This window comes from Furipterus horrens, unplaced genomic scaffold (assembly GCF_987537825.1).
Source record: "Furipterus horrens unplaced genomic scaffold, mFurHor1.1.pri manual_scaffold_3, whole genome shotgun sequence".
Classification (NCBI taxonomy): Eukaryota; Metazoa; Chordata; class Mammalia; order Chiroptera; family Furipteridae; genus Furipterus; species Furipterus horrens.
In genome coordinates this window covers 142,131,934-142,276,112 of record NW_028327173.1, presented here as the reverse complement: position 1 = coordinate 142,276,112, position 144,179 = coordinate 142,131,934, and the positions used below count along the sequence as shown (strand labels likewise).

The 144,179-nt window shown below is 36.9% G+C and overlaps 2 protein-coding genes across 3 annotated transcripts; both read left to right on the top strand.

The window, feature by feature from the left end:
* The first annotated feature begins 23,874 nt into the window (after positions 1-23,874).
* Positions 23,875-30,413, top strand: ZNF770 (zinc finger protein 770). 2 transcript variants are annotated; one of them, XM_090271945.1, is made up of 2 exons: positions 23,875-23,985; positions 27,875-30,413. In XM_090271945.1, the coding sequence occupies exon 2, from the start codon at positions 27,931-27,933 to the stop codon at positions 30,046-30,048; it is 2,118 nt and encodes a 705-aa protein (XP_090128071.1). In that variant the 5' UTR covers positions 23,875-23,985; positions 27,875-27,930; the 3' UTR covers positions 30,049-30,413. The 2 variants fall into 2 exon arrangements, with proteins under 2 accessions (XP_090128071.1, XP_090128070.1); XM_090271944.1 differs by having other exon boundaries at positions 23,875-24,013.
* A 10,433-nt stretch (positions 30,414-40,846) lies between these two features.
* On the top strand, positions 40,847-129,136 carry AQR (aquarius intron-binding spliceosomal factor). Its single transcript, XM_090270383.1, has 35 exons — positions 40,847-41,075; positions 44,608-44,664; positions 46,857-46,897; positions 53,147-53,182; positions 55,995-56,115; positions 58,159-58,299; positions 60,024-60,092; positions 61,148-61,248; positions 64,491-64,567; positions 67,225-67,289; positions 68,385-68,501; positions 70,588-70,701; positions 72,216-72,319; positions 75,437-75,539; positions 78,048-78,168; positions 81,200-81,341; positions 84,133-84,311; positions 87,896-88,063; positions 89,408-89,577; positions 92,633-92,874; positions 94,515-94,661; positions 95,428-95,497; positions 97,703-97,813; positions 100,367-100,476; positions 102,967-103,102; positions 108,211-108,420; positions 110,182-110,319; positions 114,451-114,522; positions 115,604-115,791; positions 116,406-116,577; positions 118,484-118,654; positions 122,019-122,104; positions 126,157-126,331; positions 127,408-127,521; positions 128,565-129,136. Exons 1-35 carry the CDS (start codon positions 41,001-41,003, stop codon positions 128,913-128,915), a joined length of 4,494 nt encoding a protein of 1,497 aa, XP_090126509.1. The 5' UTR covers positions 40,847-41,000; the 3' UTR covers positions 128,916-129,136.
* Positions 129,137-144,179: the final 15,043 nt, after the last annotated feature.

The window sequence follows — 144,179 nt, the reverse complement described above, 5'->3', positions numbered from 1 at the left end:
TCAAAGAAGCTCTGAGAGATAAAGAGGTTAAGCAACTGGCCAAAGGTCCACACATGGGTGAACCTTGTACTTCTGACTCTCATCTCTGGATTCTTGGCACCATAATTTAAATAAGACTGCACTTTGGTAGAGTAAGGGATTCTTATCCACTAGAGTTCCTATGAATAACAGTTCCAGACCCAGCCTGTGATTCATCTAAGTGAGGGGCTCGCTGTGCACATACTCTAAGATTCTCAGTTCATTCATCTCTCAATACATATTTAATGGTCATTGGAGTAGCTATGAGGAAATATTGGTGGACAAGACAAGGTCACTAGCTTCACTGAGGAGGAAACAGGCAATTAGATATGTAGTAACAATGAACTGTGATGAGCGTTGTGACGTGTCAGAACACAGGCTCAGTCTATAACCTCTATGTTGGGGAAGTCTCTGAGAAAGGGGTGCTTAAACATGGACCTGCAAGACTAATAAGAATAATATAGGAGAAAGGAAAGAGGGTGATAGAAAGCATAAAAGTATTCCAAGCACTGGGACTAGATGTGCAAAGACCTGAAGGAGAGAGGAGGTGATGTGGGGATGATGTGAGAGACAGGGCAGGACCAAAACATGGGGATGCATAAGCCAGGTCAATGATTTTGTGCATCCACAAACCAATATATTGAATATGTTTGTTAAATATTTATTTATAGGAGAAGTTGATAAAGCCTGGAGAAAAAGTATTGGGGAGAACGCTGGTGGCCACTCACTAACTCCTCTCTGGTCCTAAACAGTGACAGACTTTGGCCTCAAACCTTCAAAGCCTCTCAGCCAAAAATTAAAATTAAAATTAAAAATAAAAGAGAGATCTGCAGGATCTGCCTTTCTTAGAAGCAATTTAATGACCATATATCCTTACTGAAGGGCCCGACCCTTTCTGTCACTCACTACCCCAAGAAGTTTCTTTGCAACGGTAAAGGCAGTTGTCTCTGAGGTGTTCTACTAAAAACAATTTCCTCTATCTTGTTATATTTACATGTTTTGTTGTTAGCACCCTTCCTGACTAGCTGGCTTTCCCTAATTCTGACCTTCTGAAAGGGACAGATGATATTTCAGAACCAAGGAGGGCCAAGAGAGGGGGGTTCCCTTCTCTTTCTCCACCTGATCCTCCCCAACACACACACACATGTGCGCACACACACACAAAGTCTGCTGACTGGTCTTTGATTTTCTGTTTAAACTGTTGGTATTTGCCTTTCTGTTCTGCCACATCATTAGAAAGATACTTACAGCATAAGAGCTACCTTGTGGTCATCCTTCTTTTGTGTTGCTTCAAATTATACTTCAAAGGGATTCAACACCAGATCATGCAAAATAACCAGTCCTGAGGACCTGGAAACCCAAATTCCCAGGTTTTGTCTGAGCTCTATTCCTAACTTGCAGTCTGACTCTGGACAAGTTGCCTGTCTCTGTGGTCTCATTCTGTCTTTATCAGATATCTTGAAGATTCCTTTCTTTTCTGACATGACATACTTTTGTACAGTCTTATTCTTTTAGATGCTCTTCTAGAACATCTCTTGAATTTTCCCTGTTAAAAAAATACCTTGTTTGAGGTGGCTTCCTTCTGGCCATCAGACATCTTTGCTTCCATTCCTTTTACTAGTCCAAGCCAAGAGACAGTGTCTATAAGAGGCTCTGTCCCAGAGTTTTCTTGTCAAAAGTACTGCTATTGATCCAGTCAACCAGGACTTCTTTTCTGGGTCACATGCTTTAGAGGCCCCTATTCTGGACCTCCTCTTCCTGAAAGGGTGGCCAGTCTATCAGGATTTGCCCATGTAGAAACTTCTCCCCCTCTTCTAAGCCAAGCTCTGCCTACCCAGGAAATCCAGAATTCCCTGATCATAAAGCTCTAAGCCTGCTTCCAGTGCCTGCTTGGCTTCTGCTCCTCTCTATCCCCTGAGAGCAGACTTTATTGCCCAAAGTGTGATCAAAAGGAGACTCTTTGTGGAACTTTTGTTTGGATTTATAGACAGGGCTTAGATATGTAAGGTGGAGTCTACACATTTATACAGAAGTTCTTTGAGGTCGACATGGATAGGAAAGTGTGTGGTCCATTGGAGGGGGATTGGAAACATCCATTTGCACATTCACCTCAGGCCTGCAAATGTTAGTGATGGGCCTGCTTGTGAGATTCACTGTCTTGCAGAGAGGCATAGAGCAGCCAAGAATGTTTCTTCAAAGACAGTGAGTTATTTGTGGCCACATAGGAGAACTTCCTAATTGGAATGAATGAGCAACAGAAAGAGCATAAGTGAGCCACACACTTTTCATCTTTGATTCAAGCAAGACACAATCTCTGAACATAAAGATAATTTATAATTTCTTATCTGGTCTTTAGATTGCCAAACTAGAGTTATGATCTTGTGGGAACAAAGTTTGATATTTTCTTGACAGTAATAACTATAGATTATTGAGCCTAACCTGATTCCCATGTTGATATTATTTCTCTCTATTTGTGTTGGTCCATTTTCCCTCAACTTCCTCCCCTGACAAAATAAAGATCACTAGGTAAAGTACAGCAATCTTTGTAGGCTGATCTAACCATCCTTTAATTAACTACATCTAAGACCATAGTTTTGTTTATTTATTTATTTTACTTTTGCCAAGAGGTTTTATTTATTTTTATTTTTTTACTTTTTGTTTCCAGTAAACATTCCTTATTATTATTGCTTTTCAATTACAGTTGTCCTATTTTTTTCCCCATTGCTCCCCCCCACCTAGCCCATCCCTTCTCCACCCCATTGTCCATGTCCATGTGTCATTTATACACGTTCCTTGACTGGACCCTTTCCCTACTTATCCCCCTTCTCTCCCTCCCCTTTCCCCCCTGATAACTGTTATTCTTTTCCTTGTTCAATTTTGTTCATTTGTTTGTGTTGTTCCTTAGTCTCTTGTATTAGGTGATATCATATGGTATTTTTCTTTCATTGCCTGGCTTATTTCACTAAGCATAATTCTCTCTAGTTCCATCCATGTTGTCACAAATGGCAGGAGTTCCTTCTTTCTTTCTGCTACATAGTATTCCATTGTGTAAATGTACCACAGTTTTTTAATCCACTCATCTACAGATGGGCACTTAGGCTGTTTCCAGCACTTAGCTATTGTAAACAGCGCTGCTATAAATATAGGGGTGCATAGGTTCTTTTGAATTGGGGTTTCAGGATTCTTCAGGTACAATTCTAGCTGTGGAATCACTGGTTCAAAAGGCAGTTCCATTTTTAGTTTTTTGAGGTAATTCCATACTGTTTTCCACAGTGGCTGCACCAGTGTGCATTCCCACCAACAGTGCACTAGGGTTCCCATTTCTCCACATCCTCACCAGCATTTGTTGTTTGTTGATTTGTTGATGATGGCCATTCTGACTGGTGTGAGGTGGTATCTCATTGTGGTTTTTATTTGCATCTCTCTGATGGCTAGTGATGTTGAGCTTTCTTCCATGTGTCTATGGATCCTCTGTGTATCTTCCTTGGAGAAGGGTTTGTTCAGGTCCTTTGCCCATTTCTTAATTGGACTGTCTGTCTTCTTGGTGTTGAGATGTGTAAGTTCTTTATATATTTTGGAAATCAATCCCTTGTATCATTGGCAAATATGTTTTCCCATATGGTTGGTTTCCTTTTCATCTTGCTAATGTTTTCTTTTGCTGAGCAGAAACTCTTTAGTTCGATGTAGTCCCATTTGTTTATTTTTTCCTTTATTTCCCTTGCCTTAGGAAATGTATCATTGAAAATAATGCTATGTGGGGTATCTGAAATTTTCCTGCCTATGTTTTCCTCTAGGACTTTTATGGTGTCATGGCTTACATTTAAGTCTTTGATCCATCTTGAGTTTATTGTGATGTGTGGTGTAAGTTGGTGGTCTAGCTTCCTTTTTTTTTGCACATCCCTGTTCAGTTCTCCCAGCACCATTTGTTGAAGAGACTCTTCTCACTCCATGTTATGCTCCTCACCCTTTATCAAATATTAGTTGACCATATAGACCTGGGTTTATTTCTGGACTCTCTATTATGTCCCATTGATCTATATGTCTGTTCTTATGCCTGTACCAGACTGTTTTGATCACAGTGGCTTTGTAGTATAGTTTGATATCTGGTATTTTGATTCCTCCTGCTGTGTTCTTCTGTCTCAAGATTGCTTTGGCTATTCAGGGTCTTTTTTGGTTCCGTATAAATTTTTGAAGTATTTGTTCTAGGTCTGTGAAATATGTCATTGGTATTTTAATAGGGGTTACATTGAATTTGTAAATTGCTTGGGTAGTATGGACATTTTAATGATGTTGATTCTTCCCATCCATGAACATGGTATTTGCTTCCATTTATTTGTATCTTCCTTAATTTCTTTCTTCAGTGTTATGTAGTTTTCCGAGTACAGGTCTTTTATCTCTTTGGTTAAGTTTATTCCTAGGTACTTTATTTTTCTTGTAGCAACAAGTTTTTTTTTAATGTTTTATTGTATTTTTTCATTACCATCTAACCCCCTTTTACCTCCCTTCTCCTGTCAATCACTACACTGTTGGTCATGACCATGCGTCCTTTTTCCTTTTTGCTCAATCCCTCCAGCCCCTTACCTCCCCTCCCATAGCTATCATCTTGCTCTCCATCTATAAGTCTGTCTCTATTTTGCTTGTTAGTTCAGTTTGTTCATTAGATTTCACATATAAGTGAAATCATATGGTATTTGTTTTTCTCTGACTGTCTCATTTCACTTAGCATAATGTTCTCCAGGTGAGACCATAGTTTTAATAAAATGCCTATTAAAAGAATGTTAATTCCAAATATCATTCAATTATTTCTCAAATCACAATATTTCTAGGATTAGGGGTCATGATTTTATAAATTAGTTCAAAAAGTTCAAGATGGAAAAGTATGTGCCCTTTAAAATGGTTTTAGTTGTAATTCTACCCAAGTCAAAAAATTAGCTTGAGAAAATTCTACCCAGTTTACAAATTAGATGTCTGGCATTGAACAAGTTACTTACCTTTTTGGAGACTCAATTTCTTTAAATGTAAAACAAGGCGATTGAATTAAATGGTCTCTAAATTTGCTTAAAAACCTGAACTTTTATGATTTCATAAGCAATCATGCTTAGAACTGTTTAGCAGAGAAAATTGCAGTATGTGAAAACCTTTAGGACTTAGCGAAGAAATGAAAAAACCCATTCATCAGGAAATGGGGTCAAGTTAGGGAGCAAAGAGTATAGTTTCCCAAGCAACTTCAATTTAAAAAGTTACAGAGTTAAACCTAGATCTACATAGGCCAGGGAGAAAGGAAAGAAGGTAGAGCTCCATTTTTTTCCTGTTGCTGTCCTGAGAGAGGAATCATATAACTGTGTAACTTTCTACAACAGGGTGAATTACAAAAGAAACAAACACATAAAATACCCAATTAGAAGCTGGCCATAGTTGAATCTGCTATAGCTTCATTCCTAGTGTTTTGATCCAAGTCTGAAAGACTGAATGCCAACTCTCCATTGGTATTCTTTGACTACTCACAGCATGCTAATTTTTTCTACCTTTTTCAGCATTATAAATTTCCCCACCAAAGTCCTACAAGTATAATTGTATATTGAAACTAGAGTTGAAAGCTGGTACTAAGCCCTCAAAATCCATTAGTGATAATATGAGGAAGAAAGACATTTAACCTTGTTGTGAAACTAAATTATGATACAGCAGACAAGAACATGAAGCTACTTGGTCAAAGCGTTCCGCTCAGAGCTACAGTCAGAGTCCCTCAGAGAATACAGAGAGGCTCCCAGAAGAAGGGGCCCTTTAGTGCTGTATCTTCCTAATAAAGAAAAAGGTATGATATAGTTTGCCTTGGAAGTCTAACCATATTAAGAGGAACCAATTACCCATTCTTTGCAATTGATGAAAAGGCAAGAAACAGTCACAGCAGACCTATAAAATCTCATATCTGGCTAACCAGCTCTGGCATAAATAAACATTGGCTGTATTTCTAATAATATACCTTACAATTTGAAAATGTGAGGTATAAGTATATATTGTCAATGAATTTTGTATTTTCTTGTGTTCAGAAGGTCACAAATTTTCAGAGAATTTGGGCAATTTTCACTGTATTTGTTTCCAAAATCTGACTCAGTTTCTTCTAAGATGTGTTTTTGAAAATCTCCTCTTCATGTTAGAATATTTTGTTTAACACAGAGAATGTGCTGACAACTATCTAGAAACCAGATGTGTAATATCTGTTCATTTCCTTATCAACCTAAATAAAATATCATTTCTCATAACAAGTTTAGATTTCCAGAACAGACCATGGAAATATTGGGCCTCTGTGAGCACTGAATAAAGAAAAAAAAACCTCTACAGTGAAGGGCTGATGAGGAGGAAATGGGAAAATTTTCACACAATACTTTGGGCAATACCAACTGTTTGAGCTTTGGAAAAATTCAATGAACAGCTGCTTCTTCAGGAGACTAAGAAGAACAAAATCAGTGCCAATAACATTGTTTTATTTTATTTAACAAAGAACTGTGCAGAGCTTATTACGTGCCAGACCCTGTAAGTGCTTTACAAATATTAATCTTTGTTTTTTCAAAGAAGTCTTACAAAGTAGATGATATCATCGTCATTATCATCAGCATCATCATCAGCATCATCATCGTCATCATCATCATCGCCACCACCATTTTAACAGATGAAGAAAGTGAAGCACAGAGAAGTTCTGTCATTTGCTCAAGGCCCACAGTAAGGAGTGACAAAACCAGGGGTATATGGCTTCAGAGCCCACTTCCTAAGCATTGCACTGCGCTCCTCTCAGACTAGGTCATTATTCGAGGTGGAGGTGGAGGGAGAGAATTATAAAATGACCTGGATGCCACAGCCCTTTAGCAAGTTAGTTCTCTAGTGTGAAAACACCACTTTTAACTTCTAGTGACTTCCACCTCTTTAACCTGGAGAGCCTGTGCCACTTAGACGTTCTTAGGATAAAAGATTTGTGGGTGTAAACACCAAGAGAGAATTTTAAGAGTAATCTCCAGAACGACCTTGCTTAAAAAGCTGAGACCGGTGAGCTAAAGGAGAAAAATAGCAAGATACAAATGGTTTTTACCAGATTAGAACTCCCTTAGTCACCTTTATAAGTTGCATAAAAGTCAATAAAATACTTTTTGTTGCTGTATTTACAGGTTAATATAGACAATTTATCTTTGGTTTAAGAGGAAAGAAGCTATCAGTTCCATAAAATATCTATGTTGGCCAAGGACCTAAGAGAAGGAGGCCCTTTACATATGACTAAGAAGTAGTACGAGGATGTTAATCTGAAAGACTATCTGTCAAACTAAAAACTTAAAAATAATCAGTTTACCCATCAGTAGGAGAATGCTTAAAGAACATCCGTGCACTAGAATACAAAGTAACCATTGAAAGGAATAAGGTCAATCTATACATATTTATATGAACAGATATATGTAGCATTAAGTGAAAAAGACAAGTTGCACAACAGTTTTATAGTATTACGTTATTTTTATGGGAGAATGACATAAGAAACATTTGTTTTCCTATGTCTATAACATACAGGCATGTTTGATTACAAATAGAAAAATTCTGAGAGAATACATATAAACCTTTTAAGAGTGTTTAACTTCTGGAGAATGTGCTGGAGGGAGAAAAGCTGTGGTGAAAAGGAGGTAAGTTTTTACTTCATTGACTTCCGCTTTCTTATGGTGGGTAAGATCCACCAAATGCACATGAGTTAAAGCACAAGGAAGCATATGGAAACCATTAAACAATTGGAGAAAGATTAAAAAATAATCAATTATAAGCAAGCTGTGTATAAGTTTGACAAACTGACTCGTGAAATATATCATATAACCACTTTATGCACCAGTTCTTCCAAAATTATGCATAAATTACTGTGCTGGCTTTTCTCGACTTTTATTTTGCCAGTGCTATGGATTTTGAGGTTTTATTTTCATTAAAACTTAAACAAGAAAAAATAAGAATTCTCAAAGACTTATAAAGTCAATAGTTAATGCACTGATATTTTTAAATTATATATTTCTTTTAAAAACTCAAATACACATTTATGTGGACCATCACCACATTTCAGACAGACTGGAGGGCATGTGGAATGATAAAAACAACATGGCACAGAGTTAGAAGCCCAGTCCAGGTTCTGTCACTGACTTGCTCATTAACTACTGCCCCTTAACACTTACCAGTCCCTATTTTGATCCTCTTTAAGTAAAATCTATGATTCAAAAGAGTCAGAGAATGGTAACTTCCTTAGTTGACTGGCAATAAAATATATCTCCCACCCTGGGAAAAGCCTTGTTATGCAACTGAGGGAGCAGTGGTGAAGGTGGCACCTGAACCAGCTACATCAGTGTCCTCTCCCAGTATGTTTCCCCTATGGCCTCCATGTTTTATTCCGTGGCCCCTGTAGAAGCCTTGACTGTAGATCCCTACCGTCTACACCAAGGCATGAAAGCTTCCTTCTGTCATGGCCCCAGTCCACTTGTCTAGCCTCCTTTCCTGTATTCCAACCCCTGCCCAATTCCACATATGAAAAGATCTTCAAGCCATATGGAAAATGTCTCCAATTTACTAGTTGCAGGCCCATATTCTCATAGCAGAAATCCCATATGCCAGAGGTGTTTCAGAATTCATAACTTTTTAGATTTTCAACAAGTAACCCCATGTTTACATGTATATTACACTATACCCCAGAGGGTCTCAGACATCAACTCCTCTTCAAACACATAAATGTTTTTGCAGCAAACCTCAAATATTCACATTAAGTGTGATAAGGTTGCACATAGCCTCAGTCAGTCTAGTTCTGACTTTGCCCTAGACCACTTATTTTGGCCCTTCTTGATCTATCACTCCCTTAGCCCCTACCTGCTCTGCGCCAGGGAAGCTGACTTATCAGGGCTTCAGCTCCACAGTGCATTGCACCCAGGATTCTGATAAGATAAGGACAATGAGGGGGCCCAGCAGACTGTCCAAGAGATCTGGAGTATCTCCCTCTCCTGAAAGACACTCATCTGTAGACAATTGCTTTTTAGGCAGTCTTCTGCCCAAGGCTCTTTCCTTCTGGCTTCCAAAACCCACTTCCTTCTCTTGTCTCCTTGTCTCTAGGGATCACAACAGCTCTGCTGTTACTAGTACCAGGTCATATTCTCACAGTGCTACCACACCATTACATCCCTATCCCTTGTGCCAGCTCTCCACTTGCACCTTTGTAAGTGGTCTCTTTATTAAATCCCCTTCAGATCTGTTTCTTGAGGGCCCCTGACAAATGCAGCCCACTACTGAGTCCAGACTGAGCCCAATTTTTCTGCCCCATAGGTTAAGAAATAGCTTTCAGCTTTTAGAACTTTTTGAATTTAAGAATTACGGCTAAGATATTGTGAAGCCATGAACTTGATGTTTCTTCCATCTGGAATGCCCTTGTCTCCTTGTCCAATTGGCTTTGATTTAGTCTTTAAACACCATCTGTCAAAGGAACTTCAAGGGTAAACTCCAGTTTCTACAGAACCTCCCATCCTGGACACCTGTAAAGCTGGTGGAACAGCCTTGGAGAACTTGTATGAGAATGGGCTTGAAGGGAAAACCCCACCCAGGGAAGCAATGAACTCATAAGTACTGTTGAAGTTACATATGTCAAATATCTGCTGGATGAAAGGTTTAAAAATTTTTAAGTATTACTGTATTATTCAAAAAAGAAACTACAATGGGTGAGTGTACTCATAAATGACTAAAATATAGTGGTTTCCAGACATCTTTGATCATCTTGCACCAAAGACTCACAAACAAAACATAAACAGAAATTTTTGAAAAGTACTCCCTAGTATATGCAATGTACTCTGGAATTGTCTAGCCTATGGGTAGCCAATACCACTTTTTAAAAATACCGATCATGCCCCGGAAATTGGTTATGACATGCACAGTGTGGAAAACACCAAACTAAACAATATTTGTCAACAAATGCTTTCAAACATTGTCAGACAAAGAACCAAAATTTTAACTAAAACTGTAACCACAGTTGAGTTCATTTTTTGTCATTTACACCTTTGTGTTGTTTCTCCCCATTTTCAGTGACTTGCTTTCCTGAGCAGGGGCAGGAATTCCTGCCCTGAAGTTGGATGACAGCTGGCTTGAACCACAGGATGTGTGCTGAGACAGAAAGCAGAACAGCCAGCCATTGGGAGTTGGGACTGTCTTAGCGAATTTTGGATATTTGGTCACCTTATCTGAGATTACATGTAAACTTACTTTTTTTCAGTCTCTCAGGAAGCAGCTTTTACTGTGTAATTTAAAAATAATTTTTTTCTGTGTTGTTTAACGATTTGGGTTAATTTTAAACTAGGGTTTATGAAATGTGAGCTGGTGCCAGGAAAATGTGGATAAATTGTTGCTTCCCTAGAGACAGTAGTGGTGCTTTTAATAATGGATCCTAGTATAAAGTGCCTATATTTCTTTCAGGACTTAAAAGACAAAGTAAAATATGGGTTGGAAAGAGAGTCCATTGTGTATGTAGACTAAATTATGCAAGCCCAAGTAAGAAAAAGAGATGTCTTAATTAGGCTCTTGTTTGTAGCAAGCAAATAACCATTTAGGTGCCTTTGAGGAAAAAAAAAGTGAATTATGTGGCTATTGCATGATTTAGGATTACCATTGGTTGCATGTGACAGAAATCCAAAATGGCAGTCAGTAACAGTCTGATCTTAAACAACATAATCTTTAGATCTCTTATAAAAGACAAGGGGTTGGCAGTCCAGAACTGACATGACCCCATAATGTCAAAGAACCAGGGTTTTCTGCTGCTGATTACTACTGGTATTTCTGTTGATGCATGAAAACTTCAGACAGCTGGAAGAATGAAAGGAGGAGGAATGGCATGCCCTCTTCCTTTAAGGACATGTCCAGCAAATTGTACATACTACGTCCTCCTATAGTTCATTAAACGGGATATAATCACATGGATGTTCTTAGATGCACAGAAGGTTGTGAAATGTAGTCTCTATACCAGGAGGCAATATGCCTGGCTAAAAAAAATGGAAGGTCCCATACATAAGAAAATGGGAAGGACAGATATTGGGGAAAATGAGCAATTTCTTCTATAAATATACATGGTCTGGAATTGATAAACCTTTAGGCTCAACTTCTGCAACCTTTGCCTCTCTTTAATCTCATGTTAAGGGGAATTACAAAAAGCACTACAGTATTCCCTCACTTATCGTGGGTGTTATGTTCTAGATCACCCTGCATTTCTCATTTATCGCAGGTATTATGTTCTAGATCACCCTGCGATAGGTGAAAATCCGTGAAGTAGGAACCTGTTGTGGACCAAGTGCGAGAAACATAGTCGGAGGCAACCAAATTAGAATTTAAAGAGCCTTTATTAGCTGGCCAGCGACTGCCCACTCGTCCACAAGCTGGACTTAGGTGAACAGCCCCAACCTTAGGGATTGGGGGGTTTATAAAGCATTTCAGGTGCAGGAACTTGGACAGAAATACAGCTTGGATAGACAAAAATTTGCCACTATTCCCCAGGTCATTGCTCAAAGGAATAGGTCACTGCTATTCCCCAAGTCATTGCTCAAAGGAACAGGTCACTGCTCAAAAGAATAACAGTTTGGTCAAGTTCCTTGTTCTGCTTGGTTGAAGCATGCAACCGCGGGGGTCTGGTTCCCAGGACCCAAGTTCAGCTGATTACCCTACTGGCTGGACATCTAAGAAATACTTTTTAACAGAACCTTACATTTAGTTTAGTATTTATATGTTTTTTAAGGCTTTATAAACCCTTCCCACACACTTATAAACCAGTCCCTTATTAACCTTTCCCACTCCCTTATTAACCTTTTCCACACTTTTATAAACACTACTTCTGTTCTTAAACATACTCTACACCCTTAAACCTACATAACTTTAACAACATACTTATACAGTACTGTAAAATTTTATATGGGTACTCACCAGTGAAGTATACTACAATTGAATGATGAAGATGATGAATTAGCTGTGCAGTATTGATGACAATGAAGGTGATGAAGAGGAGATGAATGTACTGCACAGCAAAGAAGAGCATTACAGCTCTTCTAAAGGCACCACTTCATCAGGCACTTCTTCAGGTGGTGCAGTAGTATCTTCAGCCTCGTCCGTAACTTCTACTTCTGCTAAAGGCATAAGTGTAACTGACCTCTTCATTCAGGTGATGAACATAGTTATGGGGAGTTGCTGGTACTGCTTCTTCTTCTGATTGAGAATGTTTTTGTAAACTGACATGGCACTGTCAATTGAATTTGCAAACTGCAACAAATGAACCATATGAGGGTCCCATTCTTCAGCCACTTGTTGAAGTTCTTTGGCCATTCTGACCATGGTTGCAAGACAATCAAGTGTTAGGTCAACCTCCTCCTCTTCTTCAACCCTTTGTCCATCGTGTTTCTCATCCTCTTCTTCACTTGCTGACTTAGTCAGCTCCTCCAGGTCTTCATCTGCCAATGGTTGAGAGTGTGCATTGATCAGGGTATTTATGTCTTCAGTAGTCACGAAACTGAAGCCCTCTCCTCCCAGTATTTTTGCCAGCTTCACAGCCTTATCCACCACAGAGTGATGGATTTCATCAGGAGAGAATCTCTTGTAATCATGGACCACTTCTGGCCATGAATTCCAGTTGGCATTCAAAGTCTCACTCTTCATCTCCTTTATGGCCTTTTGAATATTTTGGAGACATGATGCAATTGTATACTCACACCAGTACACCTTTAGCGAGAAGTCTTCATCTAAGTCCATAGCTTCAACAAAGTTTTGCAGGGCATTTCGGGTGTAGAGCACCTTAAAAGTGTGAATTATGCCTTGATCCATTGGCTGAATGAGCAATGTGGTGTTCGGCAGCAAGAAGTCTATCTGGATGCCACCATACGTCAGGTCAACAGCATGGCCCAGCATCGCCCATTATCAGAAGCACTTTGAAATGAAGGCCTTTCTCTGCCAGATAAGCCTTAACCTCTGGGATAAAACATTGATGAAACCAATCAGTTGTGAGGAGTTTCGTGATCCAAGCCTTAGGGTTGTTCATCCAGTACACAGGTAACACATTCTTATTTTTGTTTTTTAGCGCCCTTGGGTTCTTGGACTTTTAAATAAGCCCTGACTTTATCATAAAGCCCACAGTATTCCCACACATGATTAAAGTTACCCTATCTCTTGGGGTCTTGAAACCAGGGGCTTTTGCTTCTTCCTTCATAATGAAAGTGTGAAAGTGTGAGATAGCATCCATTTCCAGAATAAGCCCATTTCATTCATGTTGAAAACTTGTTCAGGCTTATAGCCTCCTTCCTCGATGATGTCTTTAAACATGTTGTTCACGTACCCCTTGGCTCCAGCTTTATCCACAGAGGCAGCCTCTCTGTGGAGAGAAACACTCTTGAGTCCAAATCGTTTCTGAACTTTGTCAAACCAGCCCTTTCTGACGTTGAATGGGGTTGGTCTGGTTGGAGAAGCACTCAAAGGTCCTGCTTCCATGTCATCATCGTCATCCTCTTCTTCGTTCTCATCACTGTCATGATCATCCATCCCTTTTTGCTGCTAAATGATCATACAGTTGCTTGGCCTTCATCCGGATGGTGTTTGTATCTGGTGAGATATTTTTTTTTCTGCAGTCGTTTATCCACACAGCTAACGCAGACTCCATCTTCACAATGATCTTATTGCGGGAAGTAACCACCCTCTTTGCTGTTTTGTTGAAAGTCACTGATGCCGTAGACCTGATATTCTTCTCGTCCTTCTTTATATAGTAAACCGTAGACTCATTGATCCCGTAATGGTGGCCAAGAGACGCATAGCTTCTCCCTTCCTTCAACATGTCAAGAAGTTCCACCTTCTCTTTTATGGTAAGCATCTTCCTCTGGTGCTTGGGTTCACTGCCAGAATCCTTAGAATACGCAGAACGTTTCGGTGGCATCATAGGGCTTGCAATAAATTCAGTCTTTAAGGAAAATTTCACAAAACACAACACCACAGAGCAAAACTACGCACAGCGATCAGAGATAGGAGTGAAGTGGACAAGGCAAGATGCTGAATGTATGCGCAGTGCGGGATAGCAGACAGACTGATGGTTACTGAGCCAGTCAGCACCCAGGATACACAAGACAGTACTCTGGTTGGTCGCCTTCCATCAATCAGCCAATCGTGTGCTGTGTACAATCTCACGTAGGCAAACGAGCTCGAGCGTACATCTCATTTTCAGCATAATGTATGTGTTCATCCACAAAAAAATACATACTGTAAACAGTGTGCAGTATTTCATTTTGATTTAATATTCTTTTAGTGTTAGAATCATTTATTATATTTTTTGAAAATTTTAGGCAAAAATTATTAAAATCATAAATACTATGTAAGTAAATACGTATACAGTACTGCAAAATCCCGCGATATAGCCAAAAATCTGCGATAAATAATTAAATATAATACTTTTAAAAATCCCGCGATACAGTGAGACCACGATAAGTGAACCGCAATATGGCGAGGGACTACTGTATTCTATCTAGCTTAGTTGACTATTTTGCCCCTATAGGGCAGAGTCTGCTGTAGCAGGACATGGCTCAGACTAGAGCCAATCAAACCCTAACCACAAGTTTGGGAAATAGGAGCTACCTAGGAATCAGAAAGATGGAAATGAATGCTGGGAGGTAATCCACATATATCTTACCATCTTAACGCAGTGTTTAAGAAGCAGCTCTAAGTGAACATGTTCAAATCAAAATTTTTTATTTCTCTCTCCCAAACTGCACCTTCAAATATTGCTTAAGCCAAAAACCTAAGTGTAATTTTTATGCCTCTTTTTCCCTAACTCCTCACATCCAAGCAGGACCAGCTACATAATTTGCGGGGCCCAGTGAAAATTAAAATGCAGGCCCCTTCTTTAAAAATTACTGAGAATTTCAGGATAGCAACAGCAGAGCATTAAACCAACTGTAGAATCCTTGTGTGAGACATGGTGAAATTGCACACAAAGCCAAACCTACATCCAATATACTTTTGTAAATTCAACCTTCGTGATAGTGAATTTTGTGTGTCAAGTTGGCTGGGGCCCAGAAATTTGGTCAAACATTATTCTGGATATGTTTGTGAAGGTGTTTCTGCATGAGATTAACATTTGAATCATTAGACTGAGTAAAGCAGATTGTTCTCCCTAATATGGGTGGGCCTCATCTAATCAGTTGATGTCCTGAATAAAACAAAAAAGCTAACCTTCCCAAGAGTAGAAGAGAACTCTTTCTGCTTGACTATTTGAGATGAGGCATGAGTCTTTTCGTGCCTTCAGACTCAAACCAAAACATCATCAATTCTTGAGTCTTAAACTTGTGGGCTTTCAGACTGGAGCTTGTCAACCATAGATCTTGAGACTTCTCAGCCTCCATAATTACGTGAGCCAGTTCCTTATAACAATTCTCTTGTTTTCTCTCTATATAACTACATCCTATTGGTTCTATTTCTCTGGGGAACCCTAATGAATACAGCCTTCAAAACATTTCTTAAATTGATACACTTCGCCCATTTTCATGACATTTCTGAATTGCTGGTTCCAGATTAAATGATAATGGCTTTCTAACATGTGTACCTGCTTTCACCTTTGCCTGCTGCTTCAATGGTGTTCAAAGAAGCAGAACCATAAGAATGGACAGATATATATGAGATCTATCCAGAAGGTATCCAGCCACATAATATGAAAAACAAAGACATTTATTGAAAAAGATACAATGTACAAGAAACATTGTACATAGGACAATGATGCCTTAGTCCCCTTCAAAGTAGGCACCTTGGGACCTCACAAAGTTCTCCCAGTCCCCATCAGCTGCCCCATCATATTTCCCTGAACCTGATTGATGGTCTGAAATCTCTTCTCTTTCAATGTTGATTTTAGTTTTGGGAAAAGCCAGAAGTTGCAGGGTGCCAAATCTGGGCTGTAGTGGGGCTGAGTCACCTGGGTGATTTGATGCTTCACTAAAAAATTCTGCATGAGATATGATGCATGAGCAGGTGCATTTTTGTGATGAAGCCGCCAATCACCAATTGCCCATAGCTACAGCCTTCTGAATCATCTAAATAGTTTCTGTGGTGGAATGTTCAAGCTTAATGCACAATTTGGTGCAGATTTGTTGCTTTACTCGCTCTGTCATTTTAAATGTGAGGGCTACACAGCACACATGTTCACTCAACAAAGTCTACCACCCCCACTGACCAGTACAGTGAAGTCGTCATTGTTCATGCATGTGCATTCCAGTCCATTCTCCTTGGCTGCCAGATTACATCGATGTCATGTGAACTGTTCTCGTTATATTAACAATGGGTGGATTTTTTCTGGACAAATCTGGGGTGTGTGTGTGTGTGTGTGTAAACACATATATAAATGACAAATATATAGATTTCATATATAATAAATATTTAAGTGTATAAAATATTACATATTTCAAAAATAAAATAAATTTAAGTATATAAAATATAACATTTATATATAATATATTTATATAAATATATTAAAATGCACAAACATTTATATAGCCATATAAATACTTATATATATAATATATAAATTCATGTGTGTTTATATATATATAAATTTATTAAGAGCTTTGACTGTACACAACTTTGGGAGCTGATTAAACATTTCTGTCTGAGGCAGGAGCCTGAGGCTGGCACTTGGAAGGGATGATGACTGTGAAGGGGGGATACAAGGATCAGCTGGAATATGTGAAGATAAACTTGAACTTATAAAGATGGGTTAGAATCATTGTCAATCTCTCACCACCTCCAAGCCTACAACTTTGATGAGAGTATGTGCCACATAGGAGAAGCTGATGCCCTTAGTCATGGAGCTAAATAAGCTCTTGGCCCAGGATTTAGAAAAGCTAAAGAAGAAAATATGGCAGAAGTTGAAAGAGCTGTGGGCTGGATGTTGCCCCAGGACAAGAAGGTGAGCCAGCAGATTACAATAACGTGAGTACACTGAAGTGGTGCCTTGTTACCTACCCTGCTCCAACCTTCCAAGTGCAAAAACAGTTGAATACTGTTTCCTTTCTGCTTTTCAAATAGAGTACAAAATTCTTGTTGTGAGGCTGGCTAACCCTGAGCCCATGCAGAGAAGACAATTCCGGGAAACATAATCCTGGTTTATCTAAATTGACACCATACAAATCTTCCATACTTCAACATGGCAGCAGTAGAAGTCTTTCAAAATTTCAAGTCAGATTACTTTCCTTCTTAAAGCCTTCCATATGCTTCCACTTACTTCTAGAATAAAACCTAGACTCTTTACTGTGGTTTATAAGGCTGCACAGGATCTGACCCTACCATTTTCTGAGCTCATTTCATTTTATACCACTTCCTCCTTGAGTGCCATTCTTGAGCTACTGTCCTGAAACATAATGTAGTCATTCCTGTCTGAGAACCTTTGTACTAGCTACAACATTTGCCTGCAACTCTCTTCCCATTGATCTATCTTCACATCTCTAGTGCTTACTTTTTCATCAGGTTTTAGTTCCTATGTCCTCTCCTCAGAGACTTTCCCTGACGACTTAATCTAAAGATGTCCTCACATTCTCTTTCATATCACCTTGTCCCAATGTCCTTATCTCCACTGGAAATTACTTTATTTATCATTTACTTATTTATTTTATATCTTTCACATCACCATCACCACCAGAATGTAACCTCTATAAGAGCAAAGAATTTGCCTGCCTTGTTTCTCTGCCTGGAACGTGGTAGTACTCAATAAATGTTTTGTCGAGGAAATAAACATATGCGGACTTATATTATTTTCCTAGGGCTGTTGTGGCGAAGGACCACAGAATTCATGGTTTAAAAAAACAGGAATTTATTCTTTCAATGTTCTGGAGGCTAAAAGACAAAATCAAGGTGTCAGCAGGGCTATACTCCCGCTGAAGGCTCTAAGGAGGAATTATTTTTTGCCTCGTTCAGTTTCTCGGGACCCCAGGTATTCATCGACTCCAACCTCTGCCTCCACATTTGCATAGTCTTCTCCTTTGTGTGTCTGTATTTCTCTCTGTGTCCTCTTCATTTCTTATAAGGACATCAGTCATCAGATTTCATGTTCACCTTAAATCCGGGATGATTTCATATAAAAATCCTTAATTACATCATCAAAAACACTATATCCAAATAAAGTCAAGTACCTGAGGTTAGAACTGGAACATATATTTTTCAGGGACACAAGGCAACTCAATACAGAGCTGATGAAAATTTCCTATTATGTCTACTTCTTCTACTGAGACAGGGTCCCTCTTTGATTCAAACTTTGGTCCGCCTGTTCCCCTAGTGAACACCATATACCACAAAAAAAAATATTAACATTTTCTGTTATACATGAAGGAGAATTTTTACACTCCCCTGGCATGTTAGAGAGGTGGCAGTCAGGATGTGGGCAGTAATTAATTACAAGTTTGCGGGATCCAGAATTAAGAATTTATGTGATCGCAAAGCTGCAAATGCATCCCTCCGAGTACCTGAATGCTTAACAATATTTGGTAATGTAGTAAATAAATCAGATTTTTGACAATGTAACAGCTGGAAGGAGAAATGACCTTTGTGTATGTGTTAAAAACCTAAGAGGCTTTTGCAAAAAAGCATTCCACATTGCAGTTGGAAAGCAGTTTGCAAAAACCAGGCTTGTTGAAGCAAGTTACTGTAGGAGGAATTTAAAGCAAAGCATTATAGAAGAAGCTGAGAACTTCCTGTGAAAATTTGAGTTATTCTCCCCACTCCATGCTGTTAAGGAAGTTATTCAAGGAAAGGAAGAGAGAAGACTTTGTTCCAATTTAGAATTTAAGTCACCAGTCCAGCTGTGTGGAGTGTGCAAAACTCAGCCACCCGAGTTCAGATTTTTAACTACCAAAGACCCCTGACTAGGGCCAAGTGGCTTCCTTATTCTAGGTCAGAGAGCATGTCAGAAAAATTCTTGGGCCTTCTGGCTGAGTGGCTCATTTGGTTAGAGCATTGCCCTATGCCCCAAAATGTTGTGGGTTCAATCCCCGATGGGGAAGGAACAGCCGATCGATGTTTGTCTCTCACATAGACGTCTCTCCCTTCCTCTCTCTCTCTCTCTAAAATCAATAAACATATCCTCAAATGAGGATTTAAAAAGGAAAAATCCCTGAGCCTTAAACAGGAACCATGGCTACCAAATTGAATTATTTATGAAGCCAGGCTCTAAACAAGAGATATCTCACATGTCTGCCCCTGGAATCTAACAGCCACCAGAGACAGATTAAAACCCACAGCACTAAGATGGAGGCTTAGACGGACACGATAGGTCTCCCTCTACAACTAGAGAGGAATACAACTACTTCAAAACAAAGGATAACTAGAAATTCCAGAAAATAAAACTACACGGAAGTCCAACATATGAAGTTATAAACCAGCGGTGCCATTTGGGCAGGTAAGAGTTAAAGAGGGCAGTGCTGTTTGCGGTCGCACCTGAGACAGCGGCGGGGCGGCGAAAAATCCCGGCGGCAGTCAAGCCCCTGGCAGTGCACGACCCCAGCACTGGGGAAAGCAGCCACCGCATCGCCTTGAACAGTGAGGCCCAGGGGGGCGGGAGGACGGATCCCGGTCTCCTAGCTGAATAACTGTGTGAATCCATCTTGGACCCCCGCCCCCAAAGAAAGCACCACAGGGCTGCGAAATAGGTCGCAGACAGGCGCCGGTCGCTGATTTGTGACGCGTACGAAGGCACTGCCCCCTATAGCCAGCCCAAGAAAACAAAACGCATCTGTCAAAATGAGGCAGACAACTATAGAAATCCCGGTGACACAACTCACCAGACAACAGATAGAGAACCTGACAGATGAACAGATAAGAAACCTGTCAGAGGCTCAGTTCTGGGCCATTGTTATCAGGTGGCTTACAGAATTCACAAAAGAGCAGGAAAAAGATAAGAAAGAAGCGAAAAACATTCATAACGAAAGGAACAAAACCACATACGAGACAGATGGTGAGGAAAAAAAATCCAGAGTTCATTTCAACAAACTGGAATATGGAGAAGGAACAAGCAGTCAACCAATGCAGCGAGAGGAAATGGGAAGCAACAATGAGAGGATCAGAAACCTCTGGGACAGCTATAAAAGGCCCAACATAAGAATCATTGGTTTGCCAGAGAGTGAGGAAGATGAACTAGAACTTGAAAAATTGAGTGAAAATATAATAAAGGAGAACTTCCCAGACTTGGGGAAGGGAATAGACTTGCAGGTCCAGGAAGCAAGGAGAGTTCCCAAGAGACTGGACCCAGGGAGAACCACTCCAAGACACATTATAATCAAAATGTCAAAAATTAAAGATAAAGAGAGAATCTTAAAAGCAGCAAGAGAGAAGAAAAGAATTATGTACAAAGGGGTCCCAATTAGACTATCAGCTGACTTCTCAAGGGAGACCCTACAGGCAAGAAGGGACTGGCAAGAAATATTCAAAGTAATGAAAATCCAAAACCTACAACCACGAATACTCTATCCAGCGAAATTGTCATTCAGAATAGAAGGACAGAGAAAGTGTTTCCAGGACAAAATAAAACTGAAAGAGTTCATTAGATCCAAACCACTGTTATATGAGATGTTAAAGGGACTGGTTTAAAAAACAGAAGCTAGGGAGATGAAACAAAGGCAAACTAAACAGGCAACGAGAGTGGAAAAGGAACTGTGTGTACGGGAAGCATAATGGGGGGAGGTCAACAGGGAGGGGGAGTGGGGAGAGGGAGGGAGATGATATAGGAATTGGGGATCATGGTAGGAGGGAATGGAATAGACGGAGAGAGGTTGGGAGGAACTGTATGCACAACTAATGGACATAATCTAAAAGGGGGGGACAACTGGAGGGAGGGGGGCCACCGGGTGGAGGGGAGCAGAGGGAAGGGAAATTGGCACAAATGTAATATTTTAATCAATAAAACACATTAAATCTGAAAAAAAAAAAAAAAAAAAAAACCCACAGCACTATGTGAGGGAGAGGCTGAGAAGAAAAAGCTTCAGTCTGTTCTGGCTCTTCTGAGGATGGGCATTTTTTTTTTTTTTTTTTTTTTTTTTTTGGTAGAATGCACCTGTGAGAACTCTATCTTGTCTGACAGAAATTAAGATCTAGAAATGAACAGGGATCTCAGTGTCAAGTTCTTCTGACCCCATAAGTAAATAGTTTGGTTTATTTTACCACTCCACCCTCCCTTCTTGGTTGGCCTAGACTATTATAGCAGCCAGAGGACCATTTACTGAGATTCAATGCAATTCTTGTTAAGATTCCAATTACTTATTTCAAAGAGCTAGAAATAATATTTCAAAAAATTTATATGGAACTACAAAATGCCTCACATAGCAACAGCGATCCTGAGAAAGAGGAACAAATTTGGAGGAATCACACTACCTAATACCAAACTATACTATAAGCCTATAGTAATCAAAACAGCATGATAGTGACATAAAAACAGACACATAGATCAATGGAAGCCCAGAAATAAACCCACACTTTTATTGTCAATTAATATTTGACAGAGGAAGTAAGCACATAAAATGGAATAAAGATAGTTTATTCAATAAATGGTGTTGGGAAAATTAGACAGATACATGCAGATAAATGATACTAGACCACCTTCTTACACCACACACAAAAATAAATTCAAAATGGATCAAGGACTTAAATGTTAGACCTGAAACCATAAAATTCTAGAAAAAAACATAGGCAGCAAAATCTCAAACATTGCTTGTAGCAATTTTTATCAGATACATCGCCTCGGGCAAGAGAAACAAAAGAAAAAAATAAACAAATGGGACTACATCAAACTAAAAGGTTTTTGTACAGCAAAGGAAATCATCAACAAAATAAAGATACAACCTACAGAATGGGAGAACATATTTGCTGATACATCTGGTAAGGGTTAATATCCAAAATTTATAAAAAACTTACAAAACTCAACACCAAAACAACCAGCAAACAACCCAATTAAAAACTGGTCAAAGGACCTGAATAGACACTTCTCCAAAGAGGACATACAGATGGCCAATAGACATATAAAAAGATGCTCAATGTCACTGATCATCAGAGGAATACAAAGTAAAACCCCCACGAGATATAATCTCACACCTGTCAGAATGGCTATCATCAATAAATCAACAAACAACAAGTGCTAGCTAGCAAGGATGTGGATAAAGGGGAACTGTTTTGCACTATTGGTGGGAATGCAGACTGGTGCAGCCAGTCACTGCAGAAAGCAGTGTGAAGGTACCTAAAAAATTAAAAATGGATCTGCCTTTTGACCTAGGGATCCCACTTCTGGGAATATATCTGAAAGAACCCAAAAAGCTACTTCAAAAAAACATAAGCACCACTATGTTCCCTGCAGCCTTATTTACGATAACCAAGATATGGGTGGATAAAGCAACTATGGAACATTTACACAATGGAATACACTCAGCCATAAAAAGGAAGATAATTTTACCCTTTGTGACAATATGGATGGACCTGGCGAACATTAAGTTAAGTGAAATAAGCCAGTCAGAGAAAGACAAGTACCATATGATTTTACTCATATGGGAACAAACACATGAACAGACTGAACTAACAAACAAAATACAGAGCAGGAGGGCAGCTAAGCCAGGGTCGGGGTGGGGAGTGGAGGAGGTTAGAGGGTGGAGGGATTGAGCAAAAAGAGAAAAAGGACTCATGGACGTGGACAAACAGTGTGGTGATTATTGGGACAGGGCGGTATTATGGAACTAAATGGTAACGAAAAAAATACAATAAAGATTAAATCACAAAAATAAATAAACAAAACATTGTCATAAAAACATGCTTTTACATGTTCTCATTTCATCTATCATACAGAGACAATTTCAATCAGAACCTGCAAAAATTCATAATAAATTCTTTTCTAATGTATTTTGTATTTCAAATCTTCAGTAGATACGTAAACATCTTATTCAGTGAGTACAGTCTGTAACTGTTACACATTTAACCCTTGCGTCTGCATAAAATGTTAATATAATTTGGGAAGCAGTTGTGAATTAGAAGTGCAGGTCTGTTGTTATACTTCCTGTTCAAATACAACTTCCATCATTTATCAGATGTGTGATGTTGAGTAAGTTCCTTCATGTCGGGGCCTCATTTTCCTTATCTTAAAATGGGATCTTATCGTTTCATAAAATTATTGTATTTAATATAAAAACAGTAATTAATAAATGGCAATAACTATTTGAGGCTTACTACGCACTAGGCATTGTGTTGAGCACTTTACACTCATCTGACAGAGAAATCTGAAGAAACCAAGAGGCTAGGCGCAGAGGTCTGTACATAGCAGACAACCAAATAGGTACATCGAATGAAGGAGGCTCAGAGAAGCCAGCAAGGTCAGCAGCGGGCAGAGCCAAGAGTGGAGCCCAGTTATGTCTGGCCACAAAGTCCATGTCTCTGACGCCTATGCCATATTAATAATATACAGAGTGCCCTAGTAAGTGGCGTTTTGTTTATCACTGGCCTTCTGCATTAGAGGGGACGAGGCGCGTGGGCATTGAAGGCTGGCTCGCCAGTTTACAATCGAGCCTTGAGCCCAATGGCAAGGGGACAGGATTTTCCTAGTCGAGACTTAGGGTTGAGATGGAAAATACATACACCCTTTTTCACCCTCTGTTCTCTTCCCTTGCGCAACAGAGGTGCGGGGTGAGTGGCGCTGTGGTTGGGGACACAACTGTCTCCGAGCACCTTCTCCTTCACGAGACTCGCGGCTCGCACCGACGCGACAGCGGACCTACGGTGTGAGGGAGCGTATTTCCAGCCGGACCGCTTCCCGGGCGCTCCTGAGTGTTGCGCCTGCGCGCTCAGCACGTCGCCGCGCCGGACCTGCGGACCCGTGCTTGCTCCGGTGAACTTGATCGTGCAGCCTTCGCGGCGCCTGGGCCTTGAGATGTGCGGCTGCCAGGTCCGTGCCAGTTGCAGGTGCGTGAAGAGCACTTCAGGAACCCAGGTGTGAGGTGGAGCGAGCCTCGAGAAGGGTCGGGCCTGCCTTTATCCCTCCAAGGTGGTCAGGGACCCAGAACGGGGACGCCACGACCTCGGCTCCTTTTCCTTTCTCACTTCCCCGCGCCTTGGCTGCGTCTCCCGGGGAGTGGGAATCGCTGAGAGGAAAGCCCAGAGAGAATGCTTTTCCTCTGCTGTGACGGGTCGTGTCACATAAGGCATATTTTCCCTGGCTGCGGCCACAGCAGTTTTCACCCTTGCTTGCCCTTCCTTTCCTGGTGTGGGATTTTGCAGTCTCTGGACTCGGCTAAACCCCTAGGGCCTTATTGGTTGTGGGCAATTAGGACAAGGGCTAGATGTCAGGATCTTCTGTCCAGTGCAGTCCCCCTGGGAAGGTGAGGTGAGGGTTCAAGGCCAAGAGAGTGGGTGGGGTATGTGGGGTAGAGAAACTAAAATAAGGGACACGCTTTGATAAATGTCGCCAGAGATTATTCCCCAACTGAAAGTTGTCTTAAGTTTCTCTCAGGTCTTTCTTTTTCATTGGCTTTTGTGATATGCTCACTTCGTTTTCATGGTGTTAGTTAAGGCTAGAAAACCAACAAGCCTTCAGCCTTGAAACAACTTTGGAGATTTTTGAAACCAGTTTTTACAGTCTTCTAATGGAGTATATCTTGCTGTTGTCAGAATAGTTTTCAGATTGAACCATTGAGATTTACTGTTTTATTTTTATTTTCAGAGTAACATAGAAATTACACAATTTAGGAGTTGTGTGTGTGTGTTTAAATATTATTGACCAGAAAAATAAGTTGAGAGGCACAGAGAATCAGTTGAAGTGGGATTTGGACCTCTACCAAATTAATATGCATCCTGTATAAGTACGCGGAGGACTACGCTTGCAGCCTTGGGGATCCCTGAGCTGTCACTTATAAATAGGAGATGAGAGCACTTCTCGCCACCAATAGCGCTAACAACACAGAGCTCCCAGAAAGTGTTTTCCGGTGTGCTTTGGAGACCAGTGACAATAGTATCCATTCTTGGCCCTAGTGGTAGATGATCAACCATAGACTCTTTGGCACAGGAACTATAGGTAGTCAATTCCTATTATAATCAGAGGTGGTTGGTTGTGTGTGGTTCCAGTGTGGGATTTTTTTCAAAAGTGTTTCATAGACACTAAGGGAAGGAGAAATATACAACAGAAATTGAGGAGTCCAGCTCCAGGCCAAAATCCTTTGTGGATGTTTCAGACCCAACCATCAATAATTGCAAGGCTTTGCCTAGCTAGCTTGGATAGGGGAGGTGGGGAGCTAGGGAGCTGTCTGCCCACCCCCCAACCAAACTTGTGCATGGTCAGTGCATTGCAGGTTTCTGGAGGGAGTTGCAGTTAGGGACTCACCCTTTCTTCCTGTTAGCCATGTGCACACTATACTACATTACTGACTCAGGTACCTCAGTTCTGAGGACCTTGGTTGAGGCATTTCCCAGGCGCCTCTACCAACACCTTATTGGGAGGGGACAGCTCTGATTGATGCACTTTTCTCCATTTTGACCCAGAACCTTTCCACTCGTAGCCTGCCCTTCCTCCTTGGCATGATCCACAGGTCCATAAAGAGGCAGAAGCCTTTTGTTTGTGCCTCCTCAGCAGTAAGATGATTGTATGCAATGTTCTCCCTGATCTAGTGTCATTCCATTTAGCCTTTTTCCTACACTGTCACAGTAAGTGAACAAAAGCTTGCTTATTTCTTTCAGTTTGGCTCATTGTCTTAATTGACCACATCGATATCTGATTGCTTGACAGGAATTAAATAAATTGCCAAGTTCTTGGCAGTTCACTGGATTCATGACTTAATTTTAACCCTCATAACTGTATTAACATGTTTAGGGATTTGGAGGTTGTTCACCTGTTATTTCTCTAACTTGGTGTTATAAAAATTCATATTAATAGCACCAACAACTGACTGTTACTGACATGGATATCTAGGTATTTTATAAATATAGTGGCTTGCAATCAGATTATTTTGCATAAATTTCTGTGGTATATTTCATTTGGTCTCTGATTAGATTTTTGATCAATATTTTGGGATTATATGGGCCAATTGAACAAAACCAGACACTGTTGTTCTTCTTAGTAATCCTGTCTCATCCTTAGCGACTTTGAATGAAGTGATTTCTTTGTTGTGAGTTCCTCTGCCTAATGTATGAAGAAGTATGTCAGGAACAGCTTTCATAAACTTTTTATCTCTTCCTATGGAAGTTTCACAAAACAGTATTTATCCTTGCTATATGTTATACAATCTGATATATTTATACTCTGTTTTATTAAACAAAAATGCTGATCATGACCCACTAAATTGATTTCACAATCCATTATTGGGTAGTGACATGCAATTTAAAAAACACTGGTAAAGCAATTAATAGAAGATATTTGCTCAACAAGTGAATTATGATTTTACTTTGTTTCTGATTTAGATTGCTGAAGAGAGCCACACAGTGAGTGTGTTTGTGATTTTGTGTTTAAGGGGTTTTCTAGGTGAGGACATTAAATAGCAAATAGCATATATATTGGATGTTGGCTAAATCAGTGGAAAAAAGAACCCCAAGTTTCTGGTAAACTTGTCAGCTCTGATTTCAACTGGAGGATACAAAATTAGAATGAGAGAGCTAGAACAGTGTTTTTTCTTTTGTTTCATTTTCTTAAATCTCTGACTCCCTTATTTAAGGAGAATGAAGTAGTAGAAGAAGGATGAGAAGAAAACTGGCTCGTAAGAGAAGATAGGTTGCAAGATGATTGTGAAAGTGCCTTTTTTATGTGTCCTACATAGGTATATTAGAGGGAAAAAAATTACCTTTGCATTAAGTCTGAAAACAAAAGGATCCTTTTATTATATTGCCTAAAAAGTGAACCACACTCAACTTTCAAGTACTTAACCATAGATGTATATATGTAGTCAGTGTGTGGACTTCATTGCCTCTGTACTTGTCTTATAGCAATTCTACAACAAAGTGGAAAGGTGAAATAAAAAGAACTGTAAATTTAGTGTATTTATCTTAGTCAGAAACCACAGAAATGATATTAAGTAGATAAGGATAAAGTTTTAAAATTTTAGTGTTGACCTAAAAAATACCTTAACATTTATATCACTTCAGTTTTCCAATAGGTTCAGATACATCAGGAGTCATTTTTCTCCATTTTACAGATGAGGAATCTGTTTTTCCATCTTCCTGCCACCAAGATTATATGGCGGCAAATCTAGGACTAGAACCCAGGTTAACTGGGATATTTTCTCCCAGTTGTCCATGTTGTCTTTTTTGATCCAAAGAAGTAATTGAGAGTGAATAGTGCTAAATGATGTGGCTAAGAAATTAATTTTGATAAATAAAACATTCCTTTCTCAAATCATGTTTAGAGTATGCTATAATTGAATGCAAATGCATCTTATTTTTAGTATTATATTTTAATTCATAAACTGTTTAGCTTTCAAGCCCAAAGTTACAAAAACAAACAGACAAAGCAACTAAATATTGACAAATCTACTTAATAGTGAACTAGGAAAATTGGAATTAAAAGGTCTACTTAATGTTAAAGAATTCAGTGGAGTCTCATTTTAATGTAGCATCTTCATTAGAAATATAGCTTAAAACTATACAGGATTTTTAATATTTCTTTCAAAGACTCATCATTTCTCTATATATGTGAAATTAGTTTTATGATTCTAAAATAGTCGTCTAAAATGGATTTTAATTTTTAAACACAAGAAAAGTCCAGATCACCTTCTTATCCCTGACATTTTAGCCAAAGGACAATTTGAGTTACTTATTTTACATGAATAAATAATTTTTTAATTAATACATTTTTATTTTTAATTTTTAGACATCTGTGGAGATTAAGAATACTATGGAGCTCATCAGAATATATCACCAAAGAATATGATGGCTGAAAACAATTTAAAAACGCTAAAAATTGAACAGTGTATAGTAGCCAACAAACTACCTAGAAACAGGCCATATATTTGCAATATTTGCTTCAAGCACTTTGAAACACCATCAAAATTAGCTAGGCATTATCTAATTCATACTGGTCAGAAGCCATTTGAATGTGATGTGTGTCATAAAACCTTTAGGCAACTAGTTCATCTGGAAAGACATCAACTAACTCATAATCTGCCTTTTAAATGTAGTATTTGTCAACGCCGCTTTAAAAATCTGAAGACGTTTGTGAAGCACCAACACCTTCACAATGAAACCTACCAGAATGATGTTAAACAGGTCAGAAGATTGCTGGAGGCCAAGCAAGAAAAACCAGTGAATGGAATGTATCATACTTTTGCCACAGAAGACAGAAGGGCATTACATCCATGTACTACATCTGATCCTGCCTGCAGTCCTACAAAGAAAAAGAATATTCACGCATGTACAATCTGCGACAAGATGTTTCCATCACAGTCAAAACTTGATAGGCATGCACTTATTCACACTGGTCAGAGGCCTTTTAAATGTGTCCTGTGCAGTAAATCTTTCCGACAGTCAACTCATTTAAAAATCCACCAACTTACACATTCAGAAGAAAGACCTTTTCAGTGTTGTTTCTGTCAAAAAGGATTTAAGATTCAAAGCAAACTTCTAAAGCATAAACAAATCCATACCAGGAGTAAGACTTTTCAGACTCTTTCTTTAAAGATAAAGAGTCCAGAATCATACCCCCTGCCTAATAAATTAAATGCAAAGCAGAATGGTTTTGAAAATGGTGATAGAGGTGAATCTGAGGAGAATAATCAACTTGATGTTCACTCTATTTATATCGTTCCTTTTCAATGTCCAGAGTGCGAAGAGTGTTTTGAATCAGAGCAAATTCTCAATGGACACAAGTGTTTTCCTGGCAGAAGTGGCAAAATTCCAAGCAGTTTCAAAAGAAGCCTCAACTATAAAACCATTGTTAAAAAAATCTTGGCCAAGTTGAAACGTGTCGGGAGTAAGAAATTAGATAATTTTCAATCTGAGAAAAAAGTATTTAAAAATGGTTTCTTAAAAAATTGTGAATTTATTTCTGGTGAGCAGAGCCCTGAACAAACCCAGAGAACATTTATGGGTTCTCTTGGTAAACACGGAACATATAAGAAAGTTGGCAATAAAAAGAAGAAAATGTTGACTTTGCCATCTTCTTGGCAAAAGCACTTTCAGAGCCAAAATATGGGAAAAAACTTGAAAGGTATCCTTACAACAGAAAACATGCTAACTATGGATAATTCAGTGAATAATAAAGACATATCTATCAATGGTTCATCAGGTGAGGAATTTTTTGATAACTGTGAAGTGCTTCAGTGTGGTTTTTCAGTTCCAAGTGAAAACATGCCTACTGGACATAAGATGTGTCCTTGTGACAAATGTGAGAAAGTATTTCCTTCTATATCCAAACTACAAAGACACTATTTAATTCATACTGGACAGAGGCCTTTTGGCTGTAATGTTTGTGGGAAATCTTTCAGACAGTCAGCTCACTTAAAAAGACATAAATTAACTCATATTGAAAAGATTCCTTATAGAAGATCTCTTTGCCAAGTAGAATTTGACAAATTGAGCAAACATTTCATTCATCCGGGTGATAATGTTAACTATAATGCCTCCCAGCAATGCCAGACTCTTGGTTTTCAAAAATGTGAGGTCCCAGAGTCCCGTCAAACATCAGAAATAAAAGTTAAGGCAGAATCAGAGGATTTCATTCCTGGTATCCACTGTAGGAACAGGGAGCCCTATCTCTCCAGTGCACTTCTGGAATCAGAGCAGAGCCATCATAGCCATTGTTGTAGTTATTCAGGACCTACTGAGAAGAATGATGGCCTTCTTTACCAATGCAGTGTTTGTTCTAAAAGTTTTAGATCTCCATCCAAACTGGAAAGACACTATCTAATTCATGCAGGGCAGAAGCCATTTGAATGCTCAGTCTGTGGCAAAACATTTAGACAGGCCCCTCACTGGAAAAGACATCAACTCACTCACTTTAAGGAACGACCACAAGAAAAAGTAGTTGTCTTAAATTCGGTTATGTAACTGACAGACCCACTAACACATTTGTGGTCTCTGGTGATCTTGTTCTTAAAGCCTGAATCACTTAAAATGAATTTTTATCAAAAGTCCTGCATTAGCTTGAATGATTTTATAGGCAGTTGCTTGTCCTGCAACATAAGGTAAGATACATCAAAAATTAATACAATGTTTTAGGAATAGCCAAATTTTTAGAGGGGAGAACATGATTTGATGCCATAAAGTAAGCATGTATTTTATTGTAATATATGCTTTTGCTGTATTGGAAGTGTTATAAATTGAAGAAGCAGTACAAACAATTCAGCCTTGTTTATTTTTTAAAGGAATTATTCCTTGAGACATGCCATCTCCTTTTAGGTAGTCAAAAAAAAAAAAAATTAAGGCAAAAATTGGTTTTTGGCTGCAGCAAATAGCGCCACCATATTTCATTTCACATGAAAGCACAATTTTGTTCACTGATAGCTCAAATTCCATTGCATAACTTTTTTCTTGTAAGTTTAAAAAATATAAAGGCAAAAAAAGTAAATGGATGAGAATATCAGCATTATTCACTGGTCTTTTCCAAGCTGTTTATTCTTAGGATTCTGTGGTAGCTTCACCTCCTTTTTCGCAGGTGATAGGATCAGTTTTTTGCCCAGCCTGCTGTTGTCTTTCCCAAAATAATTTAAAAGTAGGGGAGAGGCTAGAATGTACCTCCACATATTTACATGTTTACTTATCAGGAATATTGTCAAGTGCCATAATCTTTTTGATGATATGTATGCAGTGTTACACTTTCAGAGGAATAAGTATAATTTGTCTGTTTGCTGATTAATAATTGACAGCAGTTGATTTTTACATTTTAGTTGAAATTTCTTTTAATGTCTCTTAACTGAGTGGTCCTATGACTTAACTAAATATATTCTAAATTTGATCAAAATGAAATGACTAGGTCCAGTCATAGTTTTTATTCCTCTGTGTTTTGCAATATTCTGATATAAAGAATGTTATGTTGATCCTGAGTAAATTATTTTCATTAATAAGGTAATTATTCCTGTATAGGAATAAGATGCTGATAGAATTGAGGGTGTCTTTCTTCTATACAGTACTGGCATGATTTGGGAAATATTTCATCTTAAACTATAAAAGACTTATAATCACAAATTGTCCTTCATATTTGCCATTTTTAATAAAATCTTAAACATTTCCCAGCAATAAAAAATTACCATTATCTTTCTATGGTGAAAAGAATAGGTGGGCATTTATCCTGGCATACTTAAATACAATGACAGGCCCTCTCTTGAGAACGGATAAATGAACAATTGTAAGTTTTGCATCATACTAGACAAACTGTGCGTGTGGGGGGAGAGGGGGCGTCTGCTTACTGGTTTTACAAGTGAAATTTTGAGAAACTTGGGTTTAATTTACAGAGATGAAACATCACAGTATGCATAAAACGCCCAGTAATGTACAAATGTGCAGGAGAATCATGTTTTAAAGAAGTTCTTTTGGGTTTCCTTGAGACTCATGCCTCCAGTGCAAGCAAGACGGTTTATACAATTTGCTTTAGGCAAAACTTCAAGAACACATCTGTTACTTTAAAGCAAGTTTCAATGGTTTTTTCCCCTTTTTATGTTTGATATTAATGTATTTTGGGGTTTTCCTAAGCTACTAATATAATTTTATTTGAAGTAAATGTCTTATATATTCCTTTCCCAACCCAAACAGGGAAAGTCCTTAACAGTGTTGTGCTTGTGTGATCATTAGATTTTATTTGCCTAAGTGGTACTATACTTTTATTGGCCCATGCCTTTTTAAGCTGTTTCATATTGAAAGTGGGAATACTGTAAAAAATTTTTGTCAAAGATGTACTGTAGTGCTATTTGAAGTACCTGTAACAAAATACTTACTTACCTTTACTATCGCTGCAAGCTTCTTGTGAAAACTTTATAGGAATGAAAATAAACTATACATCCATAATAAGATTAAACATTAGATATTAAATGATGATTTGCTGCATGCCAGAACTGTTAGTGTTGTTGAATCAATCACATTGGGTTTCTGGGGGCGGGGAAAAAAGCCTTTATAAATATCTTTAAAGAGAATTAGTAAAATTTTTTCTTTGGGCAATTCCAGGCTGTAGCATGATTATTTAATGAAGTGATTTGATTGGCTGAGTTAGTGGAATTATTGTTTCTTGTTTTGTACTGCAATAGGTTCTACAATTTAATGACAAACTATATTGAAAAAAAGTAGATGGTGGTTAAGATTCTTGAAAAATTGAAACCAGAATATTTTTAAAATAAAGTTTCAAATTACACAGTTTGGACTTTTATTTAAAGGGAAAATCACATAATACTTGATCAAGGTACCAATTACCAAACACTTTCTGGGGCCCACTCCAACCCACCTTCTACACTGAACTTCCTAATATGGGTATTTAGTCGTTTACTTTTTGTTCATATTACATTTCTTTTATTTGTTAAGGTTTTATTTATTTGTTTTTAGAGAGCAAGGAAGGGAGGGAAAGAGAGAGGGAGGGAAACATCAATGTGTGAAAGAAACATAGATCATGTGCCAACTGGGCATGCGCCCCAAGTGGGGACTGGCCCACAGCCCAGTCCTGTGCACTGACCAGAAATCAAACCAGTGACTTTTGCTTTGCAGGATGATACCCAACCAACTGAACCATACTGGTCAGGGCTCATGTTACATTTCTTTGATAGCTCTTTATCACCTACAAAAGGACAGGTTAACTCTATTGCATGCAACATCATCTACCTGCCTACCATTTACCATTTATCCTCCTCTTTAGCCTTGCTCTCCAGAGTTGTACTAAAGAAATACAAAATTAGTTCCTCCAAAGAGTGGTGGTGTTATTCTTGCCTCCATCTTTTCTTAGTATTAATTTAAATTTGATACAGACTCACACTCTTCAAAGAAGAAATTTAGATGAGCCAGGTTGTATTCATTTTTTCCTCCATTATTATGGGAGAATATAAAGTGTTCAAAATAGGTTTTTTTTTTTTTTTTCCCCCATGTTGTGTTAGATAACCAAATTAGAATTGCAGACATTTTAGGAACAGCCGAGTCTGGGTATCTTAGAAGAATCCTTTGTTAGAAATAACATTTGCAAGGACAGTTTTATGATGCAGAATATTTGCTTTTTAGGAGCTTTAAGGAAAGGGAACATTTAAATCCTATCTTGTTGAGATTTCTCCTATTGACAGAAGGGCTTAGAATTTCAGGGCTAACTGCAGAAATTCTATTAGTACTAAGGAAAAATGAAACTTAAAAGTGGGACAATGGTGTAATTAAATGGAATATGGAACATGTAAAATTTTGCATCTACATTAGCAAACTTCTATGCATTCTTTGAAGTTTGAGCTTAAATACCTTCCTCTGGAAGCCTTTCTGATACACTCAGCACTCCATCCGCAGCACTCCCACAGCCTTTTGTTTGTAACTGTTGTCACTTGATCAGTGGTTCTCAAGCTTTGGTGTGCACTGGAATCATCTAGAGGGCTAGTTGAAAACAGATTGCTCACTGCATCCTCTGAGTTTCTGATTTAGTGTCAGATTGGGCTTGAGAATCTGCATTTATACAGGTTAGCTGTTGCTGATGTATGGAGACTACACTTTGAAAACCACTGAGCTAGCCTGCATGCTCCTTGAGAGCAAGAGAATGCATCTTTTATGTTTTATAAATACAGTTTAAAACAGTTTCTGTACATCATGTCTGTACACCTTGATATCCTCAAACACATAGTGAAAGTACAAAGGAAGAAATGAATGGAGCCATTCTTACAAACTTAACATTCTCCTTAAATCTTTATCTTCACTTAGAGGCTTTCATTCACTCTTGAAATAACATGTTGAGGTCCAATCCAATCCAATATGTATTTTCAAAACTTTCCTTCTCTTCACACATAATGTCTTTTTATCTTTACACCCTTTTTTTTCTCACCATATGTCCTGGAATAATCATGTTTCTGAAGCTAGGTTTTCCTTACTCTCTTTTTGGCCCCAGGAACTTTTTCAATAGTCCCTTCTTCTCTTTGGTATCTTTAGGTTTTCTTTCTCCCCTGGTTGCTTCCTCTCTGCCTAGGAAAGAAACAATATGTTTCCTATCCGGTTAGGATGGTTTTAGCTGTAACTGACAAAACAATTGACTCAAACTGCTTTAGCAACAGGGACCTTTATTGGCTTACATGACTTGAATCCCAGCGACTAAACAAGCTCTAGTGTTAAATAATAGAGTTGAATTGACCCTGGTTCCTTTCATCTGCTCTGCCTTTCACGAAGACAAGGGTATTTCCCTTACAGTTTTTGTATGCTTTGTTTGCACTCAGGACCACATGCTTCCTTCATGAGGTAAGTGTGGGACAGGTTGTGAGAGAGATCCAGAAACTCAAAAGAGCAAAGAACAACTTGCCCAGAAACCTACAGTAAACATTATCTCTCACCTGCCAGGACTGCTTTACAGGCACATCCTGAACCAACCACTGGAAGAGAGATAGAATTACCTGGAGCTGGAGCCGAGGCTCAGCTTCCTTTCTTTGGGTACATGGTTGTCCAAAGATGATATGGACACTGGTCAAATTTGAAGCTGGGGGGGGGGGGGTTGGAAAAAAAGGAGGATTTGATAGGCAATCAATGATTTCCACTGCACCTAGCTTTAAAAGAGCAGTCTGGGACAAACAACCTGCTATTCTGGTTATTGTTATATTTTGTTCCTTGCCTTTTATAGTCAAAATTGTTGAAATTTATTTTGCACCTACTTGCTCATTGCCTCTTCAAACACTTAACTTCTTAGCTCTTCCTTACCTACAGTTTTTCTCACCACCTCTTGGGAGCTGATCTATGAATGATCATTGTAGCAGGCATTGTTAGTTGCAACCACAATATCTCTCCTTCACTGTGTATCAGCTAAGTAGTCTGGGTAGAACTAACCTTAACTGCAGCTTCAGCAATAGGTCATTATCAGTCTAAGACTATCAAAATGTTCATATTGCCCTTTACATCATGACCATTCAGAAATGGGGAACTGAAGTCCAAGCCAGCCAACTAACAGCATTACCTCAACTACAGTAATTGGCACTGACTTAAGTTGATCTGATCAGAGTGAAACCTCATACTTATTTCAGTGATTGAGGAAGGAGAAGTGAATACAGAAAAGCTTTCTCTAATTTGATACCATGACAGATGTTAGTCTGGTGTAGAAGTCAAACACGGAACAGGATGGGGTGGGAGGTATAGGGGGATTGGTGGGAGAGATAAGGGGATCAGAGCCAAAGAATCTTTGAGAAATGGAGCTGGAAGCCAATCAGACTGCCCGAAGCCTAACTTATCTCTAGGCTTTTAAGTTGTTTATCCCTATAGAGTTCCTTTATTTTAAAACCAAATTTGAATTACATATTTTTCTTAAAACAAAATAATCCCAACTATTAATGGCCCCATTATATATATATGTATACATATATTTTTTATAATAAAAAAATCCCAGCTAATAATGGTCACCAATGGTTTCCGAATTGCCAGACCCAGGGAGTTTTTGAAGTTCTTGTTCTTTTAACTTTCTTTGAAGCATTTCACACTATTGACTATCTTGGATTCTGAAACTCTTCTTTCTTGATTACATGCTTCCTTTACTTTCTCCCTTATTTACAAAACTGATTATAGAAGGCTTGTAAAAGTAAAAGAAAAATCATAAAATACACATAGTATAGTTTTAAAATGGCCAAACTCATCAGTCAAAAACTTGGCTAGGAGAAATGGTAGGAAAATAAAGGAGGAGAGGGTGGGGAAGAATTGAGTAAGAGGAAGATATTATGATACTATATTTTGTCATAGGTATTATAAATTAGAACCTCTTAAATATATCACTAAAAAGCTACATATGTATGATCTGAAGCTTATTGGCTTATTATTCTCTTGGCCACAATATTATAAGATAAATTATGAATATAATAAATATTTAAATTGGCAACAACAACAACAACAAAAACCCTGCTCATCACCACCTGGATCTCCTCCTGCTACCTCAGGCTGTCCCTCTGTAGAGAATAGAATCGTCTTTCCTTTTAAAACCTGCAATACCCTCTGTCTCCTCTACTGTGCTTTACTGTTCCACTGTTCTTTCAGCTTACTTAGAATGAAATTATATTTATTCTATCTTTTCAGTGTCTTCCATTTTTATCCCTTCCTCTTTGTTTTATACTGCCAGAACCCAAATTTAGGCCTTCTTTGCTTTTGTCTTAGATTTGCAATAGCTTCCCCATTGGTATTTCCATCTTGTGGTGCCTACTTTAACCCATCTAATATACTACTGAAAAGTATCTCGCAAAGGTAGATTTCCAATCAATGGTTTCCCACTGCCTTCCACAATAAATACAGTCTCTTTCCCTAGCTTTTAAGGCCTTTGATATGGTAAGCCTTATTGATTATTCCTAACCTAACATCCCCATAGCATGACCTGCTTTCTTTATCTGTGCTGTAACTATTCTAGAAATATTGTTCCTGCTATTTATCCTTATCAACATTTTATTTACTTCAAAACTCATCATTAAAGCTATTTTTAAAATTTATTTTACCGGCCAAGATGGAGGCTTAGACGGACACGCTAGGTCTCCCTCTACAACTATAGTGGAATACAACTACTTTAAAACAAAGGATAACTAGAAATTCCAGAAAATAAAGCTACACGGAAGCCCAACATATGAAGTTATAAACCAGCGGTGCCATTTGGGCAGGTAAGAGTTAAAGAAGGCAAAGCTGTTTGCAGAGCGGCGGGGCGGGGCGGCGAAAAATCCTGGAGGTAATCAAGCCCCTGGCTTGCGCGACTCCGGGCGCTGGGGAGCAGCCGCAGCATCGCCTTGAACAGTGAGGCCCAGGGGGGCGGGAGGACGGATCCCGGTCTCCTAGCTGAATAACTGTGTGAATCCATCTTGGACCCCCGCCCCCACAGAAAGCACCACAGAGCTGCGAAATAGGTCGCGGACAGGCAGGCGCCGGCGGTCGCTGATTTGTGACGCGTACACAGGCACTGCCCCCTGCCCCCGACAGCCGGCCCAGGAAAACAAAACGCATCTGTCAAAATGTGGCAGACAACTATAGAGATCCCGGTAACACAACTCACCAGGCAGCAGATAGAGAACCTGACAGATGAACAGATAAGAAACCTGTCAGAGGCTCAGTTCTGGGCCATTGTCATCAGGTGGCTTACAGAATTCACAAAAGAGCAGGAAAAAGATATGAAAGAAGCGAAAAACTTTCATAACGAAAGGAACAAAACCACATACGAGACAGATGGTGAGGAATCCAGAGTCCATTTCAACAAACTGGAATATGGAGAAGGAACAAGCAGTCAACCAATGCAGCGAGAGGAAATGGCAAGCAACAATGAGAGGATCAGAAACCTCTGGGACAGCTATAAAAGGCCCAACATAAGAATCATTGGTTTGCCAGAGAATGAGGAAGATGAACTAGAACTTGAAAAATTGAGTGAAAATATAATAAAGGAGAACTTCCCAGACTTGGGGAAGGGAATAGACTTGCAGATCCAGGAAGCAAGGAGAGTTCCCAAGAGACTGGACCCAGGGAGAACCACTCCAAGACACATTATAATCAAAATGTCAAAAATTAAAGATAAAGAGAGAATCTTAAAAGCAGCAAGAGAGAAGAAAAGAATTATGTACAAAGGGGTCCCAATTAGACTATCAGCTGACTTCTCAAGGGAAACCCTACAGACAAGAAGGGACTGGCAAGAAATATTCAAAGTAATGAAAATCCAAAACCTACAACCACGAATACTCTATCCAGCGAAATTGTCATTCAGAATAGAAGGACAGAGAAAGTGTTTCCAGGACAAAATAAAACTGAAAGAGTTCATTAGATCCAAACCACTGTTATATGAGAAGTTAAAGGGACTGGTTTAAAAAACAGAAGCTAGGGAGATGAAACAAAGGCAAACGAAACAGGCAACGAGAATGGAAAAGGAACTGTGGGTAAGGGAAACATAGTGGGGGGAGGCCAACAGGGAAGGGGAGTGGGGAGAGGGAGGGAGATGATATAGGAATTGGGGATCATGGTAGGAGGGAATGGAATAGACGGAGAGAGGTTGGGAGGAACTGTAAGCACAACTAATGGACATAATCTAAAAGGGGGGGACAACTGGAGGGAGGGGGCCACCGGGTGGAGGGGAGCAGAGGGAAGGGAAAGGGGCACAAATGTAATATTTTAATCAATAAAACACATTAAATCTGAAAAAAAAAAAAAAAAAAAGAAACCAGCTCGCAACCCCACAGCGAGTGGCCAGGGAAACCGGGATAAGATGCAGGAGTTCCAGCTCCAGGAGAAAAGGGTTACCTGCTCACGGACCAGCAGGGATTTGCACATCGACACAGGGACTGAACGTGGCTTAACCCAGGCTGAATTTATTAAAGGAATGTGCTCTAAAAAAAAAAAAAAAAAAAAAAAAAAAAAAAAAAATTTATTTTACCAACTATATTGGTAAACAAAATGTCAGCATATGTTATATATTCAAAATCTGTTGCATCTAAATTTGTGATCATACAAGTTTTCTTCTCTAGCTCTATCAACAGATTATGCAACAGCATGTAGAAGGAAAAAGTACTCAACATTTACTTTCCATATCTGCAGACACATTTTTTGTTTTTTTCTTTCACCGCTTCTTGTTCTCAAACAGGTTATAAATGTTACAAAATTCAAAAGTTAAAAAATGCTGTAAATATAAAATAAGCCTTCTTTCACTCCTGTTCTCCGCTCCTCCAGTCCCTCTTCCCTGGAGGCACTGTTACCAGTTTCTTGCCTGTATTCATCGATGGAAAGTTTACCAGAGACACATGTTTAATTTATGTGTTGATCTGGGAACAGTAGAGGTGTGCATTCGAATTCAATTTTTTTAAAAAAGCAATCCAGTATAAAAATGGGCAAAAAATCTGAACGGAGGCTTTTCCAAAGAGCAATATGGATGGCAAATAAGCACATAGATTCTTAACATCATTAGTTGTTAGGAAAATACAAATTAAAGCTGCAATGAAATATAACTATAAAGATGGCTAAAAAAATTTTAAAGATATTGTTTATTTAAAGAGGGGAGGAAGGGAGGAAGAAACAGTGAGAAAAACACCAGTGTGTGAGATATACATTGATTGGTTGCCTTTTGCATATGCTCCCAATTGGAATCTGGCCTGCAACCCAGGCATGTGCCCTCATCAGGATTTGAACCAGCAACCTTTTGGTTTGCAGGCTGGCACTCAATCCATTAAGCCACACCAGCTCAGGTAAGCAAGCTAGCTAAAATTTAAAAGACTGACATACTAAGTGTTGGTGAAGAAGAGGAATAACTAACTCTCATTTGTTACTGGTGTGAATGTAAAACAATTCAACTACTTTGGAAAACTGGCAGTTTCTTTAAAAGTCAAACATACACCTACCAAATTATCCAGCCATTTCACTCTTAGGTATTTACTTAAGAGAGAGGAAAATGTATGTTCATATTAAGACATATACACAGAAATGCTGAGAGCAGCTTTATTTATAATAGTCAAAAGCTGGAAACAATGCATATGTTCATCCACAGACGAGTAGATTAACAAACTAGTATGTTTGGTAAATAGGATACTACTAAGCAATAAAAAGGAATAAACTACTAACACATACATTGACATGGATGAATCTCAAAATCATTATGCTGAGTGAAAAAAGAACAATGGTACCTACTATATTATTTCATTTATATAAAAATCTACGAAAAGTAAATTAATCTATACAACTATAGCGACAGAAAGCAGATCAGTGATTACCTGAGTATGGGTGGGTAGGAGTAGCGATATGGATGGATTGCAAAAGGGCACCAGGGAACTTTTGGGGGCATTAGATATGCTTATGATTTTGGTGATGCTTTCACGGATGTCGTCGGCAGCCGTCCGTCTCGAGAGACGATGGTGTAGCTTCTTAAGAGTCTGCACCACCGAGAATGGCTGTGCAGTCCGACTCGGGAGTGACATCGTATCTGTCTCCTCGCGTGTTGAATCGACATCTTGCGATGACGCTGAAACTACAGAGCCTGGGCAGGGTGATATGGAGGGTCTGCTGTTGCCCATGCAGCAGACCGCCCCTCTCTTCGCAGCTGAAGTATCCAAGGGAAAGACGGAGTCAATACAGCTTGGCTTCAGGTGCGCCGCAGGAGTTGCCGGTGTTGACTACAACGTCAAACCGCCTTAGGGACTCCGGCTCTGGATTTTCTGTCGGGGTTTACTCCCTTAGCCTTTCCCCTGAAGAGGTATGCCGCAAGGCAGCGGAGGTTTTTTGGAGTCAGAGTTTTCCTTCTCTGATGTACCCTGACTGGAAGATCGAACCAGCGACACTTAGCTCGCAGGCCGACGCTCAATCCACTGAGCTAAACCAGCCAGGGCGGACGTACGCCTATGAAAACGGATCAAATTTTACTCTACGCGCAGTTCATTGTCAATTTAAATATCCATGAGTCTGTTAAAAAGTTAAAACCAAGCCCCGCATTCTCGGCCTGTTTTTTTCACTACTACTTTTCAGGGTTGAAAGAAACTTTAGGTCCTCCACCCCCGCCCACCCCGCTCCTACTTGCCCCGTAACCGTTTCTAGAGAAGCCCTCACCTAACGCCATCTACTTGACCCCTCCCTAAATCCTCAATCCGACCTGCGGGCTGTTTTCTCTTAGTTTGCCGCTAGAGGGAGCACGCTGAGGAGGTCGAAGCCCTTGCCTCTCTAGCACAGACCCAACGCCAGCATACACTTCCGGCCTTAGTCAATACCGCTTCCGGGGGGATGTGCGGTCTGTGAAGGCTGAGGGTATCCAGGCCGAAGGGTTCTTTCTTTGCGGGGTTAGGCGGCCCTAGCCGCCTCTTTGGGGAAGATCAGATTCACCGTTGCTCGAAGAGGTCCTTCCTTTAACCCTGGAGCGGAGGGAGAGTGCTGCCATGGCGGCGCCTGCTCAGCCAAAGAAAATCGTGGCCCCCACGGTGTCCCAGATCAACGCGGAGTTCGTGACCCAGGTGCGATTGGGCGAGTCCGGTGTTTGAGAGGGATGGATGAGGACGTCCTAGGTGCAGGGCATGTCAATATCTTGCCATCTTTAACCTTCTGGCCTTTTAGCATTGTTTCCTCCTCTTGGAATCCTCCTCTCCACCCCACCGCCCTTCCTTAATATGGTTAATTCACCATCGTTCATCTTCATGACTTTGGACAGGCTCTTTCTGACAACTAGACTAGATTAGATCGTCAGTTTTTCAGATACTTGCATTTTTGTGTTGAAAGTCATTTAGTGGTTCCCTTTTCTCGTGGAGCTTATATTTCAGAGGGCTAAGCCAGACAGATGAGCAGTACCGTTTTAGATCGTGGTAAGTGCTGTCAGGAAAGTGGAACAAGGTGTTGTGACAGGGGCTGGGTTGACGTGTATGAACGGCAGTCAGGAAAGACCTTTCTGAGGTGACATTTGAGTAAGACCTGAATGAATAAAAAAAGTCAGTTTTGGGAAAAGCAGAAAGAAGTCCAGGGGACAGCAAGTGCACACGGGCTTGCACGTGAGGACAGATAAGGCCAGGACTGCAGACATAAGCAGTAAGAGGGGGACTATGGTGTGAGATGAAGGCACGGAGTCAGTTTGTAGGGACCAGAGTCGTGCACAGTTTTGGAGGCTGAGGTATGGCATTTGGATTTTATTCTAAACACAGTAGCTTTTAATAGCAATCTAGTGAAAATTTTTAGAATGATAGAAAGATCACTGGGGTTACTGTGCTGAAATTGAATGAGGGTAGAACAAAAGTAGTAATAGGGCCACTTTTAGTCCAGGTAAGAGACGGTGGACTCTACTATTAAAGACTGAAGTTGACTGATACACTGTGAAACTAGAGGCAGTGGGATTTGATGATACTGACTATGGAGGGATGGAAGAAGAGACAAATTGAACGTAGTTTGAACAATTGGGTGAAAGATATGGACATTTACTGTGACAGGGAAGACTGGGAAAAGGGAACGTTTAGTGAGAATGTCAAGATTTCTGTTTTGTCCATGTTAAAGTACGAGATGCCTGTAGACATCAGACATCCAATTGTAAATGGCTGTTGAATATGTGAGTCTAGAGCACATTGGCAAGGTCTGGGTTTGAATATAATTATGGAAGTTAATGACCCTGGATGGTATGTAAAACTGTAGGGTTGACTGAGATGTCCTACAGAATGTTTGTAAACATAAAATATTTATTGGATCTTGCTTTGTCAGAGCTGAGTCTAGGAGCTATGTGTTTTATTCCCTTTGAAGTGCCAGCACCCGGCCTTGTATTAGCACACATTGTGTGATGTGTACGTGTTTTGCTGAAGGAATGGGTGAGTGAATTAATGAATGAATGTACTGGGAGGTTAAGAAGTAGTGGAAGGAATGAACATTCTCAGCAATCTTTGGCCATGAGAAAAATATTAATGCTTAATATTTGACAGATAACTGTTTTGGGCTCCTTGGGCTGCAAAGATGAATCAGCTGTGATCCTTATCTTCGGGGAGTACACAGTCTGTGGGTGGGGACTGGAAGAGGCTTGAAGAACTCATCGTAGTTCCGTGGGATACGTGCCAGAACAGTGATGTGAGGGGAGTGCTTTGAGAACAGAGTTTAAAATGATTACGTTTGTCTAAGGAAAGAATTTCCAGAATTTTCTCATTGACAAAGTTCCATTTGAGATGGACTTTGAAACATAAATGGGAAAGTAGGGAAATGGGTATTCTAGGTAGAGAGGACATCAGGCGTTGTTCCTCCTTCTGCTCTTCCTCCTCCTCCCTCAGGGCATCTGACCAGAGAAGGTGCTTTCTAGTTATTATTGAATGAATGAGATGTAGAGGTTAAATCTTAGTTTTAAGAAGATCTTCTCTCTGAACTTTGACCTCACGTTTTTATGCTACTGCATTTGTCCTGCCTTTTAGTCTTTCAGTAAGATTTATTTTGAACAATTTGTGCTGTCATAGCTGTATGAAGTGGAGAATGGAAAGAGTTTCTATTTTATGTGAGACTAGAGAGTGTGGAGGAGGGCAGGATATTCCTGGAGGTAGAGATGTCTGAGAAGTCACACGTTAGACACCCCCCCCCCAAAAGGAGAAACTCAGAAAAAAGAGACATGATAGATGCTTAATAAATATTTGCTAGATCTTTAATGAAGTAGAGATTCACAGTAAGTAGTTTGGATCAGAAGATAGGATTTACGTGTTTATTTGGAAGTCCCTGAATCCAAGGGAACGCATCAGATTCAGTTCACTTAATGGTATGGTGTTAGGAAAAGATGACTGAGTTTTGTGATACCCATAGGGGGCAGGGAGCAGAATGAGGACATGAGGCTACCACAGAATAATTGGGAGTGAAGTATTTTCTTTGGGCTGGAGGGCGATTGATAACTTGGGAAAGTGTCATATGAGCGGGCCATTACTGTAATGTTTTTGAAACTTCCTCAGGCCGATGTCCTCACTGCTTGCAAGGCTCTTTATGTGTGTTGACTGTGATATCGTCGGCAGCCGTCCGTCTCGAGAGACGATGGTGTAGCTTCTTAAGAGTCTATCTGCATCGCCGAGAATGGTTGTGCAGTCCGACTCGGGAGTGACATCGTATCTGTCTCCTCCCGTGTTGAATCGACATCTTGCGATGACTGTGATATATACTTAGCTATAGTAGCAGAGAAGACATTATGTGAGCAGGAAATGACTAAATAGAAAGAATCAGTAGGTCACCATCAGGTAGGGTTGAAGAAGGCCTCATAGAAGAGGTAACATTTCAGGTATTACTTCATTCGTCCATTCATCAGCCATTAATTTGAGTGCCTCCAATATTGAGTCTTTGTGATTGCCAAAGTGTTCTGTTTTTCAAGAGATTGTACTGTAGGCTATTAAAAAAAAAAAATTCAAGAAGACACGTTGTATCTTGAATATTTAACAATCCATCTAAGTATCTAGAGACATTGTATATGTGTATGCAAAATTCACAATTTACAAGTAAAACCCAATCTACTGAATTATAACCTACTAACTCTTATTCTCTGTAATAATCCACTGATGGACTACAATTTTTTTAGGTTTTGTATTGGTGTGTATGAGTGTATACTACTCATTTAAAGATTTATTTTACAAATTAACATTCCCAAGGATTTTGATTCTGATTTTTAGTACTGGCTCAACTGTTAACTAATTGTAATCTTGGGCAGCTCACCTCATCTTTCTGGACCTAGCTTTCCTTATCTCTCTGCTGAAGGTGTTTGGCTAGGGTTATAAATTTTGCTCTGTTGTTTCCCTGTGGATGGTTAAAAGTATGCCGTGTTTTTTAGAATCACAATGGCAGGTTGCAGGGCAGGGCATGAATGGCATTTAGTGGGTTGTGGCCAAGGATGTCAACTGAGCTGCAAGTGCATATAGTTCTCTTAGACGGTAGAATTACCCTGTTCCCCAAGTCAGCAGTGCCCTGTTAAGAAACAGCGTGTCACTGAATAACCTAAGTCTTTTAGCTCCGCAGTTACATGAATCTCTTACTTACTGTATATGTTGTCTGCTTTTGCAGCTAGCATGTAAATACTGGGCTCCCCATATCAAGAAGAAATCACCTTTTGATATAAAGGTAAGTATTTTGGGTTTGCAACATTCTTTTTGAAGAGGTATGCTGTTTTATCTCTTTTTAAGAGCTTATTCAACTAAAGCTTTCAGAATTTTTTAGAAGTTAAAACTATAGTTTTCTAATTATCAAACTAATAAGTATTCATGTTAGAAAATTTGGAAAATATGGAAAATACATAAAGAAAATAAAAATAACTACTCAGGGATAACCTTACGATCATATTGTTGAATTTCCTTTAAGCTTTTAAAATGTGTGTGGATTTTCCTGTGTTTTTAATTTATTATTATTATTATAAATGACGGTGTAATGAAAGTCTTGGTAAGTATAGAGAAATTTTTTACAACTTTTTGATAGTTTATTTAGAATAGACTATTGTTTTCTCTTATTTTTAGGTTGATGAACTGTGATAAAGATCTTTAATATAATGATTAGAGAAGTGGGAGTTGTTTAATGTAGAGGATTAGATGACTGAGGATCAGTAATAGTAAGGGAATGGATTTACAGTGCCATTGATGAAATGTAGAATGAATGAAAGGAAAAATTCCTTAAATGTAGAATTAATTCTCATTGAAATAAGTTCTTAAAGAGAGATCTTTAAATGAAATGGGGCTGGCATATTGCATGCCACTTAACAAGTAATCAAGACTTGCTTTCAGCTTTGCTGTTATAAAGTGAATGGTAGTGTTTAAGGATACCTTAGTCAGTTGGAACTTAACCCCAAATTTCTTACATTATTTGAGCTTAAATGTTTTATTCATAAATATATTTTGTTTTGCTAGCAATCCCATTTTATTCATCAGGAGGATATTAATAAACATGGCATACATTAATCTTAATTATTAACAGGGTTACTTTCTCTTATTATGTGCTGTTTGTATACATGATATGTTTGTATATATTGGGTTTGGGGGTTCCTAGAAACGTTTTTCATTAATAACAAAAATATCTTAATGACACTGCTAGATTGAGTTGAACCTAATTATATTAAGATTTTTAGAAATTAAATTTATATGCAGATTGTTTTAGTTAACACAAGTAATAATTCTAGATTAACCTATATATGCCTACTTAGAAGAACTGTACTACGGGTTGGTATTTAAGGGAGAACATGTCCTTCATTTTATTATTTTATTTTAATTTTAATAAAAAGAAAAGCAGTAAAGAAAATTTCATAAATTGAACAAGCCGTATTTGCCTAATTGTCTTCCTCTACCACCCACATTTATTTAACAAATATGATTTGAGCAGTTAAAAGACATCATATTACTATAAAATAAAATTTTCTGAGGCTTTATCATGTATTTGGAAAACTAACAATTAGCATTTGCTTCTATTATATCTTTATACTTCTAATTTACTTTCTTTCTGGCTTTTGAAAGCACATTGTTATGACTCTTAGATGGAGTGTGATAATATTTGTATACTTCAAAATTAGGTTTTTAAAAATACCCTGATCTTATGAACTTTTATTTTTTCTAGAAATAATGCAAACACCTCATTTTTAAATTAAGTTTATTGGGTTCACATTCATTAATAAAATTATGTAAGTTTCAAGTGTAAAATTCTATAATACATGATCTGTATATTGCATTGCGCTCAACACCCAAAGTCTAGTCTCCTTCCATTACCATAAGCTCGACCCCCTTTACCATCTTCATCCTCTCACCAACCCCTTCCCCTCTGGTAACCATCACACTGTTGTCTGTATTTATGAATTTGTTTGTTTGTTTGTTGCTTTCTGTTTAATATCCCACAGATAAGTGAAATTATATGGCTCTTGTTGTTTCCCATCGGACTTATTTGGCTTAGCATGATACTGTCAAGTTAATCCATGTTGTCACAAAGGGAAGGATTTCATCTTTTCTTATCGCTAAGTAGTATTTCACTGAATATATGTACCACATTTTAAAAAATCCAATCATCCATCAAGGAACACTTACATTAGAACACATCATTTTAATGATTCTAAAACTTTTATGTAGATATATTTTATTATTTATGTTTTTCTGCTATTTTGTTTTATTTCACATTTTGAAGAATGTAATGGGGAAAATCTCAAGTATTATTTCAGTGGTAGTAATATTTAATAGCTTTCCTAAACCAAATTATTTTGTGTAATCTTAGTAATTGAAAACTATTTAGGGTCTGAAAAAAGTTGTTTGAGATAGTAAACATTTTTGTATTTTTAATAACAGGTTATTGAAGAAATATATGAGAAAGAGATTGTCAAATCAAGGTAGGAATAAGTTTAACTTTTATATGTAGAGATTAGAGTGGATTAACTTCGATCTTATCACAGCTTCTTAACTAAATATGATCATAACTTAGAATTTTCTTTTTTGGTTTAGTCATCAGGGAAATGATTAGAAAACCTTTAATCTACCTGCTGAATAGTCATAACGGTTTATTTTATTTTTGAATTAATGTGACAGAGTAAATATGGAAATTTTAAAATTTCAGTTCAATTAATACTAATTTTTTAATCATTTTGTTTAATCTCTTTTAAAACTTTAAAAGGCAAAACATACATAATAACTACACCTGTAGGCATATATGCTCAGTACTTATTTTAAAAGGATAATTGACTAAAAATGAAATAGAAGCATTTATATTATTAATGTTACAGAACTTATAAAATCCCAGATTTGATATGTATTATATGTTTGAGTTTTATGAGGTAAGTTTTGCCAAATAATTTAAAGGCAAAACAATATTTTTCAAAATAAGAGACTAGCTGTTTGGTTTTTATGATTGTTTGGTGAGCCTGTAGAAGAAGTAAGCAGGGCCAAAGACCACATAATTTTATTATTATTTTTTTAATTTGAAGAGTAAGGGGAAGCCAGTGAAGAGTTGTAAGCACATTGGTAATATTTTTAAAAGAGAATTCAGAGGGGGCAAGAGGCTGGAAGTTAGTTAGTTTCAAGATAGTGATGGCCTGGATTAGTGAGGAAAGTTGGGATGGAAAGGAGTTCCCATTCTGAGAGAGAGATGGAGAGGTGGTTGGTGGTTGGATGTGGTGAGTGAGGAAAAGGGAGGAATCAGTGATGACTCCAAAGTGTTTGGCTTAGGTTGCTAGGTGATTACTGGTGCCATTGCTAACTTTGTTATTGGTGTTGAGTTGGATTGGTTGTAGATCATTAGTTCACTTTTGGAAATGTTGAATTTTTGCTGCTTACAAGCCATGCAAATTGAGATGTATAATATAATAAGCAGTTGGATGTCTAGGTGTAAAGCTCAGAAGAGATGATTAGGCTGAGCCCACTTTGTATCAACCTCCTTTTCAATGCTAAGGATACAACAGTGAATATGGCAGTTAAAGTCTCAATTTAGGGAGCTTACTTTCTAACCCTTGTCTACAAAAAACTACACAGATGTATAATATCAATAGGTAGTAAATGCTATGAATTAAAGTGTGGTTAGCATTTAGTGACAAAGGCTGCTATTTTGGATTGAATGATCAGGCAAAAATCTTCTGAAGCTATGACATTTGAGCAGATATATGAGGTCTGTCCAGATGATATTCAGCCATGAAATATGAAAAATAGAGGCATTTACTGGAGCAGATACAAGATACAAGAAACATCATACATAGGACAATGACACCTCAGTCCTCTTTAAAGCAGGCACCTTGGGACCTCACACAGTTCTCCCAGCCACCATCAGCTGCCCTATCGTATTTTGCTGAATCTCTTCCTTTTCAAAGGTGATTTTGATTTTGGAAAAAGCCAGAAGTCGCGGGGCGCCACATCTGGGCTATATGGGGCTGAATCACCTGGGTGATTTGATGTTTTGCCAAAATCTGCAGGAGACATGATACATGAGTCGGCGTATTGTTATGATGAAGTTGCCAGTCACTCATTGCATCGTCCCTGAAAGCCTTCTGTATCATCCAAATAGTTTCTGTGGCGGAATGCTCAAGCATGATGCAGAATTTATGCAGATTTGTTGCTTGGCTTGCTCAGTCATTTTGAATGTGACGGCCACACAGCACACATGCTCATACAATGGGTCTACTGCCCCCACTGACTAGTACAGCTAAGTTTTCATCGTTCACTCATGCGCTTTCCTGTCCACTCTCCTTGGCTGCCAGGTTACATAGATGTCCCGCAAACTGTTCTCTTTGTATTAATAATGGCTGGACTTTTTCTGGATAAACCTCGTGTATAACATATGATGGGTTGGTCTGACAGTGGCTATGGAAAAAATTGCTTGAGGAAACTTAACTAAAGATGAGCAGGCAGATAAATCCTAGGATCCTTTTTTCTCATATATTAAGGATGTACGAATCTGAAAATTATCTTCAACTTCGAGAACTATTTTTCTGCCTCTCTTCAGAACAGGCTTTCAATTCAGTGAATAGTAATCGCTTGTGTTTTTTGTTTGTTTCTTTTATTTGAACCTTTGTTCCTCAAAGATAAAAAACTGCCAGTAATTTTTAAATGATGTAGACTTGGCTGTATTTTTTCTAGTTGCTGAAAGGTAGCCATCCTTAGCTGGGCTCACCTGGATTTATCAGGTGCTTTAAGAGCCACATTCTCACCTTGTCGTCGGCAGCCGTCCGTCTCGAGAGACGATGGTGTAGCTTCTTAAGAGTCTATCTGCACCGCCGAGAATGGTTGTGCAGTCCGACTCGGGAGTGACACGGTATCTGTCTCCTCCCGTGTTGAATCGACATCTTGCGATGACGCTGGAGTGTCCTCTCCAGTGAAGCTGAAGCTACAGAGCCTGGGCAGGGTGATATGGAGGGTCTGCTGTTGCCCATGCAGCAGACCCCCCCTCTCTTCGCAGCTGAAGGGTCCAAGGGAAAGACGGAGTCAATACAGCTTGGCTTCAGGTGCGCCGCAGGAGTTGCCGGTGTTGACTACAACGTCAAACCGCCTTAGGGACTCCGGCTCCGGATTTTCTGTCGGGGTTTACTCCCTTAGCCTTTCCCCTGAAGAGGTATGCCGCAAGGCAGCGGAGGTTTTTTGGAGTCAGAGTTTTCCTTCTCTGATGTGCCCTGACTGGAAGATCGAACCAGCGACACTTAGCTCGCAGGCCGACGCTCAATCCACTGAGCCAAACCAGCCAGGGCGATCTCACCTTGTACCATTTAAAATATTTAAATACAACTGAAATGATTGTACTCTGCCCTCAAGTCTCAAAGTTTAAAAAGTTAAATGCACCTTTATAACATATAAATTGTAGTGTATATTTAAAAAATTAAATGATTATCCTTTAGACCAGTGCCTTGTGGAAGTTCTGTTGCTATGTTATGTGCTCATAGCATCTTCATTATTGGGGAATGGCTAGATGTTAGATTTATTAATTTGTTTCTAGCCTATCAAAATAGGCAATTTATAGCCATTAGGCACTCTTAATATTATAAATTAAGGCTTTTATAATATTTATTTTTGGAACATCAGCCCTATGTCCCTAGGAGGCATCTGGGAATTAAATCAGTCAGTTCTTAATATTCTTATGTTACAAATGATCATTTTTAGGGTCTCAGAATTATCTCTTAAAATACCATATTCCCTAGTCACCCTGTAATGTGGTATATTATACAATTGATTTAATTTAATATCATTATCATTATCAAATTTGGTAAGCTTATCTTAATATATTTTTTAATTTTATGTATTAAAAGCAATTGTTACTTCTTGCGTGCTTACTATTTACCAGATCCTGTTCTGAGCACCTTGCAAATAGTAGCTTATTTATCCTTAAAACAACCCTGTGATAGTCACTGTTATCTTTATTTTATTAATATGACTAAGGAAATAAATAGAGGTACAGAGAGGTCAAGTAACAAGCCCAAGATGTTTCCTAGTAATAAGAGGCAGAGCCAGGTGTTAAATTCTTGTCTCTGACTCTTATTCAATATACTGTTCTTAAATAGGACAGAGTTCATTGCCCTTTCAGATGCCAAATCACACTTTGGTGCAATTATTAATCCTGTTATGAGTTCATCCAAGTAGTTTATATACTGAAAAAAATGGTGACTTATAGAACAATTTACTTTTGCCAGTGTTTACATTTATTTTTATTAAAAATGTTTAAACCTCTTTTCTATGAAATATAACAGAAAAGGCCATAAAACAGAAATGTATAACTTTCTAAATTATTATAATTCATAATCACCACCAAGGTAAAATAAAAAACATAGTCAGCATCCCAGAAGCCCTTGCATACCCCTTTCCTTTACCATTTTAAATGTAAGTATGCAAATATGAACACTATAGTTTAGTTTTGGTTGTTTTTGAACTTGAAATAATAGGGTCATGCAATATGTAATCATTTGTGGCTGGCTTCTTTTTGCTCACAATTACTGTTCTTTAATTGTCTATTTAACAATAAGTCTGGAAGTAGGTAGACCAGAAACTTGTAATGTCAGGGCTCTTCTCAGCCTTTTAATTTTTTTTTTTTTGTTTTGTTTTGTTTGTTTGTTTGTTTTACTTTTTTGTTTTGGCTTTCGCTTTGTGGTTGCAAGGGGACTTCCATAGCTCCAGACCTCATGTTTTCACACAGCCATATCCCAAGAAAGGAAGCAGGGGACAGTTAAAACAGCAAGAGAAATTCCCTTTGCATGCCCCTCTCCACTCTTTTCCTTCAAGTTTAATGAGACAGTTAACAATACAGTTAATGAACTTAATTTATTATACACAAATCACTCAACTTTAGGAGGATTTAATGAGATCCACGTTAAAACCTTGACACAGAGTCAGGCACAAAGCATGCTCTCGGTAAATATTGCTAACTTAAAAAAAATCCCAAAATTTTTAAAATTATTTATATTTGATATTGTTACTTTTAACTTTTCATTCTTATCTTTAAATGTCTTCTGGCATGATGTCTAGTCCTAGACCCATTTTTATATTTTACATGTACACCTTTAGTTAAACTCTTCTCTTTATCTTAGAAAGATTATTGGCAGAAGCATAAAACTAAATTTAATGAATACCACCAGGATTGCTAGAAGAGAATTTTTCAGTGTTTTTACTTTATCTTGACCTGTCAAGACTGATTTTTCACTTCTCCAGTCATCAAAAAAAAAGTAATAAATTGGCCACTCTACCTCATTTGAACATTAGGAAATAGTCAGTCCTAGAATGTTTAAAGGTAACACTGCATTATGACTAGTATACGGATCTGTCCATCTCATGGGCCAAGATTTTCTGTCATCAGTGAGGTCCTGTTTGTGGCTGCAAATTGAGGCTGCAGTTATGTGCAAAGTGGGCACTGAGCGAATTCTGTTGTCCAATATGCAAATAAAGTGAAATGTTTGTAACTGGAGATCTGGAATGTGTCACATAAGCCGTTGTATCCTCTCAGTGACCTGGCTGACTGTAGAAGCCAGAACGTTGCCAGTGTTCTGTGTTTGTGCTTTTTTTTTTCCCCCCACAATAAAAACCTGCATTTCTTTCTCACCAAAATTCTGTGATATTACTTATTTAGTGAAACTATTTAAGAGATAGAAAGCAGTGGAGTAAGATTTTGACAGGATAATGGTCTTTTAGGACATTATAAATTCATAATGCATTTAATTTTTTAGCTAGATACTATTATCCAGTGGCAGTGTTCTGATCTGGCTACTTTGTTTATAACATACAAAATGATAAAACTAAACACGCGGATGTTTGGACCTGCATTTGAAGAGATCCTGTTACTACGACATGGTTTATTCATATAAAATGAAATACTTCTATTTTAAAAAAGATAATAAAGAGAGGTGTCTGAAATTCCCTCCACAGTTTTGTAATATTTTAGAGTTAATGTTAAGACTGCAGAGCATATGAAAAGTCTGATTTCCATGATTATGATATATATACACGTGTCTCTTGTGCTTATAGAAAGGCATGACTTCAGCAGAATGTTTCTATTTGAATATTAAATGAAAAAAATGGTGGTCATTTTAAAGAAATTGACACAGGCTAGCATTTGGAACTTGCAGTCCAATATAGTGAATATTAATAAACATTTGTGGATTTTTTGTTTTGTGTTGTTTTTAGTTTATTGATTTTAGAGAAGGGGAGACAGAAAGAGACACACAGATTTGTTTTTCCATCAGTCCATGCATTCATTTGTTGATTTTTGTATGTGCCCTGACCGGGGATTGAACCTGCAACCTTGGTGTATGAGGATGATGCTCTAAACAACTGAGCTACCTGACCATAGCAAACATTTGTGTTTTGATTAAAATCATTTGGCTGTGAATCTTTGTGTTATTCCCAGTATGTCATGGTGCTGGTTGTGTTTCTTACGTGGGTAGGGTAAGATTTTACTTGCTATTGTTCTTAGGCAGTTTTTTAAAATGAAATAAACTACTCTAAAACAAAATACAAGTTAAAAAAAAAAGTAAAATTAACTCCTAGTGAACATTTAAATATGATTATTCTGATATATGAGTTGATATTAAAACAAGTTTCCAAAATGCACCTGCATTAATAACTCATGTTTATATTTTCTATTTAAATATTTTTATTATTTATTTTTATATTTTTAGGTTTGCCATCAGAAAGATAATGCTCTTGGAATTTAGGTGAGTTAAAAGTCTTTGATGAAGTTAAGGATGACAACATGATTTAACTTTTAGCTACTTTTCTGTACATTTCTGTAAGTGGTTAAGAAAACAATTCTAAATTTTTAGAGATTTATATTTTTGTAATTTGCTATTTTTGGAATATGTGTATGAAACCTTTGTTTTCAAAGATGATGCTCCTTTGTCAATATAACTTGTATTTTGAGTTGTTTCTCACTAATTAAGATAGTGTGTACTGAGAAATTTCTGAACTCTTATTTAGTTCTTCTGGTGATCAGTGTGAGTAAATTGGAGTGCATTCTATAGCCATTTTTTCCTTCCAGGCTAAGTTGTTATATTACCAGGGCAGTCTTGTTCTGACCTAGCTACTTATAAATATTTCAGACTAAAGAGAATGTACAACTTTTAGATCATAAAGGTAGATTTGGTTATATTTCAACCAAGTATGGTCCATAGGCTGGAAATAAAGGCCAGGGTCGTTGTTGATGATAGTAATATTCACCATTTATTGAATACTTGCCCTTACTAGGTAGGCGCAGTGTTAAATATTTTACGTACAGAGCTCTCATAGCAACCCTGCCAAGTCAGTATTATGCTTTCCATTTAGTGGAGGAAGAAGCTGAGCTCAGAGAGATTAAGTAGTTTGTTGAAGGTAGTGCAGTTAAGTAATTGGCAGAGCTGGGATGCCAGGGTCTGATGCCAAAGCTCATTTTTCTGCTTCTCTGTGGTACCTTGGGGTTTGCTCTGCATCAGAGGTCAGAGTCTCTGTATTAACAGCTATTACTCCCTACACACACTGATTTGATCTTCACACACACACACAAAAAGGCTTGAAGTAGATGTTTTTATCATTTTTACAGAGAGAAATTAAAGTTTATAGTTGTGAATTAACTAGTAATTGACTACCTACTATATCCTAAGAACTGTGTTGTTATTGAATACTTGATTTCATTTAAAGTCTAAATAACCCCAGTAAGATCTTCCTTATTTTATAGAGGAGAATACTGAGGGTAGAAATTGGGCCCATCTGACCCTTAATTAATATGCCCTTTCCATCATATTATGCCACCTTTCAAGAAGACAGAAAAAATTGAGAGGATGCTGACATACAATTAGGATAAAACCAGAATTATATGGTTTTGGCAAATATCAGATACCAAGAGCATTGCAGGAACTGAAGGAGAAGGGAACAGAACATATTGCAGGCACAATAACAGAAAACAATTTTTAATAACTAAAAACAGTTGTTTCTTTTTAGAAACTTTTGTGTAATTTCTGTTTGTTTGTTTTTAAAGATTTTATGTGTTTATTTTTAGAAGAGAGGGGAAGGGAGGGAGGAAGAGGGAGAGAAATATTGATGTGTGAAAGATACATTGATTGGTTGCCTCTTGCACGCCCCCAACTGGGGACCTGTCCCACAACCCAGGCTTGTGCCCTGACTAGGAATCTTAACTGGCAGCCCTTTGGTTCCCAGGCCAGGGCTCAGTCCACTGAGCCACACCAGCCAGGGCAGTGTAATTTCTATGTGAGAATACAGATTTTGAACAGAGCAACTTCAGAGCAGTAAGGAAGAGAGTGAAGATCTTAAAATCTGCTGAAGAAAAAGACAGACTACTCAAAGGGGAAGAAGGAAAATAGATTGAATGTAAAATTCTCAATTGAAGATAGTAGAGTGAGAATAGTAATAAAAAAATATCAGCCTAGAAAGAATTCTATAATTTAGCTGAACATTCATGAAATAGAGATATTTCAGACACATTAACATTGACTATTGCTAAGTTCTAATGGACATAATTCAAGAAAAAGGAATCTAAACTTGTAAGAAAATACTGAAATGAATCTTCATGCATTTTATTTATGGAAGAGCACGCTGGTCTCTAACTTGGATCCTTTTGACCATTATTTTGAGTAAAATATTCTGTTTCTTAGGTTCTTGCAAATTAATCAAGAAGGATTGCTAAAGATAAACTCGGGAATACTGATGTGAGCAGACCTTTGAAGTATAGAAGTAGTGAAAAAATTATAGCTCATAGCATAATCTAAAACTTACATGTGTGTGTGCGCACACATGTGCACACGCATGTGTGATTGAAACATTATGCATGAGAATGATTTAAAACAGGAATAAAAAAATCCTGCATTTTATTACTGCTTTAAAGTACAGCCCAGTACAGTAATTGATGGTTATAACTATTCCCAATGATAAGAAATGACAAAGTTATGTTTGGAAATCAGAAACATGTAATTTGTTTAGGAATATTTTCACCAAGTTCTTAAAGTAAGAATTTTGGCATTTTGAGGGGAAATTGCCAGTTATCTTGAAAACTGACTTATGTGAACACCTTGTAAATTAAATATTACAAAGACTTTGATTCTTACCTTTCTTAGTTTCTGGAAGTTACTTGGTACTGATAGGAGTTAGTGTTAATTTTTCTAATACATTTATCTGTGAAACTGCCTTTCTTACCATTTTGTTTTAGAGATCATATTTGTTAGATATTTCTGTTTTTTACTCTACAGAGAGCCTTGGGTAAGGGACTACCTAGTGTTCTAATGGTGATAATTACATGTCAGTAACTTTGATGTCTATTTAAAATATAGTATAAGACTCTCATTCTCCAAAACTGCATTCTCTATACACAGGTTTGTAGTAAGTAGACTACAGGTAGATTTATGAAGGATTCTCAAATTATAAATACAGATATTCATAATGTTTTCAGAGAGTTGTAAGTAATTATGCCTTTTCAGGTGAATAATATATTACAGGTGTTATCAACTAATGAAATATTTTATGCCTTTTTATTCTTCACAGCCAATATCTTGAAAATTACCTCTGGATGAATTATTCTCCAGAAGTGTCCAGCAAGGCCTATTTAATGTCAATCTGTTGTATGGTGAATGAGAAGTTCAGAGAAAATGTCCCTGCATGGGAGGTAACAGATTTAAGTGACTTTGTACTGTGCTCACTGAAGCCTTTCATTCCAAAGTAGCAGAACTTTTACTGGTAATAAATAATGCTTTTAGAACAGAACTTTACCCAATAATAAAGTAAATGTTGAGGTAAAAACAGATATATGAAAAATAATATTAGATTGCATTTGGTTTCAGTATTTTCTTCAAACTAATTTACTATTAATTAAAAAATTAAGAATATGGAGTTATTTTCCTGCTTCGTGCTTGAAACAAAGAATGACATGGATTATTGGGCAGAGTAGAGCCCAATAATCAGATAAGTGAAGTTTATATTAATTAGTGCAAAGAGATAATGCTCAGGTGAGCTAATATTTTTCAGTGCCCTGTTTTACAACTAGAAGTACAGATATATGTTTGTAGTTCTACATGTATTAAATAGTGTTTCGAAAGTCAAGTCAGATGTTTATATTGTAATTTCAATTTTCTCTATCTCTGATTTGGGATCTGTTTTCCTTTTTTGAAATTTCTAATAGACTGACGTTTTCTCTTTGTGCTTAGTGTAATGGAGGCGTGGTCAGTAGAGGTTCAAAATCTAGGTTTTCTTTGGCCACCACAAAATGGTCAGCTCATCAAGAGTGTCTTCCCTTTCAGTCATTCTTTTTTAAATGAGGAAAAGGCGTGGATACTTGTCATCTCTTTTGAGGGGATGGTCTCCAAAGTGAAAAGGTGTTAGACTCTTTAAGATAAAACCATGGTCGCTTCTATCATATATTCATTAAGTTGCTACCATCTTATGGCAGATTAGAGCCCAAACTAAAATATAGGCCTTGTATCTTATTGAGCGATCTTAGGGATTTCTTGAAGTTGCTTCAAACTATTGTACTATAGGAAAGGAGAGGGAAAATCTTTTGAGCCAGAGAATGACCTGATCAGTTTGCATATTATAAAGGCCACTTTGGTGATTTGAAATAGAGAAATGGCAATAGGGATTAAGAGAAGAGGTTACACAGGGATTTAGAAAGTAAAATTGATTGGATTTGGTAACTGATGTAGCATTAGAGAAGGATACTATTTTCAATAACCTTTTAGGCTTGGGCACCTTAATATAGAGGATGATAATGCCATTTACCAAGATAGGTAGAAGAGGATTAAGGAATACTTTGGAGGGTACAAAATTGTTGAATTGAGTTTTGGATTTCCCAAGTTTAAATTGCCTTTGGAATATGTAGATAAAATTGTCTAGTAGGCAGAGGAGTGTAAGGATTAGGGCTAAAGAGAGAAATCTGGACTGAAGATGTGTTTTTGGAATCATTAGCATATGGTGTAGCTGAAGTAACCGGAGGGGTAGAATAAGAATGGAGCTGGAACTGGAGGAGCACTGCCACATAAGTTACAAAGGAAGAGGAACCCTCAGCACATTGAACAGAAGTTGAGAGTAGTTCAGAATCCATTGGACTTATAACAGCTTCAGGGGGCTGCTGTGGGTGGAAGCTTGTTTTAGAGACGTGAATGAGAACAGCTAGTGTGGGCCATAGCCTTAGAGCACTTGTCTGTGAAGGAAGAAAGATGTGGCAGAAACTAGATAGGTAGTAGATCAAAGAGAGACTTAAATATTTTTATATTATTTGTACTTTTAAAAAAATTTACTTGTTAAAGGTAAAGAGAGAATATAAAACAAGAGAGGCTGCTTGAGATTAATTAGAGTGGGAGCACTATAATTTTTACTAAAGACATTGTTTCTTTTGTTTAAGTTGGAAGACTCAAAATGCTTCAGGTCTTTAATAAGACAACAAAGCCAAACTAAGCTAGTTACTTGCTTAATCCACAGAAGAAAAAATAAAGAAAATAAGCCATCATTTTATTAGCCAAAGATTTCTGCAACTCAGTAGTCCTGAAACCTATATTTGACTTGTTAACATTAATTATAAATAAGCAAATAAACTTTTTGTAATTATTTGGTTTTTCTTTTTTTAAGACTTCTAAAAGTCCCCCAGTGCTTGTTTAAGGGAGAAAAAGAGGTGAGTAAGCCATTTCAAAATGAATTTTATTTTTTCTCTTGCCAGACTTTCAAGAAGAAGCCAGACCACTTCCCGTTCTTTTTCAAGTGTATCTTGAAAGCAGCATTGGCTGAAACTGATGGTGAATTTTCACTCCATGAACAGACAGTCTTACTGCTTTTTCTTGATCATTGCTTCAATAGTTTGGTAATTTTACTTTATCTTTGGGGGGAACTTGCAGGTTTTCTTGTTCTTTCAGTTGAATGTAGATGAGATTACCTCATCATTCATAATAGTGGGGAATGAGGATAATGCCAACAGCCTAATTTCAGCCACTTCTTTCAGCCACTTCTTAATAAACTGTTTCATAAGATCTGTTTGCTTTTTAATAGATTTGGACTTGCTCTCTTCTTTTTTCTATTAGACTCTAAGAAAAATGATAATGAGAACTGAAATTCTCCAAGGTAGAACAGCAAAGAGTCTGGTTAATGGGAACTTTGAGTGATGAGATCTGTACTATAAGCTGCCCATAAAAACAGTTTCATTCTTCTCCAGCTATACTTCATGCACAGGCTGGCAAGTCAGCCGGAAAGTTGCTTTGAGTTGACTGATTAGGGGCACTTGAGAATGATCTTTGAAAACCTCTTGGTTTGTATATGATACATTTCTAATCCTTTATAAGATTATCTTCTAAAAAATTAAATATTTACAGTAATTAATATTTCATTTGTGCTTCCCTACTGTGGTTATCTGAAGGTATATACCTATTTATTTAAAGTAAGTGCTTCTGAATTGATCGTGCACTTAGACCCCTGCAGGAGAATACGTGGGGTTGTTTCTTATCCTGAAGACTGAATGTCAAGAGAGGGATGGTTATTACCTGTCTCCATGTACTGCCTCACATGGATCTTGGGAAGGCATAAAACAAATAGACTTATGATGCCCCATTGAATGCCACTATTATCATTTAATATTGATTAAACTATAAAAAGCAAATATAAATTTAAATAGATGTGATTTCTTATAAAAAATTGAACAGAAATAAGATTTAATTAGTATTAGTTTGATGCTAAGTTTAATTAACTTAAAAGCTAGCTTATTGAAATGTTCTGGGTTTTTTTTTTTTGTTTTTTATTTTCCCAGTATACTGTTAATTCTCTTCGTCTGAGGTAGTTCTTTAAAACTGCAAACACCGAATTAGCTAAAACTGAACCATTGCTCCTAAGGAAAAGTATAGGGTTATTAGGTTCAGCAAGCCTCTCTGATTACAACATTTTCCTCAGCCAGTCAATATATAACCTTATTTTATATATGTTTGTGTTGAAAGACACTTTTATGTAATACATATTGTTGATTCATTAACATTGAACTTATGGCAAACAGTGCTATAACTTAAATCTGAATAAACCTTGGATTACACACATACTTACACTGTAGGGCACATCAAAGCCTTCTTGAGCCTGGGCACACTAGACAACACTTTAGCCCTATGATTGGGAATCATTTTAAATAACAAAACTACCAACAGAAAGAACTAAAATGTGAAAAAATAGCACTAAATAGACCAGGACACTTATTTATAGCAGAGCTGAAAATGTGCGTGTTGGACAATTCACATTTTTCACTGCTGTGTGCTGTCCGTGAATGACTGTGAAAGTGTCAGGAGTATTGAATTTGGGATTGCAAATACATTTTTGCAAGTAGGTGAATTCCTAAATACAGATTTAGCAAATAATGAGTATTGACTATATCTTTCAAAATAAAGTATTAAGCTTCTTAATATTACAATATCATTAATTTGGAAGTATTGGTAGCATGTTCTCCTCCCACCCCCTCCCCCAGGATTTAAAAAGGCAGTATGCTGCATATGTAAAGACTTAGGTTAAAATGCTGGCATGTTTATAAACTTGTTTTCTTCATACTTTAAACAGGAAGTAGACTTGATACGAAGTCAAGTACAGCAGCTTATCTCCCTCCCAATGTGGATGGGCTTACAATTTGTAAGTATCTAATTTCATAAACTATCGTATATATAAATGCAACATGTGGATTTAGACTACGTAGCTTTAATATAAATATAAAATTGTAGCTAAAAACCCTCTTTCCTGCTTAAAAAATTTTATCTAATTTGCTCTGCATTCAATCATAGATGTAGTTTTTCAGTTTTGAAGTTCTTATATATGTGCAAATTAATATATATTTTACCTAATTTTAGTACTGTAAGGTGATATAAGGTAGTAATATCTATTGAGCTCATATGGAAGGGCCTTAATTTAACAAAATGTGGTTTATTCTTATGTCTTTGGATGAGACTCAATATGGAGTTGAAATTCTATTTTCATGGATTGGAATATACATATAGCTTTAGGAGGAGGTCTAGGTCATGTTTAACATTAATGACTTCATTTTTTCATAAGATTCTTATTAGAAAGACATACTGGTATCAAAGTCAGATTAACATCTTAGTAAAATTAAAACTAAAATTTCAGTATAATACTTTATTCAGGATTCCATTTACTGCATGGAAGTGTTTTTGCAGATACTCAGATTCTCAAGCTCATTCATAGGTACCGGTTGATGGGGATGAAAACAAACACATAAACAATTAATAGTAAGTTAAAAACTATAAGTGCCATAAGAAAGAATATGATGGTATGGCTATTGCCTGTTTACTTGTAATATCTGTTTTATGTTCATTGTTTGAGATTCATTTTTCAAACTTCTTAAATCACTTGTTCATAAGTGTTAATGCTCATATATTTCAAAATGAAAGGGATTTTAGAAATACGAAAGGAATTTGAATGATTATTAAGCTTAGAATCTTGACTAGAAAAGGCAGTTTCTTTTATCTTAGTTAATCCCTGTTAACAAGTGTTAGAATTGAAGAGATTTTAAAAATATAGTTATTAATTTTTTCATTTTCAGGTTTTGTCATATTGCTTTTAGGTTTTATTCCATTGCTCTGTATTGCATTCATAGATTAGGAAACCTGTAGTTGATCTAATCTTTATGCTTGTCAGCTGTGAGGTGATTTAATATCTTATTATTCTTTCAGGCACGATTGGAATTAGAATTAAAAAAGACACCTAAGCTAAGAAAATTCTGGAACTTGATTAAAAAGAATGATGAAAAGATGGATCCAGAAGCAAGAGAACAGTATGTTGCCAAAGCTTTGTTCCACGTTGGTTTATTATGCTGGATTGTGGGTTTTAGATGATGCTGACTGGTTTGTTATTTCCTTTACATAGTGCTGAACCAAACAGATGACTAAGAAAAGTTTTTACCACTTTTTTTTCTTTCTCTTCTCTCTGCCTTAGGGATAAATATATCAGTGGTCTTCTCCCTGCCAGTTGTTCTTAGCCTGCCTGTCATGGAATGATTCGCAATTTTATCCAGTCTTCAGGCTATCACTCTAACTTTTCTTACTTTTTCTCACTCCCACATTCTTAACAATAGTTTTATACATTTCAACTATCATTAATTCATTCGACAAATACTGAGTTTTTATTATTTTGCCCTATACTGTTGCAGGTATAGGAGCTAGAGCACCAAACATGCTGGAAAGGAATTCCTGCTCTTGTGGAACTTACATTTTAGTTGGGAAGACAGCAGTAAACAGATGAGTTATATAGTATGTTAGACAGTGATAGATGTTAAGGAGAAAAAGAAATCAAGTGTAATGATTAAAGAAGCAGGTGAGGTTATGGGCTATTTTAATAGAAATTATTATTAATTGGACAGGAGTCTGATAGCAGATATTCATCGAAGAGAGTTTTATTAGTAGGACAAAAGGGAACAATCTCCATCCTCTTAAGATATTTATTTTTCTTTCTCTTTGAGGCTAACTAGACTAATTGTGCTTTTGCCTTATTTACTCCATGACTGTTCCAGCAATAATCCTCTATCTTTCTCCATCTTTAATTGCTTTTTTCAACTCCTTTTGGACTAATTACATGATACCTTTGCATCATTTGAGTACTTTAAAAAAAAAAAAAAGTTTCTTTCTATTACCTCAATACAGTTTACCCTTAAATCTCTCTGGCCCTGGTGTTTATACTTTCCTGTCTTTATGTAACTCTTTGCTCTATACTTCTGTTTGGTTGCATTGCCATGAACTCTGATTTGGCATAACCAAATAGTACTCTTTTTTTTTTTCCTCCCAAACTCACCTTTCTGTCCAGTTCCTCTGAATTCTTTCAGCCATTTGGGCTTAGAGCACTCTAAGTCTCTTGACTAGCTATTTATATCCAGTCAGCCAGTCCTGTTGGATTCATCTTTTGTCCTTCAGTTTCTTTCTTGTCTGTTCACACTCTGTTGTCCAATTGAAGCTTTTACAAGCAAGGACCCCCAAAAACCGAAATTATCTTCTGGAGGGCAGGTCTCGTGTAGTACCAGCTCCCCCCACCTCCCCCACTAGATGAGTATTCTAGGAACCCACCCGTATCAGTGTACCAGCTGGTGGGTTGTGAGAGGCTGCATTTGGCTTCGGTGAATTTTTTTTAAAGACTTTAAACCTGTCTTCCCATTTCATGAAGGGTGATTTACAAGTGCTTCTGCCCACACTGCACTGAGAGTTCATTAGTTTTTGACCAAAACCGACATGACCCCCATGCCCCACCCTTCCTATTCACCGATCTCGCTCCAAACGACTTTTCTTTGTTTCCCCGAATGAAAAAAGTTGTCAAAGAGAAACATTTTGCCAGTGTGGAGGAGGTGAAACAAAAAATGGCAGGAACACTAAAAGGCATCAAAATCGCTGCGCTCAAAAACTTTTGCGCAGTGGGAAAAAACGTCTCAATATGTGTATTGCATCAGTTGGAGAGAACTTTGAAGATGACTGAGGTTTAAACATGTAAGAATAAATATACAATAGCGTATAAATAAATTCCAGGGTGTTTTGAGTCTCCCCTTTACTAGCCTCTTGACACTACAATAAATTCCTATTTAACGTTTCTTCTAGCTTTCCTACAATAATGAGTCTAACTAGCCATCTTCATAGAAAACTGTGTTTATTTTGTTATATTCCTACTCAAAAGCTTTCAGTGGTTTCCTAGTTCCCATAGGATAAATTCTCGTCTCCTTACAGTGGCATTCATAAACCTCCAGCCATTTCTTGCGACTCTCCCAAATCACTGGACTGTATTCATTGTTTCCTAAAAATATTCCTTCCCTTAGTGCCGTTTCCCTTCCACTCCATTTGATTGGATGTTAACCTTCTAAACACTCTTTCAGACCCACTGCTTTAGGTCACAGTGCTTTCTTGTGAATTCCTGAAACATACTGTATATATTTTTTATTGAAACACCAGTGTGTAAAGGTTACAGTCTTTAGAGCAGCAACTTACAAGGGTGCGCTGCAAAAATTGTTAAAACATGCAGTGCCTTACTGTTGACTCAGGGTCCCTGATCTCTTCCCTTCGATCATCAAATTAAAGAGTCACAATAGCCTAAACAGCAACAGCCATCTGCTGTGAAGGAGTCAGAATTATACCCATTTTTTGTCAGATTGGCAAAAATACATTTTCGGTGTGCCGCAGAATTTTAGTAATTAGTTTATATGTGCTATGAGTTGAAAAAGGTTAAAAATTGCTGATTTAGAGTATTGTTCCATAATCAGATTTAATTAGGTTCCACACTCAGTTGCCATGTAACCTTGGGCAAGTTAGCTCGCTTCTTGGAGCCTCGCTGTGAAATTGGGACGGCAGTGCCTATTTTATAGAACGGTTTTCAGGATTAAATGAGATTGTTCATATGAAGTACTTAACACAGCTCAGACCCTGGCACAGAAATGCTCAATTAATGTCAGGCAGTTTTATTAAATGCATGCTGGTTTGTGTTTCTAATTATCTTTTTACTATATGACTTGTCATTTCAAGTTTTAGTCATTCCTCCTTTATATTTCCAGCAGGACTGGTATTATCATTTGTAGCTATCTGATACCTGGTGATTGTGTGTTGATTAATTGGTATGTAGTGCATCTTAAATTAGTAGGGAGTAGAAAGTTGTTTTTTAAACTAACATTTAATTTTTAGACAGTATAATACTCTTATATTTAATACTTGAAATACATTAAAGTATAAAATTGCTCATCTTGTTTTAACTACATACTTAAATGCTAGATTTTTAATGTTAAGGGAAGACTATAAATGAGATTTTGAAAACTCCTTTTTTGTCCTGACCTTTAAATCACAAGTGACAACTTTTACATTAAAAAGAAAGAGGTGCTTTTTTTAGCTGGCTTATTAGACCAGTGATTAGGCTCTTCTTTTCTTCATGTAGTGCTGTATTTACATAAGAAGGAAAGAGAAATGGAATGTTTGAACAGTATAAGAAAGGCTGTTTTACTTTTGAAATAATTATTTTCAGAATAATTGATCAACATTATATCTCTGATTTTAGAGCCTATCAAGAAAGAAGATTTCTTTCACAACTCATCCAGAAGTTTATCTCTGTGCTAAAATCAGTTCCGCTTTCCGGTAACTATCTTCTTCTACTCAGCTTGTTTGTGAAGTTATTTAGATGGCCCTATGGGATTTACTAATTTTTACTCCAAAAACTGTCTTAAAATTGTAATGACAAGGTGTATGTCCTCCCCTTTTCAAATATGACCAGTCTGAATATTGTGACTGCCATGAAAAATTCACATATATTAAAGGCATCAGCATGGTTATTGAAATGTTCATTTATTTAGCAGGTATTTTTTGAGCTTCTTGCAAGAGCCAGGTCCCAGACAAAGGAGCTAGGACACAGTGGTAAACAAGATAGCCACCAACCCTGTCGACATGGCATTTGCAATATGGTGCTGAATAGTGTTTTCAAGTGACATCAAATATTATTTGCAGAGGAAGAGGAAAATTTTTTTTAGGTGTAAAGTACAACACAAAATGGAAAGGATTTCCCTCCTTTCTGACCCCCATTTATTGATGAAACAAATATGTTTATTTTATGTAGAGTATACACTTTAAAATATATCATGATTATACTATATATAGACATATATGTGTATGTATACTATAGATAGGGCTGTGTGAGTGTTTTTTATATGCTTATGTCAAGCGGGGCCAATTACGTTATGCTGGTTTTACAAGATCTTCATAAACATGTGTGAATGCAAATAGAATATTGTTTACTTAATAAAGGTGTATATATGCTATGTAAGAAATGTCATTGGTTACTAATATTTTATTTCCTAACTGCAATATAATGTAAGACTAGCTCTATAGATGTAATATAGTTTTATTTTTGCATGAGATTGTAGTTTTTTTAAACTAAAAAGTAGAATTATTTATAAATGCTGACCCTCCAAATAATGTTTTACAACTGAAAATCATGCCTATAATTCAGTGAGAAAGAGTACTAATGCTGTAAATCAGTTCTACCTGATTAGGGGCGTAATATTACTAATAGCATCAGTATAAAGAAAAAATTATCATTTGCTTATAATCTAAGTCACTTAATTATTAGTATATTGAAATCTTTCAGTTAAGAGGATTTAGATTTGATTTTCTTGCAGCAGTTAGTAATAATGAGTGCTTAGAACTACTAATATATGTAATAATTAAGTCATAAAAAATTGATGTCTCTAAATATGGAATGTTTATCTGTGGTCATTTAGAAAGGTTTGGTAATCAACTGTCAACAGCATAGGGCCTCCAGTAATTTTAACAACCATTAAACTAATAACTGTTGCCATTTTTCTGCCAGAGCTCAGAAGCTGAGTGCCAAGCATCATATTCAAACTTTAAACAAACCATTGGCAGTGACTTTTTCAACCTATAAATAAAAATACTGAATACACAGTTTGCTTACATTTTTAAATATTAGGCAAAAATATTTTTCCTTGTCAGTAACAAGAACAAAAGATAGCAACAGAGGACTGGTTTGAATGAGTTTAATTTAAAAGTTGCTCCTTTAAATTCTTTAGTTTCAACAGTTGTGTAATCTAGACTATATCACAGAAAACCTGGGTTCCAGTTCTGTCCAGCCATTACTTTGTTCTACATTTTTATCAAGTCATTTTCTCCGGCCCTCAGTTTGTTTCTCACCTGGAAAATGGAGAACTAACATAGATATTCTCTAAGGTCTTTTCTGGCTATGGAATTCTATGGTTATGTAATTTTAGGGTCTGGGTTATGGACGTGGAAAGTTCCAGTTAACATTTCCATATATCAGTCACAGAAGTATTCACATTTTTTCCTCATATAAAGCCTCCCATTTTCCTGTATACCAGACATAAATTTAATAAGTGCATTTATGGAAGCATTTGTAGGGTGCGTTCTACAGGTCTAGCAAGTGCTGCATTAATTGTAGCTTGGGAGTCCTTGGACTAAGAAGCAGTAAGGGCCAAAATTATCTCCTTTTTGATTGAAACAACCTTAGCTGGATGGTTTTAACTGGTAAAATGGTAGACCATTTCCTGGCATGGTTGGGGCGGGTGGGGGGCTTGTACTCTGAAAGTACATAATGTCATGCGGTTGTAATTATTTACAAACAAAAATGTAAGTGTTTTTTAAAACACTACATTATTGCTCATGAATAGTATAAAATAGTGATTTCAAAAATATTTTATTGCTCTGCATGTCATTGACATTTTAATGTCAAAAGGAATACGTGCACAGTAGAAAAAAGTCATTAAAAGTATCCTTTTAATTAGTTTGGTGTATCTCTTTTCCACCCATTTTTTATGCATTCTTAGGTATCTTTGTATGTGTACGTGTACACATATATGTATGTATATGCATATAAGGAAGTTCCAGAAGCTTAGTATGCAAAGACAATATGAAGAGTGTGGCAAGAACTGATATAAAGCTGCCTTTCTAGTTTTTGTATCTCAGGATTTTTAAAAGTCTAATCATTTAGTACAGATTTTTAAAAATCAATATGAAAAAGTTTTTGCTAATCTTCTTTTTATAATCTTCCTGATCAAAGTTTTCATTTTCTTATATTTGTAGAGCTAGATTTAAGGGGAAAGCCTGCCTTTTTGTGAAATCTATGAGAGGTCCTTACTCTGATCATTTCAATTCTGATGAACAGGAGACAAGTGATCTTGTTTAAATAACTGCCAATTTAAAACAGAGTGCCACAGAATAATCTAAGTGAGAAAATTCTAATATGTTTTTTCTGTTATGTGTAGAGCCTGTCACTATGGACAAAGTTCATTACTGTGAAAGATTCATTGAACTTATGATTGATCTAGAGGTAAGACGTGCACAGTTCCTTTTCTGTTATGTAATCATTTTAAGAAGGCTAAGATTAAGCTTATGACTATATGTGAAATATTTTTTTATCACCTCAAACTGGTCTTTGCATTTATTTCAAGGTGTCTCGGAGAAGAAGGTCAAAAGTAACTGACCCTTGAAGTTTTCAGATGACTGCTCTTTGCAGGGAAAATGGTCCGCAGTATAGTTGTTAAACATGAATACAGCAATGGCAGTTTATTTTCCGACACATTTTAATACCCCTTCCTAGAGTTTTAAATAATGATGGGTTTATAGCCATCTCTTTAATAATCTCACTTTTTAAAATGTGCCTAATATTGTTGTTGAAGAAAGATATAGCTGCTATTGACAATTTTTAAATTAAGGTTATTAAAAGATTTCCTACTATTAGGTAAAAGATTTTGATGGAAAGTTCAGGTGCAGAGTTGATATAGTTCAGATAGAATTTATTTCCTTTCCTTTCCCTCTTTAATGAAGGAAATTGAAAGAAAATCCTTTGTCTGGAAAGGTGGGGTAGTTTCTTGACATGAGGGTTGTTAGAGTGTTGGACTAGTAGTCATTTATGAGACCTTCATTCAAATTCTAGTTCTGCCAGTAACTAATGTATAACCACTGAGGATCTCAAAAACGTCACCTGTAAAACGAGGGTGTTTGATTAAATCAGTGGTTTTCAAACTGACTGTCGCAGTTCCACTGTATTGCCTTGCTGACTGCCATAGTGGGGCAGGGGAAGTGGAAGACGAAAAAGGAGTCTCCACTCAGGATTCCTTACTCCCTCTTTTCTCAAAGCAGCTCCATTTTTAAACCTATACACAGTATATATTGGGATTTCATTAGGGTTTTGTTTAAAAACCACTGGCTGAGACTTGTCTGAGATGTTTTTCAGTGCTGTATTTTTTGAGAAGTAATAACACTGAGTTTATTTACAATGTGGACCTTGGCTTTGAGCACGGTGTCTTTGGGAGACTGGAGGGTACTTGGGATGTGATTAACACTTCTAAGTTAAATATCAGGAATTTTCACCTCTGGCTGCAGAGAACCTGCAGAATTATTGCTGTGGTGTTTCTTTTTCTAGGCCCTACTCCCCACAAGGCGCTGGTTTAATACCATCCTGGATGACAGCCACCTTTTGGTTCACTGTTCCCTTTCCAATCTTGTTCATAGGGAAGAAGATGGCCATCTCTTTTCCCAGGTGAACCTTTATGTATCTGAACATACTTACTTTTCTTATTTCTAAATTGATCTTTGCTTTGCCTTGTAACTGAGGGTACCAGGGCATGACACAAAGTAATTTTGCTTTATATTGAATTGAATAATGAAAATTCTTAATTGTTCATTTGTAAGTAAAATCAAGTATTAATGTACAAAATGAATGCGTTTTTACCCTGGCTGGTGTGGCTTAGTTGGTTGGGCTTCATCCCGCAAAGCCAAAGGTCGTCAGTTCGATTCCCAATCAGGGCACGTGCCTGGATTTTGGGTCAGGCCCCTGGTTGGTGTGAAGGACAACCTATTGATGTTTCTCTTTCACATTGATGTTTCTCTCCCTCTCTTTCCCCTTCACTATCCCCCTCTCTAGAAGTAAAGAAATAAAATCTTTAAAAAACAACAACAAAATGAATACATTCTTGTATAGGTGGCTTCTAGTACTGATAAAACCTTTTGTTAATCATATATAAGTTTATTATGATTTTACTAAATTATCTGTGATGTAGCCCACATGACCACTGTAGAGTGTAAAAGATGATCAGCATTAATTTCAAGCAAATCATGCCCTAATATCCTGGCTGTCTTTCCATGAGAAGGTGACAGGCAGTTGATAGTGTGGAAGTGTATACTAACTTGCATAGGAAGATCAAGTATTAGGGTTTTGCATTTCCTGTAATGTCATCCAGAAGAAAAGTCTTCTAACAAACTTCTGACACTTGCCTTTCAATGAGGTCATAGTTAGAGATACAATTTTTATGTGTTTAGGTATTATATTGGGTTGGCAAAAAAGTCCATTTAGTTTTTTTGTAAAATAAAAGATACATTTTTTCATTTTCACCAATAACTTGATTGATTTGAATATTTTCAGTATTTCGGCCATCTCCCGCTTTTGTCTTCTAGTGGGTAGAGTCCAGGGGTAACTGCTAAACATCTTCCAATGCATAAGACAGCCCCACAGCAAAGAGTTATTTGTCCAAAATGTCGGTAGTACTAAGAAACTTTGCAAACCACTTTTATATTGCACAAATCTTTTTTTGTGTTTCAGTTGCGTGTTTACCTTTTTTTTTGAAATAATAAAGCATATTACACCAAAAGTGTTGCACATTTTCTTCCATCTTCAATATTAAAATAGGTGCATAAAAATTCACCAATTTTGGTAAGTTTTTTTTAATGCACGCTCATATGACAGCTGTCACAATACCGTCTAACAAAATTGTTTTGAATGAAATTAAAGACAACTAAACTGAGCGCACTACTGGAGCCATCTCATCATATGGAAAAATACTAAAACTTTTTGGCCAACCCAATGAGACTTCTTTTATCTTGTGTCTGAGCATTCCTTTTTTTTTTTTTCTCTTATTAAATCCCAGTGATTTGACTCATATTAAAATATATTAAAATTCTAATATCTGATATGCCATAGATTAGCATTAAGAATGATAAAGATTTGGGGTGAAGGCAGCCAGTGAACTCTGTCGATGCTGCCACCACAGGGGAAAGCAGGTCGCCAACAGCAGCAGGCACTGAGCTAGAGAAAGGCCTTGATGGCCGTGGAGACTGATGAGAGGAATAGATTATTTAGCTTTCCCCACCTTGTAGATTTTCCCCCATGAAAGCAGCACGCAGAGGAGAGTATCTCCAACCATGAATTCTAAAGTCCTAAGTGGCGTAAGTTAAAGTGCTCGGTAGTTCCCTCTAGTGGTACAGTTGTATAAATTTGCAGTGACGTAGATAATTTTTTTCTTTTTCATTAAAATGATTGGCTTCATTTGATTAAATCCTTAATGTCTCTTTATTATTGGGATTGGAGTTTAAATTCTTCTCTGTGTAAGTAGGCTATGTGAGTGAAATAGACTTGATTTATTCACAGGCACATGCATACCTGTTCCCACATATATAAAACTACATTTGAATATGTTCTGAAATGTTTTTTGTGCTGTTTACATTACAAAGTTTTTCAGAACCTTTGAGAAGGTAAATCTACTTGTTTATTATTTTAAATAAATAATGTTTGTTCATGCTTTCTTGCTTTCATGTTCACACAGTTTATTAATTTAAATATTTCCTTTCAGCTTTTGGACATGCTTAAGTTCTATACTGGTTTTGAGATTAATGACCAGACTGGAAATGCTCTGACAGAGAATGAGATGACTACCATCCACTACGACAGAATTACTTCTCTGCAGGTAATTGAAGTGCATTACAGCCAATGCTTCTGCTCCGTAAGGTCAGATCATGAATAATTTAGGATTTGTATAGTACAAATAGAAAAGGTATTCATTTACTACTGTTTTCATCTTGAATTTTGAGTTCATGAAAAAAATGGCCTCATCCTGAGAATCAGTATACACTACTGATATTTTATATTCAGAAATGTTAGTGACTGGGCCAATTTAGTGCATTTAAACATAAGTTTTATGAAAGAGGATATGTCAACATATGACCAAATAGTATAAACATTTTGTAAACACAGGTAATGAAATTTACCAATACAGCTCAGATGAGAAAAAGTGCCTTTGTGTTCTATTACTGATCTCATCTTCTTCTTGAGCTCCATTTCCTCTAGTGGCAGAAAGAAGCTTTTATTTGTCAATGTAAAGTAATTCAGTTCTTTCTGTCCTAAAAAATCATTTTTGAGTAAAGACTCACTCAAATTTACTGTAAGTTCAACTTCCTTTCATAATCAATTCTACTCTGTCTTAAATGGCATCTGGGTAACTGGAGGCACTAAGATAGTCTCATGGTTTGCAAGAGGAACAATCTTCACCCTGTCCTAGCTCAGACGTCTTTTCTTGCTTTTCTCAGATCATTATTGTTTTTGTCCTGCCTCTGTGCTTGAAATGACCGTAGCCGGTCTGGCACGTGGTCTGTTCTCCTGGCACAGGCAAGGCATGACGATTGCTCACAAGGAGCTTGGCTCTCTCCCTGATGAGGAGGCCCCAACTTTGTTCTTGATAGTGCTAGAGCCCTCCTGAGAGCTGACTCATGTTCATTTCCTAGCTTAGCTCACTCTTCAGGTTTGGGTTGCATGGTCATTTTGGTGTTGTCAGTAGCCATCCTATGGCAGGCTCACCCGTAACTTTGGCAGCCTTCTGTGTGCTACAGTGTGTGGGGTACCTGAGAACTTTTGGATCTTCTCTGTGCCCCATGGGCATTCAGGAAGACTAGGGATGTTATCTCACATTCTCCTATCAAATCACATAATGCCACTCTTCCAGTTTTCTTGCACCTTACTCCATGTTGGTTGGGGTTGGTGCCCTGAGAGGCCCTCTCCGGAGTTCAGCATAAGGCGGGACAGGGCACATTGTGCTTTTGGCTTCTCCCTCAAGCTGTCTCTTTAATGGGAAGTTTCCTTGGAAACTAAAACTTCCTTTTAGTTTTATTAGGCCAGTTCTTGATAATGAAGTGTTTTGTTTTCTCCCTTCACATCAATAAAGCTGGCTTTCCTGTATATTCAGAGTATAAGTTTAGAAATGAAAAACTGAACATTGACTTTTTTTTTACATTCCTGCTAGAGCAATTCTTGTTTTTTTCCCCCATTATATTTAATGCTTCTGGCTCAATAAGGCAGAGGTCACATATGAAAAGCATATAAAAAAGAGAAGTGTATTAATATTTTTAAAAACATTGTCATAATAACATATATAAATTGAAGTTGATTGTAGTAATAGGTATACATTAATATTTTTCTTTTTTCTAGAGAGCTGCTTTTGCACATTTCCCTGAACTCTATGATTTCGCCCTCTCAAACGTGGCAGAAGTAGATACTCGGGAGTCCTTGGTCAAGTATTTTGGACCTCTTAGGTAAGGCAACATGAAAGGAAAAATGAATTCTAATGTTTTTCTTTTAATCATTTTTGCATTACTTTAGGAAGTATTACATGTCACCCTATTTATTGACAACTAGAACTAGTGTTAAATATAATTATCCATCTTCTCTTTCTTTTTTGGTAAAATTTATATTTTTCATAACATACAGTTTTCCTGGATTTTAAATCTTTCTTAGAATCGAACATAAAGCTGGTATCCCATCATTCATAAAAAACATCCAACAGAAACCAGAAAATGTTCATCATACACTAGTTCCCCCCTTATCCACGGTTTTGCTTTTCGCGGTGTCAGTCATATGTGGTTGTCTGCTCCAAAAATATTAATTGGAAAATTTCAGATGTAAACAATTCATGGGTTTTAAATTGCACACTCTCCTGCTCCATTCTGCCCGGTACATGAATCATCCCTTTGTCCAGCATATCTGTGCTATATGCACTAACCACCCATTAGTCACTTAGTTGCCACCTTGGTAACCAGATTAACTGTTACAGTATTGCAGTGTTGTGTTTAAGCAGTTCTTATTTTACTTAATAATGACCCCCAAATACAAGAGTATGGATGCTGGCAATTTAGGTGCCAAAGAGAAACCGTGAAGCGCCTCCTTGGTTTAATAAGGAAGTGTTTGCTACGGTTGCTAAGATCTATGGTGAGAATGAATATTCAACCTTGAAACTGTGAATCTTGAAACTGAAGAAGGAAAAAGAAGTTTGTTCTAGTTTTGCTATTGCATCACAAACTGCAAGAGTTATGGCCACAGTGCATGAGAAATGCTTAGTTAGGATGGAAAAGGCATTCAATTTATGGGTGGAAGAGTGCTCACTTCAGCAGCACATATGATAAATTTGGGGGTGAAAGACATGAACAGAAATGTCTTACGATTGTTGTACCAGAAAGCATTGGGCCTATACAGAGACTTTAGCAAGAGATCCCTGAAACAAGTGATGCCAGGGACTTTATTGCAAGTAAGGCACAGTTATACACATTCAGATACAGGTTTGGATTGAAATTTAAAAATTACTGGAGAGGCTGCATTTGCTGATGAAGAAGCTGCTGCCACATTTCTAGTGGAGTCGAATTTAGTAAGGTCAGAATGTACGTCTGTAGGAAAAACCACAGTATAAACAGGGTTTGGTACTATTTGAGGTTTCAGATAGCCAGTGGGGATCTTGAAACATTATCCCCCATGGATAAAGGGTGGAAACTACTGTATATAATATTAGAGGTGTGTCTTAGGAAAATTTTTCCATGTTTAAAATTTATGAAATTAGTAATATTCTCTGTCACTTAGCTATCTGCTGATATATATTTTTTAAATAGTAATAATAGCATATTTATTTACTATATGGTAGGCACTCTGTTAAGTATGTAAAAAACTTAATTCTGAAAACATTCATTTGAGGGGAGTAGGTATCATCTTACATTAAAAGTAGCTGAGGCACGGAGTAGTTAAGTAATTTGTCTCAGTCACACAGCAAGTAAGTGGCATATAGATAGTCTGCTTCTGAACCCTAACATTTAAAAAAAATTTTTAATTGAAGTATAATTGACATTCAACATTAAATATTAGTTTCAAGTATACAACATAATGATTTGATATTTGTATGTATTTTGAAATGATCATCAAAATAAGTCTAGCATCTGTCACCATGCATTGTTTTAGAATATATTTTTTCTTGTGACAGAACTTCAAACATTTATTCTCTTAACTTTCAAATGTGTGATACAGTATTGTGACCTGTATCACCATGCTCTACAGTACATCCCCATGACCCGTATAACTGGAAGTTGGTCTCTTTTGACTCCCCATCACCCCCTGGGAACCATCGATCTGTTCTTTGTATCTGCGAGTTTTTGTTTTTGTTTTAAGATTCCACATATAAATGAAATCATACATTCCTGATAGGAATTCGGAATGGTAGTGACACTTTTGGGAAAATTTGACAATGTCTTGTTTCTTTTAAAATTAAGCATGCACTTATTGTATGCTCTAGTGTTCTCACAGGCATTCTGAGAAAAATGAAAATTGGCATTCACACAAAAATCTGTACAGAAATGTATATGATGGCTTTATTTACAGATGTCAAAAACTGGAATACACAAATATGCTTTAACTGGAGAATGAATAAGCATACTGTGACATATCCCTATAATGGAATATTATTGAGCAATAAAAAAGGAACCAATAGTATTACTTAGCAATGAAAAGATAGAACAGCATGGGTGTATCTCAAATGCATTATGCTAGTGAGAGCAACCAGGCTGCATAATATATGATTCCTCTTACTGGACCTTCTGGAAAAAGCACAGTTACAGAGATTAAAAGTTAGTGGTTACTAGGGACTGGGATAGAGTGAGGGAATTTGGGGGGGGGGGTGTGATTAAACTGTACTTAAGTAGTAGAAAGCTGTTAAGCTTATAGTGGCAAATGCAAGTTTTCCGAAATTCCAGTTTTTCAGTTGGAAGTTTTTTTTTTTTTTAAGATACAGGTTTATTTTGTTTAATTTTTTTTAATGCCATTTACTCAAGTCTGAATAACCATCAGTTGTCAGTTGTTGTTCAAGTAAACATTGTATACAAAATGTTCACTTTCCATTCTGTCACACAGAATTTTTTAAAAACAGATACTAATTGTCCAAGTTTAATCATTTCTTTACCAAGGATATTCTTAAAACTGGGTTTTTGTGGGTTTTTTAAAAACTACATGTGGCCTGAAGAAGGCGATGACTACTTATAGTACTGCACTGCCTTGATCTGTGCCAGCAGTGTCACCCAGCATTGCTCTTGCACTGTCACTGTGTATGTAAAGACAGTGGACAAAGCAATGTCGTAGTATTACTATAAAAAGGGGTTGTCCTTGCAGACTCCCTGAAAGGCTCTCAGAGACCATGAGAGGTTTTTCAGAAGATACTTTGAGAACCTTGTATTAGGGGTTTAACTTTCATTGCTGATATTTTATATTTGCTACTCATGACATAGGATTATATTTGATATGTAAAACTTTAAGCAATATAAAATTACATGTTTCAGAAGTGAAGTAAAATAAGGTGTTAAGAATAAAATACTCTGATTTGAATATTCTCTATTCTGCAGTTCAAATACACTCCACCAGGTGGCATCATACCTCTGCTTGTTACCAACTCTTCCTAAAACTGAAGACACAACTTTTGATAAAGAATTTCTTCTAGAATTGCTGGTAAGTGCTATTAAAGTTCTTCAAATTTTCCATGTGGTTTTTCCTACCTATTTGCAGCATTCTTAAAAATGGAGATTGGTACAGATTGTTTTTTGGACTAAATATTGAATAAATAATTTCCTCTTTGAAAACCGGTTTTTCTAGTTTCTTTTCTCATCTTTTGGATTTCTTTTCTCAAATCTTTTACCTCTTAAACTGCTTTGTACATGAATTTATTCCAAGCAAACATGTATGAGCAACTTCTGTGTCAGGCACTGGGGATACATAGAGAGATGACACCGTTCCTGCTGTTAAGAGGTTACGATCACACTATCGTTTAAATATAGTACCTTGACTATTAAGCCATATCTTTATCACTAAAAAATTCAGGCATGTTTGGAAATAAAGTTATCACTAACTTAGTGGTTGAAGAATTCTAAGGGATTCCTCAATCATTTGGGAAATGATGGCTTTAACTCTAAAATGAATACTTTTACTGTGAAATTTTATTTTTTTAATATACTTTTAGGTTCATAGGAAAATTGAGGGGAAGGGATATATGTTATTTTTAACTTCAGTAAAATATTTCATAAAATGGATGAATATTTAACCATTCTCCTACTATGAAAATTTAGGTTGTTTACAGTGTTTATTATTAGAAATAATGATGCATTCCTTGTACACAACTCTGTGCTTATTTAAAAGATGAAAGCTGCATCCATATTATCCTCCAAAAAGTGTATGTTCTCACCAACAATATATTAAACTATGTCTCCTTAAGCTCTTAACAACATTGGATGTTATGAGTCATTCCAATTTTTGCCACTGTCAAGGGTAAAAAAAATAATAGCTTGTTTTAATTTTTTATTTCCTGACTGCCAGAAGGCTGAATTTTTTTCATATGTTTCAGATTTTTTTTTTATACCTATACAAACCCTGCACTATGGATATATGTATACATTTTTTTACACATGTGGAACAATTATGGGCACACCGTTTTGTGGCTTATATTCCAACCTAATAGTAGGATATGAAATATAATCTTCTACTATAGAAAGAAAGATGATATGCTAGTTTTGGTGGTAATAATAGGAAACTCTTTGTAGCAGGTGTTTTAAGCCTGGTGACAGGTGTGTAAATGCCATTTAGAGAGAATTCCTTGGGAACGGTTTTTCATGTATAAAAAATTCTTTATCAATATATTTACTTGCATGAAATATGTGTCCTAGGTCACAATCTGCCTTCTGTCCTACAAATCATTTTTATTGTCTCTGACTACAAGTGCTTTCTAAAAATTTCTTGTTCTATTTCCTAACAATGTAAAATCTTCTCTAGTAACTCAGGTTTTGAAGATTAACAATAAATCCTTAAAATATAAATTATTATACCAAAAGAACACAATTTTTGAAATTTATAGTGGTCCAGCATTACCTTACATTTATCCTTCTACTAAAGGATTTCCTTAGGCTTTGGATTCTTCTAAAATTCTAAATTATGAATAAAAAGTTGAAATATGGCCCTGGCCAGTGTGGCTCGGTTGGTTGGTGTATCATCCTGTAAACTGAAAGGTCGCCGGTTTGATCCCCAGGCAGGGCACATTCCTGGGTTGCAGGTTGGGTCCCTAGTTGGTGCACTTACGGGAGGCGACCGATCAATGTTTCCCTCTCACATAGATGTTTTTCTCCTTCCATCTTTCCCTCCCTTCCCGTCACTCTAAAATCAGCATGTCCTTGGGTGAGGATAAAATAATAATAATAATAACCTTTAAAAAAACTTGAAATAAGCATATTATTTAGATGATATCCACTACCTTTTTTCCTAAAATAATACTATCTCTACTGAAGAGAATGTGACACATTTTTCAAATATATCATTATTTTAGCATGTGTTATTTAGGCAACAAACTTATTTCAGTATTTTAGATAAATCCCTCTAATATTAACAATGGAAGGTTTCACAGAGAACATGAAGTCCAGCTCTCTCATATTGTAAATTAGACCGAGGCCAGCTTATTAATAAACTGTCCCGGATTGTTTAGCAAGTTAGTACAAGAGTGAAAACTATAACCTAGGACTTAGGGTTCCCATTTTTTTCTTAAATAAGTCAATGCTAAGTGCTATAGTTGTTAAAATCTTGGCATGTGCCAGGCATTTTAACACTATTTTACAGTATTCCATTTCATTTTCATAAGAAACCTGAGAAGTGACTGACATTTATCTTTCTCACTGGAAAAGGGAACTACGATCAGAGAGGTTGAAGTAATTTTCCCGGCTTTTACAAAGCTCATAAGCACAGGTACTGAGAGTTAGACTCAACATCTCTGTGATTTCAAAGACCACCACAACTGGCACTTCTTCATCTTTAATTTATGGGGGGGAAAATGGAAAAAGGAAGTAAAATTTCTTGTTAAGTGCTACAGTAACTGTAAGACATGAAAGATCTTATTTCATACTTTTGGTGAATTTCTCCATTAATTATTTTGATTTAAAAAAGATGCTTCTAACTTTCTGCCTAAACCTGTTCTTTTAGGTATCTCGTCATGAACGTCGAATTTCTCAGATTCAGCAATTGAACCAAATGCCTTTGTATCCGACTGAGAAAATCATATGGGATGAAAATATTGTCCCAACTGAGTACTATTCAGGAGAAGGTATGATAAAGAATTCCAGGATCCAAGTGTATCACGAAACTTAGTTTAGAATTCATATGTAACTGAAAATACTCCTGTGTACTATATGCATTAGGATAATTTTATGATACTCTCAAGTTCAACTTTCAGAAACTAGAAACTAGTATTTTGAGTGCTTATTATGATTTTTATTAAATTTAATCATGCGTGTGTGTGTGTGTGTGTGTGTGAGAGAGAAATATGACCATAGAGCAATGAAATTGTGTTGTAAGGAGACCTAATACAGGAAGTGTAGCTTCTCATTCTGTCACCATAATAGGCTTTGGTAGGTGGTGCTTTACTTTTCAAAGCCTTTTTCACAGGCTCTTTTTGCTATAGAGTCAAAGCCATTGTCATACTCTTAGTTTTGATTCAAACTGGTATTTGCTAGTTTGTTCACCTACCTATTTTAACAGATTGTTTCTAAAAGCTTTCACTCATCTCGAAGGATGAGAATTCACTACACTTGATTGTGTGCCAAAGTGCATTCGAACGCACTTTGAAGGCATATTTCAAAAAATTTGAGTACGTATTTTGAATAACAGTATTAGAAGAAATGTGGCTATTTTAAAGATATCACCAGTGTAAGTAATGGTACATTTATTCAAAAGCAAAACTGTTACTTCAGAGACATATCCTGAGCCATAATTGTAATAAACCCAGTATACTAAAATTGTACTGGATTTCAGAATAGACAATCTTCACATTTTTTAATGTTCTGACAATGGTTAATGCATTATTTTCTCACTTTCTAATTGTTCATACTAAAAGCATTTATGACCGCATATGTATGACATCTAATTCTGACTAATCAGTCCCTAAAAGGCACATAACATTTAGGAATATTTGTCTTTTTAATAAAAAACTTATGTGTCCTTAAAAATGTAAACAGTCTTATATCTAGCTTTTGATACTATTCAGTGATAGTGGTCTCAGTTTAAAATGTATTTTGCTTAATATAAAGTATTTTCTTTCATTCCCATGGTTAATGAATTTAAGTGAAAAGGAATACTTCTCAGAATTTGTCTTTACACTTTCCATAGAATGAAAGTATTTCAGAACAATATTAGTTACCAAGTGGCTGGACTATAATACAGCTGTTTTCAGAGACTTGGCTACATCTTGCATTTTTCATCATTGACCATGGATGGCACCATGCTGTGTAGCCCAATGTTTGATGCTGTGAAATAGGCAACGATCAAGCTGTTACTGCATGATTTGCAAGCTGCTTGTAGATCCCAAGGAATGAAACTAAGTAAAATTGGGATAGATATAAAAAATACAATATAAGAATTATAAAGAAAACCTTGGTGAAACTTTGCCTTTTAAAACCTTTTTATTATAAATAAACACAAATAGAGAAGCCACATGATATAAATATAGAGCTTTACTAATTACCCTAAGGCAAATACCATGAAACCCTGGTAACCGCCTGTCTGCTCTCTCAGAACCCTCCCACGTGCACCCTCCTGGTCACCGCCCCATCCTTCTACCATCCTTCTACCTGAATGTGACCATTTATTTCTTGGCTTTCATAGCCATCATTACCTTGTATTTTAAAAATAGTTTTATCACCCCATTGTGTATCCCTAGACTCAACAGTCAGTCTTGTGCATTTTAAAAAGGTCTTTTACTTTATAGGTACCCCCTCTATCCCTTCCTTTCCATAGAAGAACCTGCAGTATTTGATCTGTATAGTTTCTCATAGTCTAGACTTTTCTAAATGATTGTGAGCGTGCCCCTCTGCCCTTTTTCTTCATTTGTTTGGGTTTTTCTTGCAAATTGGCAGCTGGATGAAGACGCTCAATCAGGCTGAGGTCCTCTTTTTTTTTTTTTTTTTTTTTATAATTTATTTATTTGTTTATTTTTAGAGAGGGAAAAGGAGAAAGAGAGGGAGAGAAACATCACTGTGTGGTTGCCTCTCACTCATGCCGCCAACTGGGGGCCTGACGTGCAACCTAGTCATGTGCCCTGACTGGGAATCGAACCAGCGACACTTGGCTCGCAGGCCAACGCTCAATCCACTGAGCCACAGCAGCCAGGGCTCTCTTTCTTTATGGCAGGATTCTTGCTAGTGGTGCTTTTTTTTTTTTTCCCATCAGGAGGCACATAATATCTGGTTGTCTCTTTTTGTCATATTAGTAGCTGTTGCTGCTTAACAGCTAGATTTGTTAATTCAGTGAGCATTGTAAAATGTTGACATTTTAATCGTCTTTTTTTTTCTTAATAAAAATATGCTATTGAAGGAGATGCTCTCTCTCAGCCTCTAACCTGAAAGCAATTGAATTAGATTTTAACTCAGAGTTTACTAACATAAACATTGTGAAATTTTTATACATTAATGTTCCTTGCTTTTAGGTATGTTACTGCTTTGGTAAGTATAGATAGGGGTGATGAAAAGAATATGATATGCCAGTAAAATATATTTTGGCTTTGCTGCTGAGTGTTTGGTCACTTATTATCCAAAAGAAGTACTATCAAGTGAGGATAATGGAAAGAATATTATTTATTAATACAGCCAGAAAAGGGAAGTAACTTAAGGAACAAAATACAGTACAGTCAAGGCCTTACCCTTAAAGTCTAGTAAAAAGGCAAAGGCTGAAAAGAGCACAGTAGTAGTCATTGGAGATAGATTTACAGTTTTCTTGGTAATTTTGTCAGACTAATTTTATGGTGGCATTATTTATTTTGAGATTTGCCAAGTGTAAGTTAGGTGGAAAAGGAAGAGTTTTTGAACTACTTGAGACTGTATTAAAACATCTTCAGATGCTTTATAGAAGTACTGTTTACATGTTTTAATGAAATTCATCTTCTATTCTAAATTCTGAATATATAGCATTTGTTAACTTGGTTTCACTTATGTGTAGAAATAGGAATAAGACCTTATTAAATGTGCTGTATTTTAGACATCATTAAATTAGATTCTAACCAAATTTGCGATGCCTTTTTTATATAAAGGACAGATGTCTAATTAAAAAAATAATTCATATATGGTTGTTATTTTTTTTTTCAGGTTGTCTTGCTCTTCCCAAGTTGAATTTGCAATTTTTGACTCTTCATGATTACCTCCTAAGGAACTTTAATCTCTTCCGCTTAGAATCAACTTACGAAATCAGACAGGACATTGAGGATAGTGTCAGCAGAATGAAGCCATGGTTAGTAAATCGGTTCCCCTTGCAATGAAGAGATGCAAACAGTAACAGACATACTTCGGTCAGAAAGCTCATAAGTGTATTTAGAAATAATATACCCAGCATAAGATGCCCTCCAAAATATGAGATATTTACTCTTTGAGAAATTCTTCAGTGTAAATTAGAATAAATCAAAAGTACTAAAATATAAAATCTGCATATTTGGGGGTGGTAGTGGGGATTAGGAAAGATAAAGCATTGCTCTTGGGGCAGGGGGAGAAATCGAGAGAGGACTAGGGTGGGCAGTAGTGGAAGAGGAAAGAGGAGAGGGAAGGGGCTAGCCAGCAGCCTGTGCAAGGGCAGCGCAGCTGCGGTCCCTGAGAAGCTTACGATAAAGGAGCATTCCGCTGCCCCAACCGCTCTGTGACTGTCACACTGGTCTCAGCCTGTCTGAGGAACCTGGCAGGAGGTGAGGGGCACTTCTGAACACTGCTCTGAGTGGAACACTGGGAAGTCTTCCCTGGTCCTTCATCCGTCAGTTTCCTTGAAGAGACTAACTCATCAGCATTTACTTTTAGCGCCAGTTAAGTAGGTCTTGTTATTTGGGGAATTCATCTGGTTGAACTCAGCTCCCCACCTGCTCGCTCATTTCTTTAGATAATTCCTTTAGCTAAGAAAAAAACTTTCATTCTGATTATTGTAGGCAGCTCTGTAATATATTTGTGAAGGTTAGTTTTACTTTATAGATGCGACTTACTGTGTAAATGCCTTTGGTCACTATTTCATTCTAAGTATCAAGTTGGAGATAGGCTGTATATCACAAGTGACTAAACAAGTAAAATAATTCTGTAAAATGTATTTTTGTTTCATTACAGTCATACCACGCATATATATACAATTATACTGTATTCTGTATGAAAAGTGTAACACATTTTGAATGTGAACTGATTCAGGTACTTTCCAGGCTTCTCTCCTTACTAATTACAGAGCTACATAGACACAGTGATTATGATCTATTTTTTTCCTTTCATATTTTATTTCCTACACAGTTCTATTTTTTAATTAATTTTATGTGAATAGTTATTTTGGGTGAGACTATAAAACACCAAATAAAGTATTTTTGACTTAATAATCGGTTGAGTCAGTAGGCAGGCCAGCACTGGGAAATCTGTATTCCCACTGGCTGATCATCCCTGCCCACAGCTTTGCTGAAGTCATTGCCCATTGTTTGCAACCCGGGGGAGCGCTTCATCAGAAAGCTGCCTTAGAATTTATGGTTACGTTATATTTATATGCTCAGATTCTGGACCTAATTTTGTCCATTTTGCAAAGTAGAGATTTATTAACTAGTAGTTAGTTCATCAGATAGCATTTACTTATATTTTAAATGCCAACTAAAGCAGTGACACAGTTTTATGGTCTGTTAATAAGGGATTTTTTTAAACATATTTTCTGCTTGGGGGAAGATAATGTCACTTTTTGTAGTCAAGTTCTGATACTAAATTTTTCTATATTTTTAATTGCAATTGCCCATGATCAAAGTTTAAAAACAGTGAGATCTAAAAAGGGGCAGGGCTTCTTTCTGTTCCATGTGTTTTGAAGGTAGAAAAGTAGTAGAGGCATTTTTCTAATGATCAGGGTTTCAGACTGATGAATCTACTGAGCAGAAGAGAGGACGTGCCTATGAAACGCCAAAATCTGTACTTTTTAATGCTGATAAGTACTTGTCTAGAGGTGGGAACAGGGATTGAGTGCAGTTGGACAAGAGGAATTCTTTTTTAAGTATGATGGAAATGTTCTAAAATTGGGTTATGGTGATGGCTGCCTAATTCTGTAAATTAATAAAAATTACTGAATTATACATTTACAGTGAATGAATTTTATGGTATGTAAACTATACTGTAGTAAAGTCGTAAAATATGACAGCAGTGATAAAAAGTTATTACAAAGGGTTTAGACACAGGGTAATGCCTTTTAAAAATTGTCCCAGTGTGAACCAAGTCATTGGATTGCAAAATTTTTATTTTTAATTAGTTTTACTGTTCGATGTTATGAAGTCCTACAATTTTGTGTTATGACACAAAGCCTTTACTTAGGATGTAGTTATCTTTGTAAGCTGTGTCATTTTTGGCAGTACTTTCAAATATTGGAGTGTTGCTACAATTTTTATATTACAGATTTCCCAAATATACTATTTAATGTTAAAATTAGAGTAATATTTAGGCTAGTATAAGAAGAAAGGATGAGTGTTTGGATGTTAGTGGGTCTCGTTATTACAACTGGCTTAATTTTTTGTCTCCCCAGTCCATGGTAGCATCTTTTAAATGACTTAAATATTATACCCTAAAGAAGGCATTTGCATAGATATTATCATTTGCTTGTTTTTAATTTTTTTAATTCTAGCTTGTCCTAAAATGTTTTTGAAACAGCTTATCAAAATACTTATAGTACATAGGTAAAATTAAACAGTTGAGACTATTTTGATGAAGAAGGGAAAAGGATAATATAAAATAGAACTAGATGTGCTGGATTGTTTCAGTCTTTGACAAAATGGCTCAGCTTTTACAGACATAGAGATAACCTTTTTATCTGAGGATGTGGGGATGTTCCTGTTTCCCTTTCTTTTCTGGACATTTGCCTGTTTTGCCCTACCATATGTACTTCCTATAAATTGAGACTTAGGTTTTTTTCAAATGTAGAAATAAGAGTTACTAACGTTAGGGCTTAAATACTAACCAAACGTGTATTCTTACCAGTTTTACCTGTCCAAACGTTATATTTTGTTGTAGTAATCAGCCACGTCTTTGGTTTTCAGGCAGTCTGAGTATGGCGGCGTAGTGTTCGGGGGCTGGGCGCGAATGGCTCAGCCCATTGTGGCCTTCACTGTGGTTGAGGTTGCCAAGCCCAACATAGGTGAAAACTGGCCAACCCGAGTTCGCGCGGATGTTACCATCAACCTGAACGTCAGGGATCACATCAAAGACGAATGGGAAGGTAATTTTGCATTTCAAAAAATGGTTACCTTTTAAATTTTTAGTTTATTGTGTAGACTTTCACTCAGAGAATTAGCAGAGCACTTTTACTAAATGTTACCCTTTTAAACTCTTTAAGTTTTATCCTTAAATTTTGATTTAAAGAATGGCAATTGTCTTTCTAAATACTGTTAGTAAAAAATACCAGGGATTGGGGACAACTGTATTGAAAAACCAAGAAGAAAAAAGAAAAATAAAAAAATACCAGGGATCATATAAGAATGATTAAATGCCTTACTACTTTAATAAAAGCATAAGATGGCATTCATATCAAAGTGTTTTGAAAATTGCAGTTAGCAGAGCTGAAAATGTTTTAAATCTTAAATTTAGTAAGGTAATGTTTATGAACTTGTAGGATCGATGTAAAAAGTAAAAATATTAGTGTTCATTAAAGAAAGGGGAACACACAGCAGAGCAAGTAAGGAAAATTGGTATTTTTAAAAGATAAAAGCAACCAAAGCGAAGAGAATAGGGATGCATGCCATTTATGGAAATAAAGATATAAAATCAAAATTAGACAAACTCAAAAGAAATTATAGGGGGATCTAGCAAAACAACTCAAAAAGAAATAATAATAATTTATTTTCACCAAAGGGAGGAAGTCAGAGAATCAGTGAAATCCTATGTACTCAAAGGTAAATAATAGTTGCAGAAAATTAAATGAATTATTTTTTATATTTTTTACCAGGCAATAGGTAAGGGATGGGAGTTCCCCAATTAATGTTACTTAGGGGCACATATGTTTTGAGTTACTAAGTCAAAGAGAGTTAAAACACTGCTAAAGCCTGTGTCAGAAGTGGCACGTGTGCTGAGTTTTAATTGGCACTTTAAAATTTTCCTCCCAGCTGTCTGTGAGAGCGCTTGCTGCCTTGTTGTGAGAAATAGTAGCTAGTAGGTTTTATCTCCCTTCACCTTCTTAACATGCCAGAAGGAAAGGGATAGTCCCTTGGTGGTTCAGTTTTCAGAAATTATTGCTCTCAGTGTAGCTGTTTATAATGACAGGGACTATATGATATATTTATCACATAATTCTGAAGGAATGCTGCAGCGAAGCTGGCCATATGTTTTAACAAATGGCCACTGTAGTGGCTATAGTTTGTAACATATTTTGTGGCTCCAGATTCCTTCAAAAGAGGTCCAGTCTGATGCATTACACATCTAGAATAACATGTACCTTTATTATTTCTGAATCTTGAGAAAAGCATTAAGTTGCTTGAGAAGGTCTTATATTTGTTAACCCTTAGAGCTTAACGAGGTATTAAAATAAACACTGTTTTACATGGTAAGTAATAAAACTGAAATAACTTACTGGCTACCCATAGATGTAATATTGGAAATAAACTTAAAAAATACAGAAAGGTCCTTCACAGAAATTTATAGATGACAGATGACATGTCAGTCTGCATTACTGTGTTAAGGAAAAAAGGCTGTTTATCTAAACCCCTTACTTTGCACATTTCTATCAGAAGGACATCAGTCTTTAGGGAGATGAGCAGGAGCTCTTTTGTCTTTTAAACATAGGCCTCTGGTAGAATGAAAAATAGAATGAGTGACTTTGATGGGCAGGATAGAGAACAATAGGGTATTGTGGGAGAAGCAATTCATGTTTTGAGGATTGTTGGGGAGAAAAGTGTTTTATGGGAGGCCAGAGCCAAAATTTAGAGCCACTATTGATCACAAATAGAATAACCAAGTAGAAGTAGATTGAGGCAAAAAATGTGATGGATTGTAACAATATAATCAATAAAATATACTTAAAAAAATAAAATAAAATAAAATAAAATAATGTGATGGAGGTTGTATAAACAGTAATGAATATTATCTTGTAAAAACAGAACAGCTCTTGCTCTGGTCGGCGTGGCTTGGTTGGAGCGTCGTCCTGTAACCAAAAGGTTGTGTGTTTGATTCCCAGTTAGGGCACATGCCTACGTTGCAGGTTTGATCCTACCCCCAGTCTGGATTGGGACACATATGATACCCAGTGTGGGCATGTACGGGAGGCAACCAATTGATGTATCTCTCTCGTATTGATGTTTCTCCCTTCCCCTCTCTAAAAGCAATGAAAAAATGTCCTTGGGTGAAGATAATACATACATGCATACATACATACATACATACTTACATACATACGTAAAAATAGCTTTGAAGAGTTTAAGCTAGATACTATAAAATATTCTTCTTGTCCCTGCAAGAAGGTGTGAAATTCAGGCCCTTATCTTCTCCATACCTCATTTAAATTAAGGAAATTGAAATGCCAGATTCTGCTCCAAAAGGCACATTCCAAAATAAACTATTATAGATGGTTGAAAGGAGAGAGGCAGTTGAGTTCTTTGTAATACAGGAATTTTTAATGTCCCAAGGTAAAGTGATCTGCTTTAGGAGGGAACAGGCACTCATCCCTCAGTGGTGCCAAAAATCGACATTGGTAGGGACTAAACTACTTCTCAGGGCCACTTGTTCGGTTCTGAGACTTAGAAGTTTTAATGAGTCATGCAGATCAGAAGTCATAAAGGCAGTACAGGTCATAATAAAACAGTTCCCCTTAGTTCTCATGCTGCTGCTTCTCCTTTGCGTAGAATCTGTTGAGAAATAAAGTCATTATTATGTATCAAGAGTTATTATTTCTAGCACACTCGAACTCCACTCCATATTGAAAAAAAACAGAATGGTGCTAACACTGTTACCTGCATACTCACATTGCTGATTTGATTTAATTGTGTGTCTTGCTACCAAGGTTACGAGCACACAGACTGTTTAAATTTGCATGTATGTCATACACTGGCTAACAAAACTAAATCAGAAAAGAAATAAAGATTAAGTGGTATGACATTATATGCTTTGTGATCTAATTTTATGTTTCTTGTCTTCCATTGTCTACTTTTAATAGAACAGGGAATCCAGTTAAATTTATTATTTGGTCAGAGAGCTGAGAAAGCCATGGACTTTGGCATGTCTCCTATTTCTTGACATTCACTTATAAAAATTTTCAGTATTTGCCAACTGGAACTATATATATTCAGCCTTCTCGAGATAGTATCTGTAAACAGTACTATTGTGCCTTGATGAATTATTTTCGAGTTGACCTTTTTTTAGTGAAATACGCTTAGACTGTGTTGTTGGAATGACTGATGGATAGTTTAAACTGATGTTAGAAACCTGCTAAATATGATATAGATGGATCATACATCAACCATATTTTTGGTTACTTATTAAGAATGTTAAAATAAGAATGAAGACAAGCATCCAATTTTGGAGCTGTAGCCTGACTTGGACGACTTATTTAGTAATATATTCATGGCATAAAAATTTCAAATTTTAATATAAAGAAACTTTCATTTTAATTATTACTATCAAACACTTAGTAATAGAGGTTATAGGAAAGCCCATGAATGATTATATTACAATGCAAATGTAATCATTGACCATCTCTGATACCTTAAATTTTTTTTATATCTCTATTCCTAAGATAAGAGGATGAAAGTTTGCCAACAAAAGACTAAAAACAATGGCATTCTGATAAGTGAAAATGTCTTTATGTTTTACCAGGCCTTCGTAAGCACGATGTATGCTTTCTAATTACTGTGCGTCCCACAAAACCATATGGTACCAAGTTTGACCGGAGAAGACCTTTTATTGAGCAGGTTGGCCTGGTTTATGTCAGAGGCTGCGAAATCCAGGGCATGCTGGATGATAAAGGACGTGTCATTGAAGACGGTATGGTGATCTGTGTTTTTGAAAGAGTGTACCTAATGATAAATTTCTTTGCCTTTTATTATTTTTGCATCTTAGGTGCTATTTTTAGTTTTTTTTTTTATATACTAAGTTGACACAAAGGAGTATATATAAAATATGTGGAGAGTACCTACCATTCAGTTTTAGAAAGAAAGAACAGGATTTCTAAACTTCTGTGTTAGATACTAGAAAGGTTAGAATCTTTTGAAATTATCTTTATTTAAAACTTCCTTTTATAATGCTTTACAATATTGATTTTACAAAACCTCTGAAAGTCTCTTATAGTTGTTCAGTGATATAATTGCCAAAATTTTTCTTCTTAAGTTTTGTTGATTTTATCCTTTTATAGGAATGGTTCTCAACTGAGTAAAGCACTGCCCTAAAGCTTGAAATGTGTGGTGGTATTTACATTGTCAAATGACTGGTGTAGGGATAGGGGAGGGTTAACTACCACTGTTTGCTGGTTGTGGACCAGGGATGCTAAACATGTAAACAGAACTATCTTGTAGAAAAAATTATCCTGCGTGGGGTGCCAGCATTACCCCATCTAGAAACGTCACCTTACACAGTTAGTCAGCAATTTGAGTTCTTAGGCTTATCGCTAATTGTCCTTTGAAACTTTTATGTTGTCCTGACTTTTTTGGTAATACTAATAAGTTAAAACTGCATCCATGTCCAGTGCTCATTTTATAATTTGTTTACTAAACTTCTCATGGAACTTAAATTAGTTGCTATTACCTGTGATTTCAAGATTGCACCATTGCTAAACTACTGACAATTAGGCCATTTTTATCACTAGAATAAAAGAGAAGTAGGAGAAGGGAATGGCGGATACTTAGAAAAAAACATAAGGCCTCATAATAGGACCAGGGTTGGAGATGTAAGGCAAAAAGAAGACCCCTTGAGCTTTCAGCCATTAGTATATGAAATTTCCTTTCATACTAGTGATATTAGGTATGGAACGCGGAAGCTCAAAAGATTGACCAGCTAAGAACAATAGCTGTAAGTGATGGACAAAAGTAAAGTTCTTTGACTTTTGAGGCTTCAATTTTAGTTGAAGTCATATAGAAACCATTGGAATTCCTGGCATCGCATCATAAATGTTACATCACTATTCTGGGAGGAAACAGTAAGAATTTAGAGAAAGAAAATATTTTCCGCTTTTTAGAATTTGAAATGGATGAATGGAAACCATTCTCGTCAGGGGAATGACTGGAGTTAAGTCTGGACAGTTTACTCATTACTTCCAGAAAAATAATACTGCTAACTTACTTTGATATTTGAAAAGTATATATTTTGTTTAACAAACACTTTCAAAATGTTCAGGACCTGAACCTCGACCCAATCTTAGAGGAGAGTCAAGGACATTTAGAGTGTTTTTGGATCCAAACCAGTATCAACAAGATATGACCAACACTATACAAAATGGAGCAGAAGATGTGTATGAAACTTTCAATATAATAATGAGGAGAAAACCAAAGGAAAATAACTTCAAGGTAATTTTTGGGCTATATAACTAAAAATATTGCATGATTTGAAAAACTTGAGACATATATAGATACTGGGTTTAAATAATTTGATAAGAAAATAATGATCACCGCTTTTTGATTCTAAAAAGTTCTCTTAGATTAAATATAGAAACTTAAGGAAATTTCTTCACTAAATATATTTTGTCTTTTGATGAATTTAGGAGCTTAAAATATAAATTAATTCATACATTATATTATTTTTTAATATATTTTTAAATATTTATTGATTTTTAGAGAGAGGGAGAGAAAGAGAGAAACATTGATTTGTTGTTCCACCTATTTATGCATTCATTGGTTATTTCTTGCATGTGCCTTGATCAGGGATTGAACCCACAACCGTGGTATATTGGGATGATGCTCTAACCAGCTGAGCTACCCAAACAGAGTATAATTCATGTGTTATTTTAAAGGTCAGCCTCCTTCCTTGCTTTTTGTTTATTAGATATTCAGTTTGTGCCCCATTAAAAGGTGAAGAATACTGCTTGTTTATTTGTTTACTGGGACTTCTTTTATGAATCGAAAGTAGGTGTACTTCCAGATCACTAAGAATACTGATGTGGAACCTTAGGACATTGAATCACTGTATGGTATAATGTGTTTATACTTTACTCATTAGTGGGAAAAGGAAGGTTTGGAGGTTAGAGAGTTTTACTTTCATAGTAACTTTGTGTGGAGTGGAGTTTTAGTAAAGGAAGATTTTAAAAATTATTATCTGACTTATAGATAGAAAGCAAGATGGCAGCTATGCAGAGGTCAATTAGGGAGTGGAGGGACCCAGCAAAAAGGACAAAGGACTCATGGACATGGACAACAGGAAGGTGATTGCGGGAGGGAGGGGGTATGAGAGGGATAAACGGTAATGGAAAAAATACCATTTAAAATAAATATTAAAGATAAATAAAAATTATTATTTGAAACTATTATAAAACTTAAGCATTGAGCACTTCTAGCATTTGGTAACACTAGCTTTTGCACAAATGCCTTTTTTTCTTCCTCCACCAAACACAGTGCTTCTTAAAACATTATCACTTGATTACCTTTTTTACTCATTGTTGTAATTAAGAGAGAAAACCTCACGTACAAGGGAATTTATCCCCCATCGCAGTCTGGTGCCAAAGACAAAACAATGGAAATGCCCTTCTCTGTGGCCTCACACTCCACATCCAGTTCATCGATCTGTCCGATTGGCTTACCACCTCCACTGATGCCATGTCCAAGCCACCTTCATCTCTGGCATCCCTGCTTCTGTTTTTGACTGGTATTGTGCTAAGTTACATGGAGCTAATAAAGATGAGTAAGATACAGCTTATACCTTTAGGAAGCTTAGATTACTAATAAGGGAAATTAGAAATATAGACAGCTACCACGAAAGCTTAGAAAGTGCCAGAAGCCATAAGAAGGATGCAGGTAAAAGTGTCCTGGAAATTCAAAGAGGCATTCAGGTTCTGATCCAAGAAAAAGGAGGAATGATTAAATTGCCTGTTTGGGAAGGGGAGAATGCTTTTTTAGAATCTTTGGTGTTTCATTATATACCTGAGCTGGATCCCTCCTTTATTTCCTCTCTCTCTTCCTGTTTGTGCAGTGTCCTACTCTGGATACTTTACTTCCTGCCTGAATAGTTTCAAAATACCCTCCTCTGTTTCCACTCCTATTCTCCTGGTCGTCTGTCACCAGTCACCTGTTTTTCATATGCCTCCACTGATCATTTCACTCTGCTTCTTAAAACATTTCTGTGACTTGACATTAATGATGACATAAAGCTTTTTCACAAATCCTTTACTGGAGCTAAATTGAAATGCCACTATTTCTCCAAGAAACCTTTGCTAATGTCAGAAGTCTCCCTACATCCATCTCTCAACTACCTCGAATTGTGTTCCTATTTTATTTTGTAGTATTTTGTACTCTTTGCCACTTTCTGCTGCTTTGCATCATTGTTAAGGACGTATTTTATCTTCCTACCACAACCATAATTGCCTGAAAGAGTAGAGACCTCATCTTATTCATCATGTGAATGTATTTATTTGTCTGTTCTTCCATTTACACCTCCCTTATTTAAACTGTCCTATATTCCTGCTCTCATGGAAATTATATTCTACTGGTGATTAGATAAATGATAAACAGGTAACCAAGTCCATGAATAAGAGAATTTCAAATAGCGGTAAGTGCAAGAAAATAAAACAAGGCGATGTGGTAAGAGTGTGGTTTACGTACACTATCCTGTTATTTTGTTATCCTGTTGGGTTGTAGAGCATTTACAGTCTAAAAATGGCTGGTTTGGTTATTTTATTCTTTGAAATTAACAGCCTAGCCTTCTGATTTACATATGTAGGATAGAACATTTTGTTGAAATAATGATTGGAAAGTCTAAGAATTTGCCTTGGCTTTTAGTAATTACTTTTGACCATGTATATATTAACTACTATAATGTCCTTTTGTTGTAGTCTTGATTCTTTGATCCTGAAATTTTGTTGCACATTTTATTTTTATCATTTTCATTTCTTATTTCTAACACTGCTAACTTTAATGTTTCTAAATTGTGATATGAGGCATACATTAATACTCTTTTGGTTGTGTGTTCTTCACACTGAGGAATGTGAATTATATAGGGAGAACACACCAGTAGTTTCTAAAAGAAAGCATTTTCTTTAAGGGTTTGATCTATAGGGCTTTTTGTGTTTTGTTTTGTTTTTTTTCTGTTGTGTAGACATGGTTGAAGTTTTATCCTACCCAACAGAAGTCAAGTGGTCAACTCATTAATAACATTCTATCTAAATGAACTCTTAACGGATAAACTGTTCTTGCTAAGTTTGGTCTTTCGTTTAACTCAGTGTATGGTATCAGCTGAAAATATAGCTGTTGATTCAGTCTAGCCAAGCACCTGTCAGCAAAAAATAGCTTCTTGCCCTGAAACACTTGGGAATTGTGGATGAGTGCAGCCAACTCTGCATTCCACGGAAGTGCAGATGTTTGGGATGTCTTCTTGACACGATCCTTTTCTCCTTTTCTGTTCGTTTACTGACAGGCTGTGCTGGAGACTATTCGGAACCTGATGAATACGGACTGCGTGGTACCTGCCTGGCTGCATGACATCATTTTAGGTTATGGGGATCCAAGTAGTGCACATTATTCAAAAATGCCCAATCAGATTGCCACCCTGGATTTCAATGATACATTTCTCTCCATTGAACATTTGAAAAACAGCTTTCCTGGTCATAATGTTAAAGTAACTGTGGATGACCCAGCTCTGCAGATACCCCCTTTCAGGTAAAGTCAGAACTGGATATAATCCTTTCAAGCTTTCTATAGTCAGTCTGAGTTAGGCCATTAGAATTGTAACTAAAGTAAGTTTTGAGCATTTGTATCTGGATTTTGTTTGGGCAGTCTTTACCTTTACCATATAATCACTGGGATAAATTTATTTTATTTGACTCTGTTTCTAATTATTTGTGTAGTAGTTATTTTGAGACTACATAAAAATAGCTTATATCTTATAAGAGATCAGGAAATGCTTGTCTGAAGAGCACTATATAAAAATAATATTTGACTGAAGAAATATGTATGCATATTATGTGTCTGATATGTTTCCAAATTAATACACATAGCCATGTGATTTTGAACTTTATTTTGTTTTTAAGAAAATAAATTCTTTTTTTAAACATTGCTTGCTTTCACAAATTTTAAATATTTACAATAGAGTTATATTTAATGTTAAAGGAGCTTTGGTTTTAAATTTTGAGTAGAAATAGAACAAAGTACCTGAAGCACTGATTGCTCTTCCCTGAATTTCATCATAAGAATTAGTGGCAAAGTACTCAGTGCACCTGTGGGTGGTAGGAAAGCGCTTACTTTTTTAGTTGGAAATTAGAACATACAATTTTAATTGTTAAATATAAATATAATAATTCTACATATTAAAATCATGCATCCTTTTAACACCTAAACCTAGTCTTCCTCCATATTTTCCAAATCCTATTACTGGCATTGTTTTTGAGGCCTTTTACTCCTATAATGCCTGCTATGTCTTGTAGACTCGGCCTTAGGGATACATTTTTTTTTACGTCATTCCTGACTGCAGCCTCTCTAGGTCCTGCCTCTCTCTCCTGATTTGAACCTATTACATGCTTTATTGCTAGAGTCGTTCCACTCCCTGGCTAAAAAACAAACTGATTTTTCCTGTTGCTTGTCAAAATAAGGACTGACCTCTTAGCCTCTTTTTTTCTTAACATTTTAGGGAGTATTATCTATCCTTTCAGAATGGGAAGAAAGACTGGAAAAGGTGTACATAGAGAATGTTTTAGTTTAATTTTAGGGTATGCATTGGCTTCCCCAGGTACCTAATGGAAGTTGCCTCCTGAGGTGTCCCTGACCCCAGGCTAAGAACTTCTGCCTTAAAGGGTTGATATTCTGAAGGTGTCAAAACAAGGCGCCAGCCTTTCTCTCTAGCCTTATTTTCTCTACTGTGTGCTATACTCCAACAGAACTGGCTACTTGTACTTGACCTTCTGTGTTACTTCTTTCTTCCTGGAGTGTTTTTCCTCCCATGTTTATATGTCTGACTTCTTCAGAACTCATCTTAAGATTTCACTTCTCCCATGAAGCCTTTTCTTAATTAAATGAAGGACAGTGTGCAAAGCATTTTACTGCTTTTGTGACATATGTATACTCATCGATTAAATGGGTTTTTTTTTTTCCTTAATCAGATAAATTTCTAATCTGAACACCCTTAACACATATTTTAGTGCTTTTAAATATGCTTTATTCAAAATTTATGTATAGATAGTGAATTCCTTTAGGTCATAATGTTTATTAGCCATCTGATTATTCTCTATACAATGTCATACACAAGAAGGTACTTGATAAATCATTGTTGATTGTAAAAGTGAACAAAAGTTTTGATCTTGTAGGATAACTTTTCCAGTAAGAAGTGGAAAGGGGAAGAAAAGGAAAGATGTAGATGGGGAAGATGAAGACTCTGAGGAATCAAAGACCTTAATAGTTGAACCTCATGTTATTCCTAATCGAGGTCCTTATCCTTACAACCAACCCAAACGGTAATTTTACTATCTATTCTAATTGTAATAATGAATAATAGTTTCCTATTTCAACTGGATTTGTAATATTTTTTAATTTTCTGATTCTTTAAAAATCCCAGGAATTTTCTGTGCTACGCCGTCTTTCCTTCTAGTGTATCAGTTGGCTGAATAGCTCAGAGATTTTTGGCCATTCTGTGGTCATATTACAAAAAGAAATGTTTTTAGGTACTATAAGAAGTAAATATTAGAAGACTACCATAACTTGAGCACAGAGTTCTTACTTCATGACCATGTGTTACAGATAACTACTTTATGTGTGTACCATAACTAGTAACGGGGCATTACATTTTGTGTTGGATTGTGAATCAGAACTTTGACGCTCCAGATGAGGTCTGGGATGGGCTTAGTGTATTAAAAAGTAACTGCAGTCTTTTCTTTCCACAAGTTGCGTTCAGTTTTAATCGATCTATGGAAGGGCAGGTATGAAGAGAGTCATTCAAAAGAGATTGGTTCAGTCATATAAGATGTAAAACTTATAGAGATCTGCTGTACAGCATTGTGCTTACAGTTAACAATACTATACTATACATTTACATTGTGTTAAGAGGGTAGGTTTCATGTTATGTATTTTTACCACACACATACAAAAAGGGCCAGAGTGAGGTGGGAAAAGAGCAACAAGTGCAGAGCAGATATTCAGGACTCTGGTCATTGTTATTTAAATTTTTACTAAATGTCGTTCATCTGTATTTTCAAACAACTTTTAATCTATTCTCATTTGCAGTAATACAATTCAGTTCACTCATACACAGATAGAGGCCATCCGTGCGGGAATGCAGCCTGGGCTAACTATGGTAAGAGCATTATTGTTATGCGTGTTTTTACATGGATTCAGACCAGGAGTAAACACCAGGTTTTTAGTGTCTTCTGTTTAAAGCACAAAAGCCTAACTTAAGTGTTTCTAAGAACTTGCGACATCTTATGCATATGGAGACCTTGCTACTCATTTTAGTATTCATTAATAAAGCTTTATTAGAACATAGCTATGCCCATTTGTTTATACATTGCAACAGAGATTGGATGGGCCACAAAGCCTGAAATGTTTATCTGCTAGCCCTTTACAGAAATATCTGCTAACAGCTGATTTAGACGTCTGTTTAATTTCCAACTTTTTGGAGATTTTCCTGTTACCTTTCAGTTACTGATTTCTGGTCTAAGTTCATTTTGGTCAGAGAACATACTTTATATGATTTCAATTTTTTCTTTTTTTAATTTGTTAAGGTTTGTTTTATGGCCCAGGATATGATCTCTCTTGGTGGATATTCCATGTGCACTTGAAAAGAATGTGTATTCTGTTGTTTTGGGTTGGAGAAGTATCTTCTATATATTGATTAGATTCATTCAGTTGATAGTATTGTTCAGTACTTCTCTATCCTTGCTGATATTCCACCTAATATTTCCGTTGATTACTGAAAGAGGAATATTGAAACCTCCAACTATAATTATGTTTTGTCTGTTTCTCCTTTAAGTTCTGCCAATTTTTGCTTTATGATATGTATATACACATTCAGGGGTGTTGGGTCTTCTGGGTGAATTGATGCTTTTATCATTATGTAATATCTCTCTTCATCACTGTCAGCTTTCTTTGCTCTGAAGTTGACTTTGATATTAATATAGCCATTGTAACTTTCTTTTGAATAGTGTTTACATGATATATCTTTTCCCATCATCTTACTTCTGACCTACCTATTATATTTGAAGTGAGTTTCTTGTAGACACTATGTAATTGGGGCATGTTGTTTTATCCATTCTGGCTGTCTCTGTCTTTTAATTGGTTTGTTTAGACCCCATGTAATGTACTTACAGATGTGTTTGGATTTAGATCTGCCATTTTATTGTTTATGTTTGTTCCCTTTGTTTTATGGCCTTGTTTTTCCTTTCTTGCCTTCTTGTGAGTCATTTGGATAGTTTTTAGTTCCATTTTTTTATTGATCTATTTTGTTTTTTTATTTTATCTAATGTAATTATTCTTAATGGCTGCTCTGGAGAATTAGAGTATACTTGCTTAACTTTTCACGGTCTACTTAGAACCAGTATTTTGTTTTTAGGTTGAATGGAGGATCCTGATCTCCATATAAATCCCCTTACCTTCTTTTATGTTGTAAATGTCATATGTATTACATATAAATACATTGAAAATGCCATCAGCAATGTTACAATTTTTGTTTGCAAACATCAAACATTTTAAAGAATTCCGGAGAAGAAGAATCATCTATTATTATATTTACCATCGGTCCTTTATCTAAAGTTTCCTCTAGTATCATTTCCTCCCTGGCTGAAGATTTTTCTTTACCATTCTTAAGAGCAGGCCTGCTAGCAATGAATTATCTTTGGTTTCTTTGTGTGAGAATATCTAATTTACCTTCATTCTTTAAAGATGCTTTTCACTGGATATATAATTTTGCTTTGACGTTTTTTCCTTTCAGCACTTGAAATGCGTTATTCCACATCCTTCTGGCTTTCATGGTTTCTGATGAGAAATACACAGTTATTTGAAAGACCCTTTTGCTATGTAATGCATTATTTTCCTCTTATTGCTATTAATAATTTTTCTGTTTTGTTTTCAGACATTAAATTACAATTTGTCTGGGCATAGATTTCTTTGGAATTATCCTCTTTTGGGTTTGCTGAGCTTGATTCTGTAGTTTTATGTTTTTTGCCACATTTGGGAAATTTTCAGCCATTACCTCTTCAGATACGTTTTCTATACTGCATAGTTCTTTCTCTTTTTCTAGGACTTCAGTGACATGAATGTTAGACGTTTTAGTATTATAGATTCATGAAGCTCTGTTTATGATTTGTTTTGTTCTCTTTTTCCTGCTTGTTATTTAGGTTGGGTGATTTCTACTGATCTATCTTGATTCATACATTCAGTCTTGTCCATTATGCTATTGAACTCACCCAGTGAATTTTTTTAAACATATTATCTTGCAATTTTAGATTTCCATTTTCTAACAATGTGATAATTTAGTAGTTTGCTATGTGTCCCTCTTTTTTAGGTTGTGGGCCCACCAGGTACAGGAAAGACAGATGTGGCAGTTCAGATCATATCCAATATATACCACAATTTTCCAGAGCAGAGGACTCTGATTGTTACTCATTCCAATCAGGTAAGAGCGAGAGCACGCACAAGAGAGAGAGCATGCACATGTACACATATGCACATACGTATACCCATAAATGTATAGAGTGGACCTGGAGGGAGCTAAAGGAGTGAAACCATAGTGGCAATTTCTGCTTGTATGATAACCTGATCATAGGTACACAGGAAAGGCTGAAGAGTATAGTGTATATTATTGAGTTGTTCTTAGATCATTACTAGTCATTACCAGACTGTATTGAGGAAAACGTAAAAACAATCTCCTCTTTCTCTTGAGGGGGGCAATTATGGAAAAGCTAAGAAGAATATTTAGATATGTAGTCAAGTATTTGGATTAGATTAAATTAACTTGCCTTCCCCTCCTATCTTATGTGCTAAGCTAGAGCTTTTACTTTGAGATTGAAAGCATTAATAGCATTTTTTCTGCAAGTAGAACAAATATTTCTAAAATATTTAAGTCTAAGCTGTATTAATACTGGATTGAATTTTAAATATGAAATATACAAATGAATATCAATATTACTTGGACTATTTTAGGTTGCATGTTTAATACATAAGGCTTTATAAACAGCTAAAACAATACAAATTCCTTTCTTGTAAATAATGGCTTAAAAATTATTTTATAACTACTTGAGTGATGTGATAGTTGTTCTGAAACTGTCACTATGATAGAAAGGAGAAAAACAAGTAACATTTATTAGTACTCATGTGAAATGTGATAGGCAGTTCTCAGAACATCCTGAAACAGCTTATGAAACTTGCATGGTAGTCTGAACCTCTGAAGGTACTTATGTTCTCTGAATGTATGTTATTAGTGATGATTTTAGTTGATCTGTTCTGTAAAGAGTTGGTTTACAAAGAAGCACTGGGTTTTTAGAATGCTAAATTTCATTTATTCTTTTTTTTTTGCCAACTTTCAATTTCTTTTTCTCATACAAATTGTTTATGTGATTCATCAATAACGTAGTAAATGATTTTTCAAATCAGCTATGTAAGCCAAGTTTCAATTTATAGGTTTTACAAATCAATACTATTGCGTTCATTCTCTTATCATGCTTTTATGTCTTTGAAGTTTATAGTAATGGTGGCATATTGTACTGAAATTGTACATTGAAGAGGGTTGATTGAGATTTTATCTTTATAAAAGAAACAAATGTATAAAGACTTATCTTTTTGTACTTGATAAAATTTAGTCTAATATTTTTCTATTTGTAAATTCTTAGAATGAATAAAGAATATGTATTTTTTAGTCAGTCTTGTCATAACTTGATAATGACTTCCTATAGTATCCTCTAATAATGATTGACTTGCATAACACAATTATAGAAAAGGTTATTTTGTAAAAATAGCCAAAGACTTACTGATTCCTAAGGGCCTATTTCGATCATCAAATCACTTTTCTTTATGTCTGTCAAATTGTTGATTTTTCACAATTGTTTTGTTTGCTAGATCTCAATTTGCACATATAACTAAAGTAATTCTCCAATATCACTAACTCACAATGAAATCATGAAGCTTTTTCTGAGATTGTGGTGTGGCAGTATTTTTGCCCTCTAAATCTATGTAGTTCCTGAGTTTATAACAAAGATTTGGATAGTGAGTAATTTGATGTAGTGTGATCTCTTGGGCCTCCACTTTGGGCTGAAAAATATTAAGATTTTGGGTAGTGGGAAACTTTTCTAAAAATTTATGTTTGTCTCTTCAGTTTCTGAGCTGTAATAGCAAAGGATATTTATATTTACGTTATATAACCTGGATATTGATGAAATTGTATGCTGATTTGATGGGCAATATTTATATTTACATTATATAACCTGGATATTGATGAAATTGTATGCTGTGATGGGCAATGTTAATTTTTAAATTATTTTTTTATTAGTGTATATCCTATACTATGAAATTTTTCCCTTTCTGAAAAACCTTGTAACTGTGAATGTTTAAATAATAAATAGTAGGACTTGAAGGAACCCTAAATAAGACCATTTCACAGGTAGAAATGTGTGACTTCGGAATGGCTTTCTTTCATCAGAAGAGTTTGCACGGAATGAGTGCTCTGCTTGCTCATTGTTGCATAGAGATCTTCAGACTTTCAGCCTGAAGTTTTCACACTTGGTCCTCTTGATGTGTTCCACCTACACACGCACCACCTGAGAGTCCTTCCCCAACCACAAAAACTTTTAAATTCTCTGCAACCCATGGGGATTTCGTTGAGTGGACTGGAACTTAGTGTGGTTATTAATTATTTTAGTAATTGTTATTACTTGAGGGAAATAGAAACTGAGCCCAAGCTTTCGCGTTTCATAAATTAGAAGCGGAAATTTAGTGGTTAGATGGTTTTTATGGTTTCCAGTTATTCATTTGGCCAAGCATATATAGGCAGAACTATCAGAATTCAATGAAAACACTACTTTGCTCAAACTGCAAATGGACTAATATGTTTCCTTTGTGTTTTGATTTGATTCTTATCTGACTGAGCAATGCTTATTCTCTGCTGTCCTTCTCAGTGTTAGTTCTTGTACCTTTTAAAGGAATGCTGATTCATCCTTCCTATTTTATTCTCCAGGCCCTGAACCAGTTGTTTGAGAAAATCATGGCTTTAGACATTGACGAGCGCCACCTGCTGCGTCTTGGTCATGGAGAGGAAGAGTTAGAGACAGAGAAAGATTTTAGCCGGTGAGCAAATGGGATGAGTTTTGAAATGAAATGACGGGCAAAGGAATTTTTAACCTTCTCCTTTTTTTCTTGACTAAAGAAATACCAGGAGAAGAAAAGAGTGAATAATCCAACTTAATTCTGAAAAGTTCTAGGGTAGCCTACTTAAACTATATGTTGCCCTAAAAGTCTAGGCATGATCTCCCTTAGCTCTGATTCTGAGTTTATACCATTTTTCTCCTCCAGCATACTGGTATTTCAATGAATAGTTACTTTATCATTTTAAAATTGCAGATTGCCATTTGCTTCCTATTTATTGAGGCAATTTCTAATGTTACCAAATCCAGATTGTACAACTTTACATAATACTTCCTCATGTTTTATCCAGACATTTAATTTGTATATGTTTTAGGCACTAGTTAGGAAGTTGATTCATTTAATGAAATGCGATTAAAGATTAATATCAAATGTAAGCTTTGGAGTTAGAAGTGGTATTTCAGGTACTTATTGCCAGTTTAGCTGGACTTTATGTTTAATATTGCATATTGTAAAGTGACTAAAATTTCACCACTCAGATTTCTTCTGCTATTAGTATTTTATTTTATTTTTCTTCAGAGTTGTTTTATAATAGCTCATTTCATTTATATGTAAATTCATTTTTAATGCATAGTTTTAGAAGGCATAATTAACAGCTGTACATATGTACTGTAGCCTTTGGCTGTGAACATGACCTTTGACTAAATTGATCATAGACATCAAAAGAGGTAAGATTATTAAATTACTGTGTTGCGGCTACTTTGAGTTCTTGTATTACAGAGCTCACCAAACATTTGTTAGGGTCTGAAAAAGTCAAAGGACAGAGAATAACATACATTAAGTTATTTGGGGCTCTAGATTTTAAATTTTGTATCAGCCAGTGATACTTCTGATTTCTTCCTCATAGGTATTTCCTCATGTTACACCTAACTTACTAGAGGGTCAGAATCTAAAATCTAATAATCCAGAATTCAGTGAACATATAGGTGCTGATGGGATTCTAAGTACCATAATTATAATTATATTGCAGTAGAATTTATAGTTTTTAAAGGATATTATATTAGAGCAGAAGTAGGATTATAAAAATGATTTTTCGTATTACTAAATTTTGAGGGGAAAAAAAGACTTTTGCTTTCTGATACACAAAACAAGACCCAGGTCTTGTTTTGCATGTGCTTATCATTGGGCATATTCTTTCCTTTCTTTCCCTTTGTTGTAATTAAAAAGAAAAATAGTGAATATTGTGTCACAATAAAAGTAATATTTTTCATAAAGAAAATTTTTAAATCTAGTGAGACAGAGGAGAATCAGTGATCATCTGTAATTTCACTTATCCAAAACAAGTGTTTGATAGTCTTTTTATCAATAATCAGCTGTAATCTTGCTATTATTTATAATTTTGTACATTGCTTTTTTAAATTAATAGATACTTTTAAATGTAGCTTTAGATTTATAGAGTAATTGGACAGATATTATGTAGAGTTCCATTATTTTTTATATTTAACATTGTTATCACAAGATTTTGGCATTTTATTACAAACTCTTTATAAGTATTACCAGCTTTTTTCTCATTACTGAAGTATTCATTATAGGAAAAGTTTTAAACTATACATAAGCATACAGAAAAAAATTACCTGTTATAAAATTTATATTCTCCTAAACTGGAAAATTCTTAAAAACATAAAACCATGTCTTACCTCTTTTTTATTCTTGCTCATTGCTTGCTGCCTCAAAGGTGAATCTCTGAACTCTGAAGCAGCCAGGAACATGATTTCTTCCTTTGTTTACACTATTTTCATCTTTCTTATTTTTCAAGGGTTATAGTGGGCATTTTGTTACAGTGGAAAGAAAATAGATATAGGTTTTGGGATCCAATTCTGGTGCTACTACTTTTTTTTCTTAACTATGTATCTTTGGGCCAGGTATTGTACAAATTTTAGTTTTCTTACTCATTCAGCAAATGCTTGTTAACCTACTAGGTTCAGGTGCCAAACCACATACTAGGATGACAGAATGAAAGATACATTACACTTAAAGCCTTTAGAACTAATCTACTTTTGTGATAGTATAAAACAGTGCTAATCAAAGCAATCAGTCTGTAAACTATATGTCCTTGATCTATGATGAGATGAACTAGCACCAGAATGCATCATACTGTTTGCTTCTTTGCGAAGATATTGTTATGGAAAAATTGATAACTGAACTAAATGGTGTATTGCGTGATGTAGTTGATTTGTTTTCCTCACAGACCACTGACACATTTGCAGATTTGCACTGATGCATAGGATGCACTTTAAGTAGCTTTGCTGTAAAATAATCCAAGAACTACTACTTATAGTTAAATATAAATTATCTTTTCTGTTATTTGGCCACTTATAGTTTCTAATATGATTTCTCTTGAATATTTTGCTGACAGTTTCCTTCAAAGTCTCTTTATTACATAATTTTGCCTTTTTGCTTAATTGTAACATCTAGGTATGGAAGAGTTAATTATGTCTTGGCTCGAAGAATAGAGCTTTTAGAAGAAGTCAAACGATTGCAAAAAAGTCTAGGGGTTCCAGGAGATGCTTCCTATACTTGTGAAACTGCAGGCTATTTCTTCTTATATCAGGTAAGAAGTTAAGGGGTTTTAAATCATACTTCACTTATATGGTCTTCATTTGGAAACTGAGATGGGTTTTGAGATTTTTCTTGAAAGCTTTTTTTTTTTTCCCCAGTAAGTAGATTAAAATACATGCTATTACCAAAGCAGTCTTCGGGAGTGTTAAATGTTTGTGTTTCCTGTAACCTTCGATTTTTTTTGCTAACTTCTTTTTTTATTTTTTTTGCTAACTTTGCTTGATGACTTATTCAATGAAAGGCCAATGTTGGTACTTTTTAATTTTTTCTTTATTTTTTTTTTTGCTGTTGAAAATTTTTCTAGTCCTTTATTTATTTATTTATTTTTCATTACTATAAATAACTCAATATTCTAGCTACCTAGTGGTAAAAAGTGCAGTTTTGTAACTTAATTTTAGTATGCATATTAATCAATTACTAAGAAAAACATAATCTCCTTTAAAATTTCCAGAAATAAATTATGTTTTAGAATTAGGAGGTTAAGTTAAAATTATTTTGTTTCTATTTAGAGATGTCCTCTTTTGCTTTTTTAGGGTTAGTTCTTTGGGTATGAAACCAATGAGAAATAAAGGCAAATCAAATGAATACTAATAAATTTTAATAGTTGGTTACTCATATTTTTAAATGTACCAAGGCTTAATCAAATAATGAAGATTTTTATTTAACTTTGTTCTCTTTGTACTAATTTTAGCTATAAATTATAATATTGAAATAAATTTTAAATATATATGAAAGAATGGATTTATGCTCATTATAAGTGAGTATCCAACTGCTTAAATCCGTTTAAAATGAGCATATTTCATGGTTTCTTATGAAACAGGGAAGATATGCATCATCCTGCAGAATAGTTTGCATTAAACTTAGGCTATTTAGAACTTTGACTAACGGAGTAAAGATCATGCTTAAATGCATATTTGGTACAAAATAAAAATCACTAGACTATAAGTAAAAACTACTTTTAAAAAGTAAGAGAAATGATCTGAATTACAGAAGCTTAAGTAATACATTTGGGGATGATGAACTTGAGGCTTCACAGTATAGATCAAGAATTTTCTCTTTTTAATTATATTTTATTGATATGCTATTACAGTTGTCCTGATTTTTCCCTCTTTGCCCCCCTCCACCCAGCACCCCCCAACTCCCTCAGGCAGTCCCCCCACCATTGTTCATGCCCATGGGTCATGCATGTATGATCTTTGGCTACTCTATTTCCTATACTGTACTTTGCATCCCCATGGCTGTGCTATAAGTACCTATTTGTACTTCCTAATCCCCTCACCGCTTCACCCATTCCCCCACACCCCTCCCATCTGGCAACCATCAAAACTCTCTCCGTGTCCAAGATTCTGTCTCTGTTCTTGTTTCCTTAGTTCGTTTTTAGATTCAGTTGTTAACAGATATGTGTATTTTTGCCATTTTATTGTTCATAGTTTGTATTTTCTTAAATAAGTCCCTTTAACATTTCATGTTTGTTTAGTTTTTAGTTTTTTAGTTTTTTTCTTGTCTGCCCTTCGATTCTAAATGACAGCTTTGCTGAGTTGGACAGTCTTGGCTGTAGGTCCCTGCTTTTCATGACTTTGAATGTTTCTTGCTAATCCCGTCTTGCCTGAAAAGTTTCTTTTGAGACATCAGTTGATAGACTTGTGGGAACTCCCCTGTAGGTAACTAACTGCATTTCTCCTGCTGCTTTTAAGATTCTCTCTTTATCTTTAATCTTTGGCATTTTTATTATGATGTGTCTTAGAGTGGGTCTCTTTGTATCCATCTTGTTTGGGACTCTCTGTGCTTCCTGGACTATTTCCTTTGCTAAATTTGGGAAGTTTTTCTTCATTATTTTTTCAAATAGATTTCCAATATCTTGCCCTTTATTTTCTCTTTCTGGCACCCCTATGATGTGAATGTTGGATCTCTTGAAGTTGTCCCAGAGACTGCTTACCCTTTCCTCATTTTTTGGATTCTTCTTGTTCTGATTGTTTGGTTTTTGCTTCCTTATGTTCCAAATCACTGATTTGATTCTCGGCTTCATCCACTTTACTGTTGTTTCCCTGTAAATTGTTCTTTATTTCAATAACTGTATCCTTTGTTTCTGACTATATCTTTTTTATGCTGTTGAGGTCACCACTAAGTTCCTTGAACATCCTTATAACCAGTGTTTTGAACTCTGCATCTGATAGATTGCTTATCTCCCTTTTGTTTAGCTCTTTTTCTGGAGTTTCGATCTGTTCTTTCATTTGGGCCATGTTTCTTTGTCTCCTCATTTTGGCAGCCTCCCTGTGTTTGTTTCTGTGTATTAGGTAAGCTGCTTTGACGCCATGTCTTGGTAGTGTGGACTGATGTAGTAGGTGTCCTGTAGGGTCCAGTGGCACTGGCTCCCCTATCACCCAATATGGGTATTCGAGGTGAGCCCTTTGTTTGGGCTGAGTACACCCTCCTCTTGAAGTTGATCCTTGTTTGCTGTTGGCAGAACAATGGGAGGGATTTACCCAGGCTAGTCAGCTGCAAGAACTGGCTATGACCACTGACCACCAACCTCTGCCCCCTGTGGAGGATCAGCTGTGCAGGGGCAGGATGTTGGTGCTCCATTGTGGTCTGTAGCTGTCCACTGGGTGTGCTGGCCCTGGGGTTTCCTGGATGGTGTAGGCTAAGGTCAGCCCCCACCTGTGTTTTGCCTGGGGCCACCCTGCCTGAGCTATAAGGCAATTTGAGATGGCTGCTGCTTGTGCTGGGTTTGGAGATTCCCATGCAAAGTTGAGCTGAGAATCTAGGCTGGCTGCTGCTAGTATTGTGCTTGGGGCTCACTGAAGCCAGCTATGGCTTGTTTGATAGGGCTTAAGAAGTTGTGAAGCATAAGCCAAGACCAGCCAATCATATGTAAAAGCAGCTTGGGTGGGCTGTAAGTTGGGTGGGACAGAGCCTCTGGGGATCTCCAAGATGGGTTCAACAGTGTTAGCCAAGTTGATGGAGTCTCAGGTACGGCACCAGCTGGCAAGCTGGCAAGCTCTGTGGGGGTTGGGGAGGGGTGTTTAGAAAAGGAACAATGGCCTCTGCTGACCTTGATGCCAGACACTTCACTTCTTCCCTGTATGCCACTGGTGCCTTTTAAGCTGCTATCCCAGTGCTGGAGCTCAGAGGGAGTGAGTCTGAGTAGGTGAGTCTGTGGTGGGTTCTTTATGAGGAACTGCTTAGGGCTTCAGCAATTTCTTCCACTGACTCAATCCCTGCTCATTTTTGTAGCCAGAAGTTATAGGGACTTACCTTCCTGGCAGTGAAACCCTGGACTGGGGGTCCTGGTGTGGGCCTGGAACTCCTTGCTCCTGAGATATCCCTCCCAAGTTTTTACCCACCACACATGGGTGAGGGACTAGCCCATTCTGCATCTGCAGCCCTTTTACTAGTCTGGCTGAATGTGATTTCTTTAATTCCGTAGTTGTCAGACTTCCATTCAACTCAGTGTCTGATGGTTCTGAATAACGGTTGTTCTATATTTTAGTTGTAATTTTGGTGTGGTTGTGCGAAGAGGTGAGCCATGTCTGCCTATGCTGCCATCTTGGCCAGAAGTCTGATCAACAGTTTTCAACATATAGTGATACCTCAGCTAACGAAGATAACTTGTTCGAATCACATTCATTAGCCGCAATCTTTGTAAGCCGAAACGTCGTTTCCCATAGATTTCTATAGGAAATCATTTAATTCCTTCTGGATGCTGCCCACTATTTAAAGATAAGTTTTATAAAATAGTAAAAAGCACACTATAAAAGGACAAAAACTCACCGAAGTTTGAGATGAACAGCTACCCAAATGGATGAAGGAGAATGGAAAGTAGAATGAAAAACTGTCCATCTTTACACTGTTAAGAGTACGTCGTTATCAAACCTCAAGCAGCTTATGTTATCAGGTCTCTAACTTCTCACTGTCTCAAACAGAAACAACCCAGTCGGGTTGGTGGGTCTCCCCTATGTGATGTGGTTAGCACATTTCTTTGTCACACACATACAGAAGGAAAAGATAAGCTCTTGAATGGCCCAACCATTCATGTTTGCTGCTTTATGTTAGCACATGCATCCACTAAAACATTCGTTAGCCAAGTCCGAAAACAGTGAAAAAAATCTTCGTTAGGCGAAAAATTGATTAGCAGGGTCACTTGTTAGCCGAGGTATCACTGTATAAGAATCACATTGGGAAAGTTGTTTATAAGGAAATCCTCATGATCTGTCCCCAGAGAGTCTCTTTCAGTAGATTCTGCCTCAGGACCACACTTTGAGAAACACTGAAACTTTAACAGAAAAGACTTGGGAGAATTATAAAAGTTGAGATTAATTAAGTAGGAGCTTCGTGGTATAGATACAGTTAATATTATTCAAGATGTAATTGAACTGTAGCACAAAAGTCATAAAATGAGCTTTCAAATGTGTACTTCGCGTAACCAGAAGTTCTTTATAAATGTACTGAAGAGAATTAGAAATATTACTAAGGTCTGGGAGAAGGATTAAGTGCCAAATTGATTAAAAATCTGCTAAAGCTGAACTTACCACATATGGAGAAATACTGAGATAATAAAAACATAAGGAATTTATTTGTTTTAAGCCTCAATAATAAACTGCCATGCATAAATGGAGAATCTGAAGTATCTGAGATAAAAGTCTCATGAGTTGCCCCTAACTTAGGTTTGTTTCCCCTCTCTGCATTTTTTATTAAAGAGGCTTTTTCCTATAATCTTTTTTTTAAAATAATTTATTTGTTTGTTTGTTTATTTATTTATTTATTTTTAGAGAGAGGGGATAGGAGAAAGAGAAACATCACTGTGTGGTTGCCTCTCACTCGCGCCCTCAACTGGGGACCTGATGTGCAACCTGGTCATGTGCCCTGACTGGGAATTGAACCAGCGACACTTGGCTCGCAGGCCGACGTTTCCTATAATCTTAAAGGTTACTTTTATAGAAGAAGGGCAATCCCATCAGTGACTTTGATAAGATAGAGTTCTTTTGGGTCAAAAATTGCTGCTCTTTTCCTTTACCTAGCAGATCTTATTTTTACTAAAGTTCTCTTTTATCATTTAAAACATAATTAGCTGGCAAATTTAACCTTAGGTTCATTTTACAGGTAATGTCTCGTTGGGAGGAATATATCAGCAAAGTGAAAAATAAAAGTAACGCGTCGCCAGATGTTACGGAAGTCTCCACTTTCTTCCCTTTTCATGAATACTTTGCAAATGCCCCTCAACCCATTTTTAAAGGTCGATCTTACGAAGAAGACATGGAAATTGCTGAAGGATGTTTCCGGCATATTAAGAAAATCTTTACTCAGCTTGAGGTAAGGTTTCTCCAAGTTCTTTTAACTTTCCTTTGAAGGTTTTAAGTTTGTTTTTTTTAAGTAAGGTAAATGAAATATTCAGATCTAACAAACCAGATTGTTACTTTTAAGTGAGCTTATTGCAAATGTTTATAGTTCTTGTTCAAAAAATAAGTAAAAATTAAGATATGAATTGAATGCACATTATTTTGGCTTTTCTGGTGTAAAAGTCTTAATATTTAAGAAAGGAATGCTTTCATGAGCAGATTCAAAAATGAATGGTCTTTGAATTGGAATTTGAGACTGCCCCATGGCAATTCTAAGTCCTTCGTGCCTCTTTTTCAGTAGGCGAGAAGTGAGGTTGCTGGTTAGCCAGGATCATTCATTCTGATTACTGAGGTGAAGTAAGAACTACCACTGTACAAAGGGGACAGAGAAGAATATGTTGGAACCCAGGGAACCCCGGGATGCTTCCTGGTTTTCTCATTCCTTGTAGAAAACATTACTGGAAGACTATAGCAGTCCTGTAAAGGGATCACATTCAGACTCAGATTCCTCAGTAAGAAGGTTTAGGATCATTCCAGGTAAAAGGGCAGAGACTTTGTCTCTTTTGTTTTTGTACCTTGAAATATGATTATATCTCTACCTCCTAGAACAGTATCTGGCATATAGTACATATTCAGTATATATAGATATGTGATATGTGTAGGCAGATTGATGGTAAATACAGAATGATAAAAACATAGTGTGATAAATAAAAATTTAAGACCTGCAAAACAATTTTATAGTATGTTTATAATTTCATAAACAAAAAAGGAAAATGATAAAAACAGAATTATTATAATAGCCACCTAGGGAGTGGGTGGGGAGAACAATATACAGGGCATCTCACTTATATCTGTAATGTTTTAATTTAAAAATCAAAGGAAGAATGGTATTTTTAAAGTCTGTATTAACTATGATGTAATGTTTAGATTTGATAAAACTTGTTAGTGGGTACTCTGTTTGGGCTTGTTTGCTCCTCACATCCATCTTTGTCCAACCCCCTACTCTGCTCTATGGGGCGTCCTCGGCCATGGTCACGGGCTGATCCCTGCAGGTTTAATTTCCCAGATGCCCATGCCAGCTACTTATTGGGTTTAACCAATGAGAATTGTGGAAGCAATAGAAGAAAACGAAGAGCCAGGATATTCTGCACCACTTGTCTATGCCTTGGGCTCCATCTCTTCTGTGGCTCCAGTTTCTGCTGGCCTGGTCCTCTGTGGTTCCAGTCCCTGGGCTCTGATAGCACTGCTCCTCTCTTATCCTCCTTAGCCTAGGAATGTCATAACTTCCTGCTGTTGCTGACATCCGGGTTACTTTACTGCTCCTTCATTGGCTTTTCTGCATCTCTGTCACTTGTGTAACCAGTCCCCCTGCATTAAATTCCCTTTGTTATCAATACTTGAAATAGTTTCAGTTTTTCTGGAGGGACCCTGAATAATATAGGTATAGCGGTGATTGATATTTTATTCAGCATTCTTATTGATCTTGCAGATGTTTTACCTTATACAAAAAACACTCCAAATTGTAGCTTGGATATCAGCTGTTACTTGAATTCAACTAGTACCTAATTAATAATGAAAAGAATTATGGTTTCTTTAGGCCTAGTTTATGATATATTTATATTAAGTTCTCAGGAATTAAGTTTGATTAACTGGATTGTGTGGATATATGCATAAACTATGTTTATTTTCCTAAAATAGTCTCTCACTGCTCCACTCCCAACTCCCACTCTTTTAGGAATTCAGAGCCTCCGAACTGCTTCGAAGTGGACTGGACAGGTCTAAATACCTTTTGGTGAAAGAAGCCAAAATTATTGCCATGACCTGTACTCATGCTGCCTTAAAACGACATGATTTAGTCAAGTTAGGTTTCAAGGTAATGACTTCCATTTTAGTTCCTTAAATTATCATTTGTTCAGCTCTTTGTTTGTTTGTTTTTCATGTAGGCCATTTCCCTTGGAGATTAGATCACCTCTTATTGTAGTTTGCATTTATAATTACTCAAAAATGTCTCTTAAAAGTGATGATAACATCTATGTTTATATGACTAGAGAACTGTAAATATAATTTTTTTAAGTCAGTAATATGTTCATTAAGTAATATTATACCATATGATTGCCTAACCAAATTCTAATACTTGTTAAGGTAGATTAATATATTTTCTCTATGTGAAAAAATTTCTGAACAAAACTAAAAGCTACAAAAATAACATTTGGCCCTCTGGCCGGGTGGTTCAGTTGGTTGGAGCATCATCCCATGCACCAAAAGTTTGCGGGTTTCTCCCCAGTCAGGAAATATCCAGGAGGCAACTGATGAATGTTTCTCTCCCTCCTTCCCTCCCTTCCTTCCTTTTTCTCTTAAAATCAATAAACATTCTGAGGCAAGGATTAAATAAATAAATGAATGAATGAATGTTATTTGGCAATGTTTTTTACCTATTAAACATTTATATGCTTACATTGTTTACGTTTTAAGCACACATTCACTCCCAGTTATTTGTTCATTCAATAAATAAAAAGCCTTCCATGTGAGGATATGGAATACTCTTGTTTAGGCTGTAAAGATGAGATATTAAGTGACTTAATTACATGATAAAGACCAGAGAGCTAAAGGGAATGATACAGCCTCTTAGCCTGTGACTCAGTTGAAATGGAATGTAATATTTGAGCAGTAAATGTGAATTTGCAGACACTGTGATTTTGCTAATGTGCTGGTCTAAACTGTGATTTTAATGCAAATCATTTACCTTTCCTGCTTGTTTAAAATAGGGTTAGTGCACTGGTTTGAATTCAGAGTTTGAAAAGCATTTGTTGTTGATGAAAATAACTGACAATTTTTTAAATGTTACACACTCACTGAAAGATAGGTACTAAATAAATCCAAGGTGATAGAATTGTTCTTGGATGAAAGGCTCCTCAGCTGCAAGGTAGGACAAACACGATAATTTAGTAAAGGGTAGTGTGAAGTTACCCTTTTGCAAATTATTAGTGAGAATTTCTCACCTGAATATTTTATTCTTGGAGCTGACGTAAAATATACTTTGAATTTGATATTAAATCAATAACAAGGGGAAATGATGTGTGTTATAATTAACATGTTATGCTTTCATGCATCCTTTAATGTTCTATTCTAAAAAATATTACTTGTAGCTTATCACATTTTAGTAATCATTTTCTTCACTTACATTGTGCTAGGCATCTAAAGATAGCGTGAGTGTTGATAGTATCTCCTAGATTTTTTTATGTTTTTAATTTTAAAGTTTTGTTTTTATACAATTTATACATGTATCTGGTTTAAGAGCTTAAAAACCTTGTAGATCTGCTTAAAATTTTAAAAAGACAATCTCTTCCTCTCTTATCCTCCTCAATTATTTAATCTTTCAACTCTGTTTTCTTCATCATTTTAATCTATATTAGTAAAGAATGTTAAGTTTCCATCTTAGTCACTTGTCTTCTGATTCTGTGCTGTCCCCAAGGAGGTATACATGCACATTTGTGAACTTTCTTCTTCCTAATAGTCCCAATATAGTATGTCATAATTTTGCTTTGTGATTAAAATCGCCTTGTTATATATATATATGTATATATTAAATTGCATTACATTTTCAGCATTTTTTTAGAAAGCAGGCTCTTTAAGCTGCTTTCTTCGAGCTTCTCCCAATCTGTTTTGCATGGTGTATTTATTATCCTGAGAGTCTATGCAGGGACTTGTGTGAAAATGGGGCTGTTTGAACTCCTTGTAAGCTTACACCAGGATGACATAATTAATCTTTATAATAGGGAAATTCAGTATCAGGCAGAGTTAGAGAAGATATCCAGCCATGTGCCTAAAACTTTTTCAATACGAAGCAGTGCAGAATTGAACTTGAATTTTTATATCCTGTCCAATGGAAATCCAGCTCAGCTGCCAATGTTGGACAAATATAGATGCAAGCAAATTTTGATTGAATGAGTAGCACAAAAATTATAGGATATATAAACAGTTCAAAAGAGGAGAGTTAATTAAGCATTAAGAATAAATATTATCCCCTACCTTTCCCCAGAAAACAAAATAAGAGGAGAAAACCTTAAAAACAGAAAACAAAGGAATTCTAATATGTACTTAAGAGATTCTCAAAGAAGGAATCTTACCAATAAAACAAGGAGTAAGATACACTAAGTAGCCATCAGAATTAGAAGTAGAGGGGAAAGGTAAAACATGTTGAGAATTAGGCAGATAAAGGAGAAGTAATCATCAAAGAAAGAATGAAATTTCCTTATGTTAGAGGAAGACTTGATTTTTTTAAATTATTTTACAAATGTGCAGTGCCTAACATTACTATAAACTGGGCTAATGAGAGGATACAGGTAACAAACAAGTAAATACACAGAATCACAAATTGTGAAGTGCTATGAGACAAAGGAAAAGAATATTCTGAAGCCTGTTTTAGATGGGGAGGTCAAAGAAGGCTTAGAGACAGTGGGGTTTAGCCTGATCTTTTAAGAATGAGAAAGAGCCAAGCAACAGAAAGTAAAGAGAAAATAGCATGTGCAGAGGGCCAGAGGGAAAAATGGTTTTGCTATTTCTGAGAAAATGAAATAGGTCAACGTGAATGACATGTAAGGTAGAGAAAGGCAAGGGGCCAAGTTGGCTATAGACAGGCCCTAAGTACATCTGTTGCAGGCCACGTTAAGGGAATTTTTTTCCTAAAACAATTGTAAGCCAGTGAAGGGTTTGACACCAGGGAAGTGATTAGATGGCTGCTCTATCAGTGATTTAGGAGGTAAAGGCAGGAAGGGGAGGGACTGGGGAAAACCTGGCTTGCAGTAGTCAGAGTAGTGGCTTAAACTTGAGTGATAGTGGTGGTGGAAATGGAGAAAAATGAATAGATTCAAGAGGGAGATTTTGAAGGTAAAAGTTACATATTTTGGTGATAAATTAATGCCAGGGGCTGAAACAAAAGGAGATTGAGTGCTGGGTAGGATTCATAAGGGGGAAAAAAATTACCCTAAAATACCAATGGTGGAGATGTACAGATCAGTAGTTACAAAATAGTCACAGGGATAGAAAAGTACAGTATAGGGAATATAGTCACTCGTTGGCAGCCGTCCGTCTCAAGAGACGATGGTGTAGCTTCTTCAGAGTCTATCTGCACCGCCGAGAATGGCTGTGCAGTCCGACTCGGGAGTGACATGGTATCTGTCTCCTCCCGTGTTGAATCGACATCTTGAGATGACGCTGAAGCTACAGAGCCTGGGCAGGGTAATATGGAGGGTCTGCTGTTGCCCATGCAGCAGACCCCCCCTCTCTTCGCAGCTGAAGGGTCCAAGGGAAAGACGGAGTCGATACAGCTTGGGTTCAGGTGCGCCGCAGGAGTTGCCGGTGTTGACTACAACGTCAAACCGCCTTAGGGACTCCGGCTCCGGATTTTCTGTCGGGGTTTACTCCCTTAGCCTTTCCCCTGAGGAGGTATGCCGCAAGGCAGCGGAGGTTTTTTGGAGTCAGAGTTTTCCTTCTCTGGAATATAGTCACTAATATTATAATAACTGTATGGTGGGTACTGGAAATAATCGGGGGAACACATAATGATTTGTTAACCACTATGCTGCAAACCTGAAACTAATACATAATAACATTGGATATAAATTGTAATTTTTAAATCTTTATAAAGAAAAATAGAAAAAGAAGTACCAATTGAAAATGACTTCTATATAATCATAAATTGATTCTTGCTTATGTAGAACTTAAAGAACTGAATTGATATTGCAGTCTAAGAAATGATGTACAAGATTTCTTCAATGTAGAGTTCCATATTATGGGGGCTTCCCTTAGGTTAAAGACTTAAATTGGAGAAGCAGGGACATAGTGATAAATAAGATTGCAAACTCTGTGTGAATACTTTCTTATTATTTTTATTGGAAATTATTTAGGATTTGTTTGTTTTTGCATGGTGGTTGTGGTTATGATAGTAGTTGTTTGGCTTTCAAGCTGTCTTTCTGACAAGCTTTCCTTTTTCTCCTTTTCTCAGTATGACAACATTTTAATGGAGGAGGCTGCTCAGATTCTGGAGATAGAAACTTTCATACCTCTTCTTCTACAGGTAAGATATTGAGATCTGAGACAAAGAAAGGGGAATTTCAGAATTGCCAGGGGCAGCATGAGAAAGCTAGATAATTTGGGGGGTGCTAATTGCCATGAGTATGCACTTTCCCTAGCATCATTATGTTTGATATTCTATTTTAATTCTGTAAATATCCTTTAATCTATTCACTGATTATTTAGTAGTTTGTATTGTTTCCGGGAGTACTATTTAAAAATCCATAGTTTATCTTTTAAGTTTTGAAAAGACTAAGTAATTTTAATTAAGAAAGTTGCATTTTTATGCAGTTTGGGAAGAAGATAAGCTATTTTTTTTCATCTCTTTTGTTAGAGTTGTTTCTAGAATTATTTTTGATGCTTACTGGGTACATTGCTTTTTCTTATTTTATGCCTGAATTTTTTTGAGCTAAAGATGATGTTTAAGTGTGTTTCTTATTGTACAGTAGTCTTTATTATGGAAGCATTAAAAACAAAATGTGGAGTTCCCAATTTAAGAATAAAGACTGCTCTCGCTTGTAGATACATTGGGTTCCAAAAGTAGTTTTACAAGCCAAGTTATTTGGGACTTAAAATATATTTTATCAGGATATGTCTTAAAGAATAAGGAGACACATAGAGTTGGACATTGATATAGTGGCGTAAGAAATTTAAAAAGGTATAATTTTTACTGCTGTCAGAACTGGCTCTCGGCATAATTGTAATACAAGGTGTTTCCTTTAACATCTTTTTACTTCCCTGTGCATGCATCTGTTTATTTCTCTGCACTCTTTGCCTGATTCTGACCTAAGCCTCCCAGACCTCTTGGGATTACCCTGCCTATTAAAATAGGGTGATTCCATGCTGGCCACCTCAATCTCCTTTCCTCCCATGCTGTTGGCCAAGAGCAATAGAATGCATACTTGGTTCACAAGTCACTCTATAGATTTGCCAGGTTCCTCTCTGTGGCGCTGGTGAATATGAAGAATTAGGGAGCTAATGAAGCTATTTTGTGCCTAGCAAGAATCTTGTGCAATAAATTGGAGGACTAGCAGGGTAGTATATCAATTAGGATATTTTGCCAGTTCCTTACTTGTCATTTCTAGAATCCCCAGGATGGTTTCAGCCGACTAAAGCGATGGATTATGATTGGGGATCATCACCAGTTACCTCCAGTCATTAAGAACATGGCCTTTCAAAAGTATTCAAACATGGAGCAATCTCTCTTCACTCGTTTTGTCCGGATTGGAGTTCCTACTGTGGACCTCGATGCCCAGGGGAGAGCCAGAGCAAGGTAAAGGGGCCGAGAGGCAGGAGGGGATTACTCCAATCTATGGACATCAGTTCCATAAGCCAAGTATTTGATAACGTCTTCTGTATAAACTCTTAGCACTCCCCTCTGCCCAGGAACTGGCCATCAGATACCAGAAAGCACCTTTATTGCTTTTGACATGGGGTGTGAATTAACCAAGTTATTTTTTCCACTGTCCCTTTTTTTATGTGCCCAGAAGATATACAGTTAATAACATTTTGAAATATAAAGCAAACAATGAACAAGAGAACACCCAATTCTTGCTTCATAAAGTGTACAGGGCCTATCTCATAGTTACCTCAAAATTTCCCTCAATTTACATATGTTTCCCTGCTTTTTAGATTTCATTGAAGATAGCTTTTACCTGAGAGAACACAGTGGAGCTGTCATTTCTGTAATATCACCTACCTTCTGATTTGGTTAATTGAAGTAGGGAGGCAAAGGTTGAAAAAGCATTACTTCTAGGAAGATAAGCACAAAATGGGTACCATGAAAATTGAGAGGAAGAGCACAGTTCCTTAGAAATGCTCTTACGTATGTTAAAAGGGACTTTACCTTGCTAATAGTCTCTGTTTGGGGTATTTGTCTTTGGAAAGCTTGTGCAACCTCTACAACTGGCGATACAAGAAACTAGGCAACTTACCCCATGTGCAGCTCTTGCCGGAGTTTAGTACAGCAAATGCTGGCTTGCTGTATGACTTCCAGCTCATCAATGTTGAAGACTTTCAGGGAGTAGGAGAGTCTGAACCTAATCCTTACTTTTATCAGGTAAGAAACATGAAACTTCTAAGTTTATTTTGCAGTTGCTGGGCCGAATTGCTACCTAAATCAGTTATACCATTTGGCTAGTCAGTGAATAAAGAATGTTAGATTCCCTCCACACACACAGCACAAAAAAATTAATTTCAGATGGATTAAAGATACACAAAAGAAACTATAAGCAAACTTTCTAGAAAGAAGAAAATATTAATGAATATGTAATGTTGGTGTGAGAAAGATCTTATTAAGCTTATTACCAAAAGCAAAAATTATAAAGAAAAACACTGGTTTGAGAAACATTTATTTTCAACGTTTAACAAACAGTGGGTTGAAGTCTGAATGTATATAGAACTCTTATAAATTGCTTTTTAGAAAAATCAGTACCCCAACAGAAAAATGCGATAAGGAAAAGAATATGCAATTCATACGCACAGAAAAATATAGATTTATAGCAAGTACAAATCACTGGCACATATTTTCACCTCTATTGGGATAGATTTGAGGAAATTTTATACTCATGCAAAACTAGTAAGAAAGTAATTTGGTAGACAGCGTCTCAGTATGTATTAAAAGCATGTATGTATGTTTTTCTAAGAATTCATCCTTTAAAAAATTAGATGAATTTTTCAACTAATTTCACTAAAATGAGAAACAACCTGAATGTCTTATCAGTGGGGCTGATTACATTTATTACCTATGCCATATAGTGAAATAGTGAATTGTCACTAGAATTATGACATTATAGCTTGGTTTACTGACAAGAAAAATGTTTATGCTATGTTAAATGGAAAAAATCAAGTTATCAGTGTATCTGTAGTGTCCCATTTTATTTTTTAAAAGCAATAGAAAACGCATATAGAAAATATATGCTGATAATATATACAAAAAGATCTGGCAGCATATACACCAAAAGAATTATTTTACCTAGATTAGAGTTGATGCTTAGATAAATGTACTTTCCTATTGACAAGAAAATCGATAAGATTTACAGTCATATGACTTATTTTCCCTCCTATCATCCAAAGGACTAGGAAATTTAAGAAATAACTCAGGCTGTGTGTCACCAATATATAAATGATTTTTCTGAAGGTCTTCCTCTAACTTTCCTGTTTCCTTGACATGAAATCCAGCTTCTTGTCTTTCTTTTTTGATTGTCATTGTTATGCCTGTATTCTCATTTTACTTTCTTCCTTCATCTATTACTTGCAGTTTAGTCTCTACTAAACTGGACTAAATGACTGCATGTGCTTCCTGGGTTTCAGGTTCAGTTAAGCCTTGGTTTTAAACTCCTTCACACCAAACTTGAACCAGTCTCTCACATCGCAGTAAGCCAGGCTGACCAATTTGGGGCCACATCCTCTTCCCACCTAAAGTGGTCTGGTAGAGGTGGCAGCCACCATGAGAGAAGAAACACAAAACACAAAGAATACTATGAAGTAGAAAGAAGAAGGAAAAGCATTGTGTAAAAATTGAGAGTTGACTACAGTACTGCTAGATATATATGCTATTAGACTGAATTTTATATTGCCTTCTAAGGCAGTTACCTTACCCATTTATGTTAGTTTCTTTCCATAACTACAGTTCAGTACACTGTAGCAAAATACCCTTGGTCTGTGTTGTGATTGTTGTAGTCCTAGAAATATTAAGTCTAGCTTGGTAATTTTTATGGTATTACATATATTACAAATATATTGCAAATGTCAAACAGTAATAATTACATTATTCTATGTTTATTATCAATGTTAATCTACGATAAGGTTATTAATTGGTTTTATGTAAGATGTTCACTTGTCCAGATTATTAACTCTTCACCTCTTGAAGTGTGATTAATGAACAAATTGTGCTAGTGAACCATTTTTTTCTATAAGATCGAAACACAAGGAACTAAATGCACAATCTGATGTTTGCATTACAGAATCTCGGAGAGGCAGAATATGTAGTGGCACTCTTTATGTACATGTGTTTACTTGGTTACCCTGCTGACAAGATTAGTATTCTGACAACTTATAATGGGCAAAAACATCTTATTCGTGACATTATCAATAGACGATGTGGGAGCAATCCACTGATCGGAAGACCAAATAAGGTAATTTTATGAATGTAATACATATGTTCTCTTATGATTTTGGTAAGATGGAAAGATTTATATTTATTATGGGTTATTTATATCGTTCCACTTTGTCTTTACTATCTCCTTGTAAGACGTGAGAAAATGCAGTAATAGGAACTATAAATAATTCTCTGGCAATCCTGTCTGACATTGTTATTAATTTGCTTTGAATTTCTGTCTCAGCTACCATACTGACAGTTTTTATTGACAGTAATCAAGAACAAATGTTTCTAAAATCTTTTGTTGGCAAAATGATGGATAATAATATTACATTTTTTAGGTACTGTTAGAGCAGAAATAGGAATTGTATCACTTTTAATTTTGTTTGTAAAGGTATAATTTGTACTGCCTCTTACTGCTTGTGTATGTATAGGGGAGTGTTTTTTCCTTGAAAATAAAGGAAAATTATAAAGTGCATCCAGACCTAGGATTTTTTAACATTTTTTATGTGATATGAGGGAGTAATATCAAATGAAAATGAATATGCTTGATTTTATCAATAAAAGGTTGAAAATTTGGACGAATAATGAAACATATATTAATAGTGATGAAATTCGGACTTTGGCTATGAATATGGCTCTATATGGAAATAATCCAAAAGTAAGAGGAAAATGGGAGGAAGAGAAGACAAATTCCATTTTTAGTGAGATGGCACAATATGATAACTAAAATCATGAAGGGAATGTGGGAAGAAGAGACGTTAGTGGACTACTTTTTAAAGGCCAGCAAAAGTGCACTTCCTGAAGGTGAGTGGCATACTCTGAAGTATAAGCCACATCCCTGCTATTCAACAATGGATGCAGATTGGGGTGAGCAGAAGCCTTCTTAGTCCCAGATTGGTTCAAAAAAACCTACAGGTGAGCTACATTTGCAATAGCTTTATTTTCAATTTAAAAACAGACTGTCTCTGCAGTAGCAGAAGAGACCCTTCTGTTGTGAAGATTCTAGCTTTTAAAAAACAGTTCTGCTCACCCAAGCCTAATCTCTTATATCAGTAATAAAATAGTGTGGAAAAGGAAACTAACACAAGCTCAATTTATATAGGAAAAAAAATAACAGGTAAAGAGCTTCAGAACATATTCATTGACTAGATACATGTTCCAGAAAACATGACCTGGAACATGAAAATTTTGAATACACATTTGGCTTTGAATTTTAAAGTAGTTAATGAAATAGCCGTATCTGTGAGCTACAAAGTAGAGAAGTTGAAGAACTCAGGAAGAGAAAGAATGTGAACTAGAAGAAAAGAAAACAAAATTATAGAAATGAAGACAAAATCAAAAGGACTGCAGTGAGGAATAGACACTATAAAACACTCCATAAAGGATATAGAGAGTGAAAATGAGAAGCTGGTAACTTTGAAATGTAGAAAGTTTAGAAATAGAAGGACCTCAATATCTGAGTTCTTTATAAGTTACAGAAAAACTTAAATAATAAAGAAAGTTTCTCTCTCCCCCTAGCTGCTGTGGCTCAGTGGATTGAGTGTCAGCCTGCGAGCCAAGTGTTGCTGGTTTGATTCCCAGTCAGGGCACATTACTAGATTGCATGTCAGGTCCCCAGTTGGGGGCTCAAGAGAGAGGCAACCACACAGTGATGTTTCTCTCCCTCTCTTTCTCCTTTCCCCTCTCTCTGAAAATAAAATAAACAAACAAATAAATAAATTAAAAAAAAAAAAGTTTCTCTCTCCCATAACAAGATGAAAATAGCATGGCTCAGGATGGGGTTACAGGGACTCTGTGATGTCATCAAAGACCAAGGTTCATGTCATCCTCCTGCCCTGCTGTTCTCGGTGTGTGAGCCCAGTTCTCAGATGAGCTCTCCAAGGGTCAGGATAGCAACAGAATTTCCTAGTGTAACATCCACACATAAGAGCAAAGGACTTGGATCTAGAATATAAGGACTTCTATCAATATAAAAGTCATTGTTAAATGACAACAACCCAGTATGAAGTTGGCAAATGTATTGAACAGACATGTCACACAAGAAAACATTGAATGGCCAATAAGCACGTGAAACAGTGCTTACCATCATTTGTTGTCAGGGAAATGCAAATTGAAACTACAATGAGGTACCACTATATATCCAGGAGAATGACTAAAATTATAAAGATTGACTATACTAAATGTTGACAAGCATGTGGGGCACCTGGAAGTCTGGAACTGGACCATGCCTGGTGAATGTATGAAGTGATATAGCAACTTTGGAAAACAGTTTGACAGTTAGAAAGTTATATACACACTTTCCATACAGCTCAGCAATTTCACTTTTATCTTTTATCCCAGCAGCAGTGAGAAAACATGACACAAAAATATTTATACAACATTGTTCATTCCAGTTATATTCAAAATAGCCCCAAACTAGAGACACCCCAAATGTCATGAACAAGTGAATGGATAAGCAAATTGTACATGCATTCAGTGGACTGCTAATCAGCGGTGAAAAAAATATGAACTTTTAATGTACACAACACATGGATGAATCTCAAAATCAAATTGCTGAATGAAAAGGAAAGTTAGACAAAAAAGAGTATATAATTTATTATTCCATTTTTATGGAATTCTAGAATTGGGGGGAAATTCTATAGTGACAAAGTAAATCAGTGGTTGTTGAGTTGGAGGGAATGCAGATTTGATGATGGTGGTTATAGTGAATGTGTATTATCAGAACTTATCAAGCTGTACACTTAAAGTGAGTGCATTTTATTGTATGTAAATTACACCCCTGTGAATCTGATTTTAAAATAAGTGTTCACCTCTTAAAGGTAGGACCGTGATGGTAGTCTGTACAGGATAAGCATTTGAGCTTTTTGTTGAATTAGTGAAAAAGTGATAAATGCCTAAGTGCCAATATTAGACTGAAACCTCCCCGAATCTTCTTATTTGTACGTATATTTTCAAACTGAAGATTATTTGTTTATTATTTGACAGGAATGCTATAGATGAGAACTAGAAATATGTTAAATAACTGAGTAAACTAAGTTATACAGTTGGGCATCAAACTGGGAGGCCGGTAACAAGCTAAACACAGTACCTGTTTCATGGAGTTGAGTGGTCTAGTAGGGGAAGACTATTAATTACACATATAGTTATTCAGCTGTCAGCATAGGTGAAGATGTATGCCATAGTGTGAATAACATAGGGACATGGCCCAGTCTGGCCATGGCGGTTAATTCGGTTAGTGTTCACTAACTTGTTCTTTGAATTCCAAGTATATGGTCATGTTTGTTTAAGGATTGATTATTTTAAAAGTAAGATTTTTATTTCTAGCACACTATTTAAATGATCTCTTTAGAGTGTTATTATTGAAAATATACCATATTTACCATTTTTTTCTTCCTTAGGTGACAACTGTTGACAGATTCCAAGGTCAACAGAATGATTATATTCTTCTTTCTCTAGTACGAACCAGGGCAGTAGGCCATCTGAGGTACGTAAGGAAAAACTCATGATATTACTGAACTTTACTATCTGCTTCAATTTTAAACTTCTGTGGCTAAGTAGATTTACTTTCTTTAAATTTAAAGTATAACTGATTGTTATGGCAGCTTTTGATACTGTATGTTGGAATATAACAATATCAGATTCTCTGTATAGTTAACCATTGCATTGCTTCTGAGTTTTTTGAATCTTAACTGTTTTAGTAGTTTAAAGCTCTTTAGTCTTCAAAAACATTCAGAAATAGCACTGTATCATAAAATCTTAATATATATTCTATATCTGTTGGAAACTTACTATCAGAAATTAAAGGAAGTAAAGTGGTTCAAAAGTCTCTTTGGGATGGTTTTTTCATTGCACAGGATTTCTGACGTTCCTCCACAGTCTCTCAGCTTCATTGTTAGAGGATAAAGGAACCATTTTTTTCTCCCAGGATTAAGAATTGTCGAAACAAACAGTAATCTGTTTTTGTCCTTTATTGTGATGTATTGATGTGCTAGAGATTTATAGCAATAATATCTTATTATTATTACAAGCAGCCGTTTAGTTTTATATAAACCTTCATCTCATATGACTTAATAGCAAAACTATATGGAGAGTTCATTTTATTATTTTATTTGGTGGATATAAAAAGAAAATTCTCCAAGCTCCCATAATATTATCATTAAGTCGAGATTTGTTTGGAGCTTAGCTCAGTGATGAGGTTCCATTAGACTGATAACTTTTATGTTAGAGCAAGCAAAGATAGGATGTTTCAAGAAATTGTTTTAAGACGATAGCATTCTACAATACACCTTATTTTTTGCTAATTTATTTAAGTGTCAAACATGTATTTGGAGACTGACCTTTCTAAAAAGCAGTTCTTTTCCCACAGTGAGATTTATAGCTAGCTGATTTTGGAATGGGGCATTATTAGGATTTACATAATTTAAATCTCTCAAAAACTCATGGTATGAGTAAATGGATACTGCTTTCCTATCCTCCTCACCTTTATTCTTACTCTGTAGTGCTTTGTCTTTTCCAGAGTCCCATGAATTTAGTTCTGTGCTATTCTTGGCCTGAATTTCCTGGAAACTTAAAAAAAAGAAACAATGGTAAAATGCCTATTATAAATGAAGTGTTAAAAAGAAACTGATTTCATATTGTCTTACATATCAAGATTTTCTAAGCAAAAATACCATTATCCATGTAATCAATCTTCTTTGTATTTGCCAGAATTTGCTCTTGAATATCCAGATTTTCATCGCGGGGAGCTGGTGATGGTTCAGGTGTTGTTAAAGTATATAGGGGGTGTGTCAATTTAACAATTATTTATGCTTCCAATTACCCAAATTCCTTAGGTATCTAAGCTAGAATTTTATCAGACTTTTCATAGACTATTTGCTTTACAGAGATAATCTTTTGTATCTTTCCTTTTCTGATATTTTGTTTCTTAAGTTTCAAGAGACCAGGAAAACCTACTTTCTTTCATATTTCTCTTAAATGATAGCTTTATTGGGATATAATTCATACCCTATACAATTCAAATATTTTAAGTGTGTCAGTGGTTTTTAGTATATGCATCGAGTTATGCAGCTATCTTCACAGTCACTTTTAGAACATTTCCGTCAACCCAACAAGAAGCCTTGTGGTTACCAGCAGCCACTCCCATCTCCTCGCCTCAAGTCCCTGGCAGCCACTCTTATCCTTCTTGTCTTTGTGGATTTGCCTATTCCAGGCCCTTCATCTAAACGGAATTGCTTGGCATAATAATAAGCTCAGGGTTTCATTCATGTTGCACCAAGTATGAATACTTCATTCATTTTTATTGCTAAATATTCCATTGTGTGGATATATCACATTTTCTTTAACATTTATCAGTTGTTGGATGTTTGGGTTTGTTTTGTGTTTTGTTTTGTTTTGACTTTGTGGCAATTATGAATAATGCTGCTATGAATGTTCATTTATAAGTTTTTGTGTGAACATGTTTTTCTTTCTCTTGGGTCTAGTTACCTATGTTATTGGTAACTCTTAGTTTTCCGGTGCCTGTCATATTTCTTTTGCCCACATCTTTTTCATCCAGGGTAAACTCAGGGAACTGTATAGGAGCCAGGCTCTACAGCTTTAGTTCCAGAGACCTGTCTTAGGACACTGCGGAGCTGTGTAGAAGCCAGAGTAGTAAGACATTTCTGCTCCGTTCCCCAACATTCATTGTTATGGCCCCACCTGATTTGGAAAGCCCAGGTACCGACAGAAATGGTTGGGACTTGCTCCTTGCAAAGCAGTGATACTGTAACTTCTGTGTTGTCTCCTCATAAGGGGTTCTGTGAGAATGCTGGCTCGCCGATCAGTGCTGTCTCAATCCAGCTGTGTTCTAGGGACGAAAGAAGAGTGTAATTCTCATTGCCCTGAGCTCAAGATACAGTTCTAGGGAACCCTGTCCACTCATTTGTTTTTGGCCTGGTAGTTTGTCATGTTCATAGTGTTTGGTCATTCATTTAACAAATACTTTCAAATCAGTCTTATTTGGTAGTGTGCTGGGTTCTTGATATATAGAAGTAATTCTAATATTCATATCTCTATCCTCATGAAGCTTACAGTCCAGGTGGGGAGACATCAAGCGTATCCTTAGAAGATACCTACGTTTGGGTCTGCAGAAAACCTTGGTCTAACTCTCCTCATGTGTGATGAGGATCAGTTCAGTATCACTGCAAGAACACTGTGTGATCTGCGGAGAGGTGTAGAGCCTTCTGGATATGAAAAGGGAGAACTGAACATTGTAACACAGGGATTACCATGAAAACAGTAGTTTATGTCTGCTTCTATCACTACCACCTTTCTTTCCCTGGCAACATTGTTTTACCTATACTTTCCTTTATAGTGTTTGTGTGAAAACTCAAAATACTAAGTATTTCTAGCATTGTGCATCTAGTTACCAGTGTTGGAACCACCTACCTGTAGTGTGACCCCTTGAGGGTCTAAGGAAATGTGGAGAAAATAAAAAACATTTGTGTTTGTAGTAACCTGGGAGATAGTAGTCCTTCGTGACTCCAGTGTGTCACTAATGTAGAAACTCCTCAGAATGCTCTACTGCAAGGGGATATGTTTTCTTCTACCTAAATGAGCATCTGGTAGTTTTGTGTATGGGGGGAGGGGGAGGTATCCCTGGTTATTACATGATCTCTGTGACGTTTGATCTCTGTAACACTCTAATACTGTCATTCATGAAAGTCTTTTTTATAGAATACTCACAATTTAAATAGCCCTGTAAGAGCATCTCAAGAAAACAAACTGAAACTGCCCTCTGTATTTGAAACCAAAATTTGTTTTTCTTACTAAAACACATACTGAAAGTGAGGTGAAATTAGACAATATATAGCCCTCCTTTTATAAATTTATTTGATTCAAATAAAGTTGTAAAAACATATTCCCTTTAAAAGATAAATAAAACTGGCAATTTATTAGACATGTGTAAAGTTATATCGTTCAATTTAGCCATTTTTATTACTGTTTATGTGAAAATTGAATACTTTAGGTACTAGAGTAAATATGTGAATAAGACATGGTATTATGTGTATGTTGTATCATATCATCATACTATATGTTTATATCTGTAATTATTATTACAAATAAGTATAACACTGAATGATATGGTAAGAATTATCTGGGACTAAAATTTGACTTTGAAGAGCCAGGGAATTTGGTAGGTAAGAAGCAGAGGAAGGGTTGGTTCAGATGGACTTAATAGTGATGACAGACAATTGAACCATAACACCAATATAGCTACTTAGGTTTTTTTAATCACGCATCAGTTATTTTGTGATTCCCCCTCCCCCCCCCAAAAAAAGCCAACATAGAGATTAGTAATAAAGCATTAACTTTGTACTCGGTTTAGTAGTCACATAACACTGATTAACTTAATGTTTACTCTGTTAAGTTTTGAAAAAGTTAACTTTTTATTGACACAGTTTAACAGGAATATTTCATGGAATATGTAAGAAAAAGCTGCATAAATAATGTTATTAATCTTGCTGTACATTAATTAATTTTGTTTGTTTTTTAAAGGGATGTTCGTCGCTTAGTGGTGGCCATGTCTAGAGCCAGACTTGGACTTTATATCTTCGCCAGAGTATCCCTTTTCCAAAACTGTTTTGAACTAACTCCAGCTTTCAGCCAGCTCACGGCCCGCCCACTTCATTTGCATATAATTCCAACAGAACCTTTCCCAACCACTAGAAAGGTAGGACTTCTGTATTCATTGTATAGAGCTGCATTCTCTTATAGATGACCCCATCAGCTAGGTACATGTCAAAAAGTTCATCCAGTCACTGATTTAGAGTGCTGCTTGCGTTAAGGAACTAAATTAGATTTTCTGTATAAAAATTATATATGCCAACATTTATTGAGTACTCACCACGTATCAAGCAGTTAGTTCTATACAGACCTTATCTCATTTCATCTCAGTAACAGCCCTGTTCAATAGGTTTTCTCATTAACCCAAATTCTGCATGAAAAAATGGAAAGTTAAAGAAGTAGCTTGTCCGTGCATCTGCTAGATACAGAATCCAAGATTTGAATACCCAAGTAGGCTGACTCAGAGTCATTGTTAACAATCATTGTACTGTGCTGCCTCTCTAGCTTTATGAGGAGAACTTAATTATTTGATAACAGAGTAATAAATGGTTTAGCTTTTGAAGAAGCCTTAAGAACAGTGGTTCTCAACCTTCCTAATGCCGCGACCCTTTAATACAGTTCCTTATGTTGTGGTGACCCCCCAACCATAAAATTATTTTCATTGCTACTTCATAACTAATTTTGCTACTCTTATGAATCGTAATGTAAATATCTGATAGGCAGGATGTATTTTCATTGTTACAAGTTGAACATAATTAAAGCACAGTGATGAACTGCAAAAACAATATGTAATTATATATGTGTTTTCCGATGGTCTTAGGCAACCCCTGTGAAAGGGTCGTTCGACCCCCAAAGGGTTGCAACCCACAGGTTGAGAACCGCTGCTTAAGAAGCTTACATTCTGGGAAAATATGAGAGAGAACAGCACATACTCAACAAAAAAATATACTCAGAGAAATACCACTCCATCTTCTTCCATCCCTGCTACTCCTATCTCTCCTTCTTTCTCTGCTTTTCCCTCCCCTTCCTTCCATAACTAAACAATCCCTTTAGTTTCTGGTTTATTTTTAAAAAACTTATATTCACAGTACACGTCTCCTTCCTGGGGTGGGGGGCAGGGGGGGTCGGCGGTGATTAAATTTTGTGTGTTTGTTTTATTTAACTCTTTTTCCATTCTTCTAGAATGGGGAGAGACCATCTCATGAAGTACAGATAATAAAGAATATGCCCCAAATGGCAAACTTTGTATACAACATGTACATGCATTTGATACAGACTACACATCATTATCATCAGGTGAGTTTTCTCAAAACCGACTCTTATTTTTCTTGTTAAAGAATCTTTTCTGTTTCAGAATAATTTTTTAAAATTTAAGTATAGTTGGTATACAGTATTATATTAGTTATTGAATTTCAGGCGTATAATATAGTGATTCGGCACTTTTACCCCTTACCCCACCAGTTCTGGTTACTGTTTGTCACTGCTCTACGTTACCACGGTATTATTGACTGTGTTCTACTTCACATCAGAATACATTTTTAAATACTTGATTCCTTGTAGAAAATCAGCTAAATCAAAATGTGTTTTTCTTATTCATGTATTATCCATACTTTCAAAACATTTTTATGTAGATATAATTTGGCATACAATAAATTACACATATTTAAAGTGTACAATTTGCCATGTTCTGACATATGTATATATATACCTATGAAACCATCACCATGATCAAGGTAATGAACATATTATCCCCAAAAGTTTTCTCATGCTTCTTGGTAATCCTTGTCTTTTTCCACTAATCTCTTTCCCAACTTTTCCAGGCTCAGGCTCAGCATCTAGAAATCTAGAGCTGCACCAGTGTTCGAGGGAACAGAAGTCTTGTACTCCCTGCTCCCTCCCTGTCAGGGCTTGTCCCACAGTTTGGTTCCTTCCCGCCCCTTGCAGGGCCCCTTGACTGAAGTTGGCCCTTCTTGAGTTGGTGTGCCAATCAGTCCCTGTCAGCCACTGTTTCCAGGTGTGACAACAAATTCTTTTACTAAAAAATCTAATAGGTTCTTATATAGGAATAAAATCTAATAGGTTCTTTCCTCTCTAAAGATATAATATGTATTTTGATCGTTGTTTATGATATCTGTGTTGGCATATTCTTGGAGTCAGCAAAACCTAGGCCATTGTCATCAGAGTTGTTTTGTCTGTAATACAAAATGGCCAGCAGTGTTTTGGAGAAGACTGGAATGGACAATATTTATTGGAAGACAATGTTAATGTGAGAGCTTAACTTTATAAGCCAATGCTTTTTCACTTGAGTTAGTTCATACTGATATTTTCTTTTTTATTAGACTTTATTACAGCTGCCACCTGCTATGGTAGAAGAAGGTGAGGAAGTTCAAAGTCAGGAAACAGAAATGGAAACAGAAGAAGGCATGCCTGCTCCAGCTGACATGCCCAGTCTAACAGAAGCCAGCTCCAGTCAAGAAATGTTCACCCCTCAGTCTGAGACCACCCCTACTCAGCCTGAGACCACCCCCAATCAGACTGAAACCACTCCCGCTCAGACAGGAGATAGCCCCAGTCCAGAAGTAATCTCTGCTCCATCCGAGACCACTGCTGCTGTGGCAGGACCTGAGGCTGTCCCAGCGGAGGCTGACAGCCATCAGGATGCCATCCCTGCGCCAGAGGAGACCAAGTAGCCAAACGCTAGCCTTTTTTAGGGGGACATTTCATTCATAAAGTTACTTTTGTATTTTATATTTGCCTTTGCCATTTTAAAGCTAATGTTCCTTCCTTATTTTTGTTACCTTATCAGTGGTCTTCTTGGATGTATTTTTTAAAAGTGTGTGTGTATGGACAACTCCAATTTTATTTGTTCCGTCAGAAGGTAAAATAATCATTCCTTTGATATTTTTTCTCATTAACTGAGTGTATCCTTAATCATACCTACATTAAAATATTTTTTTATAGAATATGTAAGACGTATGTTACATTTTTAGTGAACTTCAATAAGGAAAAAGATAGAATGCACTGGAAATAATCATTAAGTGCCCCTAAGCAAGTATTGAAATTAAGGAGGAAATCGTTTCTTCTCTATAGTATCAGATGTTCAAGTTGTCTTGTTATTTTTTTGTTTGTTTTAGTCTTTCTTGATGTAAAGGCATTAACAGCCATAGTATATAGGTTTTTCAAATCCATCAAGGAGGTTACATGTATTTCCTTCCCCAAAATTTCATGTTTCAGAATCACCTTAGGGTGTCTGTTTCTTCTTGGGGCCACTCCAGACCTAATGAATCAGAATCTCAGGGTTAGCGTCCAGGAATCTGTACTTCAGCAGGAGCTTCAAATGTTTGAATTGCGGGCAAAGTGGCACCAGATACGGCTGGTGAGGCTGAGCCAGGATTTGTCACTCAGCTAAACAAGAAGAAGCTGGGCAATCCATCTGGGCAGGAAGAAAGATCCAGAGTCTAGGCAGTGTGAGTCAGTGAACTTAACTCCTGTGTGCAGGGTAGCATTCTCCAGTGCGTGCAGAGGCTCTGAGTTTTCTGCTGTTTAGTTCTCTTGGTAGATAACCAACCACAAGGAGACACTAGGACCTTTCTACTCAGGTGTGGCTTGCAAATCAGCAGCATCATTGTCCTTTGAAGCTTGTTAGAATTGCAGGCATTTGGGGGCTCTGCCGCAGACCTATTAAATTTGAATCTGCATTTCTGCAAAGTCCCAGGTGATTTGTAAGCACTTTGTAGTTTGAGAAGCACTGTTCTGAGATCACTGTCCTGTCCTCACATGAATGGTGGTAGGATGATGACCTCCTGGTGGTATAATTAACTAAGCATGACTAATGTTTGTTGACAAGGACTTCTGCTTCTAAGGCCCATGCACATAGTGGTCAGAAAAAGAGGTGAATATGTATGTGAGGGGGGAGAAATTGCCCTCTAGTTCCCTCTCCCCCATTCTGATGTCTGCTAGAGCGGCTAAGAGAAGCAGCCCCCAAAGTGCCTCCTCTATAATATGCAGCTATAAGCTTGGCCACATCCAAAGAACCTTTGATGAAATAAATAAGAATTGCACACTGCCACTGAAATGCTTCTAATCCTGACATTTTGAAGGAATGATTAATTTATTAGGAAATTAAGCCCAAAAAGTCAAGTCAATGATACAGTATTTTTGAGTGACTAGTGTTTGCCCAGCTCTGCCAGGCTGTGGTGGATATGATTCACTCATCTTGTGGGGTGTCTCACTGCACCAGAGCTCAAGTGTAATTGTTGGGTGAGGAAGGGGAATGCAAGTGACGGGGTAATGAGGGCAGTGAGATGCCCCGGAACCTGTGCTAGGAAATCTAGCTCTGTTATCACAGTGAGGATTGAGCCAGACAGTCTGTTACATAATTTCTCGGATTATAAGAATTTGAAGGCAGGTGTTGTGGGCATCTGTATGGGCTAGCACTCACAGAATTATTTTCATTTGTGAATATTTAGTATCAGGCTAAGCAAGAGGGAGAGAACTTTACTGTATTAGTCTATCCTGGAAGAGGTTGATTTTTCTCTCTACCTTTAGAGGGTATGAGTCTTGATACCTGCCACCAACATGAGCAAACTCTGATGCTACTGTCTCATTAAGTAAACTGTTTTCTGGGTCACCATACCTTTTCTTTGCTGCTTGATTTCCTCTCAGATTCAAAAGAAAATTTAATTAGATATGTTAGTCCTTTGCCCCTGCCAAATAAATGTTTGAAAGGACTAGGTGGTAGAATTTGAATAATTGTAAATTGTTTAATCACTGGAAAGGCCAATGTATTGCAATTAACTGGATTTTTTTAAGGAACTTAGGAAATCAACTCATTTTAAATAATGAGGAAACTGAATCAGATAGTCTTAGCCAGGGCGGCAAGTGTAGGAGAGTGGGGTAGAATCCAAGTCTACCGTTTTTTCAGTCCCAAGCACACAGGAGTGATTGTTTCATAAATTCAGGAGTTTTCTATTTAATTGAGGATGAGTGCAGACACAGGTACTCTAGCCATGTGCCCGTTTCACCTTAGTGTTCTCATTGCTCTCCCTCCTGTTTTCCATATCTGAATATGCAGTGATTTGGAATCTATTTTTAAAAGCAAGCCAAAAAGATGCATGCAAAGAGAATGAGTGTGAAATGAAGCAATTCAAGTATTTAGTCTTTTTTCACCAAAATGCTGAGTCAAGAAAGTTTATTACCAACAGTGGAAAATAAATAGCTCCATTCATTGATTTGGGCAAATGAATGAAAAGATCTAAACATCCGGTCTCTGGAAGTTGGTGTGATGGTAGAAGCTGAGGTGCTTTGCTAGATCCTGGGAGAAATGGACCTTTATACTACCATATAAAATGAAGTTTTTTATAACTGGGAGACGGTATACTGTAAAACAGACCTTGGACTCACTCAGACATGGCTCTAATTTTAACCTAATTCACTCTCAGCATTAGGATTGACCTTGGACCAGTTTTGTAACCTCAGCCCCAGTTTTCTTTATGTACAAAATAAGGAAAAGATGTGTATGTTTGTTAATGAGGCAATGTGTATGAAAATATCTGGCATCTAGGTGCTCAGTAAATATTAGTTGCTCTCTCCACTTTTTCCCCAAATCTTTGAGACAAGGTAGGATTTTGCCAACCAATCATCTGATCCGGGGGCTTAGCTCTGCCTCTATCCAGGGAGCATGGAGGATGATCAAGAAGGGGGCACATGGTGGCAACTGACCTTTGAGGATAGTATCTGCTGAAATTACAATCCTGGCAGCACAGCTTAACCACAGGGAAGACACTAAGTACTATCATGCTTCTCATGCATTGATGACTTCTACCCATTCTGAACCCTGGACTCCCCTGCCCCAAATCACCTATATTATTGTAGTTATTTAGTTTGGAGCCTTGAATGCATTTTTTCCTTTTTATCTTGAAGCCACTCCAGTGCCATTTTTAGAGACTTTTTTCAATTAAAATAAGATAAAAAAAATTTTTTTAAATGCTGACCCTTTTGCACAAGCCAGGAGAGCAATTAAAAACAAGCAATGCCTTGCTTCCTGAGAAAAATGCTTGGCAGCTAGCCTTTGTGTAATTATGAAGCAATCATGTTAATAGATGTTTAAGAATAATACAACTGGAGCTGTACTGAGCCAGGGATGGAAATGATGAACATGAGACCATTTTTTCTTCATCCATTGGTACTCTTTAGTGATTTAATTCAGTGGAATCCAGAAGCTTTAGATGCTTTAGTTTTTCTTCTGAAGAATAGACCAGAGCTCAGTCCCCGGGAGCGTGATTCAGAATGCAGCATGGTTACTTCTGACTGTGACGCTTGCCAGCTTTATTAATTTAGCTCTCTCCCTTTTGGCTTATACTTATTTCAGCGGCTGCTTAAACTTTCACACTTACATACAAATATGGCTGATCCCATTATTTCTCAATATATATTACAGGAAGCACTAGTCTTGAAACATAGTCTGAAAAACATGCTCCATCGTCAAGTAAGTTTGGGAAACATTATTCCCCTTTCATCAAATCACAATGTATTGTTAACTAATTAAAAGTTCTGAGAATTCCTGCTAGAAAAAAAAATCATGTTTAACTTAGCATCTCTCAAACTTACTTGACCATAAAACTTGAAAAAATAATAAGACACCTTAGGGAACTTCCTCCACAGAACACAGGTTGGGAACCAATATTTTTTAAAAGAGCAACTGAACTTCGATTACTTCTTAGAAAATTAAGGGGATCATAATATGCCATCCTAACATATGCCACTTTTAACATAAAGATCATTTCTACTTGAAGGCAACTGAGAAGGAGTAGATGCAGGAAGAACTCTGTCCTGCTTCTGCCTAAGAGCAGGGCTTAAATTTCCTTTGTAAGGGTGTCTCCTCTCTTGGTCCTCACCGCTGGAAACGGATGAGACTAAAACGAGTCTACATAAAGAGACTTGAACTAAAATAACCCTGATTTTCTGTCAGTATCCCCATATATTTACTTTTCCACAGTTTACCACCCCTAAAAGCCCAACCCCTTTCTCTTTGCCTGTTTACTTCACCATTTATCACCCTTTGTTAAAATGGTACATAAACTTCTAAGCCTGACTGCTTCTTTTGAGTTTTAATTTCTTTCTGTGTAGTCCCTGTGGAAGGAAAGATTAAAATAGCAAATAATTTGCTTTTATAAACTTGACCATTTGGGTTTTTATTTTTTCCTTTTGTTTTTAGTTCAGTTTACAAGAATATATGCTTTTTCTCCTCTCCTGTCAGCTTTATTCACAGACCCCAGCCACAGAATTTTAAGGTAGAAAGTTTTTCTTCCCCTACAAAAAAAAGGACGAATACATGTTTTTTCTATAAGTAACCAGAGGCTGCAGTAACACAGCTGAAGAAGAAACTGGAGGTGAAGTTATCTGTTCAAAATGTCATATCTGTAGTGCAATTTGTTTAGTGTCGTGTGGCATTAATAGCAATATCCTGAAAATGCAAATGAATAAAAGTCTGATCAACATATGACATATCTTCACATGAGCTGACTAAAAGGTCACTGAGTGGATCAAAAAACTGTGGTACATTTACACAATGGAATACTATGTAGCAGAAAGAAAGAACTCCTGCCATTTGCAACAACATGGATGGAACTAGAGAGAATTATGCTTAGCGAAATAAGCCAGGCAAAGAAAGAAAAATACCATATGATATCACCTAATACAGGAAACTAAAGAACAACAAAAACAAAGGAACTAAATAGAACAAAGAGCAGAATAGCAGTCAATAGGGGGGAGGGGAGAGGGAGAGAAGGGGGATAAGTAAGGGAAGGGTTTAATTAAAGAGCCTGTATAAAAGACTCATGGACATGGACAACGGGGAGGGATATGATTGCGGGAGAGGGGGTGGGTTGGGTGGGGGAAAGAAATTAGGGGAAAAGGGGACAACTGTAATTGAAAAACCAAAATAAAGTAAAAAGTAAAAAAATTTAAAAAAGGTCACTGAGCATTCTGTTTTACTGTTTTTCAGACTTCAGCATTTCACATTAGGCTTTTCTTATTTCTTACTATTTCAGAGGAAAAATAGTTTATATTTCCAGTGTGTCTTATGTCCTCAATTTTTTATACTTTTGTTTCTTTAAAAAGTTTAAATGTTTCCTTTAAAAAGCTCACGTTTCAAAAAGGGAAAGGAATGGCCAGTAGCCATGGGCGAGAACTAATGGAAGAAAATTAAGGCAAATATTGAAAATGAAGAAAATTTCCCTTCACAAGAATGTTTAACATAGAGGACCCCAAAAGTTGCCACACGTCAGACATGTCGAACTCTCTCCCGGTTGATCTCCAGAGATGACCGTCTCCAAGATCCCGTTCTCCATCCGTGACTTACGTTGCGCACTCACCCGACATACCTCTTCTTGCAGTAAGTCTCTGCGCAAGAATCTTACTGGTAGCTGCTTCTGCGAAGATCCCCATTGTGATATATAAAGCTGTTTTGAGAAATTGATTGTTTTGATATTTTTCAAAAAGTAGATTTCTGGATAAGAAGTCATATGAAATACTCTTTTTCTTCTTTAGTTCATTGATTCGTTTGAGATAAAGAAGTCCTGGTTTTTAGTTCAGTTGTTTACAAATAAATGTATCACTGTATTTTCATTGCCCCTTTGCTTCTGATAGCACCTTCCAGTGCTGGTTCTTTCTAATCCCAGATTGTCCCAAGAGTAGTAGTGGTACAGGAATAGACCTGGTTAATTTGCATTTTATTTTGTTGGTTGATTACTTTCACAGAAGTGAATTGAGTTAAATATAAGAAAAAGTTGGACGAGGTCTTTGAAACTATGTAATTCTTGTGCACTCATGGACTACCCAGAGCCTACTATGTGACAGAAAACAATGCCAGAAATAGCCCCATTAATTGGGTGATTTGCCCAGTACACCACAGTCAGTTGAAAGGGGACTAAACCCACCATCTGCATTCCAGGCAAATCCCTTACTATGCTGTTCTTTAAACTTGAGACAAATTAAAGTAGAAAGAGCAATACTTCACACAGAAGCCTGCTAAAGAATTGCTCCCAAGGTTAGAATACCCGAGAGGAGACTACCTTGATAGAATCGGCATAGGCAATAAAAGGTCTATAACCCTTTCTAATACTTCAATGTTTACCACATTTATACTTACGTGTAAAAGCCAGATTAATACTTCTTTTGGTTTGAAAAAGGTACAAGAATTAATGGGAAGGGATTCTAGTAAATAGTACTTAATCTATGTCTCCAAAATTCTAGTAAATTATCCTAAAGTCAGAACAGGTTATATAACAATAGTTTATAAAGAGTGTAATATCTAATAAAGGGAAAGATAAGATTTACAAAGACTTGCACTTTGAATTGCTATTACACATCAACTGGTTCAGCCTCCCAATTTAACTCTACTTAATCACAAAGCCAGCATTAGCACATTTGGGACCTAAAATGAACATCTAAGTAAGTTAATATTCTCAGGAGTATAAGTCTACTTTTTAAAAAACTCTAAGTAATCAATTGTGAATTTTTTAGAGGCTACCATCACACCTGTTCTAGCTGGACTCATTAAATAAATGGGTGGGCTCATTTGAGCAGGTAAAGGATGATTTCTGCAGAAATGTAGTCCTAGCTATGATGAAAGGAATGAACATCAACTGGCATTGATACTTAAATTGATAAGGTGGTTCTCTTAAATTGCTATAACACTATTAGTATTGGGCATAGAAGGAGAAATTATTGGTTCTTGCCTACAGTTGACAATTACAGGGATTACCTTCCAGTGACCTGACTAGTTGGAAATATTGAATGCAGGTCAAATGAATGCAGTTCTCTTACTTGGTGCTCTCAGAACAGTTTTAAAGTATCAGCGAGAGGAGTTTCTAAATCAGTAATATTTGCATGAAGCAGGAGATGTTATGTCTCAGGAGGCATTTTGGGATCTTAAGGGATACATTTAATAATATATTGTAGGAAATGTTTACATTTATTTTTAGGACAAAATGACACTAGAAGAAAGTTTTTGTGTATGAAATATATACTCTTTGTTCCCATGCCAACCATGTGTGACCACCTTTTTTCTGTTAATTTTTTAGTGAAGTGTTTTAAACATACAGAAAAGTACCCAAGTCAAGGGTGAACAATTCAGTAAATTGTCATGAAGTGAGTACCACCATGTAATCACCACCCAAACCAATAAATAGAACATTGCCAGCTCTCCAGGAATTTTCTGTTGGGCCCCCATTCCCTGCCAAAAGAAACACCCTGTTTTTTGTCATGATTCATTGTTCCTGTTTTGGGGCTTTATGTTAATGGAATCATACAGAATGTACTTATTTTGTGTCTCCTCAAATAGATTTCTCTGCATAATGTGAGGTAGGGATCAAGATTAACTGAGTACTATTTATTAGAAGACGACCTTTTCCTTCACTGCCCTGTAATGTCGTCTTTGTCATAAATCAAGTGACTGTATATGTGTGGGATGTATTTCTGGAATAGTTGGTATATTTTTCTATTTTTGTGCCAGCGTTTCACTGTTTTAATTACTATAGCTTGATACTAAATCTTGCTATCTAGTAGTGTATATCTTTTAGTTGTATTGTTCTTCAAGATATTGGCCATTCTGTGTATAAATTTTAGAATCATCATGTCAGTTCTACAAAAAAAAATGTTTTAATATTCTGAGAATTTTATTTGATTTATATTGATGCTGTAGATCAATTTGATGAAAATTGGCATCTTTACAGTATAGGAATATCTCTTTTCATTTACTTAGTCTTAAAATTTTTGAAATTTCATTAATGTGTAGTTTTCTATATAAAATCTTGGCTATCTTTTGTTAAATTTATTCCTAGGCATTTGACCTCTTTATGCTATCATAAATGGTGCTTTTAATTACATTTTGTAATTATTTGTTACTGGTATATAGAAATACAGTGCATTTTTGTATGTTGACCTGGTATATAGCGATCTTGTTGAATTCATATATAGTTTGTAGATTCTTTCGGATTTTCTACATACATAATTATATCATTTCTGAATAATGCTAGTTTTATTCCTTCCTCTTTACTTTTATACTTTTTATTTCCTTTTTAATCTATGTCTTTTATTTCTCCTTTCTGCTTTATTGACCTATTAAGAACATCCATTACAATGTTGAGTAGAGGCAGACATATTGAGTATTTTTTTCCCCAGTCTTAAGAGCAAAATTTTCAATATGTCACCATTAAGTATAATATCTGCTGTAGGTTTTTGTGATACTTTGTCAGAAAACCATTAAGCAAAGTCAGCACAGGTTAAATAACAATAGCTTTTAAAAAGTGTAATATTTACCAAGACTTGCACTTTAAATTACTATTATACACCAACTGGTTCAGCTTCCCAATTTAACTTCAGCTCCGGAAGAGAAAACAAACGACACTTTCATCTTAGCAGGATCTGGAGTAGTACTGTCGCCCTTTGTCAGCTCTGCTTATGTAATTCAGAAGAGCACTTACCGCTGTTAAACAGGCTGTTCCCCAGAGAGGGCCTGGGTGAGCAGCACCCTGCCAAGTTCCCCATTAGTTATGGAGAAAGGCCATTTGTATCTGGAAATTGCAAATCAGCCAGGCAATCACCATGCAGAAATAGCCCCCATGAAAATAAAGCAGTGCTATATTTGAAGCCTTAATCGTGTATATTTATAGACCCGAGTTCAGTTCTATTTGGAAATTTTCACATTATACAGTAACATTGTGATAACCAACATGCTCAGAGGGTGAGGGGATGTTTGATCCACTTAAATTGTATGAGTAATGAGCAATTACAAAATAATTTTTCTGTCCACCCTTTGCTAAATGGCTTTCAAAAATTGCTTAAGTCGGCTCATAAGATTGGGCCACCTGTGAGGTGAGGTTGTGGGGAGGAGTATGGAGGTGGGTTCTCACCAGATTTGTACACAAGAACCACTATTCAAGATTCAGTCTATGGCTTAGAACCTTTTTCCAGGACAAAATGAAAAGCACTTTGTTTGGCTAACTGTACATATTAATATTTTAGGACTCAGTATTAATAAGTTTATCAAGACACTTCTTGAGAGAAGACTTGAAAAGATGGTGGATACTTGAGGGCCCGGGATACCTGGAGTGAGAGCAATTTCATTCACCTGTTTCCAAATGCTGCCCTTCTTCAGTGAGTACTAGCACTGATCTCTGAGGACTCAGCATTTTGTGGATGGCTCAGAGTCACACATGCAGAATGACTCAGCTTCCTCACCGTCAGGCCTGCTTCTGTGACATTCGCTGTCCCCTCTTCTAGTCACTCAGGCTGGTCAAGGCCTCACTGAGCAAACGGTCTAAGGAGGTCAGGGAATGAGGCATATGGGTAACTAGAGGCAGAGGGAACAGCAGTGTGAAGGGCTTGACCCAGGACCGGGCCGGGAGTGATTTAGGTGAAGGAGGGGAGGCCAGAAAGGAATGCGTTGGCATTTTCCACAATTCAAATTAGAAAGCTTAAACTTGATTTTGACATCTTTTCTGCCTCTATATTTTAGTCCACTCGCTCCCCTAATGCTCTGAAATATTTCTCACAGTTGTGAGCCCCCTCACCATGCCCGCTGGCTATGGCAAGAGCTTGGTTCCTCCTAGTCTCCTGGCTTTCCTGCCCCCCCCCCCCCATCTGTCCTCCATTTACTGTAACAGTGAGCCTTTCACACCATATATCTGATCATGGGGCTCCCCTCTTTGACATCCTCAATGGCTCCCCATTATCTCTGCATCCAACAGAACTTTCTGCAGAAAGGGAAGTGCTCCCTACTCTGTGTGGTCCAGTGTCCACAAGTGTATTGAAAATGTGGTTAGTGAGACTGAGAAGCTGAATTTTAAATTTTATTTAATTTTAGATCATTTAAATAGCCACATCTAGCGAGTGGCTTCAGTATTGGAGAGTACAGTATTTCCGTGGTTTTTAATCTTTAGAGAAAGTCATAGTGCCCTTTAGGAAACTAATAAAGGTTTAATTTTTCTTTCGCAATTCAGTTGCAATACTTTTCCTAGAATTCTTTTTTCCAATCTATTAACTTCTATTTTTCAATTACAGTTGACATTCAATATTATTTTAATGTGTTTTAAGTGTGCAGTATAGTGGTTAGACAATATAATTTACGAAGTGATGCTCTTAAAGTACCTTTCCTGGCCCCAAACATAGTTATTACAATATTATTGACTATATTCCCTGTGCCACACTTCACATCCTTGTGACTATTTTGCCACCACTGATTTGTACTTCTTAATTCCTTCACCATTTTAACCAAGCCCCTAACCCCCATTCCATCTGGCAACCATCAATTTTTTCTCTGTTACCTGTGAGTCTGGAATTCTAATGACTCATGATTCCATGGGGTCCACCCATGGATCCTGGTTAAAATCCCTGGTCTACAGGGCAAAGTCCAAGCCCATTTCTGGGGCTGGAAACAGATAGCATGTGGATAATGTCCTCAGTCTCAAGCTAGATTGGAAGAATGAATTGTCCTGAGCTTCTAGAAGCAGACCAGTTGGAGGGGTGGATGATGATCAGGAATGGAAGCCAGGGGCCAGTCCCAGAAGGGCCATATTAGGTGTCAGGCAGCACAGCAGGGGAGCTGAGGAGGGCAGGAACCGTGGAAGCTCAGTGCCAGGTGGGGCAAGACGGCATGGTCCACACTGGAGGCCGTGCGTGAGGTGGGGTTGTGCTGCCAGTGCTGGGACACACTAGTCTACTGGCAGGGGCAGTAGCCCTAACCCGGGAGCCCTGGTTCACCATCACACTTTGCCAGGCTGTCGCAGTTCCCCCAAACACAGCATGCTTTCTTCTCTTTGCCCAGATGGCCTCTTGCTAAAGTGCTCTTTCCTGTTGGCCCGGCAAACTCCTCATTCTACAGGGCCCAATGCACCTCCTCTGTGATGCTCCCTCACCTCTCTTCCTTGTGAAATGGCTCCCTCATCAGCCGCACTCTCACATCACCACCTCTCCCAGCCTCCCAGCCTCCCAGCCACCCAATGTGGGTTGGTAGTTTGGGAGTGAGGAGAACCTAAATTAAAAGTTGCTAAAGTAACTTTGCCATTTACCAATAGAGTGACCCTGAACCACATTGCATTAGTTTTCTCATTGGCATAATTGGGGTAATAATACCTTCCTAGAAGAGTTGCTGTAAGGATTAAATATGCTGACATATGGGAATGGACTAATGTAATGCAGACACATAGCAGAACTCAATAAATAATAGCTGTCATCCCTATTATCATCATCTCTCTGAATGGTGGCGTTACCACATGATGCTATAGTTACCTGCTTATAAATGTTCTTCTCTCCCACACTAGATTGGATTCCAAAGTGTCTTTTTCATTCCAAGCAGATTAGAAGCCACCTGATACAAAGAAGGAGCATATGACCTGGTTTGTTAGGCAGAAAAGTCCAGGAATCATTTGTCTGGTTAAAAAAAACTAGGGCACCCTTACTGTGGTATGTATCATACACTTCGATCAGACAGACCAATAGTAAATGATTATGTACCATCCAAACTGCCTTTGCATGGCTTGAAGTGTCCAAAACGGCCAGATTAAGAATGTTCCTTCTCAGCTCTGGCATTGTCCAAACCCTCTGCTTTTTGCATAACATGGGTTAGCAGACCAATGTCAGACACAGCACAAGAAATGGGACTATCTCTGTTGAGGAAGACAGAGAGCAGGTGTAATCTGAGTGGGGAAAAGACCTGAGACAGTGATGACAAGGACCATGATGACGATGATGGTATTTATTGTGCATTGAGGCATCAGACACTGTGGCATGTGTTTTACACAAATTATCACATTTAATTTTCACAATGACCCTTGATACTATGCGTCCTGTTTTAGAGATGAGAAAATTGATGCTTAAAGAAATTAAGATATTCATCCAAGATTTACACAGCCAATAAATGGTGGAGCCAGGATTTGAACCAGGGTATTTGAATACAGTGCCTATTATGTGACCGGTGCTGCCCAGAAGGGCAAACCCAGGTTTTGAGAAATGAAGGAGTGGCTGGGGGGGAGGGGGGCCACCAGGGAGAAGAGTAAGGCTCTGAGGGTGCGTCAGGGGCCCTGAGAGACAGAAGGAGGTATAGAACCCTTGTGTATTTATTACTGAAATACGTGTGGTGAGTGAGCTAGCTCACTCTAGCCTCTTTTTAAGTTTAATTTAATTTTTCCCATCAAAAAGCTGACTTATTCTCTTTTATATTTTTATTTTATTGAATGTATTGGGGTGACATTGGTTAATAAGGTTATGTAGGTTTCAGGTGTACAGTTCGGTAACACATCATCTGTATATCGTAGGCTGTGCTCACCACCCAAAGTCTAGTCTGCGTCCATCCCCATTTGTCCCCTTTTTACCCTCTTCTACCCCCTCCCACCAACTCTAGCCCTTAAATGAGTAAATTAAGCCCCACTTGGTTTTCTGAATATTTCTGCTGGTGACGGTGCATGGACGGGTTGCAAACCACCCCACCCTTTAGCACCATCTCTGATGGACCAAGTGTATTCGAGTGGCATTCGTTCCTCAACCCCACGCAGCTCTTAAAATGTGATAGCTTTTACGTGTGTTAGTGTAACATCATGGCTTCACTCACATCAGCCCTGGGGGGGGGGGGCTCTTCCTCAATCTTTTTTCTTTTTCTCAGAAATGACTAAAAATTTGGCTTCAGAAAATGATGACTGGCTGCCTGCTGCTGAGCCACCACTCAGCTGCCGGGACCAGGAGGGAGGTCGCGGGCGTCGCGCAGCGCAGCAGCCCCTGCTGCTCAGGCGGCCACGCTGGGGATGGCTGTCCGCAAGCCTGGCTTCTGCCCCCAGCTCTTGGCCCGGTCCTTTCCCCGGGCCCCGTTCCGCTCCTCATCACCGTTTGCTGTGCCCTCCCAACGCCAGGGCTCTGGAACTGCTCGCTGCTCTCCCCTCGTCACGCCAGTGCCCTGTTCTCCCCGACCCGTTTCTCCTCCATCGAGCCTCGACTCCTCCCCCGCGCTGGGCAGGAGGCTGTAGCTCACCTCCCTTCTCCGTCCCCCTCCCGCCTCAGCCCAACGCAAGTGTTTTCTTCCTTCTTCATCTGCTTCGATAGAAAAGGTGTCCAGCGGCATTTTAGACTGAGAAGTCCCAAAGCAGCAGTCCGAAGGCCAGCGGTCTTGATTTGACCAGATCTTTAAGAACCGTTCCAGCCCTAAACTGCTGAGATTAGATTCAATCCTGCCTGGAGCTTCCAATAAAGACCTTGGCCATTATGGACTAACTAAAACATCTAAAACTGGACCACTGGGAGGAAAGTAGTGCTCGTAGTGACAGAGGTGTTCACGTGGGGAGAGGCACTGTGAGAAAACTCATTGGCTAAGGTCGCCTGCTTGGTGTGTGGGATGAGCTGTGCTGGGATCTTATCACCTGCATTTCTTTCCAAGCCTGGGAAGCTAGGACAGCTCTGCTGAACAACTCAGGAGAGACAGCTTATGGCTCATGTGCCCATTTGTTCCGAGCACCTGCAGGGTGCCACCGCCTGCAGATTTATGTGTTGCTCAGGGCCGGCATCAGTCATTACTTAGTGAGCTCCCAAACACTCATTCACCTGAGTGCAGTGACATGCATAACGAACCCTTAAAGGCAGGGTATTTATAGCTGGGTATTTTAGCTTCTCCCCAGGCATTAAAAAAATTCATTCATTCATTGCCATATCTGGAAAGCCAAAGAAATTCCATAATGTTTCTAGGCCACTGTCATCACCACTGTCTTTAGAAAAGGTAAGGGGAAACCAGTCTAGGATCCCTCTTACAGCCTCTCACTACTCCAGACTGCTCACGGTGCATGTAGTCTCAACAATTTTGGAAATGAAATAATTAAATAGAAGTTCTGTGCTATTATTGATTGGAAGAAGCATCAAGGTGTTGCACAAAAGCTTCCTCAAACAGAAAGTGACTTTTACAAGGAAACTAGATATCAAAGGCTTCCTGTATCTTTCTCCCAGGAAAACAGAACACAGCTGACCTGGTCCCCAGCTCCAGAAAAAGAAAAGACCAATCATGTCCATGTTAAGAACAAGCAACTGCAGGATTACTCAGGTTCACAAAATAATAAAGACTCGATGCTTGAAGGTGGTCTATAAATAAGTGTATCCTGTGAAGACCAAATCTTGAAACGGATCCTGAAGAAAAAGTCAACATTTGTACACAGATCCACACCTGTGTGACAGGAATAATATGTAGTATGAAAATGAACCCAATCCAGAGAGTATTCCCCGTCCACCCCGGTTAAGAGTTACCAACAGCTTCTTAGAGAGGCAGAACAGGAGGCTGATACTGGGGTCCTCTGTGTCCCCTCTACAGTACAGTAGAGTGTGGGTTGCCATTCTCATAAAAGGTCTTTGTCATCATCATTACATTTGTGTCAGATAAGCAGCCCTTTTAGGCATAGTTATATGTGGATATCTGGATCTCCCTGCCCCACTGCTGAAAGAAGCCATACATAAAAGAATGCACACATTATTATTCCACTTGTATAAAATTCAGAAACATAATGATAATCCATGGTGATAGGAGTCAGAACAATAATTGCTTGTGAGTATAGAGATTGACTGGAAGAGGAACTAAAACTTCCTGGAGTGATGGAGATGTTCCATATTTTGGCTGGGGGTATTGGTTATATGGGTGTATACATTAAAAAAAAACTCATCAAGATACATATTTAAAATATGTGCACATCCTATTTGTAATTCTAAGGTAAAATTTATAGAATTTTAAGTCAACCTGAAAGGAAAAAATTACTCAAGCCCTTATGTTACTGTAATGGGCAGCTATTCTTTAGAACAGCCCCTTCATCAGAAGACATCCTTACCTCTAAGGTTTTTGGTTTCCTTTTTATTTCTAGCATCTAGGGATTTCCTTTTCTTACAGAGACTTCTATATACTTATAAAAAAAAACTGCTTTATATTATCT

Bases quoted from the DNA above. Each gene is read 5' to 3' on its own strand.
- AQR (XM_090270383.1), top strand. From the start codon at position 41,001: ATGGCGGCGCCTGCTCAGCCAAAGAAAATCGTGGCCCCCACGGTGTCC. The intron at 75,540-78,047 runs GTAAGTGCTATT...CTGTTCTTTTAG, and splicing joins AATTTCTTCTAGAATTGCTG to GTATCTCGTCATGAACGTCG. The intron at 89,578-92,632 runs GTAATTTTTGGG...GTTTACTGACAG, and splicing joins CAAAGGAAAATAACTTCAAG to GCTGTGCTGGAGACTATTCG.
- ZNF770 (XM_090271945.1), top strand. From the start codon at position 27,931: ATGATGGCTGAAAACAATTTAAAAACGCTAAAAATTGAACAGTGTATA.